Source organism: Oryza brachyantha, chromosome 1 (genome assembly GCF_000231095.2).
Source record: "Oryza brachyantha chromosome 1, ObraRS2, whole genome shotgun sequence".
In the NCBI taxonomy this organism is placed as follows: domain Eukaryota; kingdom Viridiplantae; phylum Streptophyta; class Magnoliopsida; order Poales; family Poaceae; genus Oryza; species Oryza brachyantha.
In genome coordinates this window covers 26,201,151-26,341,757 of record NC_023163.2, presented here as the reverse complement: position 1 = coordinate 26,341,757, position 140,607 = coordinate 26,201,151, and the positions used below count along the sequence as shown (strand labels likewise).

The 140,607-nt window shown below is 40.1% G+C and overlaps 15 protein-coding genes across 21 annotated transcripts in view; 6 read left to right on the top strand and 9 right to left on the bottom strand.

Moving 5' to 3' along the window:
* Positions 1-3,017, bottom strand: part of LOC102719074 — a 5,683-nt gene extending 2,666 nt beyond the window's left edge. The window contains exons 1-2 of one of the 2 annotated variants that reach the window (XM_040523103.1): positions 2,572-3,017; positions 1-1,936 (exon numbers count right to left, since the gene is read on the bottom strand). The exon at positions 1-1,936 is cut by the window's left edge and continues 304 nt beyond it. In XM_040523103.1, coding sequence (XP_040379037.1) covers positions 1-1,905 — 1,905 coding nt within the window. In that variant the 5' untranslated portion in view covers positions 1,906-1,936; positions 2,572-3,017. Of the gene's footprint in view, positions 1,937-2,354; positions 2,437-2,571 lie in introns of those variants that run through there. The other variant, XM_040523106.1, reaches the window with a different exon arrangement.
* Positions 3,018-5,703: 2,686 nt separating this feature from the next.
* On the bottom strand, positions 5,704-10,240 carry LOC102721122 (transcription factor GAMYB). 3 transcript variants are annotated; one of them, XM_006644822.3, is made up of 5 exons: positions 9,927-10,240; positions 8,966-9,357; positions 6,761-7,784; positions 6,377-6,689; positions 5,704-6,287 (listed from the first exon to the last, which is right to left on the bottom strand). In XM_006644822.3, exons 2-4 carry the CDS (start codon positions 9,332-9,334, stop codon positions 6,421-6,423), a joined length of 1,662 nt encoding a protein of 553 aa, XP_006644885.1. In that variant the 5' UTR covers positions 9,335-9,357; positions 9,927-10,240; the 3' UTR covers positions 5,704-6,287; positions 6,377-6,420. The 3 variants fall into 3 exon arrangements, with proteins under 3 accessions (XP_006644885.1, XP_040379806.1, XP_006644884.1); XM_006644821.1 differs by having other exon boundaries at positions 6,046-6,689; positions 9,927-10,192; XM_040523872.1 differs by lacking the exon at positions 9,927-10,240 and having other exon boundaries at positions 5,711-6,287; positions 6,761-9,040.
* A 19,060-nt stretch (positions 10,241-29,300) lies between these two features.
* Positions 29,301-33,573, top strand: LOC102720839 (probable arabinosyltransferase ARAD1). Its single transcript, XM_006644820.3, has 9 exons — positions 29,301-29,788; positions 30,565-30,738; positions 31,195-31,352; positions 31,439-31,586; positions 31,704-31,819; positions 31,883-32,021; positions 32,686-32,796; positions 32,887-32,955; positions 33,173-33,573. The coding sequence occupies exons 1-9, from the start codon at positions 29,324-29,326 to the stop codon at positions 33,290-33,292; spliced, it is 1,500 nt and encodes a 499-aa protein (XP_006644883.1). The 5' UTR covers positions 29,301-29,323; the 3' UTR covers positions 33,293-33,573.
* A 718-nt stretch (positions 33,574-34,291) lies between these two features.
* LOC102720563 (histone-lysine N-methyltransferase, H3 lysine-9 specific SUVH1-like) lies at positions 34,292-38,630 on the bottom strand. 2 transcript variants are annotated; one of them, XM_006644819.3, is made up of 3 exons: positions 38,391-38,630; positions 35,759-37,967; positions 34,292-34,856 (listed from the first exon to the last, which is right to left on the bottom strand). In XM_006644819.3, the coding sequence occupies exon 2, from the start codon at positions 37,942-37,944 to the stop codon at positions 35,791-35,793; it is 2,154 nt and encodes a 717-aa protein (XP_006644882.1). In that variant the 5' UTR covers positions 37,945-37,967; positions 38,391-38,630; the 3' UTR covers positions 34,292-34,856; positions 35,759-35,790. The 2 variants fall into 2 exon arrangements, with proteins under 2 accessions (XP_006644882.1, XP_015688272.1); XM_015832786.2 differs by lacking the exon at positions 34,292-34,856 and adding an exon at positions 34,887-35,410.
* Positions 38,631-43,482: 4,852 nt separating this feature from the next.
* LOC121053256 lies at positions 43,483-46,282 on the bottom strand. Of its 2 annotated transcripts, none has more exons than XM_040519887.1 (2): positions 45,669-46,282; positions 43,483-43,620 (listed from the first exon to the last, which is right to left on the bottom strand). In XM_040519887.1, exon 1 carries the CDS (start codon positions 46,060-46,062, stop codon positions 45,670-45,672), a length of 393 nt encoding a protein of 130 aa, XP_040375821.1. In that variant the 5' UTR covers positions 46,063-46,282; the 3' UTR covers positions 43,483-43,620; position 45,669. The 2 variants fall into 2 exon arrangements, with proteins under 2 accessions (XP_040375821.1, XP_040375822.1); XM_040519888.1 differs by lacking the exon at positions 43,483-43,620 and adding an exon at positions 44,534-44,610.
* Positions 46,283-47,273: 991 nt separating this feature from the next.
* Positions 47,274-50,605, bottom strand: LOC102720284 (proteasome subunit alpha type-3). Its single transcript, XM_006644818.3, has 11 exons — positions 50,393-50,605; positions 49,915-50,044; positions 49,777-49,816; positions 49,608-49,691; positions 49,291-49,364; positions 49,135-49,221; positions 48,949-49,033; positions 48,705-48,751; positions 48,495-48,560; positions 47,627-47,717; positions 47,274-47,551 (listed from the first exon to the last, which is right to left on the bottom strand). The coding sequence occupies exons 2-11, from the start codon at positions 50,016-50,018 to the stop codon at positions 47,480-47,482; spliced, it is 750 nt and encodes a 249-aa protein (XP_006644881.1). The 5' UTR covers positions 50,019-50,044; positions 50,393-50,605; the 3' UTR covers positions 47,274-47,479.
* Positions 50,606-53,044: 2,439 nt separating this feature from the next.
* On the top strand, positions 53,045-59,279 carry LOC102720001 (probable LRR receptor-like serine/threonine-protein kinase At1g51810). Its single transcript, XM_006644817.2, has 12 exons — positions 53,045-53,170; positions 53,489-54,059; positions 54,183-54,676; positions 54,977-55,118; positions 55,318-55,389; positions 55,471-55,536; positions 55,613-55,693; positions 56,303-56,457; positions 56,581-56,816; positions 56,912-57,041; positions 58,168-58,227; positions 58,313-59,279. The coding sequence occupies exons 1-12, from the start codon at positions 53,065-53,067 to the stop codon at positions 58,987-58,989; spliced, it is 2,790 nt and encodes a 929-aa protein (XP_006644880.1). The 5' UTR covers positions 53,045-53,064; the 3' UTR covers positions 58,990-59,279.
* Positions 59,280-66,909: 7,630 nt separating this feature from the next.
* On the top strand, positions 66,910-72,939 carry LOC102718798 (senescence-induced receptor-like serine/threonine-protein kinase). The gene is made up of 12 exons (XM_006646356.2): positions 66,910-67,018; positions 67,376-67,943; positions 68,050-68,543; positions 68,953-69,094; positions 69,347-69,418; positions 69,507-69,572; positions 69,647-69,727; positions 70,163-70,314; positions 70,419-70,654; positions 70,774-70,903; positions 71,965-72,024; positions 72,111-72,939. Exons 1-12 carry the CDS (start codon positions 66,916-66,918, stop codon positions 72,785-72,787), a joined length of 2,781 nt encoding a protein of 926 aa, XP_006646419.1. The 5' UTR covers positions 66,910-66,915; the 3' UTR covers positions 72,788-72,939.
* A 2,919-nt stretch (positions 72,940-75,858) lies between these two features.
* On the top strand, positions 75,859-83,553 carry LOC102718515 (putative leucine-rich repeat receptor-like protein kinase At2g19210). Its single transcript, XM_015834738.2, has 13 exons — positions 75,859-75,970; positions 78,179-78,746; positions 79,261-79,751; positions 79,916-80,057; positions 80,154-80,225; positions 80,305-80,370; positions 80,449-80,529; positions 81,171-81,313; positions 81,710-81,945; positions 82,143-82,272; positions 82,569-82,628; positions 82,711-82,897; positions 83,009-83,553. Exons 1-13 carry the CDS (start codon positions 75,859-75,861, stop codon positions 83,481-83,483), a joined length of 2,763 nt encoding a protein of 920 aa, XP_015690224.1. The 3' UTR covers positions 83,484-83,553.
* Positions 83,554-88,404: 4,851 nt separating this feature from the next.
* On the top strand, positions 88,405-101,142 carry LOC102718236 (probable LRR receptor-like serine/threonine-protein kinase At1g51810). Its single transcript, XM_015834735.2, has 13 exons — positions 88,405-88,513; positions 90,658-91,225; positions 91,551-92,044; positions 97,647-97,791; positions 98,228-98,299; positions 98,381-98,446; positions 98,531-98,611; positions 98,697-98,857; positions 98,938-99,173; positions 99,893-100,019; positions 100,161-100,220; positions 100,301-100,487; positions 100,600-101,142. Exons 1-13 carry the CDS (start codon positions 88,405-88,407, stop codon positions 101,072-101,074), a joined length of 2,781 nt encoding a protein of 926 aa, XP_015690221.2. The 3' UTR covers positions 101,075-101,142.
* A 2,370-nt stretch (positions 101,143-103,512) lies between these two features.
* Positions 103,513-106,872, bottom strand: LOC102719717 (calmodulin-like protein 1). Its single transcript, XM_006644816.3, has 3 exons — positions 106,399-106,872; positions 103,987-104,356; positions 103,513-103,898 (listed from the first exon to the last, which is right to left on the bottom strand). The coding sequence occupies exons 1-3, from the start codon at positions 106,472-106,474 to the stop codon at positions 103,790-103,792; spliced, it is 555 nt and encodes a 184-aa protein (XP_006644879.3). The 5' UTR covers positions 106,475-106,872; the 3' UTR covers positions 103,513-103,789.
* Positions 106,873-108,380: 1,508 nt separating this feature from the next.
* On the bottom strand, positions 108,381-111,356 carry LOC102719437. 2 transcript variants are annotated; one of them, XR_001551366.2, is made up of 4 exons: positions 110,967-111,356; positions 109,268-109,392; positions 108,902-109,192; positions 108,381-108,696 (listed from the first exon to the last, which is right to left on the bottom strand). XR_001551366.2 is itself a non-coding variant. In XM_006644815.3 (3 exons), exons 1-3 carry the CDS (start codon positions 111,316-111,318, stop codon positions 108,989-108,991), a joined length of 681 nt encoding a protein of 226 aa, XP_006644878.1. In that variant the 5' UTR covers positions 111,319-111,356; the 3' UTR covers positions 108,381-108,988. The 2 variants fall into 2 exon arrangements, 1 of the variants encoding a protein (XP_006644878.1); XM_006644815.3 differs by having other exon boundaries at positions 108,381-109,192.
* Positions 111,357-111,594: 238 nt separating this feature from the next.
* LOC102718879 (ribonuclease III domain-containing protein RNC1, chloroplastic) lies at positions 111,595-119,113 on the top strand. The gene is made up of 14 exons (XM_040528807.1): positions 111,595-112,436; positions 113,288-113,492; positions 113,573-113,773; positions 115,025-115,111; positions 115,205-115,520; positions 116,124-116,409; positions 116,601-116,691; positions 117,037-117,128; positions 117,211-117,304; positions 117,404-117,483; positions 117,558-117,641; positions 117,956-118,055; positions 118,521-118,614; positions 118,689-119,113. Exons 1-13 carry the CDS (start codon positions 111,646-111,648, stop codon positions 118,611-118,613), a joined length of 2,520 nt encoding a protein of 839 aa, XP_040384741.1. The 5' UTR covers positions 111,595-111,645; the 3' UTR covers position 118,614; positions 118,689-119,113.
* LOC102718692 (L-2-hydroxyglutarate dehydrogenase, mitochondrial) lies at positions 119,054-127,120 on the bottom strand. The gene is made up of 12 exons (XM_040528778.1): positions 126,657-127,120; positions 125,873-125,944; positions 125,339-125,482; positions 124,779-124,850; positions 124,621-124,692; positions 123,287-123,353; positions 123,087-123,144; positions 121,766-122,088; positions 120,684-120,965; positions 119,938-120,374; positions 119,630-119,789; positions 119,054-119,557 (listed from the first exon to the last, which is right to left on the bottom strand). Exons 1-12 carry the CDS (start codon positions 126,857-126,859, stop codon positions 119,444-119,446), a joined length of 2,004 nt encoding a protein of 667 aa, XP_040384712.1. The 5' UTR covers positions 126,860-127,120; the 3' UTR covers positions 119,054-119,443.
* Positions 127,121-139,931: 12,811 nt separating this feature from the next.
* LOC121055556 (serine, glycine, tyrosine and glutamine-rich protein-like) overlaps positions 139,932-140,607 on the bottom strand; it is a 1,284-nt gene continuing 608 nt past the window's right edge. Inside the window, exon 1 of the mRNA XM_040528296.1 lies at positions 139,932-140,607. This exon is cut by the window's right edge and continues 608 nt beyond it. Within this exon, the coding sequence (XP_040384230.1) occupies positions 140,259-140,607 (349 nt within the window). The 3' untranslated portion in view covers positions 139,932-140,258.

The following is a 140,607-nucleotide window of genomic DNA, read 5'->3' as shown; positions in this document are numbered from 1 at the left end:
ATCTAGGTCCTTGTGGTCCTCCTGATCGGCTGCTGAAGAGGCCATATCAGATTCAGTAATAGAACTCAATTTAGACTCACTTCTATCACTAAACTGTCTTTGGAAATTACTTGTGCGCCCTTCCACTGTCTCAGGGACAAAATACGGCTTGAATCTAGAAAATCTCTCCTGGGTAGCATCTGTTCTTCCAATGTTGAAGCTATCGTGCCTTCGGAAAAACATGTCACGGAGAGAAGCTTTCACTGGTTCTCCAGAAGTTACATTATTATCTGCAGAAACATCACCGTCATTGGACTGGTCAAGCGGAAGATCGAATGGGTTTTTCCTTGTATGCAGAACTGAGGGTGCCGAGCCAGGAATTGTGGCTTCTTCTGAATCATAGGGAAGATCAAACGGATTCCTCCTTGGAACTAAAATATGAGGAACTTGTACACGGAAGCGAGACAGGCCATCAATACTCCTCCCACCATCATTATTATCAATATCCATCAAGTTATTGTCAATTTCAAATCTTATGTTCTTCCTGGATCTTCGCCTGGCCATCAAAAGCTCCAACCTGCGGTTCCTTTCCATTTCAGAATATCCAAGATCCATCAGATTCTTTTCATCATCTGCTGTCCAAATAAATGCCGCTTCCTTTCCTTCTTTCTTCTTTTCCTCGTCATTGTCTTTAGCATCGTTGTTGTCAGTTTCATCATTACTATCATCATCAGTTTGATGATCCTGTGACGAAACATGTGAATCAGTGTCAGAATCATCCTTTGAAATTGTATCAGGACGAGTAGAACTGGCACCCAAGAGCGGGTCAATCTCATCAAGAATTGGAGCAATGTCAGTCATTGAAGCATCAGGAGAAGAACTCTCAGCCTGATCAGAGTCAAAACCAGATGAACCATCCTCACTACCAACTCCATCTTCACTACCAACTCTCGCCCATGGTGAGCCAAGAGAGGAATCGAGTAGATGGTCCTCAAAATCCTTGGTATTAATCCTAAGTTCCTCAAGTGTTTCTCTCTGATGCACGGAAATGGCACAAGCTGTTGTGCTGGTTCCAGCTTCCCCTTCAGTTGGCTTCTCTTCAGAAATATCTCTCATTCTGCTAGTTGATGAATCTGTTAATGCTATTTCTTGATCCAAATTTTCCTCCAATTTACCATGTCCATTAATATCCTTACTGGTCGAGAAAATGCCAAAGGATGCATCTTTCTCATCCAGACCACTCAGAACACCTTTAAAAAGGCTAGTGTGGCCATCAGCCTTATCCTTAATGGATAACAAGTCTTTGGAGTAGACGTCCTGATTAGAGCTCAAGTCCTTTCCAACCACAGCACCTTGATGAAAATTGACCATAGACGGGAATGGTGTTAATGCTGCAGGTATTTCGTGCTGATCAAATCTATTATATTCATGCTCAACCCTTCTCAGAAGGGGTACATTATCATCCAACTCAATATGCTCACTAGCCCTCTCGCTGATACAAACCATCTGTTTAGGTTCCCTCTCTTTGGAGCCAACTGTATTTTCCCTCTCTTTGGAGCCAACTGTATTTTCCCTCAATTCAGGCACCGGTAATCTCTGGCTTGCTTCAAAGTGAAAATCACTGGAAGGTTTTCCAACCTTACAGGATGAAATCTCTGGAGAGGTCTGGTTATCTTCATCACTCTCAGACAGGTTCGTGTCCCCATAGCTAAGTAGGATTCCAAGAAGAAGAGTAGTGCATATAATTACAGGAGAAGAAGAAAGCAGGAAAGTAAATAACCCTGGTGAAGATCTGTACAATAAATAGAGCAAAACACCCAATGTCAAAAGGATTGGATGTTCCAAAAGACATCTATAGCCATTTTTAATGGAGGACTTCAAAACTTTCTTCAAACACAGGGCAACTTGTTTTGTATTAAGGGCCATGGCATGCACTCTTTCAGCCTCCAGCACAAACCTAGCATAAGAAAATCACAAACAAGATTAGTTACAGCACGACAGGTGATAAATTCTGACTGATTGATACATACAAACTTACAAAGAATTTTGAGAACCTCTCTTAAGTCAATCTAACCATTCCAAATTCACTAATTTTTAGGCACCTGAGCTAAAGAAGATGGTTACAGTACAATGGATCACACACAATTGCTCGATTATACGAGATATTAACCACGCAAACAGATCCATGAGAGAACTAACTACATTAGGTTGGGAGGTGTCCTAGCATAAGAGTAATGAATAGGGCAAGCTAATAACCAATTCAATTAGCAGTCAATTCTCAGCAACACAAAAGAAACCCAGCCTATGCAGACACTAAACATCCATCCTGAAAACCTCCGGTTGGGACACCATAAGATGACAAGGCAAAATCTGACCTCCACTGGTGCCTCTAGCAAGAACAACTAGAACACCACCACCTTTACAGCCGATCAAGCAAGAGGCACGCAGATCTTCCCCCGCCAACAACTCGGCTACATGATCAAAACCCATCCATTCGATCGCGAAGCAAGCTAAACCAACGCATCGAGAAGTGGCAACTCGATCCCATCCGCTGCAGCTACAGAGCCGCATCACTCCGCAAAAAGAGCGTACCTTATTTACCGGCAGGCAGAGCAGGAGCAAGCGAGGCGAGATCGGGGAAGAGTTGCAAGGAGCGGAAGAGAAAAAAGCCGCCGGAAATCCCCTTGCTGTCTCGCTGACGACGCGATCAGGCCATCTCAGGAGGGGGCGGGCGGCGCGAGGAGGGAGGGAGGGAGGAGGAGGAGGAGAAAAAGCCAGAGCAGGAAGCGGTCGGCCGCCGGGTCAAATCAGTGGCGTAAGCGTGAAACCGATGCACTCCTCCTCCTGCACGTATGCATCCGAGTCCTCCCGCGCGTGCGGTGGCAAGGGAGCTGGTAGCACCACTACCGGTCTGGGCTGCCGCTTTCGGCGGCGGTGGAAAGGAGGAGGCGGATTTGGTTGCTGCGGTGGCGGGCGGTGGGCGGCGATGGCGATCGCAGCGAAGGGAGAGGGAGGAGGAGAGGAAAGCGGGGCGGCGGCGGCGGCGGCGGCGGCGGCAGCAGAAAGCGGAAGAAGCTGCCGCCTTTTTCTTCTGCCTCCCCCACCTCGCTGGCAAAGTTGCCCCGCATCGACCGCCTGCGCGCTCGCTTGCGTCTGGCTGACGGGTGGGCCCGGGCGTTGGTGGGGCCCAGGTGGCAGTGAGTGGGGGAGAGCTTGGCCGTGGGGTCCACCCCAGGCTTAACGAATTCTCCGTGGTGTGCTGGCATGTCAGGCGTGATCGCTGGCTGCTCCTTTTGCTTCGCACGTTGTAGATTTTACGATATTAGTACGAAAAAAAGTTTCTTTTAATAATTAACTACTAGCTTCAATTCATCTATAATCAATCTAATAATTAATTTATATAATAGTTACCTATAAAACATCAATGCGTTGTCTCACACGTTATATACACATTTTGTTTTGAGCCCGTATGCTGACTGCTAAATTAGTAGCTTACTTTTCTTTTATTTTTTTAAAATATATTTATAGCTGATCTATAGCCTGATATTCTGATATTGTACTGCTCTGAGGGTTATAGTCGACGTCGTCGTTAGGTTTAACCATACCAAGATCGAAAAAAAAAATATATGTTTGCTCTCCTCAGGCCGTCGTAACTGTGAGACTGTACCTCTGCGAAAATGGAGATGCAGGGGTCGGCTGCTGATAGGAGTAAGTACACGCGCTAGATCTGGAATTATGGGTGTTTGGTCGACCATGTTCAGTACAGTAGTGGCACAAGGATCGGCCCAGTGTCACTGCGTACAGAGACAGGAGCATGATATTGCAATAGGCCAAGTTAGTTACTGCAGGTGCAGGTACGGCGATTAACGAATGCTGTTCGTTGTTTTTTTTCCTGGAAGCAAACTGTCGAGCCAAAGCATATGAGAGGGTTGCTGACTTGCTGTTTAGCTTTTTTAATAAAAAAGCAAATAATATATTTGTACATAAATAATAATTTATAAATAAAACTTATATATATTCTTAACGATTTGAAGACACTAATTTTAAATTAAAGATTAAAAATTTAATTTTTAGCTGATTAATATAAATAGAAGTGAAAAGATAAGTGCGTAAATCTCCCGACCGGAGAGAGAAAATTAACTATTTACCATTCTTATAAGTGGCAATTAAGTCATAGACATATGGGTCTGGACCCACATGTTATAGATATATGGTAGTGGCAAACAGTTAAAACCACTCATAAGAGTGACAAATAGTTAAATGTGTCTATAACAGGCAGATGACAAATAGTTAAATGCCTCCGATTGGGGAAGGGAGGAACTTGCGTGCCACGGGCCCACAGCTGCACAAGATCTGAAAAAAAAAATCTGAACACAAATGTAAAAAAGAATTTTCTAAAAATATCACATCGAATTTTTGGACACCTAAATAAAGCATTAAATATAGATGAACTAAAAAACTAATTGCACAGTTACGAAAGAAATCTTAAGACGAATCTTTTGAGTCTAATTAGTCTATGATTAGCCATAAGTGCTACAGTAACCAACATGTGCTAATGACGGATTAATTAGGCTCAAAAAATCCGTCTCGTGGTTTCCAGGCTAGCCGTAAAATTCGTTTTTTCATTCGTATCCGAAAACCCCTTCCGACATCCGATCAAATATTTGATGTGACATTTCTTCTAAAAATTTTCTCTGCCGCCTGTGCTCCCCTGAAAGTCTTGGGAGGCTCTGACTACATCGGCGTTGAGGTAAGGAGAGCGTGCGTCGTGGGTGGCGAAGTCATGCCATGCACGCACGCACGCACATCGCGTGATGGGGCGGGCTTAGCATATGCATCTTCTCGGTGACGGGTGACCACACGTCGCACGCATACGGCGCAATGATATATATTAATTGGTTCATGCAGTCATGCTCTCTCGTTTTCCCTGAGCTTTGAGTTCAGTCCAAAAACGCAGCTTCAAGCTACGATGGATTGATGGCTACGTCTGATAAACCATGCAGAAATGAATGGATCAACTTGCAAAACTAATTTATGTGTAAAAAGCGAATTAGAATTCAATACTGGAAAATATTTTTCAAATACGATGAGAAATCCGAAAATCAATTTAAAATTATGCTTGAGAGTTTAAAGTTTAACTGCCGCTTACAAGAGTAGCAAACTACAATAAGAGACTAAATGTGCATCTCATATATCCATGCAATAATATATGAGGGCAACACATGAACGTTCTAAGATTTTTATAGGAATTTCTGCATCTATACCAAAATGCAAGTATTTATCTGTTGTTTAGCTGAAATTATGTTTTTGAAGAAATGAAGAATGGATTTGGGTACGGGTTTTGCTGGGAATAAAATGAGAACGGTTTTAAATAGGAAATGATCGGTAAGACAAGTTGTACTGTGATGCTTATATGTTACACTGGAACGGAGAAAATAGTTCAATTCCTTGAAAAAAAAATCCTACAAATTTAATCACTAACCGTATGAGAAATTTCCTCCTCCTTTTGACAAGTGGGCACGGAGAGAAGTCGAAAACTATTGGAAGGGTAGCTAGAAAAGGTTTGGAATCATGTGATGCTTAAGAAAAGTACCAAGTACTTCCTGCGAAATGATAATAACAAGTACCAGAATGCCACCGCACTGAATGTTCAACAGGAAAAAAAAAAGAGAGAGAAGGAAACTGGTATATATGAAACAAAAAGTAATAAAATCCAACACAAGAATACCAAAGGAAATTAGGTATATCGTTTTGTGATCGTGTAATGTCGCAACTTGTTCATCATGTCACACATGACAACTTGAGTTGGGTTCCAACCGTGAAACCATATATGCCAGCTCTAATCATTCAACTCCGAGGCTTATGGCTCCTTTTCTCTTCAGCCACCAGCTAAAGCAAGCAGATTCCAAAAGCCAAAACTGGAGCCACAACATTGCTGCTTTCCATGGGCAAGTCTAAATATGATAATGAATCAGTGCATTTGCAAAGCATGCTTACCTATAAAACAACTCTTGACTTCGAGTACCAGGTTTGCAGGTTGCAGAAAAAGAAAATGTAACAGGGTGTGTAGTAACAAATTCCTATTGATTGGCAAGTGGTAAATGTTCAACAAGATAGTACATCACAAATGCAACAAACAGGTCTGACATTGTTGAAACAAAAAACGACGAATTTCCAGACAGAATTCGGGCAATAGAGATGACAAAAAGGGTTCTCTAATACAAAAATAAAACAATAAATAACCGGCTCATCTCCATGCACTTTATTGGACAAAAGGGCTAGTTGCACATGAGCACATCTGATAGAGCCTGCATACCATCAAAGACTTCGTCAGTAATGCAGAAGTACAACCGACGAGATCTTCCTCAATATCCAAAATATTCAGCAAGAACGGTACCAAGAATCTCTCCTTTAGCGTCTGGGAAATATCAAATACAGAATTCATTTGAATTCTGACATTTCGCAGGCGTGTGGCATGTTGCTCCATGAGGAAGAATTGAACACAAGTCCGTCACCAAGAACGGGTCTGCACTCGATACTCAAGTCATTGCCCAGAAGCATTGCTATGGCATTGTTGAAAACTGATGGGTCCGCTGTATTCCCAGAAAACAATGCATCTGGCCTGAAGTTTTCAGGATGAGGTGAAGTGTCCCCAGGTTCATATTTAGGCCCCATTGCTTGCTCTCCAGAACACATTGAAGTGCTTTGTGCTGCAAAACAATACATCATAAATAACCGGACGATCACATTAAAGAGAGGGCGAGGAATTTCAGAGTCCAACCTGGGGAAACTTTGGAGAGCTGAAAGATATCAGGTGATGCAGCACTAACAGGAGGGGTGGATTCAGTGAGTGAATTGCCACTGAAAGGAGCACAGTCATTGAGGAAAGGACCAGTATGTTGTTCTTCCCAGTATTCCTGACACATATCAAACTCTGGGCTAACTACCGTAGTATTGCATGGCGTACCGACAGAAGAACTAGAACTCCTCACAGATGTTTGTTGGTTCTTCCCGGATCTTAGGGTCTGAGCTTCATGAATCAACTCTTCCAATAGGCCACTATTCCTTGGCGACACGCACTCAGATTTCACTGAAGGAGTTGCTGCCGGAGACTGTAGGTAGGGATCAACTAACTCAGTAGGCTGCAATGCAGGCGCTACAGTGTACTTGAGCCAGCTATTTGGATCAGATTCAGTATCTTGGAGTGAAGGGAGCTCCATCTTCAAAGGACCACTTGTGGGCCTAGAAGCAGAGAAGTTGCCATTTAAAAAGGCATGGCTGCCATTAAGTGCACCCCCGAAAGGTGCAATAATCTTGCTGCTAGAGTTGGCTTCATGGAGATAGTCAAAACCCACAGCCTGATTGAGCTTCTCAGAGTCATTTGAGAATTGATCCACTAAGGGAAGTACACCATTGATGGTATCACTCAATCCAGGAAGCACACCATCAGATTGTTTTAGCATCCCTGTCTGGTTTACTTGATCCATGAAGCTACAGTTTTTTGATGCAAAGCTCTGGCCAAGCAGATTGCTTATAGAAACAGCTGAAAGATGCGGTGCATAAGGTAAAGCCTCTGAATTAGCAATGAAATTGTCACAGGTAAAATCTGGTAGGTAAAGACCATTTGCATTCAGAAGATCATTCGACAGATTCTCGCCACAGTCAAAATCACTGGAGCCCTGCTGATCTTCATTTGAGGATTGATTGCATACGCTGGTAGGGTAGATGGGTAGGCCAGCTCGCTGGCATCTCTTTATTCTAGTATTCCAGTAATTCTTTATTTCATTATCAGTGCGGCCTGGTAACTGAGAAAATGTGCTCAAGGTATAAAAAGAAGTGTTGAAAACATGTGCAAAGAGCTCAGGATAAATGATGAACATACTCAAAAGACTTAGATACACAGGAAAGCATATGAAATTATTTGGCAGACAGCAGCCTAATTTGCACTCGCGTCATTGTGAGTACAAATTTGATCAGTTAAAAATATCATAGAAACTCAGTAAGTTCACACTATCATGACAGAAAATTAATCCAATTCTGTGGATCATGAAATTCAACAAGGTTGAAAGGCCTTACATGGTTACTCTAAACGCTACTTGACCACACTGAAATACATCAATTGTGTTACCTTGTGAATTGTCATTATGTTGTTTATAGTTCTATACGACAAACACTAACACAGTTAATAATCCAAAATGAACAGATTTAAGGCATATAACTGCACCAAACAATTTTAAAACCTTTGATGTAGACAACTTGCTCTCAGTAACAACAAAGCTAGCGATGAAACACTATTTGTATTCTCTGCTGCTCGCACACGAAGAATAAATACCTAATCCTGTCGTTCCATAGGATCATGTCTCACATATGAACTTGAGAAGATAAAGCAAAAAAAGAACTATGCAAAAGTGAACGACGTTCAGATCTTAATCTTAGCACCTAGGTGTTGGAAATCAATTTTGGAACTTGAAAGCAGCAGGGCTTCGTGCAGGTTGCTACTGTGCTACATGAGAGTCCTTTTAAAAATCACAAAACGTAATTTTAAAACCAAAAGTTTGATGTTAACTTTCTGTCTTGCACTAGAAAAAGCATAAAACACAAGGAAAATAGTGGGTAACATAATTCTAATCCTTGCAGCAAAATACTTCACTTGATATAATCCATGGAATTATTCTTCAATAAAAGCAATCACTATAAACGAATTCTACAAATTGAACTAAAAATTGTCTATATAAACACTAAAAAGATCAAAATAGCACACAAATTCTCCCTGGAAACATCAAGTTAGGCGTGCCTGAAAAACTACGCATATCATAGATAACAACGCAGTTTTCATCAGATTAGGCAAAAAAAAAAAAACAAGTAAACTTATAAGCTTTTAACCCCATGTAACCATGACTCAGGGGAAATCTTCAGAGGAGGTAAGAACAGCAAGCTCAACTGCTATCATGTATAAGTGAAGCATGGCATCAAACAGGGAGCTTACATGAGCGGCCATCCGAGCCCACTTGTTCCCCATCTTGGAGTGGAGCTGGATGATGAGCCTCTCCTCCTCGGCGGTGAAGGCGCCCTTCTTGAGGTTGGGCCTCAGGTGGTTCGCCCACCGGAGGCGGCAGCTCTTGCCGCACCGGAACAGCCCGGTGTTCTTCTGCACCGCGTTCCAGTTCCCCTCGCCGTGCTTCTTGACGTAGTCCACCAGGATGGCGTCCTCCGCCGACGTCCATGGCCCCTTCTTCAGTGGGGGCCCTCCGCCCCGGTGCGGCGAACCCCCGCTGCTGCCGTCGTCGGCCACCGGCGAGTCCATCTGGTCCTGATGGATCATCTCGCAGTCGCTCTCGCTCTTAACCCGATACATCTCGATGTACCAGGGCGTCTCAACTATACCAGAAAAATTGGAAGCACTAGATTAGATTAGATTACTACTACCACTACTACTACTTCTTGATTTATGCTATAATAAAAAAAATCAAGAACTTGATCACAGAGCACCCATGAAAACCAGAGTAACACCCAGAAGATGATAAAGACAAACCAATTGGACAAGACTGAATTAAAAAAACAGGCTTTTTTTACATATGCAATGACGAGCAGCTGAGTGATACAGATGGATCAGAACTACCTAATTCCCAAATTCGGCAGGGGGGAAGGGTGAAGTACAAACTCATAAGATTAAACTGAACCTGCTCGGCTGAAGAGCTCTTACCACAACAGCTTAACCAAGAAGCTCCAAGTGAAAAACAAAAAAACGAGATAAAAAGGTGGCGTTCTCCCGCATAATCCACAGATCAACCAAAACAACCAAAGCGAACACCAATCCTAAGCCCACGCAACAAAAAAAAAAGAATTCAATCCCCCCAGCGCAAACCAGAATTCCGCCACTCCCCACCCCAGATCAACCCCCTCTCCACCCCGAAAAGCACCATAATTCCGCACGAACAGGAAGCTACCTGGCCGAACCCCGCAGACGGGGCTCAGAAAATTGGGGCCGAATTGGAACCGAGCTGAGCTCCCTCCAATTGCCACCCCACCTTTGCTCCTCCCAGCTCGTCGTCAGTGGACTGGACAGTCCAGAGCAGGGGGCGACCTTGGGGAGAAACGGCGGAGGAGGGAAGGGATCTCGCCCACCCAGGCGAGACGCCACCACCGCTTGCTGTTCACTCGCACCAGAGTGTGCGGAGAATTTTCAGAAAGAGAAAGAAGAGAGATTTGAGGAGGCGGCGAGCGAGCGTGGGCGAGGATGGGGGAGGAGGAGCGGAGCCTCTGCGAGGGCGAGATTATAAATAAAGCTGAAAGGTACAGCAACAACGCTATTGGGCAGGGCCTCATGGGCACCTATTTATTTTCCCCCTCTCTCTCCAGAATTGTTCATATTTTTCCTCTTTTAATTTATTGCATGACTGTATTTTTTGTCCCATCTATTTAATTATTACTCATTTCTCGAGGCCAGAAACGTGTGTGCTGGGTGCTCTAAAATTTACTGCCAATATTTCATACATAACAGTAAGACACAAGAATTCACAACTCTTTAGTAAGTTTTAAGACCGTGTAATGTTTCATTGTCCGTTATGAATTAAACTCGTCTACGAGATTTCTGAGTTCCAACGAGATCAGGAGGATTTAGTGGGGAAAAAGTTAATAACAACGACTAGTGTGTTTATCTATTATTATTATAATTAAGACGAGACCACTTGAGCTATCAATGCCTCCACTTATATACTCTAGTGTTTATTTATTAGTATAAGTCAGCTACGAGATGGACGAAATGATGGTGAATATACTGTGCGAAAGGCCGAAGAGACACCTCTCATTCTACAGTCTACATAAACAGATTCTCTCACAATACTACGTCCAATTTGCTCAAAGCGAAGGGCGACCTTTATGCTAAAAATCCAGACCTTTTTCCACACCTGGTAATCTACTGCCCCCCCTCGCTTACTGCTTATATCTCCGTATCAATTCTGCGAACCGACGTACCGCTTTCTTCCCCTTCGTACTCCCACCTCACCATTTAGCACATTGTCCTTCGTTTTAAAATAAGCTTATTTCTTTAACATTTTAGCTTGTTCGAAATAAATTATTTTTAGATGATCAAAAGATAAAATAAAAATAATTATGTTATGATTTAATAAAATAAATAATAATTTAGTTTTTAATTGATACTCCATTCATTACATAATACCAGACATAACTATTTTTTTCTTTATCCTGTAATATAAGACGTGCATGCAAATATGCATTAACTAGCACATTTTTATCATCAAAACATCTAACCACTTTCATGGATGCATATGCATATAGAAAATCTAAACGAGAAGGTAGTTAGGTCATTCTCAATGGTCCTTTCATTTTATATTAATTAGGTGATGCATTAGATTTTTTTATAACATGACAAGCACTTTATTTGGAAAGAGAATAGAACCTTTCATCATAGTAAAAGGCTCCTGGCATTGTTTTTAAGCAAATGAAAGCTGAATAAAAGTTCATTGAGGCAAATTTTTCTTTCATCTACAATTGTATGACACATTTGATCACATTCTCATACAGGAATTTAATGCTCTACTAAGTCTATGAAACCGTGAAATGAAAGAAACCACTAAGAGATGTCCTTTTATTTTACAGAACAAAACTAAAACGCTGACGTGTCACACTTAAAAATTGTGAAATAAAAGGAAGCATTGAGAATGGCCTTATAACTCTTTCTTGGTTTTTGGGTCAGTGATGGTTGTGTCTTATATTATGGAACAGTACATGTGAACGAGTAAAAAAACATAAAAATATTTGGGGACTAAGGGGGTGTTTAGGACAAGGGGCTAAACTTTAGCCCCTTGTCCCATCGAATGTTTGGACACTTATTATAAATAGTAAACGTAGACTATTAATAAAACTCACCCATAATCTTAGGCTAATTCATGAGACGAATTCATTGAGCCTAATTAATCCATAATTAGTCTATGTGATGCTACAGTAAATATGCTCTAATTATGGATTAATTAGGCTTTAAAAAATCGTTTCGTGGATTATCAGTTATTTATGAAATTAGTTTTTTATTAGTCTATGTTTAATACTTCAAATTATTCTCCATCTAAACAACCCCTAACTGATCGGACTGTGATCAAACTGACCAGCCGGCAAGGCAGGCCAGCCACCGCCACGGGGGGAAGCAAGCAATCCATGGTAAAGAAAAGTAGCCGGATCTAGGAGGAAATCCTCCGGAAATGAGCGAGCAGGCGATCGCCTCCCCGTATTTCCCGGTTGCTACCGTGCCGCGTGCATGCCCCCCCCCCCCCCCCCCCCCCCCCCCCCGGTTTTGATCGGCTAAACATACGCGCGAGCCGGCCTCGTCGTTGTGCCGGACGACGGACGGGACGATGCGGGAGAAGCGGTGCGCCCCGGTTTTGATACGGCTAATCGCGCGGCTAATCGGTTATTCGCGCCCGCCCGCGCGACGCGAAAGCCGTACCGACGAGGAGGCGAGGAACGCACCCACCGTGTGTCGCGTCGTGGCCGCGGGCGGCTAGCTGTGGTGGGGGTGCGGACGTGCGGTTGGTCGTTCGGGCGAGCGATCCCTCCCGTCCCCTGCGCCTCGCGCTAGGAAAGGAAACGGCACATGCGTTGCTCGGTTTTACTGCTAACGCGCAACGTAGCCTCCTCTTGCGAAAATGATAGTTTTCTCTGTTGACTTGTTTAATACGGTTGCGTTTTTTTGGCGTTTATTTTTTCAATTATTCCTTCACTTATAAGATAAAATTTAAATTTTCGACATTAAATTTAGATGTGATTTTAGTTTTTTTTATCATGGTTAATATATGTTTATAAATATATCGTTTGGCTTCAAAGTAAAAGACAACAGATGATGAACTTTTTGGTTAAAAAAATAGAAGAAATATTTAATGATATAAGCAACAAGATTAACTATTTTAAAATTTAAAACCTATTTTAAAAGTGTTAGATGATAAATTTGTGTATAGAAATAGTTTTAGAAAACGAATATCATTTAGCAATTGAAAAGCACGTGCCCAAAAATCTAAGATAAACCCGAGAAAAACCTAATAGAATAACACCGTGTATTCTGTGAAAAATCATGGTGAATGCATGGTAAGATGTCATGGACGGATACGAGCAGAGTGTGCACAAGACGTACTGAAATGACCCGGTTTCTGAGGTACGTCGGGGTAGGATTTCAGATTTCTGCTGTTATATCTACTGTCTGCTCCGTAGGCCATTGTTCCAAGCTTTTTCCGGATGCACGCACAGATGGCTTCTTTTCGTCTTCTAATTAATAATTTATTGTTTTAGTGGCCCATGTTAATGTTCTTCTTGAACCACTTTTACTTACTGGTCTGCCACTATATTTCCTACTGGACGTAAGTGCTTCTTTCGCATACGTCCATACGAAAGTAGTGCTGCTTTTACACACGTGCATACGTAAGTACCGGACGTAAGTGTGCTGCTTTTACATAGTACGTGCATATGAACATCGATGTGCTAAAATAAAGAGTTGTACGTACCACTAGGTCCCTTAAAAAAAAGAAGAAAAAAAAGTTGCTTCAGATCGAGCAGAGTGAAAAAAAAAAGGTCATGTACCGTAAAATGGAGTAGGAGTACAATGACGCAGACGTAGAGAGTAGAGACCATCGGATGAGTGCTCGCTCCAAGAGACGACGAGCATTAATTCTGCGTCCGTGTATGTACATGCTTATCCTTGTGGATGTACTGTGTTTGGTTTGCGTCGACTAACGTTGTCATCCACGAGGACTGAGAGGTGGTTATTTGTAAAAAAAAAATTATAAATAAGACTTTTATATAATTATTATTGACGATCTAAACGTTAAGATTGAAAAATAAAATACGATGAAAAAATATATAAATCAACTATTTTAAGATTGAAAATTTAAATTTTATTTAATAAGTATAAGCAGAAGTAAAATGATACTTTCTCCATTCCAAATTGATCATCATATAAGAGAAAAAGAGAAATCATAAATTGATCATCATATAAAAAAAGAGAGCCTACTGTCCATTAATTGTAGTGTGAAAACTCTTTTGGTTTACATGCACATTAAATGCTTACATGCAACTATCCAATCAGCTTTGGTGTAATTTACAAATGTCAATTTTACATGTATGCATGTAGCTTGGGATGTGTGACTAGTTTTTTCAATGTTGATTAAATAGATTTTTTGTCTTTATACACAAACCTTATATGATAATCAATTTGGGATGGAAGGAGTATGGTGACAGCGTAGCTACGGATACAGAGTTTAGGATTTGACACATTTTTTTCTACCAGTGTTTTACTTCGATGCCAAAAATCAATTCTTTTAGCAGAAACAGAGAATAATTCTTCCGGCGAGATTCTGTCTCGTTCAGCTTTGTAGTCCAAATGAATTTATCCTCCGTTGTACCAAACTTCAATAAAATTGATTGTATGACGGAGATATAGCTACGGAGTAAATGAGTTTCTGAGTCGACACGTTCAGGGAGACTTGGAGAGATGCCACATTTGGAATGGATCGGTCTCCACGTGCACCATTGCGGCGAAACCGAACTGCCCTCTCGGGGTCGCGGCTCGCTGCGACCAACCCGATCAAATGGAGAAGGCAACGGGGAAGCCAGGGGATCAGTCAATACGTAGCCTGTTGCTGCATCAAACACGCAACAGAAGCATGCAAAAATAGCCGTGCACGATTGACTCATTTTTTTCCCCGTTCAATAAAAGAAAAATAAAACAAAAAAATAGCGTGTACCTACTCTTCAGGAAAAAAAAAATTCATCTCGGCTCTGTACAAACACAGACGAAAATTCTCACGTTTCAAATGGATCGTGTGATCATTTGAACTCGGTTTGGATTCAGAAAGTCTCCTTTTTTTTTTTCTCTCTTTCACTGTCGAGGGCTCGAGGCTGATGGATGGCCGTAAAGCCTGAAACTTTGACACGACCAGCAATCAGCGACCTGCGGAAGCAGAACTGAGGTCGAGCGGGCTAGCGACCGGTCGATCGACGAGACAGCACACGGTTTTCGGTAGCAAAAGCTCGTGACGGGCCCCACCCTGCCGCGAGCGCGACGCCGGCGTGATGCGGGACGTTGTGGGCGCCTACCACGAAAACCGCGGGCCCACTTGTGGCGACCTGTGCCTGGGCCCCGCTCGGCTCGGCGTACGTACTGCTCCCTTCATCAGTTCATCCAAAGACGCTCTATTTTTGATCTTCTGTTTGTTCTCAAAGGCTTTATTATCTTAGCAACGCTGTATGGGAGTTTAGCGAAAATTGGAAACAAATGTTTTAGGATTTGAACATGTAGGGAACAATTTTATTTAATTTTGGAAAAGTTTTAATCGTTGTACATTTGTATTGATATATGTTCATACGTGAGGTAGACTTTTTTTTAAAAAAAAGACGGAGTACCTACATAGTACTTAAAAAATTGTATTTTTAGCATACTTAATACAAATTAATATAAATTAACATAAACTAGAGTATAATTTATCTTTATAAATCTCAATACATTTGCCATATACATTTTCATTTGTTCTCCATATTATGAAACCTCAATATAATGCTCGTATTTGCTGACAAAATAAGTTATTTTAAGATGGAAAAATGGAACTGAAAACGAAGTCTCCATGAGTGTTGGCGGTAGCAGGGGATATCGTCGCAAAACTCACGCGGGAGATGAGGCGGTGAGCCGACTCGTAATCGCACGCAGACGCCGGGGATGGGGAGGGGCGGGAAGCAACCGGGGCCCGAACATGCAACCCTCGTGGGCGGGGAGGGGGGAGGGGGAGGCCGGGAGGGGATGCGTGGGGCCCACCAACCGGGCCTGACGGGGGAGGGCCCACCATCCCTTTTCGCCCTCTCTCTGATAGCAAGGGGTGCCGGCCGCTGCCTTTCAGGCTGCTATCCTAATGCCGCTCTCCTAAGCAGAAACTCCAGCTAAGAGCGACCCCTGAAACAAAACACACCGGCGCCACGCGTGCATCTGCATACTCCCCATCGATCTGACTCGGTTTCACTCTCGACCTTCTACTGATCCAAAATCATGCCTTTCTCCTGCTACCTAATTACTGAACGGTAGTACTGCTGGTCAGGGTTCCAAATTTCGGTATACGCATTTATGCCGGGGTACCGGAATTTTTGATTAAAAACAATCGTTTTCTCACTAAATACATGAGCTTTGAAAATGTTCAGAAATTTTAGAAAATAATATTGTCATCGGATCCCACCGATATTTCCAAAATTCCTAAAAAATCAGAAATCTCCAAATGGTTATAACTATTGTTTTCTAACGAAATGCATGAATTTGAAAAATAATACTCTTATCGGACCCTACCGAATTCCTAAAACCTCAGGAATCTCTAAATGAAGTTGCAAACCCTGCTACTAGTACTGTCTTGGATTACCCATCTGGTGTGCTATTTTCTACGTTTCTGCTGGGTCTCTTTACCTGTTCATTCAGGCGAGACGAGTGCGTACGTGTGGTAGCAGTTGAGGTGCCAGCCATGGTTGATGTCACCGTTCCGACGGCCTTCCTTCCTTCCATGTACCATGTGGCAGCCTGAAGCCATGAACGCAGCCTCGGTCGAAATGATGCGCTTGTCAATTGGAATATTACTAATGATCGATCTGCTCTGCCTCGCCGTGCTATGCTGAGATCGGTGGTAGTTATCCTGCTGAAGTCCTCGGATTCTCTCTGTCGAATGTACTTACCACAGCAGGGGTAAAACCCCAGCGAAAGCACTCCGATCGATCCACCAAACGCATACGTACGTGCGTAGTACTTGGGATAGATACATCGTGTTTGGACTTTGAAAACGCAGTCAGGCATGATACATACGTGCGTACGTATACGTGCATGCATGTGGTCCGTCAACGAGTCAACATCGTACAACTGCCCCCAATTCCTGATCTATTTCTGGTGTGCCAATATATGTGTCGTGCATGCATGTGTCTGCAACTGCAAGCCATATATATGTGTGTTAGTAAAAGTGTGTGACCGTGTGAAGTGCTCGTGGGTCAGTCGTGGTCGTTGGTCATGCTGGCCTTCATGGTTTGACGCGGCTTATTCGTTAAAAGAGTAATTTAATTTATTAATAAAATTTTTACATATATGTTATTAGCGATATAAAAGAAAAATTGAAAAATAATCTAAATAAAAAGTCTCAAAATTAATCCTAATTTTAAGCTATAAATTTAAATTTAATTTATATAAGTATAATATAAGTGAATGGATGAACCCCTAATATCGCTCTGCAGTAGTACATCAGGCGGAACACTTGACCAATGTTGTGCTGTGATATGATGTGCAGTCAGCACGGATCAAACCATGAAGCGAGATGGAGCGGCGTGAGTGCCGTATGCACAACGCGGTCGGTAGGTCGTCGGTCCAGCGTACGTCCGTACGTAATATGGTTTGCGGCCACCCAGTCCAATCGAGTAGTAGTCACTTTCTTTACTCAACTCGACTAATGTGGTTTATACATGCAGGATTGTTCATTTTAGGCAGCGTTCGGCAGAGAGTTTTCTGGCTGAAATTTTCAGCTGCACGCAGAAACAAAAACCTCGTCATTTGCATATTGTTGTTATAAACTCCAGAATTGGATTTTTTAAATGTTTTTTAAAGAAAAAACTTCCATACAAAATGTATTTTGCAAATGAGAAAAATAATGCTTAAAGTAGTCTGGAAAGCTCGATCGCGGGAATCCGAAGTTGCTTTAACCAAACTCCACATCTGCTTTTTTTTTGTAAAGTCAATTTATAACGCAAGTGCTGCTACACTAATCCCCCTTAATCATATTTGGTTTGACATTCATGCGTACAATAGAAAGGATCTAATAAAACATAACTAGGACATTGTTCCACACAATTTTGCGTAGAGCTATATAATTTACATAGAGTTAAATTAAATATAAAGTCCTCAAATTTTATTTCTATAGGCCCCACTGTATGTAAAAGTATATTTATATCTAATATACAACTTTTAGCTTGTATTTCTGTAAGGTTTGGATTTCATATACAACTATAAAATTATATTTCTATACATATAACTAGCACGCTGACTCGCATATATTACACGGCTATCATCATTTTAAATTTAAATTTAGAATATTCTAAATTTTACTTCTACATGCAACCTCATTTTACTTTTCATTATTTTTAATTCCCAATTTATATGTATACTTGTATTCTAAATTATGATTGTATATAAACTATTTTCTATGTGATATTTATTTTTAATTTAAATTTTAGATACTTTCAAATTGTAGTTATATGTCGACTTTTTCTTTAATATTACTTATTTTTAATCGAAAGTTAAGATCTTTTCTAATTATATTTGTAGATGGACTCTTCACTCATTATTAATTATCATTTAATTATAAGTTTTAGATGTTTTAAGATTGTATTTGTAAATGGACTCTTCGCTCAATATTAATTTTTTTATTTTTAATCTGATTTTAGATTGTTCTAAAATATATTTCTAATCGGATCTTTTGACTATATTTACACATGGAGCTTTCTTTTCTTTATTTTTAATTCCAAGATTATATTTTAAAAGACTCTAGTTTTTGTTTTTGATCAATGTGGCATTTTTCGAGCACGTGAGAGTGAATGTGGTGGCTCCTTTTCACACACACGTATATATTATAAAAATCGATCTATACTGTTACAACTTGTACCCATGGTGACCCCATGGTTAAGAATATATTTGAATTTCATGTACAAATCTTAGCTAATATTTATATAATATCAGGATTTCATATACATAATCTTAGATTATTACATCATCTTTTCGTTTTTATTTATGCTTATAAGCTAAAATTTAAATTTTCAACCTTAAATTTGGGGTTAGCTTTGAGGCCTTTTCATCGTAGTTTATTATCCGACCTTGATTTTTAGATTGCTAAGAACATGTATATAAAAATTTTATTCACAATATTTTTTATTTACAAATATGTTGTTTGCCTTTTTTTTTTCCCTGAAAAAGCCAAACAATCACCCCTATATTTCTCTAGGTTTAGATTACATATACAACTCTTAACTTCTACTTGTTTAGGAATAATTGTATTCTATCTATACTGCCATAATCTACACCCACCACAGTCTAATGGCGGTTAACATTTTTTTATTAAATTAACATGGTAATTTGTAGCCTCTAGAGCAGCATAACGATGAATTAATGTGAGAATTTCTAATCTTCAGAGTAAATATGTGTTTTCTGTTTAAGCTATCTTTATAATATACTCCGTAATAGATTACTCGTGTTCCATTCCTCGGCACGCGACACATTTTATAAAGAACAACCGAATGACTCAACATGTATAGGCACGTATACGCACTTGAGTTGTAAAAAATATCACTCTTTTTTTCCTTATTTTATTTCCAATTAACTGAACCGGTTTTATTCTGTCAAATTTGGGCAGAATTTTAATGTACCCAGGTCTTTTCTACCTGGGTGAACAAACATGATGTCAAGCTAGCTAGCAAGTGGTGCACGCATATGTATATGCATGTGTCCAGTGGCCAGCCGTGTCGGTCGTTGCATATATTGGCTGGATTGTGCATGCACTTTGATGACTGACCCCGTCACTCCAGGCTTAGATCAATCACCTACGTATACACTTTCTCCATTCTAAAAATTATATATATATATATATATATATTATTTCTGATATTTAAATTTTATATTAAAATATAAATATTTTTGACGTTACTTACAATACTACATATCTCGATCGTTAATCACTTTACAATTAAAATTATCTCTGGTTTATCCCCACCTACGTTCAATTTCATCTATTTTTACTTACTAAGATACACTATACTATTTTTTTCTTAATCTTCATCCTTGTTAAATAATCTAAAATAATTATATTTTGAGACGAAGGCAGTAGGTAGTATATATTGTATATGGGTGTACCGTGTAGGTGGATCAGAAGCTTTCGTTCTGACGTGGGATAGCGGGCAGGACAAGCGATCTGTTATGAACATGGCCGCATGCATCACTCAAACCCGGCCCATCAACTGACTTGAGAGACTCTTGTATGAATGCATTGCACGTATCGATCGAGTTTTGCGAACAGGTGAGATGATGAGACAAACGATATATATATATAGCAACTCTCGACGAAAAATAATTTCGAGAAAATAATATAATTACAGTAATTTTATTATTTCTGAAAAAAGTATTAGAAAATACCATATGTTCTATCAACCCATCAACCCATTCAAGCACTTTCTTAAAAAAAGCGTAAAATTTTTCGTATAATTAAACGATTTTCAGATAATCAGACTATAGTGAATTGAGTAGAGCTCAAACTATAATCATTAGTTGGTATGAAAATATTCAGAGAAGACCTCATCATAGAGCAAACTCAGACTATGATTACCGAAAAGACCTCTGGTTTGTTACTTGTGCAGAATTACACAGTTTTTTTCTTTTCGCTTATGCTTATTTATTAAAATTTAAATTTTCAACCATAATTTTAAAGTTAATTTTTTAGGGCTTCATCATAATTTATTTTCCAGACTTAGCTTTTATATCATACAAACATGTATTTAAATATTTAAAAATTATTTTTCATTTACAAATACTTTATTTGTTTTTTCCTTAAAAAACAAACGATAACCAGTATTACGACTATACCAGCAACAATTGTGTTGCTTACCCAATTGTTGTGCACCCTAGCTACCTACCCCTTTAATGAAGCCAACTTCATCTTGTACCAAACATGAGTTTTGTCTTAAAAGGAAAACACACACACACCTCGTCATAGCTCAATCAAACGCGACATATGTGCCCGATGCGTTGAAACACACGCACCTTGCACATGTGTTAATGCACGCGAATTTGTTGTACTATAGCGAAAGAGAGGCATCATGATCATATTGATTTGCTTTTGGCATACATATACACCAAGGTCTAAATGGGTTCTTGGCCCCCTCATCGTACGTACTTTGTGCAGATCACATGTACGGAGAGTAGCTGATAATCCAACCCCTAACCAAAATAGCCTTCCTAGGTAGCTCCTTAGTTTCTTCGATTCATTCAATGATTGCGTACTCAATTAGAGACATTTTACAGTGTACGTGGACAACGTACATCCCGACGGGACTATGTACGTGGACAATGTAACCATAGGTAGATGATTGATCCAACAGATATCTGCTAAATCCGTTCAAAAATATAAGTATTTAATTTTCAGGCTATTTAGCATTTTTTTAAACTAATGTAATATCAAAATATTTTTTTTCATTTTAGTGATTAATTTTTGAATTTTGAATTGATTAGATTCTCTTCTGAAAATATCTGATTGGTTCCGGAATCATTGCAATGTCCAAATGAATGAACTCTATGGGAATTAGCATAGTAATGCTTAGAGCAAGGCCAATACAAGAGCTGACTGCTAGCTCTAAAAAATTTTTTTTCATCAAGAACTAAAATATGTTTATGCTCTAGAGCATGTTGGATTGTTTATACTTCATGAGCATGTTGGAGTGTTTGTGCTTCATAAGCATGTTGGAGTGCTTATGCTCCATGAGCATATTGGAAGGTTTATGCTCCATGAGCATGTTGGAAGGTTTATGCTCCATGAGCATGTTGTAGTGTCTATGCTCCATGAGCATGTTGATTTGTTTATGCTCCATGAGTATGTTCTAGTATTTATACTCAATGAACATGTTGTACGCGTTACCTTACCCTTAGTCTTCCTAAACGCATACTAAGCATGATGGAGTATTCGACTCCTAGCATGTCGGAGTATTTGACTCCTGGCATGTTGGAGTATTCGACTCTCGACATGTTGGAGTATTCAACTTACCCTTATACTCTGCGCATTCCGCTCTTGCATATACTCAAGGCGTCCAACTGGTTGGTTGTTGTATTCTCAGGTGAAGTGCGAAGGTGCATGGGGGAGAAGATGCCACATGGAAGGAGGAAGGTCTAATGACGACCAGTGAGAAACTTGCCAGCTATATTTCTTCCAAGATACCTGGGTACTGGTTATCTTGTATTGGCGACAGACCACAAAATGGTCCCAATACGCCAGGTAGATTACTAAAATAATACTATACACTGTATGTTGATCAAAGGGTATCTCTGTAACTTCACGAGGAGATTCTGGGGCTATAAAAGTCCCTACCTCTCCATGTAAGAGGGAAATTAAACAAGTGATACGCCACTAGAGTATTTGATCATTTCTACATTTGGGTTCACTTTCATAGCAAGTTGTTTTCCGTCGCCTATTCATCCTATAGTTTGTGACTTTGAGTCATAATACTAATCTTCCATAACCCCTATTGTTGAACTCGAAATTGACTAGAGTATTTAAAGACATAGTGTTTAACCAGTACCAAGATATATGTGTGACTATAGCAACGAGAAAGCAACATAAATATTTTTATATAAGTTTAGGCCCCGTCAGGTAATAGCCCTACTTCTATTGGCCTTAGTCAGTTTTGCTCTTATATGATATCAATGAGATATACATAAATACAAAACTTGAAACCGTGTACTCAACCACACTACCCTATAGTTATATGGCGATTGATCTTGACGATTGAGTGAACTCCTAGGGTCCTAGCGTGATGTAGCTTTGTCTTGTGTATCTCGAGTTATCTCTCAAGGTTTGTTTGGTTAGATTTGCTTGTTTTACTACTCATGTGTTTTTTATATTTATATAACCACAATTATTCTCTTTACAAGTGTAACTAATGAGACAAGTATGAGTACTATTCAAATGGTCTTGTTAAAAATTGAGTAGGACTCTATATTTGTTCTTTATCAAGTACTCCTTTCTTGCATGCTTGGGACTCTATCTATATGTATAGGACTTTTTTTCATATTTGATATGTAATACTCATATCAAGATAAATATGAGTGTATGTGGTATCACATATCCGTAACATTGACATAACTCCAACCCCTAATGTTTATTTTATTGCAAACTAGTTTATTCTCTTTCTTTAATTATAATGTGTTAATATATTATTGTAATGATTAGAACTAACATAGTTTATTCTCTTTCTTTAATTATAATGTGTTAATTTAATAATTTATATATATCGATCTTGAGTGATGGTGGTTTATTTTGAAGTTATTTGAATCCTATTATTTATTTTCAATCGGTAATGATAAATGCTTGTCGTTTACGTACACTACTGAGACACGGTAAATTTAATCTATAGCATTGGCCGAAAGATATATATGGCAAAAATGTTAGAGACAAAGATGGGCCAGAAGCGCAAAAAAACGTCGTTGTTTTTATAATTATTTTATTAGGGGGCTGGATGTTTACTAATATTTCCAATGGGCTATAGTTGTCATGGGATTGATTTGCCATGAATGTCACGCGGATAAACAGTATTGCGCTAACTTACATGATTATATCTTATCTTTTCGTTTATGCATATAAGCCAAAATTTAATTTTTTTTATATTTTTGAGGGTTTTTAACAAAATTTGTTTTCTAGCTTTAACTTTTAAATTAATAAGAATATATATATATAAAAGTTTTATTCGTAAATTATTGTCGTCTGTCGCCCCTTAGCTAGCTGCTGAAAAATCCGGCGGACAAAAGAAGATGAGCTAGCTCGCTACAAACTTTTCGGCGCACAACGCAAGCATGCATGATCGATGCACACTGCTACTCATCCTTATTGCGTGCTGCCTAAGTGCATATGTGCGTGCTGCTTTTGCTGTGATCGATCGAATTGGAACTACTCTCTTTTCCATATATCCAATCATGCATGCACACATTGCACCAATAATTTTCCTCAGATGGATCGAGATGGCGACCTAGCTAGCCAGCCCAGCGCCGTCGTCATTTGGCCGGCCGGACGGCTGCCGGTTCGTTTCATCTCATAGCTCAGCCCTCCAGTCGCGTATTCAGCACAACACCATGTATACGTACGCACGAGCTAGTGACGAGCGCAAGTAGCGGCAGTGCATGCAAAAGTAGGAGAAATCGTATCTGCATGGTGCTAGCTGGATCGAACAAAACTGAAACGACATTTGAGTTACGTTTCTACTCAATTATTATCGTTATTATCTGCAAAAAAATAAATAAGAAAAAAGAGTTGTGTTTCAACTCTTCCGGTTTGGTAGTTGTTGACGTTTCGGATTTCAGGAGAGAAAAAAAAAAGAAAATATCACATGGGCATATTTGGCCCATGACTCTGTCGGAGGTCCATCCCGGCCCAGCACGATGAAGACGTGTGGGGTGGTGGGTATCCCAGATTGGATTCGGCTTGGGATGACCGGTTGCTCATACGTGTGGCTTGGCTCCGATCGTGCGTTCTTGGGTTATTCGAAGTCGCAGGGGCCTAACATTCCCAGTCTCTACGTGTCTCGACCCGTATTACTATTCCCAGTCTCTACGTGTCTCGATTTTTTATACGTGTTTGACCGCTCGTCTTATTCAAAAATTTTACTTAATTATTAATTATTTTTTATCATTTCGTATATTGTTAAATATATTTTTATGTATATATATACTTTTACATATTTGATAAATTTTTTTAATAAGATGAATAGTCAAATACGTATAAAAAAATCAACGACGTCAAATATTTAGGGACGGAGGTAGTATAAATTAATCATTGCATATTCTTACCAAGGTTAAATAACAGGCATGTAACTATAAAATCGGTTCATAACTTATAAACTTATTTTGCATCTATAATCTAAACCGGATGGTAGACCACTCAGGCAGACGAAAGACTCGTAAAATGCACGTGACGTGGGCAGCGCAACCTGACCGGCTCACTTGGGCGAGGCGGACGGACAAACATAAATACGATCAATTTTTACAACAATAGATAGCGAAAATGTAATTTTAGTTATGTAAATTAAAATAAATATTGAAAAATAAAGTACGCGGCGAGTCAAGAATAGTAAATTAATTGATAAAAATCCAAATTAAACGTGAATTTTATGTCTAATTTAAGCAAAACATCTGCTTAAAATCCAAATTGAATGTGAATTTTACATCCGATTCAGGTAAAACACGTGCTTGGTTTCTTTTTAAAAAAACATGCAAACCATTGTAATTTTAAAAAATTAAATAGATGCATAGAGGCTTTATATAGATGCGTCGAGCTGCAGCTAGAAAAGAAAAGATAAAAGGATGGCATTGTGCAGTCACCGGGGATCGAACTAACCGACCTGACCTCTCGCGTATAGAGGCGGGACTCATCCACTGTATTACGAATTCGATTGTTATTCAGATAGATCGAGCGCGACATTAGAATGAGTCACGGTACGGTCCAGCGGACGACGGACGACGGACGACGGAATCAATATTCCCTTTTATAATTACCGTAGAAGGAAATAGGTTCGGTGTTTTCCGCGCCGGCCGGTGCCGTTGTCTGAAATCTGGATCCGGTTGACCGTTGTCGTCGACGGCCATGTCTGAATCTGCCACGCGACCTCCGGCAAAGGATCAGCACCAGATTGAGGGGCAGGAGCAGCTTCAGATCACGATGGATCGTCAGGAGGAACATCAGCAGATTCAGGAAGAGAAGCTTCACCTGCCGCAGGAGCAGCTCCCGATCACAGTGGATCATGAGCAGCAGCAGCAGATTCAAAAGGAGCAGATCCTGATCACAACGCATCAGGAGCAGCAGCAGATTCAACAACTAGAGAAGCTTCACCTGGCGCAGCAACAGCTCCCGATCACCATTGATCAGGATCAGGATCAGGAGCACGAGCAGCAGCAGATTCAGGAACAACAGAAGCTTCACCTGCCGCAGGAGCAGCTCCTGATCCCAACGGATCAGGAGAAGAAGCAGCCGCAGGAAGAGGAACAGGATGAGTTGCTTTCTTTGATAGCGCCGGAGGAGCAGTTTCCCATTGACTGGCCGGAGTGGCCGGAGGTGCGGGAGCAGGAGCAGGAGCAGGAGCAGGAGCAGGACCTTCTATCGACATGGCCACCGCCGCTCGAGCAACCATGCCAGCCGCCATCGTCGTCGTCACCGGTGCCCGACATCCCACTCGCATCACCGCCGGCAGCGACGCAGTGTCTGGACTTGCCCGGAGTCCGGTTTGTGCCGTCGGACATAGAGCTCATCGTCGACTACCTCCAGCCAAAGCTACTCGGCGAGCCATTACCTACGGACTACGTGCATGTCTGCGACGTCTACTCCGACCATCCTAAAGTACTCAGTGAGTTAATATTCTGCCTTAATTTTGTACTGTGCAATGCATCATCGGTTATCTGTTCGTCGATCGTAGCATATATTTTTCATCTTCTCTTTTTTTTTTTTTTTGTTTTAGCAAGTAAGCTCGGCCACTGCATCGAAGGAAACTGGTACATGTTTTCACCTAGAAGCCGCAAATACACCTATGGCAAGAGGCCTAGCCGGAGCACAAGCCACGTTGGGTTCTGGAAGTCGACCAGCAAGAACGAGCCCGTCCTCGAGACCCAAGACGATGGCACGACGAAGGTGATTGGATACAAGGGATGCCTCACCTATCACGAGTTGGATGAAAAGAATGCGACGATGGCGGTGAAGCCTACGGCGGGGAGGGAGCTGAAGAAGTTGTCCAAGAAGGATATCGCGATCAAGACGCCATGGAAGATGTGGGAGTTCGTGTGCAGCAACTCCAACCGGCCGTGCGACGTGGGGGAAGACCCCATGCGGGTTAGTCGTACCTATGCTCTACCATATATACTCAGCTTCCGTCACAAAATAACCTCTATCCTTATTGGTCACAAATATATATACTACTTTCGCTTTATATTGCAAGACTTTTTGTCTTGTCTAAATCTATTAATTAATAAATATATACAATTTATATATATGTCTAAATTCATTAGCATCCACATAAATCTAGACAAGTCTAGTCCTACATTGTGAAAAAGAGGGAGTAGTATATGACATTTTTTTGGTTTTTGGGTGGTCACTTTTATCATATTATTTTAATAATAATAGGCTTATAAAATCTACTTATGGGATTATGAAAGCACTTTTCAAAACAGAAATCTACTTATCATTTTATGTTCTAAAGCTTAATCTTTTAAAATCTATCAATATACAAAGGTTTTAAAAATTTTGATTTTTTCTTAAAAAAAAGGCAAATGGCTTGTAGTTGTGACAAGAGAGAGTAGCTTCTAGAAACAGGATGAATCAAAGAATAAATTCACATAACTATATGTAATTTGTTCATACTATCTTACTATATGTATTTTCTTACAATGACAAAAATATAGGTTTGAGATTATCTTACAGACCTACAGATCTAATGTATCTATTATCACAAAACTACAAGTATTTTGACATATTCTATCACAAAACTACATATTTATAATATCATGGAACTACTATCTAGCGTACATATTATCATAAACTGTCGGTCCCATCTTTCTGCTTTTGTTTATGCTTATAAACCAATATTTGAATTTTCAACCTTAAACTGGAGTGATTTGAGTTTTTTTTTATCATAGTTTATTTTTCAGCGTTGACTTTTAGATCGCTAAGAACACGTATATATATAAAATATATATTCACAAATGAACTAAGCAATCACCCCTACATGTTTTAACATTCACCTGTAGGTTGTGATACTATGTATAAAAACAATTATCTAAATCCGTAGTTTCATGATTAAATGGACGATGATAGGTACACTAAATTATCATGATAAAATGGGTGATGATAGGTACATTAAATTTGTAGTTTTACGAGACAAGTCCTTTGCAGTTTTAATTATGAGACAAGTCCTTAAAGTAGAATAACAAAATACCTATTATTTGTGAGATTTACTCTTAATTATAAATGTGGTGTTTTACTAACCAATTATACTTCCCATGGCTATCTTGTTTGATTTGTTTGATTATGTTGTGTGATATGTTTCTACGTAGCTCAACGACTGGGTGCTGTGCAAAGTTACTAACAAGGAGATGTGCCAAGGTGCCAGCAAGAAAACTCAACCAGTCAACAAAAAACAGAAACTGCGAGGTGTTGTGATTAAGCAACCATTAGAATCCAGCTGGGCCTCGTCATCGCAGGACACGGTGGTGCAGCAAGAAACGCCCAACTCTTCTCTTGTCGTTGCCGGAGGGGACGCAGCGGCGGCAGTGACAGCGGTTCCTACACCATTACAAATGGTTCCTCCTTACAGGTCCTCTTTGCATTACAACACAAATGATTCTCTTGTCATTGCCGGAGGGGACGCAGCGGCAGCGGAAGATCCATTGGTATTGCAAACGGTTCCTCCTTACGCACCTTCTTTGCATTACAACACAAATGGCTTTCTTGTCGTCTCTGGAGGGGACGCGTCGGTGGTAAAAGATCGTATGCCATTACAAATGGTTTCTCTTTACGCACCTTCTTTGCATCACAACACAAATGGTTCTCTTGTTGTTGTCAGAGGGAACACCGCCGTAGCGGCGATGGCGGAAGATCCTATGCCATTGCAAATGGTGTCTCCCTACGCGCCTTCTTTGCATTACAACACTAATGGTTTCGTTGTGGATTATAGCACAGAAGTTGCTCAAAATAGTATTGTTGTGGATTATAACATAGGAGTTGATGCTAGCTACATTACGAGTGACAGTCCAGTAACTACTGCAAATGGTTTTGTTGATCTCCAAAATGACTCGCTCAACTACCAATGATGTAACTGTAATAGTGAATGGTCACATTAGGATTTAGAAAACAGTCGGAGTTTATAATATTTAGAGTTAAATTTGAAGTACGGTTTTTATTATAGTTTATTTTTTAGTCTTTATTTTTATTTTTAGATCACTAACAATACGTAAATAAAAGTTTTATTTGAAATTACTTAATTGTTTGTAAATATGTCGTTCCGCTTATTCTTTTAATAAGCCAAACGATGGGCAGATGTTTACTCAGTGGCTTTGATTACAGCCTAAAACGTACTTTTGGAAGGTAGTATCAACTTAAACGTGTGGTTCAATGGACTCTTTTGGAAAGATTACAGTGGTAGATCGTGATAGTTCTATTTGGTGCAAATAAAACATCCAGCAAATAGAAGTACTTGGTGACATATAGCCTGATTTGCCAAAACCATGCACCAAACCTTTCTTTCGTAGTTTGCAAATGTAACCCATCGTATGTTTAAACAGAGTACACTGTAAACACGAGCAACTGAACGAACTGACGAGATGAAAGAATTCTGAGATCTGAATTCTGAACTGCAGTGTGATTTGGCTGAATGAATTCGGAAATCTGAAGTTCTGAACTGCAAAAATGTGGTCTGTTTTTGAATTTCTGATGAATTGCGAGTCCAAAATTCTGAGCCTCTCCTCAACGGAAACCTTTAACCACAAAACGCTGAACACAGCAGCGGCTTCAGGCTTCCAGTCTTCCAGTGCGTCTCGGCTGCCATGGCGGGGAAGCAGCTCCCCTCCCTCGCGCGCGCCCGCCCGGCATCCCCGCGCGGCCTCCTCGCCGGCGCCTCCCTCCTTCTCCTCGTCCTCGCCGCCTCCTACTTCCTCCTCCTGTCCCCCTCGTCGCCGGGTCCCGCTAGCCCTAGCTCCGGCACTGGCTCCGCCGCCGACACCGCCTTCCTCGCCTCCCTCGACCGGTTCCTCGACTCGCGGCGCCCCTCCTCCGTGTCCTCCGCGGCGGCCCCCGGAGACCTCAACGCCGCGATCCGGGCCGAGGAGGAGGCCAGGCTCTACGGAGACCCCCGGGGCGCCTGGCCGGCCGCCCCGGCGCCTCTCAGGGTCTACGTGTACGAGATGCCGAGCAAGTTCACGTACGATCTGCTGCGGCTGTTCAGGGACTCGTACCGCGAGACCACCAACCTGACTTCCAACGGGAGCCCCGTGCACCGGCTCGTCGAGCAGGTGCGATCGAACTGTATTTTTTTTTTTCTAGTTTAGTTTTCTGCATGGCCGTGGTGAGTGCTTGGGTTCGAAGACTATGGGCAATCTGTCTGCAATGGCGACAAAATTGAGCAAATTAATCTGTAACTATTCTCTAATGCTTTGGAAGGTTTGGAGATGTTGCTGCTACAGGCATGTTTATGTGTACATTAGATCTCAGATGGTTGATCTTGACAGACTCAGATCCCTATAAGGACTTCTTAGTATAGTTGTTGAAAGATTTCAACATTTTTTACGAGATGCAAACTTTCTGCGATGTATTTGTGAGCAGTGAGCATATGCCATGTTTGTTGTTCGAAGGGCATGTGCATGTGCTTCTAGTTTGGATATTATTCATGTGTAATTTTAGATTCTTATGGCAAGTTTTGTGAGAAGGGAAGTTTGGATATCCCTATGTGCCTTTATGGTATCGTAGAGGAGTGCTAGATTTTTCTGACCGATGACCACATATAGTTTTGGATGCTGTTTCTTTGTGGTTCCTGTTACATTCATTATTTGCTATGTACAAATTAGTCCTCATATACGTTTGAAGATTAAGTATTAACAATGCTCAAGCATTACAAATTTCGTACATATAGTCCATCTATGAATTGAGCTTCTCATGTTGTCTTTAAGATCTTTGAATCACTATCTCAGTTTGGAAGGATATAATTGACCAGATTTTACTCGTTGACACTCGAGAGCATGTTTTCCTTTCTTCTTTCAATATCTGAATTGTTTTCTGTTCACATATGCAGCATTCTATTGACTATTGGTTGTGGGCTGATCTGATTGCACCTGAATCACAAAGACTTCTGAAGAATGTTATCAGAGTTCGGCAGCAAGAAGAAGCAGATATCTTCTACGTACCATTCTTCACAACAATCAGTTACTTCTTGCTGGAGAAACAAGAATGCAAGGCACTTTATAGGGTGTGGGAGCATATCTCAAGGTTTAATTTTCAGCTAGTGTTTGTTGTAGGACATGCACATGGACAAGCTAGTGTTTATTTTCGCAATCATCTTCAATGACTAAAACCTTGTTACTTCCTGCTGGCAATCTGATATCCATTTTTTTAGATAATGGAAAGGTTTTAGTCTGACATTCAATGCTCATTAGTAAAGAGTGTTGAACTTGTCTCCCAGTCATACCTGAAATAGGGCAGAGCATTACCTGAGCTCAGTTTTCTTACTGTCTTTTTATGGCTTTTCTTGGTTCAATTGTCTGTAGGGGATTGTCTTCATCTTTATCTCAATTATTTCTCCATATGTTTGTACAATTTATTCACCTAGTTTATTTTCAAGAGGAATTTATCATGAAATTTGTTCACCTAGGTGCTATGTTTATTTGCAGGACAATACTGACATTGTTTTTTTTGTTGGTGTTAGGAAGCTTTGAAGTGGATAACTGATCAACCTGCCTGGCAACGTTCAGAAGGCAGAGATCATGTAATTCCTGTTCATCACCCATGGTCATTTAAGTCGGTCCGGAAATTTGTAAAGAAGGCAATATGGCTTCTGCCTGATATGGATTCTACTGGGAACTGGTATGGTATTAATTGTCTGCTGTTTTTCCTTAAATAGCTGTTGCGTGCAATATCGTTGTTAAAAAACTCACCTCCCCCTCTCTCAGGTATAAACCAGGGCAAGTATATTTGGAAAAGGATGTCATCCTTCCATACGTCCCAAATGTTGATCTTTGTGATTCTAAGTGTGTATCTGAAACTCAATCCAGAAGAAGCACGTTGCTCTTCTTTCGAGGAAGACTGAGAAGGAATGCTGTATGCTTCTTGTGATCGTTTTCCAGCTTTTGACAGCATAAAATAGATGCTTGTGGTACTTCCAATTCAAGTTGGCTTAATTGCATTTTAATCCTTCACTCTGTTGACATTGTTTAGGGAGGGAAGATCCGCAGTAAGCTTGTGACAGAACTAAAGGATGCAGAAGGCATAGTCATAGAAGAAGGGACCGCTGGAGCTGAGGGCAAAGCAGCAGCTCAGAACGGCATGCGCAAGTAAATAGACAAATTTATATTGTTCATACTGTAGCTGTTACTGAATATATATTTGACTGGCAGGTCTCTCTTTTGCTTGAATCCGGCTGGGGATACTCCATCTTCTGCTCGTCTGTTTGACACAATTGTTAGTGGTTGTATCCCAGTTGTAATCAGTGATGAACTAGAGCTTCCTTTTGAAGGAATACTTGACTACAGGAAGGTAAACTTGTTTTGTCACAGTATTTAATGTATTTTCCCCTCATACCACATACCCTAGTAAGGTTTTGCCTGGTTATCTGAGTGGAGCTCCAAAGTTTAATATCCTGCTTGAATAAAGTGGGTACTATCTGTTTGCATGCCCAAAACACAATAAATTTCCATACGAATGTCAATAGTCAGGGACTAAGGGTAGCGGAATATAATCAATATGGCATAGAGTAGCTAGTTGGGCAGGTCTCAATTCAATTCTCTAAAGGCACTGGTGTTTGTTAAATAAAAAATTATTCATATCTTCCTTTCCACACCAATTAAGTGTCTGAAGATTATAGAACCATATACTTCAGGAGTGTTTACATGTACCTGCACCATGTGCTTATGCCTTGTGATAAAAGCAAGGAGAAATAACCTTGGTGATTTTTCATTATAAATTAAATAAAGGCCCTTTGGTGATCGATCCACTATAAAGTAAAGAGAAGCTGGCTGCTAATCTTCACCTATTTAACAGTCTGCTGGAACTTCAGGTCTTAAATAACCAACAGATTTTCTCAAACCTTTTTACTGTAGCATGCCAGTTTCATGTAGTTCTCATCTGTATTTGGATTGTTAGAATTTAAAGCACATATACAGTACAAACTGCAGTGTGTGATGATAGGTTTGTTATGCAGATAGCATTGTTCGTTTCTTCAAGTGATGCTGTTCAACCTGGTTGGCTGGTGAAGTACCTAAGAAGCATTGATGCCAAAAGGATCAGAGAAATGCAAACAAATCTTCTGAAGGTTAGCTTGGTATTCTTAGTGTATTTTACATGAAGTTTCTGGGAAGCTTCAATTTTGTGGGCAGCAAATTTATTTGTGATTTGTTCACAGTATTCTAGACATTTTCTATATTCAAGTCCTGCTCGGCCTCTTGGACCGGAAGATCTTACATGGAGAATGGTAATTCTATTCAAACTCATATAGCATCCCTAGATACTTGTGTAGCTGTGGCATGAAAAGGATTTTCTTGCAATAATTTTTGTTAACACCACAAGCATTTCCATCACTCTATGCTCCCCATGCAAAGAGAAGGTGATTATTTCATTTGCAGTTACACTTCTATTTCTGTAATCCCCTCAACGAAATCATATGCCCATTTACGAAACCTGAAATGCAGATTGCTGGTAAGCTGGTAAACATCAAGTTGCATATTCGACGTTCGCAACGCGTGGTCAGGGAATCAAGGAACGTATGTACATGCGAGTGCAGAATGGGGAACAACACAAGGATGTTTTGAACCTACGTCCTATTTTGTGTGTCCGATTTCAACTTAGTCATTCTTTAGTTGTTACTTGCACGAGCAGACGGGCTTCTGATCATTAAGGTGCATTTGTAAATTGTTCTTGAAAACCCAACCAAAGTTTTGATCCATTTTGCCCGAACATGTGTAATTCTGTAACAAAACATAGGTTGAAGATTTGCAGATATGCGGTGTGCCAAATCTTGTCCCAACGTTAAGGGACAAGATGAACCATGTAATCAAGGTTTTATTATTATTAGGTTCATGCTTCACAGTTATCTTGTTAGCTTGAACTCCATTGATGGTTACGGTCGAGCTTCTAAGGCAGCAGCGCTCTTTTGTTGCCGAAAGAAGAAAGGTTATCTAAATTTGTGATAGCCATTTAATCAATGAAAAGTTAAAAAATCTATTCTAGAAAGGTAAGATGGTGATTTTTTATATAGAATCCTTTTTTAAAAGTGCACTAGAAGTGTGTCCATAAAAATTGAGAAAAAAAATCTGAAATCAGTAAAAGAATGCAACCTAGCCTAGATTATTCCTCAGTTTCTATGCGTATGCTTTTTAAATTGCTAAACATTTTACTTTTCTATAAAAAGCTTTGGAGTTTATCATTTCACCTTTATAAAATAGATTTTTAATTTTATTGTTAATTTTACCGTTTATACTATTAAATAGTCATTAAAAATAGTCTATCGTCTTTTATCACCCAAAACAATACAGCCTAAGTACATCAGCTTCCCAACCGCTCATTCCTATATTTCTTGATGAAAGGCGAGACTAAAGACTTCTTGGGTATCCTTTCCCTGATTCTGCGAAGGCCAAGTAATCTGAAATTTCGTTGTGGGTAAAAGCTATTACCTCCGTTTCATATTATCTTTTTTCTAGTCTTGTCTAAATTCATTCGTTGATATATATATATATTAGATTCATTACCATCCATATGAATCTAGACAATGCTAAATCTAGGCAAATGCTAAAAAAATTACAGAGAGAACCATTCATATTCTTATATGCATATGAAAATTGCAAATTCTACCAAAAAAAACCTGTAACTAATGGAAGTTTGCCCAAAGCTTGAAATTGCACGTGGCTGTGTACATCCATGTGGGACGTAGAGGCCAGATTGATATGCATCATCTAAAAGGGCATCGTGTACCTGGCTTTGAACCAGTTCCTGAGAAAATCGTGATAGAAAGCTAGAAACTTCTATACCAACCATGTCACCATATCATCCTTCATCATAATATCTCAGGCTCTCAGCATTTGAATTCAGAACTAACCGCAAGGAGTTCAGTTCAACTTGCCAACCGAAACATCGGCTGTAGTCAGATCACTAGATCAGCAGCATCACAAGTTTCCACATAATGTACAAAATTGATCTTGCAAGGCCTACATTCACGCGTCACAACTGAATGAACGATAGTGGGCATTGCAAATGTTGCACTAGTTTACTACTTCAACAACGGGGAATGAGGTTAGCCATTTGAAGTAGCCGGCTTTTCCATACTTTCAGTCTTGAGCATAATTCACTTCTTAGTACCACAAAAAAGGGCAAAAGGATCTGCAAAGGTAAGGTCACTGGTGAGGGCTTCTCCCACGATAAGTTCGCACAAAGCAGAGGAAAACAAGGAGTTTTGTTAAAAACTTATAGAAAGTACACCCTTCTTGGTGTTACATCAAACAATCTGAGACGCTAAACGACAAGCTAGAATACTTAGCAAGATTGAACGCTGTCAAATGCTGACAGTGTTTTGAAAGAATAAAACTTCAGACATGATATTCTTGTCTTGGTACATATGTACTAGGAAGTTTCCCATCCTATACAAGGTAGCTACATTTTGGGCCGGACGGAGTAATTCAACGATCACATAGGACAGTAATTACATGGACAGTTAACCAATGAAGTAAAACAAATAAGCCATTTGTAAATGAGAAAGAAATACAGCACTGTAATAAATTTCTACTGTGGTGATAAATTAAGATCCAATGAAGGGTTACATGAATAATCTATGCCTGCAAGTTGTAATCGTTCCTATAACACAGTTATGTGGAAATACAAAGTATTCTATTGGGGCAAAAATTTCTGCATGGAAGATCATATATCTGCATGTCTCCCTGCATAAAGGAAATTCACTGCATGTTGACACTGACAACAAAAGCTGAGTGATATAATGACAAAATTTCATCCCTTTTATACAAAAGGTCCCAAAGAAAAACATTAGTTTTGAGTTAATTATGATGGCTGACCTACTAAGAGCGGTAATAGCCTAATAGGTCATCGTTTTTAATTTTAACACCAAGTCAGAAATCTATATGAAAGGCCACGCAGCATAAGCATAAATGACAGCAAGAATGAATATAAAATTAACTGCATGTAGAATGCCATTATGCAAATCAGGTGAGAACAAGAATGCATGAGCAGGAAGCTCTAACAGCAAGGGATAGTAAGCATGGTGTTTTTACCAGGTAGATCAGATAATGCACATCTTCAACAGTCAGCTAAAATAGCCTCGGCAATTTGAGGATCCGCAAAGGCAATTCTTAGCTCTAGTAGAACCAACACTACTAGATTCACATCCGATGTCACCATAGTCATAAGTCAGCTCTGTCATGGGTGGAATATGCTTCAGTGCAAAGAACATGATGTGTGGATAGCTATCCTCTCCATGGTCAAATTGAACTGGTTGCCAGAAGGTGTTAGGGTTGCAACTGTGGTTCATGAAACGTGCGACATTTCCCATTTTCTTTGCACTTATCTTGATGGGAAGTGGCTCAAAAGTCTCAGCTGAAATATTTATGCTTGGTTCCCCTATCAATTCAGGTCCATAATTCCATTTTAATGTCTTCTCACCAGGACAGACTGTTTGGAAAAGATAGTCATCTTCACCATCCAAATTAACTTTAGTATCATCAACAACCTCACCAACAAATTCACAAATAAATGACCCAGCACGTATAGGATCCCATGAACGAAGACCCCAGCCTCGATTTGTGGTCCTGAAAATCTCAAAATGGATCCTTACTCCCTTTTGGGATACCCTATTGCGACAATTGAATGAACACTGGCAAGATTCACCACATTCATATACCATAAGCTTGCGACATACAAGCAATCCTGATGAACTGTATGGTAAGTCACCTCCATTATGCTGTGCGCAAACACAATTGTTATCACCAGGTAGACAAACACTAAGGCATCCGCAACCCTGAAACGGTTTCATTGAACTGAGTGGCTTCAAGTATTTGACCTGAGTAATATAGTTGAAGTGTCCTGGTCCTTTCTCACTGTTAACATCATTGATAAGACACACTGGGAGATTTTCAGCACCAGATGATAGATCAGGGTGTAAAACTCCGCCTCTAGCAGTTGGATTCTCTACCCATCTCTGGGAACTTTTCCAGATTGCAACTGCATCAGGTTGTCCTGGCTCTCGCTGCAACTTGTACTTGAAACAACTGATCCCAGTCTTTGTTTTCTCCTTCCATGACTCGTGAATCTTATAGAGACCATCATAGATATACACCTTCCCAGTCAAGCAAGCTGGATCCTTATAGCCCCGTACAACCCGGATCACATTCTTTCTGGACAGGCTCCTCTCAAGAGCAAGGTTACCCCTCTCAAGCTTCTGGTCATGCCTCTCCTCACTGTTCCTGCTAATACCTCCAGAACCACTGTAGACCAGCGTATCTGTATCATCGTCATCATTCTCATAAACACCTGCAGCAACAATACATATTGCTATAGAGTCATCCTCATCACCAAACTTGGCATTCATATAATCAATTCCACCCATGCTAGGTGCATGCAACCCGATAATGCACAGTTCCATCCTGAAGTAGAAAATATCCCCTACTTCTACTCCAGGGATAGCTCCAATCCTCTTCCCAGTGTTAGCCCTGAGATTACTGGCCAACATGATGGCACCAGCCTTCAGGTCTGCACGTTTGCTAGTCTCTTGTGTCTCATCCAATTGAAGATGCCTACGCCGCAGTGCCTCGAAGGTCATGAGAACCACTTCAACAATCTCCCTGGGATCGCTGGATGGAGGCATAAAGGAAAGATCATTGTCATTAGCAGCCTTCCTAGAAGAGGACTTAGGGCGTTTCTTTGTGCCATTGGATCCATCAATTCCCAAACTGTCGCTCATGTTATATCCACTGAGATGAGATGGCCTCTTGATCTTCCTCCCAGATGTTGATGTTTGGTTACCAGTGTAAGGCTCATCATCATTGTTATCATCGTCCAGTGATATAACAATCGGTTGTGTTGATTTGTAGGCTGAAATAGGAGTGGCTTCAATCGGCTCAGTCGCACTGGTGCCTATATTTGGAGTCCCATTTGCAGCAGATTGGCCTCTGCCGATTTCCTGATCACCAAAAGCAGCAGTCTGGCTGTCACCGGCACCCTGATCACCACCAGCATCAGGAACACCGAAAGCGGCAAATGACCTGATCGCAGGATTGTTCCAAGCACCAAAAGCCCCTGAAAACTGCCCAGCTGGTGCAACAAATACCAACGGTGGGGTTGTCGACCGGTTCAGCACATCAACTCCCAATGGTGCAGGGAACATTGGAGCCAACGTCCTCAAGGGCTTGACTTCCAGCACATCTTGATCAGGGGTAGGCATGAAATTTGATTCCCGGTTCATCTTGACTAGAATCAGATGAATTCCTGCACGAAGAAATCATACTTGATCATACCACATCACCGTTTGCCAAAATGAACAACTTTTTTCCAAGAACCCCAAAAAGAACAATAAAAAGATAACCTTTAGCATTTGCATGCGAATTCTCTAACATCTATTTGCATAGTTAAACTTAAAAAAAGAGGGAACTTTGATACATGCAGGGGCAAACCTAACAAGGGGACATGGGGGTTCAGCTCAAGCCGTAAGTTTTATCTTTTATTTCCTTTGGAAACGAGTTGGTACTAGTACTGCACCATGCATCAAAGAAATCCGGCAAAAAAAAAAAGAAAAAGAAAGCAGGATATGCTAACCGGAGGGAAAGAAATCAATCAAGTCAAGAACCGGCCCATGGATTAGCGCGGAAGAAGAGGAGTTAGGTCTACAATCAACGCGAGAAGAATGAATACCTTCGGTTCGATTCGAGACGAGGCGACAGGGAGGGTCAGTGGAAGGAGGATGCCAGCCGCGTCGTAACTCTCCTAACCTGCTCGCTTTGCCCTGCGCCCGCACGGCGAGCAGGACAGGGCTGGAACGCGAAGGAGAGGAGCGCGCCCCACTCCCGGACGGCTCGCCGGCCGCGCCGTGCGAGGCGGGAGGAGGAGGAGGTCGACGGCCGCGCGCGCCCCGCGGCTCAGACAGGAACACGCACAGTGACACCGGGGGGGGGGGGGGGGGGGGGGAGCAAGCGGGCGAGAGTAACAAGACGATGAGGAGGGGGGCATTCGGGTAACTTTATTTTCGCAGTTTTTAGCTTTTTATATTCATCCCGGTCACTGTACTGTACATGAGCCATCGGGAAAGCCGAACTTTCTATATTCATTTATTGAAATTAGTTTCCTTCCTAAAGAGTTGTAGCAGGATAGGCGAGTAATAAAGCGTTTTCATGATATTCTAGATATTACTTATGAATTGTGTTTTATTTTATTTGAATAGTACATTTTTATAAAATGATAGCATTTTCACGACATTCTAAATCGTGTTTTGGCTATATGTTTCTAAATAATTAATATCACATCATGCACCCCTCTGTATCAAGAAAATAAACTTCGAGAATGAACCAGGATATAGTGTATATCCAGATTCATTCGTAGGCGTAGTTTTTTCTTTTGAGACTTAAGGAGTAGGTAATAAAGTGTTTTCACGATATTTAAAATCTAGATTATGTATTGGACTTTTGAAGAATCAGTAGCATAGCATGTAGATATTTAAGCATTCACGATAATGTTGAGTGAACCATCTAACGTCGTAACCACCTAACACCGGTCGGTAAAGGGATAACTTTATGCTGCTAGGAAAGATCAAACATGATATCCCTAATTTGTTGAGCGACCACCTTTCCAATCGGTACTATTGGATCATTGAGGCTAACTTTTGTGACAGACCAATGGACGAGTCTTGCACCAACCTAGATATGAAAGGAAAGACTTTCATACCAATGAAATTAAGTAGAAGGTTCTTGAACCTAGCCCGGCTAGCCTACAAACTTGTGGTGCTAGCCAGGTTTTTTCTCACCAAGCTTTCTTTTGATGTCTGCAACTAAGGACTAGCCTGAGTTGAGTATATCTTTGCATGCCTCCATTAGCTTTTAGGACCCATAGAAATACAAGTATTTGGGATGACGGAGGAGCGTGGAAACTCTTGGTATTTGCCTGCAGAAAAGGAATAAGCTCTCGATCGATAGTCTTAAGAGTGAAGCACACCCTATGCCACATTTATCGCTACTTTTGCTTCCGACTACTCAATACTAAACTTTTTATGTTAGACTAGATGATTTCACATTTCATGCATTTTAGACCACCTTACTTTCTTGCCTGGTCCAACCTTGCTCTTACAAAAGGTGCAGTGGTTAATGTGCTCAAGGTTATTAATGTGCAAAAACAGAAGATTGAAGTGATCTAATTTACAAGGTAATTTTTTTTGTCTAAAGTACATAGATGGATAAAGAGTGGACTAACGCAAAACTACTGCCACACAAGATTAAAAAAATATTGATTACGTGCATTTTGGCTATGAAAAAAATATTGATTATGTACATTTTGGCTATATAAGGTCAGCTATCGATGCTTACAAGATAAAGAACATTTCAATCTCTAGTACTACTTCCATCTTATACTTATACTGTAAGATGTTTTGGTTGTATTTATCTATCGATCAATATATATTGTTTGCATATATGTCTAGATTTATTAGTATATATATTGAAAGTGCATCTAGCCTCCTAACTGGTTTTTGGTTGATCAATGATAGTGCTATTAAAGGACTAATAAGCCAATTGAGATCTGATGTAGATTTAGATTGCGAAAGGCCGAAATGTTTTGCAGGTTTTACATTAAGTGCTTCAAGAAGACTTAGAGTTCTCTTTGAAGCCATTTTTAGTTCTCTTAAGTCTTAGATGTACCGTACTATTAAGGGAAGCTGCAAACGTTATTCTTTTATATTCATAACTGCTCAAGATCAATAGAGGCGTTGAGTTTTTCTTTCACTTTTCGTGTCTGTTAGGGATGGACCATCTAGTTGTGGACCGGACAGTCCAATCATCTATCTCAGTAGACTTGAAGTGCTAACCAGACCGTCTGGCTGACCTGGCCGGACCATCCGGATGTTGTGGCTTCCAACGAAAACATGACGTATGACAACATCTATTTAAATCCACCTTTGCTTCTAGTCGTTGGTTGGTCACTTACCTCGAACTAGAGCTATTCTAAGGCATTCCTAAGACCTTTTTGCACCCCCACCTAGTTGCTTGAGCATCGAAGTGACTCTTTAGTGGATCTAGGTTTTTTGGGTTGACTTTTTCATGTGTCTTTGTCTGGAGCAAATCGTGGATTCTATTGGGCTGACGTTTAGAGCTTGTTACCTTGGAGGATATCCTACTAGACGGTTAGGCGTCATCCGGTACCTTCCAAACTCGTTGTGGTTGACTCGAAAAATTTGTAAAGGCTTCACTTTGTCTCCAGAAGGAAAAGAGATAAACTGTCTCCTAGTAAGCATAGTAAAAAAAACTGGACCGAAGGTTGGCCCGCTCTGGCAGTCGGTTTACTGGTCGAACCGCTGGGTCACATGTCAAACCGCATGTTTTTTATTTATTAATATTATACTTAATATATATTATTTTGATATATAACCATCACAAATTAGTAAAGTATGTATAAATAAACCAATATATCTATTATTATATGGCTATAACATAAAAAAATAAATATAGTATGCAACCTAATAAATTTATAATACAATATTGCGGATGGATTAAAAAAACCGGTCTAATTCTAAAAACCTGATCGGTTCACCAAAAAATCGACCGGTTAATCGGTTTATTACCGGTTCGATTACATGGGTGTTCTTTGAGAGGAATCGAGCCACCGAGGTTGTCGGTTCTGGTTTTCTAGGTTCAATTGTTGGTCCAGGTCCAATTTTCTATGCTAGCAAGTTGCAGAGTAGAGAAAATCAAATTTGTGATTGGATTGATCGTTTGACCTTGGTTTTAGTGGCCGGTCTGTGATCAATCAATCCAGATGTGTGGATTTGGATTCGTGTGTTAACTTTGTGGTTGTGAGATAGGTGATGAAGAGGATCGAAAGGGATTTGACTCTTCGGAGTTCTTCAATGGAGGGTAGAATTTTTGAATCTAAACTTCAGGAAAACATCCTTTGTGTCTTCTTTTGTGATTCTGCTTTTCCATGTTTCCTGCTTGTGTTGGCCTTGGTATTGCATATATCTTCTTAGCTTCTCTATAGGTCATCGTGAAAACTGAATTCCTTGAATCCATTCTTTTCAAAGCCAGAGAGTCCGGTGTTCCAAACCGAACAATCCAACTAGCTGAGCTAACCGAACGATCTGGCCTATCTGACCAGACAATACGATAGTTTTAACCGTTTCTTTAATTGTTAAGTGTTTTTAAGAACGTCTATTTACCCCTCTAGGCAAGTAATTTACATATAAATCTAGTTAATGCTAAAAGTCTTATATTATGAAACATATGTTGTAGATTAGATTGCACCCCATGTTAAAGTTTTGCAAACTTTTAGATTTTCTTAGAGAAGGCTGGAAATACTAGGGCTTTGATATAAAAAGCTAAACACCGAGCAAGGTGAAATTGAACTCTCAAAGTGATTGTGTTGGCTAATCACATCGTTGTATGCCGTCACATGGCACAAATCGTTGCAACATGCCATTAGTGATGTGGTTGGGTCCCTTGTATGAGCATAATGTTTCAAGGCCTCACATGCTTTGCTAAGAAAACAAGTTACGAGAGGATATAAGGGCATAAGGTCATGCCCAATGTGTGAGTCTCATCCTCTAGCTAGGATCAATGCCATGTAGAAGTCAAATGTGGCTTGAGTAGAAAGGGAGGAGAAGGTGTTGTCCGAACATCCGAAAGAGATGAGGAAGAGAGAGAGAGAGTGTGCACCTTGTAGCATGCGATGCTACCTGCCGAACGGAAGGACCCCAATCACCATCGTTGTCACTGCTGAGCCATACTTGTTGCACAGGCCTAACGACGAGATCCAACTTACCTACATTCACAACTAATCTCATCAGTTATGCACCAAACCCACCAAGCACTTGGGGATCAATCGCCGCCGAGGCCGAATATGGAGGAGAGAGTGAAGGTGATGACTACTAGAGATGGAGGTGTGCCCAGAGATGTTAGGGGATGAGGGTGAGGAGTTGACGATGACGGGCTTGAAGGCAGACAGAGATTGGTTTGGGATAGAGGTGGTGCCGATAGGAGAAACTCATTGGCGAAGATGGGCGGGATGGAGGAGCTGCTGATACGGAGAAGCTTTGTTGATTATTGGTATTGGTGTCCTAATGGTGGAGAGGAAAAGTTGGAGAGGGTCTACATAGGAAAAGTAAGAGAGAGAAATAGAGATGGTTAGGTGACAAGTGGGACAAGGGTTTGGATACAATTTTATTGATGACTCCATGGGTTGTACTGCATATTTGTTTGTAGAAACATATTTTAATTAATTATGAGTTGCAGTAAAAAAAATAAGGGACTAAAATATGGAATTCTTGTGGGCCATTATGTGGAGATTGAGCCTCATCTTCAGACTTATATTAAGCATAGAAGCATAGGTGAACTATCTTATTAACTATTAAAAATAAATTTATGGATAAAACTTTTACATATATGTTCATAGCACTCTGAAAGCAAAGGCTAGAAAATAAACTATGATGAAAAATCATCAAATCAACTTTAAATTTAAGTTTTAAATTTAAATATTGGTTTATAAGCATAAATACAAGGGAAAAGATGAGGCTGGCAAGAGAGTGGTCTCATCCTGTATGACAAACCATTTTCTCTCCAAACCACATCATGAGACCATCATGCATTGCTTATGCTTTAAGGTGGATATAAAAAAGGGCTTTTTTCTAAGCATATATCTTCAATATCAACAATTTAAATTTTATATATCTTCAATCGCAACAATTTTAAATTTGCAAAACGGAATTGTTCTATTTTAGTCTACAGTTCCAGACAACTGTGGGGTTGATTCTTCTCAAATTTAATAGCTAATGCCATCACAACTATCACTGCCATTTGGCTTGTGTATGTCTGGATTTACCACAAATTAGTCTCCAATGTCCACCGAGACACCAAGTTGCTTGCCATTCCATCATGACAAGTAAATCCTGAGACAGGAAATATTAGGACTCACGAAGTCAAAAAACAATTATGTACAAAGAAATGAAAAGTTAAAATGCACCAGAGCTGCAAGATAGCTTTTCTTTGAATTTTTTTGAGAAATAACATTATTTTAATGGAAAATCGCAAGATTAAAGGTTATCTGTGGAAAATCACAATTTTAACACCCTGTCGAACAGTGGATATTCGATTTGGACCCTATCGAACTGCTGCTGTTCGAGAGGGGACCCTATCGAACACCCACCGTTCGATGGGGCCCACCACCTGGCGTTGAGGGGGCCTGTCGAACTGCCAAAGGTTGACAGGCCCCCCTACTTCCTCAGTCGAGCGATGCGGTGTTCGACAAGCACTTGTGGAGGGTCTGTCGAACTGCCATAGTTCGATAGGGAGACCTCTAAAATTACGATTTTTCATGCATGACCTCTAATCTTACGATTTTCTATTAAAATAATGTTATTTCTAAAAAAAATCACTTTTCTTTAGCTGGTGCTGCAAGATAGATTTTTTTTTCTACACTGCTGAATCATTCTAAGGTGATCCTTGAGACCAGTCAGAATAACACTTGCTTCCACTCTTCACCTCCTGCGTGTAGTGGTCATGCTTTCCCTCCCCTTGTTTACATGCTCAACTTCCTCCTAAAGAGATAGTAATGCTTGCTACCAATACCAGTTTTCCTCGACTGCGCTACAATCTGAATCCATACCACCATCCTATGAAGGTTGCAGTATAGAAGGTGCTAACAACTATAAGATAAAGGGGATATTTTGAAACAAGAAGTTGTTGCTGATAGAGAACAGATACTAACATAATATTCAGGTTCAAATTCACAGAATCAAAGCGGCTGTAGAAACAAGAACTTGTAAATGCCCTTCATAAGTTGCTGGACCATATCGGCAGTACTGTCCTCAGCATATCTGCGACAGTGGCATCGGCATGTGAATCAACACATAAATTCCTCTGGACACAGCCTCTGTAGTCTGCAATCAAGGTAGTGGAGGTCTCTGGCCAGTGAAGAGTATGATATATTGCCTCTCCCCGGAGAAATAGTAGTTCATATATGCAAATAACCTACAAATATTTCTGGTTCTATCTTTCTCACACCTCTTGTGCACAAGGAATGCAAGGGAACTGGTGCCTTTTACTCAATAAACAGAACCATACATTACATATCAAATAGAGGAAGGAATACATGTTTCTAAAACTGGACTTCTTACTACATGACCAGACTCACAGGTCCTAGTCATACATCCAGTTCTCACATGGCACTAGAAAAAAAAAGAGAGAATTCATTGAATCCAACACCACAGGTCAGAACACACAAGACTCACAGAACTGCCAAAATCATACCAAAGCATATAGCAAGAACACTATAATGAGGCAATGTTAGTGCGGATCAGGGATATATCAGTTCAATTCCTTTCATGTCCCATGAACCCAATCCCAAGGATGAAATTAACATACTGATGTTCACATCAGGAAAATGATCCGATATAGAATGCTTGTCGTAATGGTCGTAACTGTTCTTCTATTTCTAACTTCAATGGTTAAACAGATGAAACTGCCAGCTCCATCATAACAGTAAGGCAGAAATGAAAAGATATTTCAAAGCTAATTCGATCTTAAGTGCTTTAAGCAACCCAGATATGACACATTGAACCACACAAGCATAGCGCATTAAAAATGGCAAATCATGGAGACATTTTGTAGCATAAAACCATAAACTGATCATTGCAAATGTTAGCATGCATTTACAAGCTGTTAGCATGATCTATAATTACATATCAAGACCTATCCAGAAAGCTCCGCTCCGAAATCTAGAGCCCAAGCTAATCAAACAGATCTAACAAAGAATTGTGTGACATCTCTCAGGCGAAATCCTCTAGAATTACAACAAATTGTTACAACAAATTGTTACAACAAAATCCCTCAGCTCACAACAGCGAACCAATACCAACCAAAGAAAAAGGAACCGCGAAATGGGTAAAATGTGGAGAAATCAACTACAGGATGGAAGGGAGGTGCAGCGGGCGCGCACATCAGAGGAAGCCGAGGAGGACGGCGGCGCCGAGCACGAAGAGCCAGACGATGTGGACGAGCAGCAGCGCCTGCCCGGAGACGGGCGCCGAGCCAGCCCCGACCTCGCAGTACCCGCGCCGGGCCACGCGCGCGCCGGCGCAGGCGGCCTCGGGGCAGCCGCACCAGTAGGTGACCCCGTCGGCGCCGCAGACCGGGTCGGGCCGGAAGCACCGCACGGGGCACGACGGGGCCTCGCCTCCCCCGTCCGACACGGGGGCGACGCAGGGGTCGGAGGCCCCTGCCTCCGACGCGGACGATGCTAGGGTTTGCGCGAAGAGGAGCGAGAGGGACGCGACGAAGAGGGCGAGGAGGCGGAGGCGGGGGCGGGCGGTCGGGGTGCGGGAGAGCGGCATGGCGCCCGCGGCCGGCGGTCGCCGGCGAAGGGGCTGGAGGCCGAGGCGCGGGGGTTGCGTTTGGATCTCACCGCCGCGGCGTGGAACGGAACGGGTCGGCGTTTGGGCAGGAGGCCCCCGTCGCCCGAACGAGAAGCTTCGGGTTGGCTGAGTTGGTGGAATGGTTTCGGTGCGCGTAAGCGCGTTTGGTTGGACTTGGAAGGATCGCGCGGGCGAGAGCCGCGAGACCGGGAGACCGGCCGTTGTGTGGGTTGGCCGGCCGGCCGTCTACTCGTTTTGTTTTTCTTCCATTTTTTTTTATTTTTCACCGTATCATTAGCGATCGATTGCATCGGAATATCAGATTACATCCAGCAATCTAGCGACGTACTCCGTTTCTGATTGCATGCCAAACCCGTGATACCATTCTGATTGCGTGCCAAAAACTATTTCGCGGTACCATTCTAACGCATACATGTCTAGATGGATTCTTATCTTGCGGTGTAGGGTAGAGGTTCTTCAGTTTGCTCACCGGATTATTAATCAGATTATTTACTCCATACTTAAAACAAACAATTCTCAAAAAATTGCATTGTTTAAACCACATGCTCTAAGCAGGTTTATAATATACAATAGTTAATCTGTCCCTACAAAAAAATAGGTAATCAATATTTCATCAGGTTAGAATGCATATGCGACGTCTGAGATAACTAAGATCGAGGGATTAAGAATTATCGGAATTTTTATAACTGTGCGAGGATATAAATGATTGAGTTAACGGTTACAAAGTGAAATATTACTTTGAAAAAGTCATATAAAAGAACTTTAATATATAAAATTTTTACATAAAACATATTATTTATGAGCTTGAGAAATGTGGCTACGAAAATCCACAATCCAATAGTGGAAACAAATGGACCCTAAGTGCATTTACAATGCAATGGCTAGAATGATATCTATAGAATTAAATGTGGTGTTACATAGGATAAAACATGAGTGTTAAAAGAAAGATGAGGAAATCATGTTTTGCAGGAGAAATAATTTTCACATTATATCTAAGACTTTAACAATAACAGGAGGGTAGCATTTAATTCAAATGTGGTTTAATAGTATCTATGTTCTTTATTATGTGAAGGATATGGAAATCATTGCCAGCGTCTTCATTGTGATTACCCCTCCCTTCAACCAAAGTGAAAGGAAAAGCAAAACCAAGCAATTAATTCATCAAGAGATCAGGGACAAATTCAGTCAAAGTCTGATATCCATTCACTGTTTAGCATCAAACATTCCATGAATTTAGTACCACAAGTGCATGCCCAGTTTTACACTGACATAAAATCTGACAAACATAGAACGAGATCCTGTGTGCCAGTAATGACATCAAAGATTTCACCAGTGGCCAAACATAGAACGAGACTGGAGATATAGTCGGTTTCTCTTAGTCAGCATCCATCTCCTCAAGAGCTGCCTGAGCTGCAGCCTTGGCATGCTCCAAAAGATCAGCAGGAACCTGTATACACAATGACAACTGAGCAAAGAAGTTGACAAATATATGGACATAATATTTTAAAGAACAACACAGCACCTTCTGATGCTGACGATTTGATTCGTCACAGATCCAGCTCAATTCCAACTCAAAAGCCTTGTCCTTAGCTTCATCATGTACTCCATAAATGCTGCACAGAACAAATTATAAGAAAGTAAGACAAGAATTTTTGTCAGACAAGAAGCTGCTTATTCAGGTCTGTTAGCATAAAGTATGAAGGTATGTGGATAAAAATAACAATATAAAGAAACTCAATAGGATTTCTAAAGATTGGACATAAAATATATCAAATTAATTGTTTTCGTCTGCTTTATTCATTATCATCAGTTAACAGTTCATGTGAGCTAGTTGTTTACCTTTAAAAGAAGAATCTACAATGAAATATTCCAAATGATCATGTAGCCAACTACTTGTATTCCAGCACAAGCCAAATGATTATACTACCGCCGTGTTATTTTCTTAAATGGCGTCTAGGACATCCAAACAATTCCCTATGCACATGTTTGATCACGATCCTTTTCTAATCATATGTATTATAGAGATTATAAAAAATATACCTACACGAGTTTATTTTTCATGAAAAATCTATTAATGTCACTTACCACATATGAAATCTTAACATTTTGGCATTTATTAGTGAGTTAAGATTTTGAGGTTTGATTGTACATCTTCTGACTAGAATACCATTGGACATAGGGACTAGCAAATCGGTCCCATGCATGATGATGCATTAAAAAAAACAGTATGGCCATTAGGATGGCACCAAACATATATGAAATCAAACAATATAGAGCAATATGAATGCAAAAAAAAAAAAAGTAGATGATATGCATTTAGTCAAATGGAAATAGTGCAAAATTTCATGAACACAATTGTACTATTATGGGAAAGAGCATTCAATACATACATTTTTGCAACCTCCACAATGCCTTCCCGACAGGTAAGCTCAGAAAGCTTCAACTTCTCTATCTCACTGAAAGAAAGCATTCGAAGATTTGGAATCAGAATCATTCTGATGACTATGATGGGTGCAAACTGACTTGTGGTTTAATACAGAAGATATCCTAATGCTAACAAAAAGAGCACCCAAGGAACAATTTGAAGCTGACAAACTTACGTTTTTGCAGCCTGTCTTCCTTTACCCAGTGCAGCACCAAAGTATTTCTGTCAAAGATTCAGCTCAATGAATATATGCTCGGATCACCCAAGGCTCAATAAAAATATGGTGTGGAATGCTACTAGGTGCATCCATGGAACAACTTGATTGCAAATAAAAGAAGTAATTCATGTAAAGAGGAAAAAAACTAAAACGAAAAGCATAAGATGAGTTTGACTTCTTGTGTGCTATAGTATAAACTTACGTATGAGACTCCTGAGGGTTCGATCATGTAGAGCTGCGGCCCATCCCTATCATAACCTCCAAGAATAACTCCACAACCAAATGGCCTAATACATGCAAATAAACAATAAAGTTAGAGCCAACCACACAAACAATAATGCAAACCATGTGACCAGTAATATTGCACCAATTATGTAAAGCACCCTACCTGAGCCACCAGTAGAGTGTACAAAGATGAACATAACTTGCCACGCGATCTGCCAATTCTTTCACAGAAATGGGTTCACCATAGACCCTGGTACATCACAGCGTTAGAGAATAATTGTAAAAATATATCTGCATGGCCCACAAGTTTATGTCGTACTTTTCATAGCTGGCAGCCTCCGATTTTGCTCTTGAAACAATTTGCCTGCCATCTGCAGCTAAACCAGCAACGGCCTGGAAAAAGTTACAATTAAAAGAACAATTTATTAAAGGGTTAAGTGGAAGACAAAATGGAGAAAAGGAAGCCTGATGGACAACAATACCATAATACTAATGAGAAATGTATCTTAGAACATAGAGGTGGAAATACAAAAACATATAAACAATATACCTGCTTTATTCTTCATCAATTCTACTTATTTTACATTGGAATAATAATACATTTGAGCATCTGTATACAGAGAAGCAAGATGTTACCAAGCCAGAGTGGAAGTGCACTGAATGGATCCTCCTATTAGATCCCTCAAGCATCATCTTCGAAGTTACTAGCTTCTCCACACCCTAAATAACCAACCAACAAATGTCAATCAAGCACAACCCTTTCAAATTATCTATTGGTTTACAGATCAAACACGGCCAACATTACCAGGACAATTCCATCTTTGCACTTGATCCCAACAACAGTCCTATTAACAGATATTAGAACATCATCACACAATTTAAACAAAGAAAGGAAGAAGTGGTAGTAAAAAAAAGGGAAGAGAGGTAAGCAGTTAAACCGAACCCGCTGTTGTCGACAGCCTTTGTGGCGTACTCAACCTGGAAGACACGGCCATCCGGAGAGAAGGTGGTGACGGACAGGTCGTATCCTGTGCCTATGCTGCTCATCTTCAATTATCGTGCCTTCTCTACTCCTGAAGAAAACACGAAAAAGCCCTAAAAGAATTAGCCGTGTATAATCCACACAACCAGTCAAAACAGCATTTCATCCCATACGCCGCTCGGTAACGCATCAAGGAAGAGCTTACTGCCCATCAAATTAACCAAATTCTTAACTAAAACCTACACAACAGTCGCGAGGGGTTCTCCCACTACAGAGCTCCTCCACACCACCATGGCCGCGGCGCATGTACACTAATCGGACGTAGTACCTCACCACGAACAGTTCGATTTGGAACAGGTTTCCCGCAATCAACAACAGTAGGGACCAGAACGAAATAGATCAGGAGCGAAATCGATCCCACGAAATAGCTAGGGCATACCTTACGAATTGAAGTAACCACCCCCTGCGTGTAGACCCCCGATCCACTGCTGGCCGACCCAGTAGAGGGGGTAGAGAGGAGCTCCTGCGGCGGTGCCCGTGCCGGCGGCGATGGCCGAGGGGAGGAGCGAGCAGCAGGGAGGCGGCCGTGCGACTGACGACGAGATCGAGAGAGAGAGGAGATTTCTTTTCGAGTTCTTTTCCTTTTCTTTTTCTTTTCTTTTCCATTTCCTTGCGGGCCAAGAAGAGAGCCGGAAAAGCCCAAAATTACCAGCAGAGCGCGCGTCAGGCCCAAGGCCCGGTGTTCCGGCCCATCACGCAGAGGCCCACCACGCGCGCCTCTGCCCCCATGCGCTTCCGTTGCGGCCCATCATGCACGAGCCCAACTCGGCCTTGCTGAGCTCAAGTCTCAACGAACTGATGATGAGAATTCTAAAGAAAAAAAATAAGGTCACGTTTGTTCTTGGTTAGGATTTCTGTAATCCAGATTATTACAGATTATTAATTTAGATTATTTTATTATAAACTCAACTATGTATATGGTAAGGTGGATAATTTTACTTTAAAGTACTCAATGGTAGTGGGTTTTATCCATCCAATAATACGAAGAAAGCACTTGAGTTTATCATATCACAGTAATACAAGCACTAGATCATAATAAGTTGTCACAGTAATCTAATTGTTTATTTTAGGTTATTTCTATAATTTAGTTAATAATAATATTTAGCTAAAACAAATACTTAGTAGTGATTGTTTAGCTTTTTCAGGAAAAATCCAAACAATAATTTGTAAACGAAAAATAACTTTAAAATACAATTTTTATATAAGGGTTCTTAGCGATAAAAAACAAAGACCGAAATATATACTATAATAAAAAAATCTAGATCAACTCTAAACTTATGATCAAAAATTGCAAGTTTGGTTTAGAACCATAGGTCCAGAGATGGTATGTAAGCTGATGATGAAAAAGTGGAGAAAGTCAAGAGCTGTGAGTCTGTGACACGAACAGGGAGAAAACAATAGAAAACCGTACCTAACCGGCGAATCCGCGGTGCCTACTGTTGCAGCTCAAGCGCGTGCATACGTGATCGTTGAAGGCTTCCTCGAATCCAAATAATCAGAGCTTACGGCATGCGGATGCAAGCAGCGCACCACACTCATCAACTCGATCTGATCGCGACGGGGAAATGAACGCGCAGAACTGGTCACTGCCAAACCCAAACACCGTCGTTGTTCCTGTTGCCTCCCAATTAGACTCTACCTGCTGCAACTACGGTAGACTCACCAACACCCTCGTCTGATTCACAATTTTTTTTTCTCAAGGAGAATCCGTGCAATTCATTTTGCATCTTCCATGAAATGAAACCATGCAAGTTAGACCAAATTAACCGGACCGCTCGCTGGATTGCATCCTTCGGGATCGCGTCGATGAACTAACTGGCAGAATGCAAACGGACGAGCACCGTGCCACCAAAAGCACTCGTTATACCGACGGGCGACGAGCTCGCGTCGCGCAAAGCGAGGTCAAGTCAAGAGGCAAGTGTTCTAAAAAAAAAAGGGGTCACGAGGCAAGTGACGCAGCTCTCGACGAACGGATCCGTACCGAACCCGCGGGTAGCCAAACTAAACTGAACTAATCTGAGCGTTTTCTCGAAGAAAATCTGCAGCTGCATCCCGTGGTCTCCCGCCGCTGACGCACGTACGGGTGATCCTGCCATTAGGATAATCGACGTCCACGCAGCCATGCCGGCCCGCGGTTGTTTTGTCGGAGATCGACGTGCGAGTGCGACCAAACAGGAGAGCGTACGTTCCGCTGCATCTTATATCATGCAGGTTGGCTCATTCTGCGTTCTGCCATAGCGGACTCAGTTTTAGTCTTTCCGCAAGTTGCAGCTGTTTTGATGGTTTGGCTACCGTTGTTTAATTTGGCGTCGGTCGATAGGATCAGACCTCAGAGAAACATCAACATGCACTTTAACATAGCAGGATAGCACTCTCCACTACACTAGGCCTCGTACAAAGATCTCTATTAGCTGACTCTTTTAATCGCCATGTAAATAAATTTGATGATGTGAAGAAAAGAGAAGAAATGAAAGAGAAAAACTGTTGTCATGCATGAAAACGGCTTAGAGTCGACTCTTAGCATCTAAACTTTCTTATATAAGAATGTATAAAAAGGAAACTAGCTTAATAATAAAAAAATATTTTATTATATTAATAAAAAAATCACACCTAACTCTACCTTTATACGTATTATTATAAAATAGACTATTGTGGTTGACGTGGCTTGCGATTCAGCGCAAGCGATCGATAGCCAGAAAAGGTGGCTTGCCTGCATATATTCTCCGGTTGTGATTTCGTCGTCACTCTGGTTAGGAACTTAGGATTACGACATCGCGGACAAGCGTCAATTATAGAGAGAGATCATTGACATGCGAAATTCCACGGCAACTTGCATATTTGTTATGAGAATTTGTTACGGACTCATCTGGCGGTTGGCTGCAGGCTCCGAACCGATTAAGCTTGCATGATCAAGGCCAGGTCAATACATATAACTAAAACTTTGTTTATGTTTTTGCACTGCTAGCTATAAAGTCATTAGAGCAGATAAAGCAATTCATTTGTAAAAGTGTTTCTGAAGGCCCTGTGCACGGCCTCAAACAGAGGGGTCTAATGGTGATCAGCTACAGCTGCTCGGCAGGCAGCAAGATGACATGGATCCTGTCCTTGCTGTTCATACTGGCAGCGGCGACACAAGTTCATGGCGTGTCTCTTCCTGGTAATAATCAAAGCTGTTTCCTTTGCGAACCTGCTTCTCTGTAAATTGTAATCCATGCTCCATCTGCACAGTTCAGAGCTTCAGATTACTTCATTATGCACCTCAAGAACTCAGCTCCTGCTCATAGCTAGCACTTCACATATGCTTAGCAAATGAATGCACAATACAACATGAATCCTAATCTTTAAACAACAGAACATTAATATTAGGATTATACTCTTATCGTTGTTATCCAAGTAAGCATATTCCAACTAGCCAGCTGATGCCTGCTGTGTGTGTAAAAATCTGTTAGTTAGTTACAGGGGTGTCTTTGTGCAGGGTTTCTAAGCATCGACTGCGGATGGACAAATGGTACAAGCTATGATGACAACAAGAACACAACTTTGACATATGTTTCTGACAAGGAGTTTGTTGAGGGCGGCAAGAGCTACAATATTATGGCACAGTACATAGAAGGTGCTACAAATGAGCAAGAAAAAACCTTGAGAAGTTTCCCTGACGGCCAGCGGAACTGCTATACATTGCCAACCAGCATTGATAAGAAGTATCTCATCAGAGCCACCTTCACCTATGGAAACTACGATGGGCTCAACTCGTCAGAGAATGGTTCTCTGTTTCTCTTTGGACTCCATATCGGCGTCAACTTCTGGACCATGGTGAACTTGACAAAGTGGGGTTCATCAAACACGATCTGGAAGGAGGTGATCACGATCGCTTCGGACACCAACACATCCGTGTGTCTGATAAACCTGGGATCAGGAACACCCTTCATATCTACATTGGACTTGAGGAAACTGGACGATGCAATGTTCAGATTTCTGAACCGTTCTATTTCGCTCAGCTACTTTACTCGAAAAAGATTTGGGTCGGTCGATGATCTCATCACAAGGTAATTCAAAAAAAAAATCTTTTTCACCATAACTGACACTGTAATTAATCATAGTCTCCCTTATGGTGCCAACGTGATCTTTATTGCATTCCATATTTCCATGTACCTCCCGTGGTGATCAAGATATCCACATGATTCCGTCGATCGCTTCTGGGAGGCAGCCAAACGGTACTCCTTCCCCTGGCTCAACCTGACCACAGCACAAAAGGTGAACAGGCTTCCTGGAAACGACGACTTCCAGGTGCCGTCGGAAATCCTCCAGAAGGCCTCCACCATAAACAGAAACTTCTCATGGCTCAACATAAGCGTGAGGGCCAGTGACAACATCGACTATAGAAGCCTGGAGCTGCTACCAATCTTCCACTTCGCCGAGATAGATGGCAACAGCCCGAACCGGACGTTTGATATCTACGACGACGATAACCTGCTGTTCTCCAACTACACACCACCCCCGTTCCGGGTGGATAGCACATATAATAGTAGCCGGTTCTTGCGCAAGAAGGGCGTCTTGTTTACCCTGCGCAAGACGGCCAGCTCGGATCTGCCGCCGCTCATCAACGCGTACGAGGTGTACTCCCTTGTTCGTATGGAGAACTCCACCACTTCTTCGGATGACGGTATGATCATTAACATGTTGCGTGTGCAAACATTAGATTGGGTACCATGTATGCTGCAGGTTCATACGATCATCGTGCTCGTGCACGGCAGCACCTGGTCCACAAAAGAATCCATTAGCGTTACTGAGAACAAAGGCTATTAGCAGAGGAATGAATTTCATCTAAAAAATGCAGAGAAATGAATTACAAACACAAAGTTAAAGATACCATTTACATCATGAAATCATTTAGCAACTCAATAAGTGAATGTCTTCCTCTATCCCGTTCATGCTTGTTTGAACTCCCTTTCTATTGCTGTAGTCAATCACATGAAAGACATCAAGAAGTACTATAGTTTAGCAAGAAACTGGAATGGAGATCCATGCTCCCCAAGAGAGTATTCCTGGCAAGGTCTGTCTTGCAACTATGCTAATGGGAACAAAATTCCAAGTATCATCAGTGTGTAAGTACATAACAGACTGTAAATTGTGTATATATCCTGCATCCAATCATCTGTCATGATGTTTTTTAACCTTTGGAGTCAATACACGATCCAAACACATCTTTGTCTTTAAATATACTGTTATGGAGACGCCTAGCCATAGTCTTAAGATGCCATGATTAAATTAATCTGACTTGTATTGAGATGTGTTCGTTTGCAGTGATCTGTCTGCCAGTGGATTAATAGGTACATTGCATGATTCATTCATGAAAATGACATCACTGGAGAAGTTGTAAGTGTTGTCTACAGCATAGCATTCAGAGACCTAAATGAAATTATGTGTCATGTACAATGAACACCATAAAATGTGTAGGGATTTATCACAAAACAATTTGACGGGCGGTATTCCAGACTATCAGCTCAACTCACTCAGAGTACTGTAAGTTTCTGATTTAATATTTAGCTGGTGATATAGGTTTTTAGATGAATTGAGTCATTTAAACTACCATTTTCAGTGACTTGTCAAATAACCAGCTTGATGGACCAATATCGGATTCTGTTCTTCAAAGATTTAAGGCCGGTCAGCTTGAATTAAGGTTTGGGAACACTCCCTTGCAACTTGCATGGTTCCTCACTTTATATATATAAAAAATAATCAAATTAAATAGCTAGTCAAAAAGGAAATGATTTTAAAACCAACACTGGTTTAACACACAACAAGAGTATCGATCAATTTAAGGTTCATAAACAGCATGCCCAAATTATTGAAACACAATTGAAAAGCTAATTTGCACGTGGATGTATCTAGTGACTACAAATGCTTTAGCATCTATTTCCCCCGTTCCACGTTATAAAATTTTTTAAACTTGCTTAGATTTATTTGTATGCTAATGAATCTAAATACATATACAAAACATATATATTGGTATATGGATGAATCTAGACAAACCCAGAAAATCTATGGAACGGAGGGAGTACGTGATTTTCAACAGAGCATGGACAACATAAATCTATTAGTCAACGCATGTGCTTTATAAAGTATGTAATAGTTCCATTCTTAAAGTAAACAGTTGTCTGGAAGTACTGGAAATCAGAAGCATGCTATAGTCATGATTTGAAAAGGCTGCCATAGCTAAGTTTCTTTTTTTTTTACCTCAGATCTCTGTTTGATTTTATCTGACTAATAAATTGACTAATGATATTAGACTAGAAGGCAATCCCATATGCTCAATAGTTAAAGAGAAGTACTGCTCAAACAAAAAGAACAGAACACCTATCGTGCTCATCGCAGTGCTAGTTCCGGTGGTATTCATCCTACTCGTAGTATTGGTGTGTATCCTCTGGCGGTTGTGCTGGAAAGGTAAAAAAAGCTAAATTTAAAGTATTTTTTGAATCGATACAATGGGGCAGTTCAATGGTTGCTTCTTTGGTGTACATTAGTAATAGCTGTAATTTTGTGTAAATAAATGTGGGGATTTTGCAGGAAAATCAGGAGAACAAGAAGATTATTCGCTATATGAAGAGGAAACTCCACTACATATCGATATCAGGCGGTTCACATATGCAGAGCTGAAGCTCATAACTAACAATTTCCAAACAATCATTGGAAAAGGAGGTTTTGGCACTGTTTATCATGGCATACTGGAAAATAATGATGAAGTAGCCGTTAAGGTGCTTGTGGAGACATCTATAGCAGAGTCAAAAGACTTTCTCCCTGAGGTATGCAACAACACTAATTAGGACAGAGCTTAGATCTAAGGAGATGCATCTGACCTTAGATCTAAGTTGTTTAAAAATGATATCTCCTGCTGCAGGTACAAACCTTGTCAAAAGTTCATCATAAGAATCTCGTTGCTTTGGTAGGATATTGCCAAAACAAGAAGTGCCTTGCACTTGTTTATGATTTCATGCCTAGAGGAAATCTTCAGCAGCTTTTAAGAGGAGGTTTTTACCCTTTTCCTCTTTACATTTCTTATTATTTCTATCAAGCATAGATGAAGTAAGTAGTTGAGTCATACAAGTCCAAATTGCTCATTGCTATGGTCGCCAACACTACGACCAATCACACTTTCAGCTCAACAAAACAGAACCATTCAAACCTGAAACCAGTTCAAATAGAAAACAAAAACACATAGGCACCAACCAGTTCAAACCGAACCATCCACTAATTTCCAGGAAGCGAGAACAAAGTAGATTATAAATTTCCACCGATAAAACTGTATCATGTTAAGCTCCACTTGAATTGCACATAATTCAGCTAAAATTGACTTGACACTGTGGAGAAAGAGAAATTCCAGGATAAAACTATAGCTAGGGTTTGCAATACAGTGCTGACTGGATTTTTCATGGAGCAGGTCAAACACGCTAACTTTAAAACTTTGAACCTGTCTGGTCGTAAATGTTGAGAATTAGTAAGCAAGTTTTTTTCTATCTTAGCATGTAAGAGGTCAACTTCTTTTAATTTCAAAAAGCTGGATACATGGCAGGCAGGTGAGCATAGAATGTAAATGTTTAGCTGCCTAGACGGTTATCAGTATAATATATAGATGATGGACGTCAATTGCAAGGTGCTGCATTCTTAAAGCTACATGTTTTTCAAGGTATAAATATAATAGTTAGAAATTGTAAATGACACCATATTTCAATGTCAGTGAGGAATAAAACAGAAGCTACATGTTCTTCAAGCCATAATAGTTAGAAAGTGTAAATGTTAACATATTTCAACGTCAGTGAGGAATATAACAACAGCTAGAGGTACGTACATATTCAAATATACTTCAATAGATGATCAATTTCCCCACAGTAGGTTGGTACTTCTCGTTAATTGAAATTTATGAAAAGTGCTCTATCAAAGAGAAGGAAAGCTAGTGTTACTATTAAAGTTCTCAGTGCCAGCTCGTATAGCACTAAAGTTCAATACGCCGCTGTTGTTCTTCTTCCATTTTTTTTTCATTATATACTCATCCCTTGGCTTCAAACTTTCCAAATGACATAAAAGCGGTATTTGTGCAACCATGCACATATCAAATGGACATATATAATTTTATTAATTTGGCACACTTTGACACAGGATATGACAACAGTTTGAATTGGGAAGAGCGACTTCACATTGCACTTGATGCTGCACAAGGTTTATATTTTGAAATATGCATCCACCTTTTTTTAGCACATATGCTTGTTACTGTGTTTAAAACAAAAGTTTCCATGGAATATAGGACTGGAGTACCTACATGGATCATGCACCCCATCAATAGTTCACAGAGATGTGAAGACACCCAACATCCTTCTGGACAAGAATTTGGTGGCCAAGATATCTGATTTTGGACTTTCACGGGCTTTTAATGCCGCTTACACGCATATATCTACAGTTGCTGCTGGTACTCTTGGCTACCTTGACCCTGAGTACCATGCTACTTTTCAGCTTACCGTTAAGACAGACGTTTACAGTTTCGGAATTGTCCTATTGGAGATTGTCACTGGTCAACCCCCAGTATTCATGGACCCTCAAACCATCCACCTGCCAAACTGGGTGCGGCAAAAGATCGCTAAGGGAAGCATTCACGATGTGGTGGACAAGAAGCTGTTGGATCAGTACGATGCCACTCACCTACAGACTGTGATAGACCTAGCCATGAATTGCCTTGAAAACGCATCAATTGACAGGCCAAGTATGACCGAGGTTGTTTCCGTGCTTAAGCTATGCTTGCCGATTTCAAGCGAGAGACAATCGGCGACTTCAACCCCTCGAAAGAAAAACGTCATGGATGCGGAGATTCCAAGGCAATTCCAGTTAATGATTTCTGGAGGTTCCACAACAAGCTACGAGGGCAGCTCCTTTCAGTCCGGCTACACCGGTGGGGTGTCAGAAATAAGCCACATTTCTGGACGGTAAAAGGAAATGCTATTTGTACATTTGCTTGGTCCATGTCGTTTGACAGTGGATGTGTGTATTTTGGATTTAAACATTTTTTTGTCGAAGCCATTTGGGACACTAGACCAGTCTAAGTCTCAAAGCGGCGTGCCTTCGGTAACAAGTAATCTGAAGAGCAACATGTATATCTCATTTTATTTTCCAAATAAGAAGGGGGAAGCACTCGTGCTTTTCTATATAAACCTCCTATACCTATGTTTGCGGCTAAAAATTAAGTCTGCCTTTCAACTACACATGTAATTTCCCTTTTATCGAAGCCATGAAAAATTCGAGATCTTCTTCCTGTTACCAAATCCTTACCACTTGTTCAATAGTTTAGTTGCTTGACTATCCTATCCATCGAAAACCTAGACTCAGACTCACGATTTAAACATCGCATAATAACCTGGATGCCAAATCTCGAAAGGGGACGAACGAACGGATGACGGCAACACGACGGTATGAGTGTAATACGCACCATTGCCGTCGCGTGGGCAGGCGCTGCTGCCACACTCCCCAGTCCCCCGTCCCCAGTTCCGCCGCCGCCTTCTTCCAGGCCCAGACCCCGTTGCTGCAGCGGAGGCACACCGCACGGCGAGAAATTCGTGATTATACCGCTACCAACAAGTCGTTTCGTTAAAATACCATTCTCAGCATGAAACACACTAAAATATCATCATAATCACACTATATTTGCTCCTTTATATTTGCTCCTTTACTATTGTGATAGTTTTTTTTCAATTTAATTACTTTAACCCTTCCGGGCTATGTTAAAAGACCAACATACCCTTATTATTTTTTCATTTTCATTAAAAGAACGATGGAGATTGATCTGTTCTGCTCTGTCTTCTCTCCGTTCCTCCTTCTGTTATTATTTAAGGCCAAGAACGATGGAACAAATCATTTAAGTTATACCATTTGTAATCATGTTTTGTTGGAGCACATATAAACTATTGTTATTTAAGGTTGTTGTGCTGAAAACTAAAATTATATTAATTAGTTGTAGTGTTGTTACGTTGAAGTAGAGCATATGATTTGTGATTTTTTAATTATTGAGATGCTTTGCATAAAAGAGAAAGCTAGCCAACACATAGTAATCTGTAAGATGTGAGGGTTAAAATTATCTTTTTATAGGGGTATATAGAGGTTAATCCATAAAAAACTGAACCAATCGTAAAAGAGCAACTGTGAGAAGATTATAATGGTATTTTGACGTGTTTCATGTTGGTAATGGTATTTTGATGAATCCACTTGTTGGGAGTGGTATAATCACAAATCCTCCCCGCACGGCAGAGAACCACTTTTGGAGTAAAACTTTGTATTCGCGTGCAATTTTAGACCATCACTTATGGTTTCGGTATTTTACTATTTTTAACTTTAAGTTTTGAATTGATTTTAGATTTTTTTACCAAAAATTAATTTTGCCATTTGACTTTCAGATCGCTAAGGCCAATCTCAATGCATGTTTTATTGGAGTATCATACACATTAAATAAGGTGCTACATCAGTAAAATTGCTGACTTGGCAGGGTCGAGTTTCATAAGATGAGAAAGGAGTTTCATCCTCTAAAAACTCATCTGGCTCGGTTATCTAGCTTACAGTTTTGGTAATTATAGAAACTATGCATTGAGACTGACCTAATAATACATGTATAAAAATAATATTCATAAATTAATTTTTATTTGCAAGTATGTATCGTTTGCATGTTTTAATATTTTTTAAACCGTTTTACCCTAATTTTCTTTCATAGCCCTAAACGAATCATCTTTCTTGATTGATCGGTCACATGTAATTCTTTTGTATTTGCAAAAGACAACCAAAGTAGTAAAATACTGTAACTAGGCCAACTAAAACAATAGTATTTTAGCTAATCCAAAGTTTTAGGATGACATATATCCACTTTTCTCTGCCCCAAGAGGGGGTGAAACGTAAAACGTTCATAGTGAAAGAAGGGGTCGAAATGCAAAAGAATACAAGAAGGAGGAATTTTTTATTTTTATACTATTAAACATTTTAAAAGTAGATTTAAATTTGAAAATAATATAAATCAATACTCCAACGGTAGGCCAGTATGCGAAATATATAAAAAGCGCTAACGCGAAATCCGATGTGACAGATGACAAGTAGCGGTCACGTTTCATTTTCATTAACTGGCTGGCGTTGGGAGCATACATATGCGATTTTTTCATACAAAAATATAACTTTTAAAAAATAAATAAAATATATCGATTTAAAAAATCTAAAGAAAGGGCGTGACCTGTGGGCCTCGGTCGAGGTGCCGGACCACTAGCGACACTGAAGAGACTCATGGGCCGCCTAAGCACGTTGGTTAGGCGTCCAGCCCAACATACAAAAATCTCCCTGCGCTCCTACTTGGCTAATCAGCACTAACCTCAAAATGCCCCTTTCCATCTCTACCAATTCAAACGGCGTCGCGAAAGGAGCTATATTCTAGTGGTCACGTAAGCTCTTAATAGTATCTGAGCCTGAGGTCCTGGATTCGACTCCTCGTTAAAAGATTATGATTGCTTTGTGCTTTTAGTGAGAGGCGACGTGCCGGCCAGGGGCAGTCTTCGGAAGAAGGTATATGTATCTCTCACGTCCTTCTCCCTCTCTGCAAACCTAGAGATCCTAGACCTCTAACATCTACTCCCTCCGTCTTAAAATAAATTAATCTTTCATCTTTTAACTACAATGTTTACCGTTTCGTCTTACTAAAAAAATTATAATTAAAAGTTTTGTTTTTATTAGATAATAAATCATAAATAGTACTTTACGTATGACCAATTATTTTTTAATTTTTTTTAAAATTTTTTAAATAAGACGGATGGTCAAACGTTAGACACACATAGGCAAAAGATTGTCTCATTTTGGGACAATAGGAGTACGACTCCTTGGAAGATCGTGGAAAAGAATTCTCTTGCATTGGATGTTAACTGATCGAGATGAGGGCATGCTTTCGGAATGAAACGAGAAGGAAAAAATAATATCCTTTTGTGCATCAAGCCTAGAACACCTTGGAAGTGGAAGCTTTTATAATCTTAAATTGTCAATCATAAATAGTACTTTACGTATGACTAATTATTTTTTATTTTTTTAAATTTTTTAAATAACACGGATGGTTAAACGTTAGACACACGTAGTCAAAAGATTGTCTTATTTTGGAACAAAAGGAGTACGACTCCTTGGAAGAATGTGGAAAAGAATTCTCTTGCATTGGATGTTAACTGATCTAGACGAGGGCATGCTTTCGGAATGAAACGAGAAGGAAAAAATAATGTCCTTTTGTGCATCAAGCCTAGAACACCTTGGAAGTAGAAGCTTTTGTAATCTTAAATTGTCAATCATAAATAGTACTTTACGTATGATTAATTATTTTTTAATTTTTTTTAAAATTTTTTAAATAAGACGGATGGTTAAACGTTAAACACACATAGTCAAAAGATTGTCTCATTTTGGGACAAAAGGAGTACGATTCCTTGGAAGATCGTGGAAAAGAATTTTCTTGTATTGGATGTTAACTGATCGAGACGAGGGCATGCTTTCGGAATGAAACGAGAAGGAAAAAATAATGTCCTTTTGTGCATCAAGCCTAGAACACCTTGGAAGTAGAAGCTTTTGTAATCTTAAATTGTCAATCTGAATGTTGTATGCTTTTGTTTCACATGGATGGTTTCCAGAACTTTGAACTGATGTTGATCTCAATGCTTTTGTGATTGATCTGGATGTGATTATAATGTTATGTGTATATGTTGCTAAAATTATCCCATTATGGTTATATGTTTGCTAAAAGCCCTTGTAAAACCCCCTCTCAAAATCTTAATGCAATCCAGGACGGCTACTTTCAGCCGCCCAAACCAATATTTTTTTTCATATTAATGTGCAAATGGTGCCAGCATTTCTGCAGTCCTGATTATAAGATCCAAATTGTCACAAAGATGACAATTCTGAAGCTTTGTTGCCATAATTTATTCTCAGATTATACAAAAGGAAATTTAAAACATATTGTATTTGCATTCCAAAATTAATATTTTTTGTCACTTTTCTGCCAACATTTTCATTTCACACCTTGCAAATTCACTGATAAGGACAAATTGAAGTTCATTCAATGTACAGAAATATTGATGATTACAACAAAGAATCAACTTCTCAATTCTGATAAGAACCTGTCCTATTTCTGCATTGCTACAACATGTGCATAACTTTGGCAGGTAAGATAAGTTATCTTATCTCCATCATTTTCCGTGCGCACGTTTTCCAAACTGCTAAACGGTGTATTTTTTACAAAATTTTTTTATAGAAAAGTTGTTTTAAAAAAATCATATTAGTCTATTTTATATTTTTTTAATAATTAATAATTAATTAATTATATATTAATCTATTACAATTTTTTCCGTACCGGATAAGTTAGCTTATCCATCTTCATAGCGAACGCAGCCATAGTTCTTCTCCCATTCCTGAATTGCTATAGTCTGCGCGCAACTTTTTTTCTGCAACAACAGAGAACAAATCTTCTCCCAGAAATTGATTGTCTTGTCCGATAGATATGGAAGCAGCATATTCCTACAGCCAAAACAATCCAATTCGGAGGAACTTTAAATTCACAAATACAGACAAAATTATGTGAACATGACCAAAATGAAAAACATGGTGCCTATATGCTTGTGCTGCTTCTCCTATGGATTGCTTGCGGCGGGGACGGTGCCGCCGCCGCCGAGACTGCGTGGCGCGGGGAGTGGATTGGCCAGTCGTTCAGCATCGTGACGATGTTGTGCACTGGTGGTGGAGTGGATCAGCGTTGGTGGTGTCTAGGCAGGCCTCAGGCCTGCGTGGTGGTGGTATCAAGGCGCTGTGACGTCGAGCGTCGACACGGCGGTGGTGGCGGAGCAACACCGTTTTCTGATAAATTGGTCATTTTTATAAACTTATTTCGAATCTAGTCCCTGCTAAAATTTTTATCAAAAAACAGACCGTCAGGTCGGCGCCACTAAATTTAGTGCTGAAGTCCTATATAGTAGCGTCACGGTCATTGGCGCTGACACCTTGCCAGCGTGGAGGCCGCACCGCTGCATCCACCGACGTGATAGGGAGTTGAACATTAACTTGTCTAGTGCTGACGTGCTCAATCTCACTTGATACTTCGTGGCCGCACACCCCTGCTTCAACACTTTAACTCTCACATGTTTTCTTGTTTAGGGTTCATCCCCACACAACCACACTCTCTCCTCCCTTCCCCAGATCCATCCTAAATCGAAGGGGTTTTTTGGGCATTGCTTTGAGGATCTATTGCAAAGATAAACTCTCTGGAAAACTCTAATTTCATCAACCAGTTTGTCGTTTTTATTGTGGTTTTAGTTGAAATTGTGGCTTAAGAAATATAAATTTTGGTTTAGAAACATAAGTGAAAAGACATGGATGTAAATTGATGATGAAAAAGTTGTGAAAGTCAAGAGGTGTGAGACGAACACAAAGAAAACAATAAGAAAACTGTACCTAACTGGTGAATCCGTGGTAACTACCGTTGTAGCCCAAGCGTGTGCATATGTGTTCGCAAAGGAAGATGAATCTTTAACATAAAATCAGAGGGATATTATCACTGTGACATATAGACCCTATCACTTATGGATCCACTTGTTCAGACTCTTCAAGTCCCTCGATCTCGTTCAGATTGCAAACGTAATCGTTGAAGGCTTCCTCGAATCCAAATATTCAGAGCTACGGCATGCGGATGCAAGCAGTGCAGCCACCCACACTTCTCAACTCGATCTGATCGCGACGGGCCGGAAATGAACGCGCCGAACTGGTCACTGCCAAACAAATAAACATAGTCGTCGTTCCTTTTGCTTTCCAATTAGACTCTAGCTGCTGCAGCTACGGTAGAGGCAGTATAACAGCACACACCAACACTCTCGACTTTTCATTTATACTTATACTTATATACTAAAATTTAAATATTTTAGTTTTATGTTTAGAGTTAATTACGATGTTTCTTAGTAATTTATTTTCTAGTCTTTATTAGATTGCTAAGAACACAAACATAAAAATATTATTCTAGACTATTATTTATTTTAAATGTGCCTTTTGTTTTTTCTTTGAGGCAAACAATACCCCCGTGAGAATCCGTGCATCCATTTTGCATTTGCCATGAAATGAAACCATGCAAGTTATACCAAACTAACCGGACCGCTCGCTGGATTGCATCCTTCGGCACCACGTCGATGAACTGGCAGAATGCAAACGGACGAGCACCGGCCGTGCCACCAAAAGCACTCGTTATCTTTGGACGATCCCGCTATACGTTCTTCAAATAAAAAACGGGAGCGGCCAAATCAACCGATGGGCAACGAGCTCGCGTCGCACAAACCGAACTAGCGAGGTCAAGTCAAGAGGCAATTGACGCAGCTCTCGACGAACGGATCCGTACCGAACCAGCGGGCAACCAAACTACTAAACTAAAACTAAAACTGAGCGTTTCCTCGAAGAAAATCGATCTGCAGCTGCATCCCGTGGTCTCCCGCGCGCTGACGCACGCACGGGTTATCCTGCCATGCCGGCCCGCGGTTGTTTCGTCGGAGATCGACGTGCGACCGAGCAGAGGAGGGCGCATGTTTGAAAAAAACCGCATGAAGACACCCCGATCGCTTCCCATGCTTGCTTCTTATATCGTCCAAGTTGAGTGCATTCTGCGTTCTGCCACACCGGACTCGGATTAGTCTTTTCGCAAGTTGCAGCTGCTCTTCGCCTCGTGGCTTTGGTCGCCAGTGCTTAAACATTAATTTGGAATGGTTGACAGGATGCCCAGTCCTAAACAAGCTTTAATCGGTTTGGCTACTCAACCTTCGCTAGCATCCTTTTTTAAATTACTATAGATTATATATAGAGCTGTTTTAAAAATTAGATAAATTCAATTTTCAAATTTTCCATGATTAAAGCTTAACTAATCATATGCTTAATTATCTTAATTATAATTGTTTTGCATGCGGTTAATCAGCCAAATCGATTAGAATATTTCTCGTTTTCCGTGCGGTTACTAAGACAAAATCATCCACCGTTTAAAGGTGCCGTGTCTGTTCCAAAATATAAACAATTCTAGGTTGCTTAGTATAGACTAGGGAGATATCAAAAGATTTTTTTTAGTTAATTTTTGAATTTTGAAGTGATAGCATTTGATTGGCTCTAAATTTATTTAAATGATTGAAATCATGAGAATCAATTTATATTATGGTACAAAATTTAAACTCTAAAAATATTTTTATTTTAATTACATCAGCATGCACTTTAACACAGTATGATGGGTGCGTTCGGAGACACCACTGATAGTTCGGCAAATTAGAGCACACAGAACGGGAAAATCATTAGCGTATGACTAATTAAATATTAGCTATCGTAAAGTTAATAAAATGATTAATCTAATATTTTAAGCAGCTTTTAAATAATTTTTTTGAAAAACGACACACCGTAACGTACTTACGAAGAAATGGAGGAAAAGTATTCCACCATTGGCAATTTGCAAATGCGCCCGATAGCGCTACACTATAACTGTATTCAGCACACGCGATCAATAAACCAGAAAAGGTGGGTTTCTCCGGTTGCGATTTCGTCGTCACACTGGTTAGGATTACGATATCTCGCGGCAACCGTAAAATATAGAGTAAGATCATTGACATGCAAATTCCACGGCAACTTGCAAATTTGTTTTGGGAATTGTTTACAGCTTCTTCTGGCGATGGCTGCAGGCCCCGAGCCGATAACCTCTGTATGGTCATTGCCAAGTCAATACATATTAGTACTAAACTTGTTTTTGTTTGCGCTACTAGCTATAAAGTCATTTGTAGCAGATAGAAGCATAGAACACTTCATTTGTAAAGGGCTAAAGGCCCCCTGCACTGCAAAAATCAGAAGGGTTTAATGGTGATCAGCCACAGCTGCTCGCCAGGTACCAAGCTGGAATGGTTCTTGCCCTTGCTCATCCTGGTAGCGGCGACACAAGTCCATGGCTACTCTCCTTCTGGTAATTATCAGAGCCTGCTTCTTTGTAACTCCATGCAACTGCACTCTGCACAGCTCAGATTACTTCATCATGAAACTCAAGAAATCTGTGCATAAGTACACAACACTTCAGGGCTAACACTTCCCAAATACTTTCTTAAAAAAACAGTTAGTAAAATATTTCCCATATACTTAACAACCAAATATCAAGCTCATGATCGAGCTAAATCATGACTCTGCATGAACCTTAAACTTGAAACACACGACATGAATATACACTGATACCAATCTTCTTTTCAACTAAGCATCGGTCCGTATCAAGTAAATCATACCTTTCGTTACAGAAAACGGTTCCTTACAGGGATGTGTGCATGTGCAGGGTTTCTGAGCATCGACTGCGGATTGACAAACAGCAGCACCTACAATGACGCCGATACAAATTTGACGTACGTTTCCGACAGCGGGTTTGTTGAGAGCGGAAAGAGCTACGATATTTTGTCACAGTACATGAAAGAAGCATCGAATGAACAAGAAAAAACTTTGAGAAGCTTTCCTGATGGCCAGCGGAACTGTTATACGCTACCATCCAGGTCTGGTAAGAAGTATCTCATCAGAACAACGTTCTCTTACGGAAACTACGATGGTCTCAACTCGTCAGAGAATGGTTCTCCGTTTCTCTTTGGACTCCATATCGGCGCCAACTTCTGGACGATGGTGAACTTGACAAACTGGAATCCAACAGATACGATCTATAAAGAGGTACTCACAATTGCCCCAGACAAATTCATATCCGTCTGTCTGCTAAACTTTGGATCAGGAACACCCTTCATATCTACATTGGACATGAGAAGTATGGATGATGCAATATTCCCATTTCTGAACTCTTCCGTGTCAGCCAGCTTTTTCTCGCGACAAAGATTTGGGGAAGTTAACGAATACATCACAAGGTGGGATGAAAAATCCTTCTTTTTTGTTTCTATATCAGTATATTGTAACCATAGCCACCCTCACGGTGTCACTTGTTTCTCCACTAATGTTGCTGTGGTGATCCAGATATCCAACTGATAGCCTTGATCGTTTCTGGGAGGCAGCCCAACGCTACAAATTCCCCTGGCTCAACCTGACCACCAACCAAAAAGTGTACAGTGTCCCAGGAAATGACAACTTCCAGGTGCCATTGGCCATGCTCCAGAAGGCCTCCACCATACAAAGCAACTTCTCATGGCTCAATATCACTGTGAGGGCTGGTGCCAACATGAACGGCGAGAGCCTGCAGCTTCTCCCAATCTTCCACTTTGCGGAGTTAGAAAAAACTAACACAACACGGACGTTTGAGATCTACAGTGATGATGACCTGGTGATCGAGGCCTTCTCACTGCCTTACTTGCAGGCTACTAGCATGTACCGGAGGGACAAGTATGTGAACAAGTCACGCACAACTTTCACTCTGCGCAAGACAAACAGCTCGGGGATCCCACCGCTCATCAGTGCCTATGAGGTCTACTCGCTTGTTCGAATCGTCAACCTCACAGCTGACTCCAACGACGGTATGATCAGTAATATACATACAGCAGGTTCATACGATCATTGCACACGGCAGCACCTGTTCCACAAATAGAATTTCATGAGCCAAAGACTATTATTCCCTCAGTTCCATATTATAAGACTTTCTGGTTTTACCTAGATTCATACGTGTGCTAATAAATCTAGATATATATACATTAATATATAGATAAATCTAGACAAACCCAAAAAATCTTATAATATGGAATGGAGGGAGCAGTAGATAAATGAATTAGTACAAAGTCAAAGAGAACATTTGCATTATGAAATTATTTTGCAACTTCATAAGTGAAAGTATCCATCTCATTTAGTAATCATGCAAAAGAACAGTCTCAACAAATATAGCAACTCATCTATTTTGTTCACATTTCTTTCATCCTTTTGTTTATGTAGTTGATTATATGAACGAAATCAAGAAGTATTACAATTTAGTAAGAAACTGGAATGGAGATCCATGCTCCCCAATAGAGTATTCCTGGAAAGGTTTGACTTGTGACTACGCTGATGGTAAACAAAATCCAAGGATCATCAGAGTGTAAGTACATAACCAAACTGTCAACTGTATACATATTCTGAAAGCAAAACCTTGCATGCCATTATGTTTTTAAACCTTTGGAGTTAATACATTTCGCACTAAATACATTTTTATCTTTATTTTTGCCGGGTCGGCCGAATACATTTTTATCTTTAAATATAGTGTTACAGGGATGCCAAGTCACATGTATTATTGCCTTAAGATGCCATGACCAAATTAGTCTGATTTGTATCGAGATGTGTTTGTTTGCAGTGATCTGTCTACCAGTGGATTAATAGGTGGATTGCATTTATCGTTCATGAAAATGGAATCACTGGAGCACTTGTAAGTGTTGCCTACCACATAGCATCCAGAGAGCTAAATGACATTATTTGGACATTGTTGTGTACACTGAACACCAAAACATTTATAGGGATTTATCAAATAACAACTTGACGGGTGAGATTCCAGAATATCAACTCAACTCACTCCGAGTGCTGTAAGTTTCTGATTAAATATTTAGCTGATGATATATATTTTTAGATGAATGAGTCACTTAACTACTGTTTTCAGTGACTTGAGAAATAACCAGCTCGATGGACCAATCGCAAATTCTATTCTTCAAAGGGTTAAGGCCGGTCAGCTTGAATTAAGGTTTTGGAACACTCCCTTGCATGGCTCCTCACTTGACATATAAAAACTACAAAAAATATAGCCGAAAGGACAAGACCAAAACCAATACTGGTTATCATAGAACATATCAGTCAATTTAGGTTCATAAACAACGTGCCCGCATCATTAAAAAACAATTGATAAGCTAATTTACACGCAGTATCCTCTACTATAAATGCTCTAGCATCTAAATGATTTTCAACTAAACACGGACAAAATAACCTATTAGCAAATGCATATGCTTTAGATACCATGTCATAGTTGTTCTCTTTAAATTAAAAATTTCCCAGAAGTACTAGAATTCAGAAGCATATTATGATCATGATTTGAAAAGGCTGCCATAGCTAAATGTTTTTCCCAAGATGATTCTATTCGATTTTATCTGACTAACTAATAAATTGACTAATGGTATTTTAGACTAGAAGGCAATCCCATATGCTCAAAAGTCAAAGATAGGTACTGTGGAAATAAGAACAGTACACCTACCGTGCTCATTGCCGTGATAGTTCCTGTGGTATTCATCCTACTCCTAGTACTAGTGTGTATCCTCTGGAGGTTCTGCTGGAAAGGTGAAACGAAACATTAATCTCTAAATTCCTTTTGAATTATTGCTTGTTTGGGGTAGATTAGTAGTAGATGTACTTTCATGTAAATAAAAACTGAGACTTTGTAGGGAAATCAGGAGTACAAGAAGATTATTCTATATATGAAGAGGAAACTCCATTACATATCGACATCAGACGGTTTACATACGCACAGCTAAGGCTAATAACTAACAATTTCCAATCAGTCATTGGAAAGGGAGGTTTTGGCACTGTTTATCATGGCATACTGGAAAATAACGATGAAGTAGCTGTTAAAGTGCTTGTGGAGACATCAATAGCAGAGTCAAAAGACTTTCTTCCCGAGGTATTATACATCAACACTAATTAGGACAAAGCTCTGTTTACTTCAATGTAAAGTAGATCAGGTAAGAGATAAATCTGACTTCAGCTCTACATTGTTTAAAAATGATATCTCTGCTGCAGGTGCAAACCTTGTCAAAAGTGCACCACAAGAATCTTGTCGCTTTGGTAGGATATTGCCAAAATAAGAAGTGTCTTGCACTTGTTTATGATTTCATGCCTAGAGGAAATCTTCAACAGCTCTTAAGAGGAGGTTTTCACTTTTTACCTCTTTACATTTTTTTAAGAAAAAAATTCTATCAAGTACAACTGACTTAAGTAGTTAAGTAATATGGGTACAAATTTCATATTGTTATGGCCAACAATATTTATTTTAATTTTCTACCTCTGACTCGACAAAACTGAATCCTTCAAACCTGAAATAACTTCCAATAGAGAAGAAGTGGGTCAATTAAGGGTTTAAAATGGGGAGCAACTCATAGGCATAAATAGCTTTTACTAATTACTGGGAACAAGGTAATTTTCAAATTTTCATCAATAAATTATTAAGTGTCTAGCTCATGAATCTTAACGGCATAATCAGTTAAAGTTGATTCGACACTGGGAAAAAGGAAAAACTCTGCAAAAGAACTAGTTAGGAATTGAAATCCAGTGTCAGTTGTTCATGTCACAATCGACAAGCCAATCACTGCCATTGTATGGTCATAAATATAGCGAATTAGTAAACGAGATTTTCCTGTCTTAGAATGTAATGAGAGACCACCTTCTGCTAATTCCATTAAAATTGGATGTGCGGCAAGGAGGTGAGCATAGAATGCTGTTAAGGTTTGGCTGCCTAGACAGTTATCAGTACAAGCTAATACTATAGATAGACAGTTGACTAATAAAAAGGCAATCGTGAGGTGTTGTATTCTTCAAGCTACAGGTTCTTCTATTCACAATAGCCATAAATTGTAAAATTGTACATATCTTAGCAGCATTGAGGAATTAAACAACAACCCGAGTAGCGGACAAATTCAAAGATACTTCATTAGATGATCAATTATTCAATTGTCCCTCAGTATGTTGAAATTTATAGGTGCTCTATCAAAGTGAAGGAAAGTCGTTTCCTTTTAAAGTTCACAGTGTCTGCTTATACAACATAAAAATATATACATGAACTTTTATTACACCCAACTGTTGTTCCTTTTTTTAAAAATATATATTCATCCTTGATATCTTCAAATTTTCCAAAAGACAAAAAGTTATTTATGTTACCATGCACATATTGAATGGACTTCCACAGTGCTATTAATTTGTCACACTTCGATGCAGGATATGACAGTAGTTTGAATTGGGAAGAGCGACTTCACATTGCCCTTGATGCTGCACAAGGTCTACATTTTGAAATACACATCCATCTTTTTAGTGCATATGTGTGTACATGCTGTGTTTAAAACATGAGTTTCAATGGATTATAGGACTCGAGTACCTACATGAATCATGCACCCCATCAATAGTTCACAGAGATGTGAAGACACCAAACATCCTTTTGGACAAGAATCTGGTGGCCAAGATATCTGATTTTGGGCTTTCACGGGCATTTAATGCTGCTCACACGCATATATCTACCGTTGCTGCTGGCACTCTTGGCTACCTTGACCCTGAGTACCATGCTACTTTCCAGCTTACTGTCAAGACAGACGTTTACAGTTTCGGAGTTGTCCTATTGGAGATTGTCACTGGTCAACCCCCGGTATTCATGGACCCTCAAACCATCCACCTGCCAAACTGGGTGAGGCAAAAGATTGCTAAGGGAAGCATTCATGATGTGGTGGACAAGAAGTTGTTGGATCAGTATGATGCCTCTCACCTACAGACTGTGATAGACCTAGCCATGAATTGCCTCGAGAACGCATCAATTGATAGGCCAAGCATGACCGAGGTTGTTTCTGTGCTTAAGGTGTGCTTGCCGGCTTCAACCGAGAGACAATCGGCGACTTCAACCCCTCGAAAGAAGAACATCATGGATGCGGAGATTCCAAGGCAGTTCCAGTTGATGATTTCTGGAGCTACCACAACAAGCTACGAGGGCAGCTCCTTTCAGTCCGGTTACACCGGTGGGGTGTCAGAAATAAGCCACATTTCTGGACGGTAAAAGGAAATGCTATTTGTACTAGTAGGAGATGGTTTGATCATTTGCTTGGGCCATGTCGTTGTTGTTTAACAGTGGATGTGTGTTTTGGATTTAAACATTTTTTGTTGAAGCCATTTGGGACACTAGACCAATCTAAATCTCAAAGCGGCACCTTCGGTAGCAAAGTAATCTGAAGAACAACCTGTATATCTCATTTTATTTTCCAAATAAAAGGGGAAGCACTCGTGCTTCCCTATATAATCCTCCTATACCTCACTATGGAGAATACAATCAAATTGTGTTTGCAGCTAAAAATTGAGTCTGCCTTTCAACTACCCATGCAATTTCCCTTTTATCGAAGCCATGAAAAATTCAAGATCTGATCCTTACCACTTGTTCAATAGTTTAGTTGCTTGACTATTCTATACATTGAAAACCTAGACTCGACTCACGATATAAACATCGCATAATAACCTGGACGCCAAATCTCGAAAGGGGACGAACGAACGAACGGGTGAATGCAGTAAGCGTAAACGACGTTATGAGTGTAATACGCACCATTGCCGTCGCGTGGGCAGGCGCTGCTGCCACACTCCCCAGTCCCCCGTCCCCAGCTCCGCCGCCAGGTGCATGGTCGTCGTCGCCGCCGACGCCGCCGCCTTCCAGGCCCAGACCCCGTTGCTGCAGCGGAGACAAACCGCAGGGCAGCGAACCAGTTTTGTAGTAAAACTTTGTACCCGCATGTATTAATTCTTAGACCATCGCTTTAATAGGCATATAGTTACGTTATTTTACTATTTTTTGTTATCTTTTGCAAATACCGAATAATTCTGACCCATCTTTTCGTCTTTGTTTATACTTATAGATAAAATTTAAATTTTTAACTTAAGTTTATAATTAATTTAGGAATTTTTATTAAAATTTATTTTCTAGTTTTGGTTTTTAAATCGTTAAAAATACGTATATAAAAATTCAAAGTTTTAGGGTGACATATAGTACGTACCATTTTTCTCCACCCCCAAGAGGGGGTGAAACGTACGACGACCTAGGGAAAGAAGGGACCGGATGCAAAAGAACACAAGAAAGGGATAATTTGTTTATTTCATACTATTAAACTTTTTTAAAAAAATAGAGTTGTGTTTGAAAATAGGATTAATTAGATTCATACCATTATAAATTTGATAGTTTTGATATATACCGTTATAATTCAACTAATTATAAGGATGTTATTATAATTTCAGAACTATTAAAAATATGCCACTCCATACCCTTTTGGTGTATTTTTTTAAAAAAAATTAGACCATATTGTCCATTTGTTGTTTACTGCGCTCTTGGCATGTGCTAAGGGCAATTTGATCCAAAAATGACACATCTGATTTCTTGTTTAGTAATTGGCTGGCGTTGGTAGTTATAGGTGGCCATGCGGCCCGCTCGATACGACACAGCCCAAGCACGGTCGTGCCCGTGCCTACTCTATCGGGCTGGCACGGTCTAATAACCACACCGGGCCGTGCCATGTCGGCCCACGAGCTACACTGATCGCCTAGGCACAGACCAATAAGCGGGTCGGCCTGGAAGCACAATGGACCGAAGCGTAAATAAATCTACAATTCCTCCCTTACCTCTTTGGGCTGCGTAAATAAATTTATTTTTCGTCCCTTTTTTGGTTGTGTCTTTTATAGCTAAAATAAATCTATTTTTTATACCTCCTATATTGGGCTAGGCCTTATATAACTAAATTAAGTCTATTTTAATTCCTTTAATTTTTCTTTTCTATCGGGCCGTGTTGGGCTGGCCCACGTGCCAAGGCAGTGGCCTAGGCACGGCCCAACGGTTGGGCTAGGTTGGCCCGACCCCGATCATCGTCGTGCTGGGCTGTGCTCGGGCCAGACCAAATGGCCATGCTATGGGTTGGGCCTTCGGCCTCGGGCCATATGGCCATCTATATATTGGTAGTATAGAATTAAAAAAATTCCAAGAAAAGGGCGTGGCCTGTGGCCTGTGGGCCTCGGTCGAGGTGCCGGACCACTAGCGGCACTGAAGAAACTCATGGGCCGCCTAAGCTGCCAAAGCACGTTGGTTAGGCGTCCAGCCCAACATACAAAAGCGAACGGGTCCGGCTGAATATTCAAAGGATCAATCAGAACTGACGGCCCACTTCTGCTTGGTTAATCAACCCTAACCTCAAAATGACCCTTTCCATCACTACCAATTCAAACGGCGTTCTCTATTCGATTTCCTACATTGGTCGAAGCACGCAACCACGTCTCTTTAGAAAAATATAATCACTCCATTTGGTTTAAGAAAAAAACAGTTGGATACGGTTATTAGTTTATTTTTAATCGTACAGGTCTGTGAGGTCCTAACAGTAACCGTAGTTATGTAGTAAAATCCTTATAATTAGTTGACTTAGATGCTTACCAACTTCAAAAGTTCTAGAAAAAAAGTGAGATTGCATCATTGCTACAGAAGGATAGTGACGAAGCACAAGTTATTCACGGAACAATATTCCTTTCAGGATTTTAGCCTGCAAAAAATATATATTTTGGATGAATTTTTCTAATAAAGTTGACACTTTCTTGTAAAAGTTCCCTAGTTAACTTGACATTTTCCTATAAGATTCGCAAGCGAGCTTAGAAATTTTCTTATCGAGTTGACTACTGAACTTGTAAATGCATTATTCAACCAGACAATTTAGACCCACAGTAGCTGGATACTTCGACTGATGTCATATCAGGCTAGCAAAACCAGCAACAAACTAATGATTTTGCAGCAGTAAGTAGTAACGTCATGGAGCTAGCTAATCCCAAGGACATGTTCAGATAAATTGAACTCTTCTCTCTTCTCATCGATGCATTATTAGACATGTATAAATTATGTATATGCAGGTTACACAATTGCGCCTATTTCACGATTATTAATAACCAAAGCCTCCCTTCAAAAAATTAATAACCACAGCCGTGTCAAATTAGACGAAATGATGATGATATATATAGTGTTTTTGCTGGGCTACAAAAAGACTCGTCCGCAGTAACACTTCGTGCAAATGGCGCTTTTGTCAGAGCCGTTCTGAAACCTGCAACAGTAAGATCATGGCTATCGTTTACGGTTATCTGACGAGTACAGGAGCTCGTTTGGGGCTCTTGGCCTTTCAAATGCTTCTGGCTGCCTCGATGATTCAGGTCCATGCCCAGAGTCCCGCTGGTAAGCTCCACGTCGCTGCTTCAACAGATCTATTTTTATCACACCCTTTTGCTTTCCTGTACTGTTTACATTTCTTTCGTGTGTTGGAATTGCGGGTAAGCTATTTGTTACAAACACACTAAGAGCAAGTTTAAGGGGCATGTTCAGTTTATTTCCCAAATAAACCTTACCATCTAGTGACAAATTCAAAGTTTGGCATTGCCAAAATTTTGACAAGCTTAGGATATATAGGTTGTATTTAGTTTGATAACTTACCAAATTTTGGCATAGTTTTGTGAGTGGAACTTTCTAGGATTACCAAATATTGATAATGTTATGATGGTAAGGTTAGTTTAGTCTATTACGTACCAACATTTTTGGCAATGCTAATATTTGGAATGGTTAATTCTGGTGGCAAATTGAATATACCCTAATACTAAAGATAACTTACTGGCTATAAACTTATCTTAAAGCCAACATATATAATAGGTTGGCTACTTTGCTATAGGGTTGAATATAATTTTCATCTCATATCGTTTCCTCTCACCTTTGTATTTAAAGCATTTTTTGGAGTATGTATATAGCTAGCTTTGACATATGAACCAACCTTATTTCTTTTTTATTCTCTCTTTTCCTCAACATCAGATCATAGTCAACTTGTAGTTTACTTATTATACTTGCTCTAAGTCAGATATCAAGAAAATACATTATATATCTTTCAAAAAAAATCTTTTGTATTGGAAACTAAAATGTGACAATTGAGTCGTATGTGCATAGATGAACCTACTAGCGTTCAATATTGGCGTCTATACATAGTGTAAACATGCAGATGTATTTTCAATAGAAATTTGGGTGTGATTGTTTGGTTTTTTCATAGAAAAACTAATTGGCACATTTGCAAATAACAAAATAATTTCTAATAAAACTGTTATATACGTATTCTTAGTTATCTAAAAGCGAAGACAGTAAAATAAACTACGGTGAACCCTCCCTCTAAATAAACTCTAAATTTAAAATTAAAAAAACAGAAGCGAGAAGATGAGAGTGAAAATCGTGTGTTACTTGTGCCCCGTAAGTGTGTCCACAGGAATATACTTCTTTTTAATGCTATCAAGAGAGGATACTCACTAACGTGTGCAAGCAGGTACATTTTTACTCTCTTGCCACAAAAAATAGACATGTTTTTCGTTAAGAGAAAGCTTTTACTAACAATTGTGTACTCATGTATTGTTTTTGTGATACAAAATATAATCATAAATATGCAATTTTGTATATGGAATATAACCAGAACAATTTTGTATCATAAAAACTATGGCATAGTAGAGTAATTGTTGATAAATTCTTGTCTTAACAAACAAAATACATCATCTATTTTATTTTTAATAGATGGAGTATATAATTGAAGAAAAAAATATTCAGTGGCCCCACACTAGTGAGGCGTCTTTAACGTCATAGTCATGTTTGTGTAGGCATTTAGCCTGCATTCTTCTATCTTAGAGTATTCTTAGTTTTTCCTTGTTTTTTATCGCACGGTTCCGGATTTGCTCAACGATATGTTTTAAGTTTATTATCTTAATTTTCTAAAGTAAAATTTTAACTTTATAATAGTTAATTCTATCGTTTATACCATTAAAAGGCTATCATAAAAAATTAAAATCTTTTGTCTTTCATCAAGAAAGTTTGTGTTTCCCCTTAACTTTTTTTCTTGGCTTTTTGCACGCATCTCCTTAACTGCTAAATGATATATTTTTGTAAGGTTTATATAAAAATTTATCTTCTCATCTTTTTAAGTAGATTTTGAATTTTGTAATAGTTAATTTCCTCGTTCATATTATTGCATAGCTATCGGAAGTATCGGATAATCTTTTATAAAAAAAACACAGCCAGGTGAACCAATGAACACTGGACAACGCTCCACCAGCTCCAGGAAAAAAGATCTTGCATGGCTGCACAGCTTTCTTCTCACAGCAAAGCCAACTTCAGTGTCTTTGAACCTAAGGGCTTTTTTTTTTAGTCTGAAGCTTACCCCACCAAAAGTTTGGTAAATTGGTAGTATATAATTTGAACTATTGTAGGACCAAACAACAATATGATGCTATTAAAGTTGCCAAAATTTTGGTATGGCATAAATTGACTCAAAACCAAACAAGTTCCCCAAAAACCTCCATCCAATTATCAACAAACAACGAAAGCGTCAAGCAGAGCTCTCTTACAGGTTTTCTGATGCAGGGTTTGTAAGCATCGACTGCGGATATACAAACAGCAGTGACTATGTCGACGAGAAAACGAATCTGACATATGATTCTGACGAAAGATACGTCGAGGGCGGCAAGAACTTCAGTATTCGGGCAGAGCACATGAAAGATGCTGCAAACAAGCAAGAACAAACCCTGAGAAGCTTCCCTGATGGCCAACGGAACTGTTATACATTACCAACCGACAGTGGCAAGAAGTATCTCATCAGAGCCACCTTCACTTACGGAAATTACGACGAGCTCAACTCGTCGAAGAATGGTTCGCCGTTTCTGTTTGGACTCCACATCGGCGTCAACTTCTGGACGGAAGTGAACTTGACGAACTGGAACCCATCAAACACGGTCTGGAAAGAGGCGATCACGGTCGCTCCGGACACCAGCATACATGTCTGTCTCATAAACCTGGAGTCCGGCATACCATTCATGTCGACGCTGGACTTGAGGCCCTTGCAAGACACAATGTATCCCTTTGTGAACGTTTCCACGTCCGTCAGTTCTTTTTCTCGGTTAAGATTTGGATCGGTGGATGAACTGATCACAAGGTGAGATCGAAAACTGCAGTTTTGAACAGTCGAACAGGCATCGTGGTAGATTACTGTCAGATATCAAAATAAACAAATAATGCAAATCATGCAAAGTCTGTCGTAGGATATCACATTTACAAATTGCTACCTTTGCCTCTGTTTTACTTTCTTTAGAGTATTAGATATGCAATTGGCCATTCAAATATAAAAGTACTAATAAAATACAGTGCCATGAAAAGATTTCCAATAATAAATTTTTTTGACATGATTTTTATATAATATATCTACATAAACATAGTTGCAATCAAATATTAGAAATATTGACGGTGCAAATTTGCAAGACATCAAGTAAAAGAACAGAAGTGGCACATACTTTGACCTACAAACCTTGAATTGTCCGGGCATCCTGTTATAGCTGAATCCATCGATACAATCATAAGCCAGAAACGACAGCGGTGACAATGTTGAAAGCATGATATTTACATGTGCATTATTTTCTTCCTTTTGTCCTAATCTTCATTGTCATGGTCAGATTTCCAACAGATCCTTATGACCGATTCTGGCAGAGCTGGGCCAACTACTCCTATCCATGGTCTAATATGAGTAACATTATCAATGTGACCGCACTTCCCAACATTGACATCTTCGGGCTTCCTCCAGCCATCCTGGGAAATGCTTCAACCATAATAGACAGATACTCTTGGCTCAACATCACCGTTCGCTCCAGTCACTATCTCACGACAGAACTAGAGCTTCTTCCAGTCTTTCACTTTCTTGAACTCGGGAATAATGGTTCAAGGAGAACTTTTGACATATACAATGTTGATGAACAGCAACCGCTGTTCTCCAACTTCACCCCACCGGCATTCCTAAGCTCCATGTTCCGTAACTGGTTCTTGCACAAAGGCAGAAGGGCATATTTTCAGCTTCGTAGTACCCCAAACTCACAGCTGCCGCCTCTTATTAACGCCTATGAGGTGTATTCCCGTGTCCAGATGAACGTAACCACTGCTTCCAGCGATGGTACGCAAAAACTGGCTTTACGGTTACTATGAATTTGTAAGGAACTTGTTGCATGACATACAGTAAACTCACCACTATTAATTAATATATATCATCCTCCTGAGACCAAGTCAACTGAAGCATATATTGACACCTATTCTGTGTTGTTTGTAACATTTGCTTAGTTGAATCCATGAAATTGGTCAAAGAGAAGTACAAGGTAACACGAAACTGGAACGGGGATCCATGTTCACCAAGAGAGTACATCTGGGAAGGTCTGAATTGCACCTACCCTAACGGTGACCAGAACCCAAGGATTGTTAAAATGTAGTAACATGATATTTCATTTACTTCTAATGTTATGGTCTTCAAAATAATTTTCTGATGAAAACTGCTACTATGTTAAATCGAATTGTTACGCAGATATCTATCTAACAGCGGGCTGCAAGGAGAGTTAGCAATATCATTCATGAACATGTCATCACTGGAGATTTTGTAAGTGCTGTCTACCATACACGAATTAAATGAAATTAAGTGGACATCAATGTGGTCCTAAGCATCTCAAGATATTTAGGGATTTATCGCACAACAACCTAACGGGCACCATTCCAGACTATCGAGTAAATTCCCTCAAAGTTCTGTAAGTCTACGCCAATGGGTCAGGTCTTTAGTGGATGGTATTTAATTCAAACGAGTGATTTGAAGTGTCTTTTTTCAGTGACTTGTCGAATAACAAGCTCCATGGACCAATCCCTTACTCTATTCTTGGAAGATTTAAAGCTGGTTTACTGGAGTTAAGGTTTGACATTTTCTCTTACATGGTTCATATCAAATTGAAGAAAAGACAAGATAAAAATAACTGTTGAAAAGGCAAAAGCTCAACAGAAGGTTGACCGTCACAGATTGGGGATACAACACCTTAAAGTTTAACATATAAAGCAAAACATATGATTTCTGAACTACATAATTTTTCTACTTGAGAGACATAGTGAACCTATAGTAACTATATACTACCTGCGTTTCATAATGTAAGATGTTTGACTTTTTTAGTTATAACGTTTGACCATTCGTCTTATTCAAAAATTTAGTACAAATATAAAAAATGACAAGTCATGCTTAAAGTTCTTTTGATAATAAAGTAAGTCACAAGCAAAATAAATGATATTTTCATAATTTTTTGAATAAGACAAAAGGTCAAACATTGCAACCAAAAAATTCAAGCATCTTACATTATAAAACAGAGGGAGTACGATTTACAAACCATTTAGTTTTTTCTAGAAATGACACTCAATACTATAAGAAGGCTGTTCATTTTAGAAGCAACAGGTACAGACCATAATAATAGACAGATATTTCTAAGCTACCCTTCATGCGTTTTACTGTTCTGCTTTTTTAGCTGATTTTGTTCATTTCTATTCGGCTGTAAAAATGGGTCACTAGACTAGAAGGCAATCCCATTTGCTCCCAAGTCAGAGGTAGCTACTGTGGAAACAAGAAGACACATATTTTGCTCATCAGTGTGATAGTTCTTGTGGTATCCATCCTAGTAGTGCTGTGCATCCTCTGGAAGTTATGTTGGAAAGGTAAAACAGAACACTAATCTCTGAAGTCATTTTTAATCACTAGTTGAATGTTCGTGCTTTGCTATGGATAAAAAATATATATATTATAATATTTCCTAAAATGAATAAAAGTATATTTTGCCCGAAATGTATTACCCATTTTTTGCTATAAAGAATATTCACCTTAATTTAATTTTATATGTGACTATCCATTTAGTGTTGATTGCTTCCTCATGTTAAAAAGCTTAAGGGGAAAATTTACAAAATTAACGATAGGAGTAGGTGGGGATATCAGATTCACTACCACCACCATTACCTTCTTTTAAAGGAGTATATAAATTGCAAAAGATCTTCTAAAGGAGTATAGATTGCAAAATGTGGTCACCTATTTGGTGTAAATGAGTTGGGATTTTGCAGGGAAATCAAAAGAAGATAACGATGACAATATGAATGAAGAGGAAATTCCCCTGCATATTGACATCAGAAGATTCAAATATACAGAGTTGAAGACTATAACTAATAACTTCCAGTCGATCATTGGAAAAGGAGGATTTGGTATGGTTTATCATGGTATATTAGAGAACGGAGAGGAAGTGGCAGTTAAGGTGCTTAGGGACACATCTATAGCACTATCAAAGGACTTTCTCCCTGAGGTGAACTATGACACTACTTAAATCAGATTCAGATCATTCCCCTCTAGAGTGTAAAGTTATCTGCGGTCTTCATTTAAAATCAATTTGCTAGATGCTAGTGATATCTAGAAGTCATAGCTCCATACATTATTTTGATGAATATTATTTTTACTGCTTCCACGAAAGCCTTGTTACTATGATATCTGCTGATGTTTCAGGTGCAAACCTTGTCAAAAGTTCATCACAAGAATCTTGTCACCTTATTGGGATATTGCCAAAACAAGAAATGCCTTGCCCTTGTATATTATTTCATGCCTAGAGGGAACCTATACGAAGTTCTAAGAGGAGGTTTGTATTCAATACAGTAAATTTAATATTGTTCATAAAAGTGACAAAATTCTAGAGATAATACCTATACCTATTACCTTCGTTCCATTATGTAAGACGTTTTGGCTATATCTGGATTTATCTATATATTAATGTATATTATATATATGTATATGTTTAAATTCATTAGCACTTATATAAATTTAGGCAACGCTAGAAGTCTTATATTGTAGAATGGAGATAGTAATCTATATTACTATACATGTTGCATGACCAAATAATACTTGTGAGCGTCAATTTGCTGCACACTGAAACAGGACAAGACTGTAGTTTGAGCTGGGAAGAGCGACTTCACATTGCACTTGATGCAGCACAAGGTCCACTTTTATTTTGTACCTCCTTTAGAAACTACTAAATAGCATAGATGTTGACAAACATATAAACCTTGATGCGCTGCAGGACTGGAGTATCTACATGAATCATGCACCCCGGCAATAGTCCACAGAGATGTAAAAACTGCAAACATCCTACTGGATGAGAATCTTGTGGCCATGATAGCTGACTTTGGTCTTTCACGATCTTACAGTCCCACTCACACACACATATCAACTGTTGCTGCTGGTACTGTTGGCTACCTTGACCCTGAGTGAGTTATCCTTAACTGACTGATATTAGTTTAATGCACTTCTCTGGTTCGAGTCAAGTGAGTAATGCATGTTAAAAAGAAGTTGACTTTAATACTGTTCTTACATCTCAGGTACAATGCTACTTTCCAACTTACTGTGAAAGCAGATGTCTACAGCTTCGGCATTGTCCTCTTGGAGATCATTACCGGCCAACCTTCAGTGTTAGTGGATCCAGAACCTATGCACCTACCAAACTGGGTGCGCCAAAAGATTGCTAAAGGAAGCATTCATGATGCTGTGGACAGTAGACTGATGCATCAATATGATGCCACTTCCCTACAGAATGTCATAGACCTTGCCATGAACTGTGTGGAAAGTGCATCCATTGATAGGCCGAGCATGACCGACGTTGTTATCAAGCTCAAAGAGTGCCTACCGGCAGGTACAGGTGAAAAGCAACTGAAGTCCGGATCCTACAAACAGAAGGACGCCATGGACGCTGACATAGCAAGGCAGTTTCAGCTGCTGATTTCCGGAGTTTCAACAGAAAGCAATGAGGGTACCTCAAGTGGGGTCACAGAATTAAGCTCCCCTTCCGGAAGGTGAGAGGAAATGCTTAATAAGTTATTGTTGCATATGCTTGGAGATTGGAGAGGTTTGGTAGTTTGCATAACAATGACATCGCTTTTAGGCAGTTGGCATGCATATGTTGACTTCCTTTGCCACTTCCTTTCTTGTTGTCGTCTTGTCGAATAAGTTGGTGTCCATAATCGGCACCCTACTCCTAGTTGTAATAAGTTCCAAACCATCCTAAAACGATATTGTGTCTTTCGGTTCTCTAATTTTTCTGCAAATTTTGTGGAATTAAATATTTGTCCTTCTGTCATGCGATTTCCATTCTATCACGAAATAAAACAATGTGCTACTACAGTGAATTGGGTCACCATGCGGCAGTAACCAAGGAGGGAAAAAAAAACAGGATTAAGATGGCTACGCTACACAAACACATAAAGATGAGATGAGTAACCGGTGAACGGAAAGACGGTAGAGTCATACCTAACCTACAGCTCCGGTGGTTGCCACGCCAGGAAGGCTGGTGCCTGCCCCTGCCCCTGCCCGCCGACCATCGCTCCACGCCCGTCGTCCCCACCACCAGCTGCGGCGATTCCTCCGCCCCAGCCTGGAAGCCCCACTCCGGACTCTGTTGTACCCTTGTAGGAGACTCGGGGAGCTGGGAGTGCGGAGCAAACGGACCGCCGATTCGGATGCTGTGCCGTATTGCCGTAGCAGCCAGCCGGTGAAGCGGCTTCCCTTTCCGATCGACTAGCAGTCTAGCACAACAGACACCACTAGCTTAATAACGGGGAAAGGCGACCTGGTTGCCGGACACGCACCAAGCCCGCCGCCGACTCCTCGTCCCCCGCCTCGGCGGCGCAGCTAAGCTATCAATGTGCCGCACCCACCCCCCGGGAGGGACGATGCGAAGAGCCCAGGAGTGACTCCGCAGGCCGAGACTAGTCAGGCTAGTCGGTCATCCCGCCCAATATTGAAATTGAAGGGAAGATATGGCTGCCGGCCCAACTTCCTTGTTTGGTGCTTGTTCACCACCTCCTCTGTCTTCCTTCGTCCAGCCTTTCATCTGAATATATGTAAGGAATTGTGTAATTTTTCCTGCTATACCATAATTTTATCCATATACAGAGAAAATTATCAATATCCATATCGGTATTCAGAACTATCCGAACAATATACCCATATTCGTTTTTGGTTGGAGCAGATGAAAAACTATCCGCTTTCATGGAGGGTCAACCCTTTCGTAAACTCTAGGGTATGATTCTCAGTTTCTCACGACGTCTTTCATTCCACATAAGTTTCACAATTTAATTTCGTCTTTAATCTTTGCCACCAAATATTGTATTTGCTTATTAAGCTGACTTTTCTAACTAAGTTGTCTTCAAGAAACTTAAATTTTCTTATTAAGTTCAACTTTTCTCCTGCAAGACATTTTATACGCACAATTGTTGGATGGGAGTTGCTACTTGCTACATTGCAGAGAGTCATCCAAGTGATTAGTGACGGTCACGTCGACTCCCCAATGATGGCTATAGCAGTGACGGGGGGGGCCTCTTTTCTAGCTAGGTAACGGCGTCAAAACTTCAAGAAGAAACCTATGATTTAAGTTTTGGAGTGAGCGTAAGTTTTGGATCTTCAACGCCACCGACTTGCCGCTGACCTTGGTGCCAGCATGGAACCGTAGCCCCTGGCCCGTTGACGTGGCATTGTGCCAGCGCTTAAGCCGGTTGACGCTGACCCTCCTATCTCAGTGCCAACGGGCCTATGTCCTTGCCATTTTCATGTTGAAACTTCTTGTTGGTACCGACGAATGTTACTAGGGACCTTCAAATCACTTGTCACTATGTAAACAGCATGATGAAAGACTGCCGTATCCATACAGTAGGCGAATCTTGAGGATGGTCAAAGGATGGACAGGAAGCCTTTTTGGAAATGCTACAGGGCCAATTTCGACACCTCGGTGATGTTAGGATTTCCAATCAAACCAGTCGGACAAATCTCCTAGATGCAATCTGGGTGGCGGCGGTTTTCTTCTGAGTGCCGGAAGGGATCGGCTAGAGGGCGGCACTGTGTTTTGTTTCTTTTTTTTCTTCTGTCAGCTGTGTTTTAACAGCTGCTTCTTCTCCCAGTTCCTCTTTGTAACTAGGTTTCCCGGGATTTGTATACTCTTCTATTTTGCTCTTAATGAAACTTGGGTGACCGGCCTTCGGCCATCGCGGCAAAATATGTTTTTTTTGTGTTGCATGGGGTCGTCATTGGGGATTTCTGCTATATTGACATTTTGGGCTGCAATGGGATATTTGACCATTTATCATGTGAAAAGTCATCTTTAGGTTTATCAGTTGGCCCAGGGGAAATAGTTTTTTTTAGCATACGGGTGTAGGTACACCTGTTACTTGCATGTCATCTAAATAGTCATAAAAAAATTTAACAAGATAGTTTAATATGAGTTATATCACTCCACCAACATGCAAGTTTAAATTCAACTTCTACAAGTTGTAGCAAAAATAACAAAAACAATTATGAATATGCATATAGTTAGTTTCAGTTTTGTTTGTTTTTTTTTCTACAACTTGTAGAAGTTGAATTTAAACTTGCATGTTTGTGGAGTGATATAACTCATATTTATCTATCTTATCAAATTTTTTTATATTTTTATGACTATTTAGATGACATGCAAGCACACGGTGTACCTACACCCGTGTGCTAAAAACGGTTTCCGCTATGGCAGGACACTGTTGTTGTAAGAACCAAGTCAGAGCCGATATAAATTTTATAATGTCTGAAGAAATAGTCATTATGATTTATAAGATTCCAGAATTACATTATGATAGGTAATATAATGCGATGAATTAATTGACTTATAACTAACCAACTGCAGTTCATCCTGTTTTATTTAATTAAACAAATTGCTTGGAAGTCAAAAGTTTGGAGATGATGGATTTTGACATAAGATGATCGCATCACAATCTTCGCACACAAGATTTACACTTTTAATTTACGATATCCATTTTTTGCTTGTTTAAATATAAGAGTGAAGTGCACCAGCGGTCTCTAAACTTATGTGCATGTGTTATCTAGGTCTCTGAACTCTCAAAATGCATTTTTGGTCCCCGAACTTGTCCAGGGGTGTCATATAAGTCCAAACGGGCTCTGACCCACTCCATCCCCTGACGTGGCATGCCACGGTGACGCCTACGAGAAGGGAGAGAAAAGAATAAGGAGGAGAGAGATACTGACATGTGGGACCCACATGGCACACCAACACGTAGGCGCCTCCGTGGCATGACACGTCAGCGGATGGAGTGGGTCGGAGCCCGTTTGGACCTATATGACACTCCCGGACAAATTCGAGGACCAAAAATGTATTTTGAGAGTTCAGTGGCCTAGACAACACATGCATACAAGTTTAGGGACCGTTGGTGCACTCACTCTAAATAGAACAATCAAATTCAAGTTGAGGGATTAAGCAAGATCTGATCAGTTTTTCTATTTCAGGAGAAACTAACGCTAGTTTTTTAAATACCTTTCCCTTTCCCTTTTGTTTCTCTTGAGGGAAAGCCAGTTTAATTTGGACATGTAAATTACACGTACTACTCACTAAGTTGATGGAAGATGAGTTGCAATGCTCTAGGCTCTACCTTGAACACACCTTTATTTGTGTTATTTGTTAGACGGCAACGGGTTCAATTAGGTGGGCTGCTTCTTTTTGTCTTAATCCAGATCAAGAATATTGTAGTTATCTCTCTTTTTGCAATGGGCTCCTAGGTCAGAGCAAACGAGCAGCATAAGGTCAGTGCCAAGCCGATTGGCGCTGAACTGGGACCCAAGAACAAAACAAAGTCCCTATCCAGGCCTCCAGGCCGGCGCTGAGCTGCAACTTGCCAGCACCAAGGAGGCTGGCGTCGTTGAGTTGAAGTATGGCCTGGCGCTGACCTAGGAGTCCATGGGCGGCAGCTAAAAAAATCGTTGTCTAGGCCCATAGAGCGCCGCTGAGCCGTAACAGGTCAGTACCAAGAGATCCCACAGCATGGTTCCGTCCTTTTATCTGAAGAAGGATGGTCGATGGAAGATTGTCTATTTATAGTTAAATTAACTAATATAAAGTTTAAAACAAACTTTAAAAAAGTGAAAAGATGAACCTATGTATAGATTTTCTTTTTTAAAACACACACCATTAGCTATTCGAAAAGCGTGCAAAAAAATGAGAAATAGTCTATGAAAAATCTATACGTACGAACAAGGCCTATGTCAGCCACTTGTCTAAGAGCAGGTACAATAGCAGGTTATAAGCCAGCTATAAGTATATTTTAAAAAGATAAGATGGGAGGGAGAAGAGACGTGAGCTACTTTGCAGCATGGGCTTCAAGACACAATGTGTCTATAACAGGTGAGGCATGATAGTATATATTTTATAGGTAATTATTGTATAAATTGACTATTAAATTGACTATAGATAAATTAGAGTTAATAGTTAACTATGCTATTCAACTTGCTCTAAGGCACCAAGGCCAACACTAACTAAGTCAGTAGGCGCAGAGGTGGAGACCCTCAGCGCATTGGCCCATCGGCGTTGACACTGAGCTTCTGATCCGTTTTTGAAATACTCCCTCCGGTCTCAAATAATTGACATCAATTACTATTTATTTTAGAACTTTGACCATTCGTCTTTTTTGAAAAAATATTATGTATATAGAAAAATATGTTATATTTATGATGTATGACGTATAAATATACGGCAGTATAATTTTCACTAATCATCAATTGATCGTTTAATTGTTATTAATGATCAAAGTTGAAACAGTAATAGTCAACAGTGACAAGTAAATGAAGACGGAGGGAGTAATTGTTGGTAGAGGTTTATTTTTTAAATAAGTTTTTCAAAATGGTCTATTTGTAAAAAGAATCAATGCTAGCATGCTACTTCTGCCGGTTGTCTTGCAAAAGTAAGATCATGGCTGTCGTCTACGGTTGTTTGACGAGTACAGATGCGCGATGGCTCTTGGCCTTCCAACTAATTTTGTCTGCCTCGATGATTCACGTCCATGCCTCGGTGCCCTCGGGTAAGCTCGCCTAGCTGTTTCCGCACTTTCTTCTTCACCACGCCCGAGAAACGTCAAGGGGTTTTTCTTGTGGGCTAGTCGGACTAGATTCGAAGTCTCATTTTTATCTATCTAATTGATATTAAATTCTTTCCTAATATTTAGGTTTTTTTCTTCACCGCACCCTTTGTTTCTTCTAATTCCGTTAGATTCGTTCTTCATGGTAAGATCATTTTCTAGTGGATTGGTGAACTGTTTCTTCCCAACAAACAACTCTATTAGAAGTAAGGTTTGGAAATCAAAGGCCCGACGAGAAAAAAGAGCTGATCAAATACAACTACTTCCAAGCACTAGGATTTAATCTAGTTCCATGCAATTGCACGGAAAGTAGGAAATTTGGTGTTCAACTCATGGTTTAAGTACATAAGTTGCCACCTTACCCATAACTAAAGCTGTTGATCTTGTCGATATCTTTAGGGCTTGTTTGGTTTGGCAAATTTTAATCCATAGGAGTAGGAGAAGTAAACTAATAGAATTCTATGTATATATTAATTTATATGAATTTTTTCCAAAAAGTTTGAATAGATTTGTTTGTTTGTAGCTTATAGGAAATAAAAAATTACTTTTGTTTCTTATACTTCATACATGTAAACCAAATGACTTTCATTGTAATTAATACTTATGAATCCAAACCAAATAGGCCCTTAAGACAGTCCTAATGGAAGAAACTGTCACGGTTGTCATAGTATAAGAAATCATCTATAAAAACTATTTCCACAATGGATGTGTATTCGAGTAATAATTATTTTCTTTCACTGTCTACTAACTCTACATTATTCCACTAATGGTAAGCATGATACATACTCCATAGAAACTAGTAGTTTCTTTTTAATGGTGAATTCATGGTTTCTTGGTGTTGGGTAATTAGAAGATTTGGTTTCTTTATGAAGAAATCATTTTTAAGTTTTTCTCCCTCTTTCTTCATTAATTATGTTGTTATATTATCATTTTGCTTATATGTCAAGCTATTTAATGAGGATAGAAACCACCATTAATATACCATAAATAAAATGATGACATGACAACATAATTAATGAAGAAATAGAGGGAAAAACCTTATAAATGATTTTCTCATGAAGAAACCAAGTCTTCTCTCCACCCAATATACCAAGAAAACATGAATTTGCCATTGAGTAGAAACACTAGTTTCTAGTGGGCATGTGTCATGCTCATCATTGGTGCAAGAATATAAAGTTAGGAGAGAAAAGGAGAAAACATTTATTATTCGAAGACACTTGTGGACAATAGTTTTTATAGATGATTTATTATACTCAAGTAACCGTATAGTTTTTTTCATTGGGGCTAACCTTAAGATGGATGAATTGGTCTCCCACTGGCATACACCATAAAACCTTGGGAAAATTCCTTGCATGCCCTTCAAATATTAGCCTATCCCCTATGTGTCCCTGAATTTTGTTAACTCCTCTGCATACTCTTGAATTTTGATTTTGATCCCTTTCATGCCCTTTTGGTCAATTGACCGTTAGTTGACCGTTTAATTTTTACAAAAATATCAATTTTGCCCTTATGCCTAGAAAGAAAAATAATAGAAATATGTGAAATATAGTATTAAAAAGCTATAAATTTGTTGCGGGTGAAAAATTAATAATAATAATAATAATAATAATAAATATATCATTTTATTAAAAATATATGTAATGCATTTTTGTGATAGTAGTATAATAGATTTGCTACATGTCGTATAACTTTAAAAAATGTTACCCATAATTTAAAAATGTTACACATGTTTTTTAATATATATTTAAAATTTTAATGTGTAAAACTTAAATTTATTATGGTTACCATTTAAAATCTATTATGCTGCCCATATTACTTTGTCATACATCAAACTTATTGTCATATAACAAAGTATTATATTTTTAATGTGTAAATACTTTATTTCCTCATAGGGATAAAATAGACATTTTTACACTTATTTAACGGTCAACTCACGGTTACCTAACGGGAGGGGTACAAAAGGGATCAAACCAAATATTTAGGGGTAGACAGGGGAGTGACCAAAACTCAGGGAATATAAGGGATTGGCTAAATTTTCAGGGGCATAAAAGACATTTTCTCTAAAACGTTTGTGTATGTATATGCAGGGTTCATAAACATTGACTGCGGCCTCGTAGACGGCGACAGTCTGACGGACAGCATCACAAATTTAACGTACGTACGTGATTATGATTCCGATGTGGGCGGCATACACCAAGGAGTTGTACCAAAGCTAATGAATACGTCGATGGGCGAGCAAGAGAAGACGCTCAGGAGTTTCCCTGATGGCCAGCGAAACTGCTATACGTTGCCATCCACCAGTGGCAAGAAGTATCTCATCAGAGCCACCTTCACTTACGGAAACTACGATGGGCTCAACTCGTCAGAGAATGGATCATTGTTTCAGTTTGGACTGCATATCGGCGTCAATGTCTGGACGACGGTGAACTTAACAAACTGGGGTCCGTCAGACACGATGTGGAAAGAGGTGCTCACGGTTGCTCCAGACAAGTTCATATCCGTTTGCCTGATAAACCTCGGGTCTGGAACCCCCTTCATATCTACATTGGAGATGAGGCCGTTGGATGTTGCCATGTACCCATTTCTGAGCTCTTCCGTGTCAGCCAGCTACTTCACTCGAAAAAGATTTGGGGAAGTTGATGATCTTATCACAAGGTGAGGAAAATTTTTTCATTTTGTTAATCATCCTTATCTTTTCACTCTACTTATGTTTATAAGACTAAATTTGAATTTTCAACCTTAAATTTAGAATTGATTTGGAGTTTTCTTTATCAAGTTTATTTTCTAGCTTTGACTTTTAGATTGCCAAGAATATGTATATAGAAGATTTATTTACAAATTATTTTTTATTTGCAAATATGGTTTTTAACATTTTCCAGGAAAAAGCCAAACAATCACCCCAATATATTATTATATAACCATAGCTGCTGCACTCATGGTGCCAACTGTTTTATCCATTTACATTGCTGTGATGAACCAGATATCCAATCGATAGCTATGATCGTTTCTGGGAGTCAGCCCAACTCTATTCTTACCCTTGGCTCAACCTGAGCACCAACCAAGCATTGAGCAGTGTCCCAGGAAATGACAATTTCCAGGTGCCAATGGTCATCCTCCAGAAGGCCACCACCATAAACAGCAACTTCTCATGGCTCAACATATCTGTGAGGGTCAGTAACAACCTGAAAGTCGATAGCCTGGAGCTTCTTCCAATCTTCCACTTCGCCGAGATAGAAAACAGCAGCACAAACCGGACATTCGATATCTACAGTGACGATGACCAGCTTATCCCCGCCTTCTCACCGTCCTACTTGCAGATGATCAGCATCTACAGGAGGGACCAGTACCTGCTTAAGTCACGCACAATTCTCAGTATGCGCAAGACGAACAACTCAAAGCTCCCACCGTTCATCAACGCGTTTGAAGCATATGTGCTTGTTCGGATGGACAATCTTACCACCAACTCCAGCGAAGGTAAACCTGCATGACATCATGAGCTTTCAGTTATTGCTCAGCACTAAAACTAAAACTGCCTTCATTCGCAAATATAAGCATCTCTAGGATTCAATTTTCTTATATAAACACTTGTAAGACAATGGTTCCAATGCACAGGAATCTAAGCCTTTTTTTTTTGTCAATCAGTTGTTTAGAAAAGGAATCCAAACCATTCAAATTTTAACTACTAAGATGGCTGAAAGGGAATCTTTTCTCCTGACCTTAACTTTGCTAAAGAAATCTAAAAATGTGTATATTTGCAAAGGGAGGAAGTACTCAGTATTTGTATTCCATCAGTAGTCAATTGGTTTTGTCTGCTCATTATATCATTACAAATGGCCCATAATCCATAGTCATAATTCGTTTTTTTTTTGTTCAGAAAGGGGTTCATGTACATCAAAGGATTCAAACTTTCCAACACTGAACTATAAAACTGTCTGGAACACACGATATAATCAATAAAACCATCCGATCCGATTTGGTGTCCAAGCTATCAACAAAAGTGGAACCACATACAAATCGGACGATGTTTCATCACATATAGAATAAATGTTCCATTGTTCACGGAAAAATGTTTCGGCTATTAAAATGGTGAAACATAATTGAAACAAACTTTGAAATACTTTTCGTTGTACATTATAAAACATTGAGTTTTCATATACTGCAATAACATGTTTTGTTCATAAAAAGAAAAAATACACATCACCAAAAAGCAAATGCAACATTTTTATTTTACACAAAGTAACATTTAAAAAATTATTGACTGAAACGTTAAAAAATATTGAATGATGCATCGAAAAAATCACAAAAAGAGTTTCCAAAATAAACTAGTGAAACATAAAAAACATTATTGAAACATCCAAACAACAACATATGCAACATTTGAAAAATATTTATTGCAACACAAAAGCTTAAAATATACAACATGGTCGCACTATAGTTAAAATATTTACTTCTGATATAGAACATAGTTTTTAAACAGTTCAAATATATATGTTTTTATTATAATATTATCATGTAAGATATTATTATAAAGACTTAATTGCAATTAATACAATGGTACACATGGATTATAAATTGGATACATATTTTAAAAGAAATTTAGTTTTAGAGGTCACTAAGATCATGTAATAATGCTGATCTGGTTTATGGTTTATGTAGTATGCTTGTACTACACAACATCTCATACATGCAGATGAATCCTTTGGTAAAAGATAGAACACAACAGAACATAAATGTGCATATCTAATGGTTGGGTGTATGATATTTTGATCTCGATTGGACACCCGGTAGTAAGCATTTTTCAACAAAAGCTCACAATACCAAGGGATTATGGCCCACCAGACAACTGTTAGCCTTTATCTCACACTTCTTTCAACATGCTCACCAACACCTAAAATGTGCCAAGCATGGACAGCCCAATGATAGCTAAGAGCAAGTTTTATAATAGAGATGGATGTCACCTCTAATTTTGTCCATATAAATAACTTATTAATTAAGAGTTGACACATACAACACACTACCTTATGCAATAACTGCTTGATGTGTTAGTTTATGTTAGCATCCAACTTGGACTGTATCGTTATGGAATTATGTGGTTATATCATGATTTTGGATAGTCATGCATGGATGAGTTTATATGAGAAGAATTTGAGATAAATGTTATTTAGTGAAGCCATGAATGATGATATACTTGTGTATAAACTTTAGTTCAAGAAGGAATCACGAAGACCATGGCATGGTAGTTTAATTCTATTTATTAATTAGACAGGATTTAGTAATTTTCTTTTATCTTTAGAAAGTTTTATCTCATGTCCGATTAGGACTATATTTCTTTTGTATTTAGGAAACGTGTGTCTGTTCTATTAGGACTAAGTCTAGTGACCGATTAGTACTAGGTTTCCTCGTCTTTAGAAAACATGTGTCATGTCCAATATGGACTAAGTCTATTATCCGATTAGGTCTTGTATGTTTCCTTTTGTCTTTAGAAAACATGTGTCTTGTCCGATATGGACTAGTCATGGGTATAAATATATACACCCGGGATCCTTGTAAACTATCACACAAATCAATAACTATTCTCGGCGCATCGCCACCCTCCTTTCCAAGGTTTTTATCACCGGTGGAACTTCGCACCTGACGCGGGGATGCATCGCTTCGATCTCCGGTGAAGGGGTAAGTGCTAAGTTTCGGCAGCCCCGACAATCGTATCGGCTAGATCAGGACTTCCTTGGTTCGGTTCAATATTTTGATCTGGTTGTACTACTATTAGTTATCGTATCAGTTTCAGTTTAAGGTACTTTTGCACCTTTGATCGTTCTGGTTTATTATTTAGTAATCATACCAGTTAGATCAAGACTTTCTTGGTTAGGTCCAATATTTCGATCAAAACATGCATTGTGTGCTAGTGATTATATCGGTTTGGCCCTAAGTTACACTTGTATCTTGAATTGATCCGGTCGATTACTTTGAGTGATTCACGTTGACTTGATATTTGTTGTTTAATACCTTCTCGGTTAGATCCGGTCTATTAGATTGTATTTATCAAATAGTTTATATCAAGTTGATTTATCTTGCTCGTTGCTTTATTGGAGTTTCAGTCGATAAGTCATCAATCATTGGCTCATCAGATAGATAGGCTGCTTAGTTTTGCTAATTGGTCAATCAATTTCTTATTGAGCGTGATCTGATATTACATCGGTTCGGTCCAACCTATCAAGGTTATCCTTAATAAGCTAGATTAGATAGATCGTGTTGGTAAACCTATGTTTGCTATCATCTAGCGATAGTTGTCAACTAATAGCCAATTGCCTTATTGCAATACTTTTACACCAATCGGCTTTAATCAAGTTAGTAGGCATCAATCATTGTTTCATCGGCGTTTCAGCAGATGAGTTATTTAAGTGTTGCATTGGCTTATAAGGATTATATGCAAATTGTTTTGAGCCAATTGTAGCAAATGATTCATTGTTTATTTAACTATTCGAGTCTATTTGTATCGAACTTACAACTGATCCAAGCCTTCAACAGTCGAGTGTTCAATCTATCAACTAAACGCTGCCACATCAACATCTTATCGGTTGGGTCCTAAAATATCCATCACCCGACATGTTGCTACTTAGGCTATTAGAGCAAGTACTATAAGCATTTTAACATAACCCCCACGATGCCCTATAAGAATAAATGGTGAGGTGAGGAGAGAACAAAGGATAAAGAAAATGAGACATCTATCATGCAAGGGGTAGCCTCTACACAATCTCCAAAAGAAAAGGAGAGAGAAATACTTGATTGGTTAATTAATGGTTGAAAATAATCATGTAACCATGAACACTAGCTATTTTAATAGTTCTTACTCTGATTAGAGGTGTACATCTTTACCCACACGATGTGATTGAAACCAAACAACTACACTCTATTTTGACATCTACCCATCGATACCCATACTCTACACATTGAGTACGGATTATGGGTCACAACATAACCTTTCCCATGCTTAGCCCCAACCACCTAAACCACGTCTTGACCCTCGACAACTTAGCCACGTGCACATGTGACTAAGATGGGCTCGTCGTAGTCAAAACCAGTCATGCACGTGATCCTCCAAAGAAAAGGCTATCTTCATGATTGACGATAGGCATAGATGGCTACAGCCTCCCATGCTACTAAGTTATGTTATGAATAGCACTTATATTCATCATAGGGCAAAAGCCCAAATATATAAGTACAAGGGAAGACGAAAAGGCAGAGGGAAGCCAAAAAAACAAAGAGAAACCAAAAGGCCTAAATATCTATCAAACAAGTTAAACCGTCTCATTCTAGTGTGTGGAAGTATGTAGGGTGCTTGAATAGACATCAACATATTTGGTCCTTAACAACCTAGAGAGAGCTAGGTGCATTAGGGAAACACCATCCTATCATCGCCCTATCATTCGTCCAAGTCGACCATATTCTCAATTATTAATTATAAGTTCTTTTCAGACTTCAACCCAGCATGTCATATTTAACTAGTTTTCAACCGTTAGCTCCATCTATTAGGTTTTTCTAAGTTTAGAACTAAGCTTGACTAAGCATGCGATAAAATAAAAGTATTCCAAAGTCCTTAACTTGGGGTGACAAGGTATAAACATGGCATCACTATATCTCAAGGAGGAAAATGCATACAAGATGGTTAGAATGGACTCTACCTGTTTTCCTATTTTAAATAAACCAACACAATCGTATATACCAATTCAGTAGAAAAAAAGGTGCAATATGTATAGACGCTTCCCTTGCTGTTGCGATGGGTTGCTCTCCATGAGCTGATTCTAGAAGCCAACCACACTGAGGAAGCTCGGACGGCGATACATTGAAGCCCCAAGGAGGACGACAATCGCTTTTTCCACTTTATTGCACCACTTCGTTTTGCTCCTTAGGGCATCTCCCTCCTAGCGGCTAGACAATGCTAGAGGCGAAGGAGTCTTGGCTGAAGACGCTCCGGGTTGGCCAAATCGTGATCGCGATGCCGCAACTGCACACAACGTGCTCCAGAGCGTGATGACGCGGCATGCGTTCCCAGCGGTTGGCTACACGAAGGGAGGCAAGGCCAGAGACTGGAACGAGGGGTATAGAGAAAAGTTGAAGGTGCACAGAGAAAGCAACAACGTCGAAGCGCTACTCGGCCTTCTTCCTGGCAGCTGATGATAAGGGTTAGGAGGAAGAGAGCAATGGAGAGCTTGCTCTCTGTGTTTCTTGTCTTAGGTCGGGGTGTGGCAATAGGCGGCGCTGGCCCAGGAGTTGGAGGGCAAGCAGAACAGAGAAGCGACATCATCCAACTTCTGTTCGGTGCCCTGAGCTAGCTGGAGCTCAGGTTGGGGCTGGACCGCTGGACCAGGCCAGCGGTTAGTTGGGGAGGTTGACTGGTGGGTTTTGGGAGGAGAAAACTAGGTGTATGTCAGTATGTGAGTGGTATGGCTAAAACAATGAGTGAAAACTAAAATCCATCGATTTTCTAGAATTTTTGTTCTCCCTCTCATTGTAAATGTGGAAGTGGGTGTTAGGAAGGTGATAAAAATGTGCAATTTTGCAGGGAGGTAGAGTTAGGTACCTAGTTTCCATTTTTCAAAGCTGCAACCAAGAACTCCAAGTATTTTGGTGGCAACAAAAATAGGCCCTAGCTGCGACTTGGATGAATTTTTAAGGGGTCTAAACCGGTTGTTAAAGTTCTGGAAAAAATATATTTATTGATAAATAATATAGTATTTGAATAAATTATTTCCCATTTATGCTTTTGTGAAGTTTGTTGCACTTTTAGAAATCACTTTAGATTTGCTGGTTAGGTTTGAATTTACTCCAACTTTTGGTTAAATGAACTATTACTGAATATCTTAATTTAAGGACAAGGATGATACTAGGAAACTTAAAAGAGTACCTTTATTGAAGTGGAGGATGTTACAACACGTGGTATCGAACTGGATTCTGAGGTAAAAAAAAGGATTGAAATGAATAAAGTCGAGTCAGGGTTGAAAAATAAACTCAAAAGAATCTTTATTATAGATTACTGATGTGTGCCTATTCTCAATCCACTATGTTTTACATTCTGCAGTTAGTTCCATGAAATCAGTAAAGATGCAATACAATGTGCCACTAAAAAGCTGGAATGGGGATCCATGTTCTCCAAAAGAGTATACCTGGGAAGGTGTGAGATGCAACTACTATGACGGCAAAAAGAATCCCAGGATCACCCTAGTGTAAGAATACCAGTAAGCAAGTCTTGTAAATTCATTTTTCCAACACAGAAGTTAAACACAATTGGAATTTGGATAGATTGTATTGCACACTCTGCAGTTCAATAGTGGAGTGACATGGGTGGCATGGAAGGGCAAAAAAATGTAAAGCCAATGGCATATAAGGGAAACAAATATTGAATAGCATATAGGGAAACATGGCCACTTTGAATGGCATATAAAGAATTTTCTTTTGGAGATTAAATTCGATCAATATATATAGCGATTTACATAACTTATTGCTGAAGACAGCATCAAATCATCTTTTATCCATTTTAATTTCTTCAAGAAGGCAATTACATGTACAATTCAAATCAAAGTGATATTTACAGTCCTCAAAATATAAATGTTCTTTATGCCATTACTATCAAAATAAACATGACCTAAGATGATTTTGCAGGAATCTATCAGCAAGCAGAATAAGTGGTAATATAAGTTTATCATTCAGAGACATGTCATCACTGGAAATATTGTAAGTGCACCTGACATTTTATAATAGAAAAGGAACTTAATTTGGTGAAAGTTGCTGAAATTGCTACGCATACAATTACAGGGATCTATCACACAACAATTTGTCAGGCATTATTCCATACTACGAACTGGACTCACTGAAATCTCTGTAAGTATGTGCTTACTAGAAGTCCAGAAAAATCATTGGCAAATTATATCCTATAGATTCAATTTTTGTGTTTTGTTTTGGTAGAAATCTATCATATAACCAGCTCAGCGGATCAATTCCTGACTATCTTTTCCAAAGATATAAAGCTGGTTCGCTTGACCTAAGGTTTGGTTGCTGTTATCACATAGCATCATACTACTACCTGGAGATTACACTCGATGGCTGATGTTATATGTATTTCTGTCATTAGACTAGAAGGCAATCCTATGTGCATAAATGTAAGTGAAAGGTATTGCGTAACACCAGCTGAAAATATGAAGAAGAAGAACACAGCAACCTTGCTCACTGCAGTGCTAGTTCCCATCATAACTGTCTTAATTGTGTTAATTCTCTGGATGCTTCGCTGTAAAGGTGAAACAAAACAGTGGATTAAATCCAGATGTTTTTATTCATATAGTAGAGAGCATATTAATTCAATTGTTACTTCACAGGAAAATCAGAAGACCATGATGATTATGACATGTATGAAGAAGAAGCTCCCCTGCATATTGACACAAGAAGATTCACGTATACAGAATTGAAGATTATAACAAACAACTTCCAGTCAATCATAGGAAAAGGAGGATTTGGTACAGTTTATCATGGAATATTGGACAATGGAGACGAAGTGGCAGTCAAGGTGCTTCTGGGGACATCTATAGCACTATCAAAGGACTTTCTCCCTGAGGTGAATGATTGAAATACTTAAGTCCGATCATTCCCTTGTAGAGTGTTAAGGTGTTGTTATATGCAGGCTTGAATAAAAATCAAACTGCCAGATGTAGTTATATCTACAAGTCATTTTTTTGGTTGGGCCGACCAACAAGTCAGCCAAGATGAATTAAGATTAGAGAAAGAATGTACAAATAGTTACATTGGCGATCAACAGGAAGCTGCCGTTACATTCGCTCTGATCAAACAGAGGCGAAGAAAGCACGCCCCGCGGGTAAAACCACAGAAACGAGCAAGATATAACTAGCCCTCACCCTCTCTGAAGATCCCGGCCTCTCTCCAGATCATTACCTCCGTTCGGATGTCATTGAAGAGCTTATCCACTGTTGATGCAACTTGATTGAACATTCTTGCATTCCGCTCCTTCCAAATTAACCAGGTGACGAGCAAACAAAGGGAGTCGAACGCCGCCCTGTAGCGGAACCGAAAAACCGTCCGAGCCCTGTTCCACCAAGTTGTCAAATCTTCCTCGTCATCCCGTGGCACTAGAATAGCAACATTGATCCAGCTTCTTAGTTTAGCCCAAACCCCTTGTGTAAACCAATAGGTTAAGAAGATATGTCTCCTGTTGTCCTTTGATAGTGCTATAGATCTACAAGTCATAGTTCCCCACACATTATATTGATTGTTGCTTCCAATGAAAGCTCATGTATATGATATCTGCTGATGTTTCAGGTCCAAACCTTGTCAAAAGTTCATCACAAGAATCTTGTCACCTTGGTAGGATATTGCCAAAATAAGAAATGTCTTGCCCTCGTGTATGATTTCATGCCTAGAGGAAACGTACAAGAAGTTTTAAGAGGTATGTATTCATTACAATGAATTTAATGTTGTTAACTAAAAATGATCAAAATTCTAAAGGTAATACATTTACCCATATATTCTACATGCCCAAATGACCAAAATGCTACCAAGAGTGTTAATTTCCCGAACTTTGAAACAGGGCAAGATTACAGTTTGAGCTGGGAAGAGCGACTTCACATTGCACTTGATGCAGCACAAGGTCCACTTCAATCTTGCACCCTCTTTTAGAAACTAAACAGCATAGATGTTGACAAATGTATAAACCTTGATGCACTGCAGGACTGGAGTATCTACACGAATCATGCACCCCGGCAATAGTCCACAGAGATGTGAAAACTGCAAACATCCTTCTGGATGAGAATCTTGTGGCCATGATATCTGACTTTGGTCTTTCACGATCTTTCACTCCCGCACACACACACATATCAACTGTTGCTGCTGGTACTGTTGGTTACCTTGACCCTGAGTGAGTTATCCTTAATTACACATTAGTTTGATACACCTATTTTTATGGTTCAACTTAACTGAGTAATGCAGATTAATAAGAAGCTGACTTTAACAATTGTCTTAAATCTCAGGTACCATGCTACTTTCCAACTCACCATGAAAGCAGATGTCTACAGCTTTGGCATCGTTCTCCTAGAGATCATTACCAGCCAACCTTCAGTGTTACTGGACCCACAACCAGTCCACTTACCAAACTGGGTGCGCCAAAAGATTGCTACAGGAAGCATTCATGATGCTGTGGACAGTAGGCTGATGCATCAGTATGATGCCACTTCCCTACAGAGTGTCATAGACCTTGCCATGAACTGCGTGCAAAACGCATCCATTGATAGGCCGAGCATGACTGATGTTGTTTCCAAGCTCAAAGAATGCTTACCGGCAGGTACAAGTGAAAATCGACTGGGATCTGAATCCTATAGACAGAAGGAAACCATGGACTCTGACATTGCGAGGCAGTTCCAGCTGCTGGCTTCTGGGGTTCCAATAGTAAGCAGTGAGGGTGCATCAAGTGGGACCACAGAATTGAGTTATTATTCAGGAAGGTGAGAGGAAATGCTTAAATGTTATTGCTGCATCTAAATGGAGAAGGTTTGGTAATTTGTGTAATAGTGAGATCGCTTGAATTCCTTTACCATTTGTTTTTTCCTTGTTTAGTAGCTCAACCATGGAATATGCTAAGGTTGCAATAAGTCCCAACCCTTCGTAAAGTGATCTGTGTTTTTATTATGTATTAATTTTCGTGGAATCGAAGATTTCGGGTTCCAATATCCATGACATGATATTCTGTTGATTCGCAGATGTTAGTTCCATTCCATGAATCGATCACAAAATTCTAGCGATCAACAAAACAATGCTCTAGTGTGTGCTTCTATAGTCAATTGGCCATAGTGAAACGGGTAACCATGCGGAAAAAACCAAGAAAAAAACGGCAAGAACACCGTTGTGCTACAGGACGCAAATTAGGTGACATTGATCCGTGACATTCTCGGTGATATTGAGTCACTGACGTGCGGGACCATATATGCCTAGAGCATCCTATATGTCATTGAGTCAATGACACCGAAAATGTCACATAGGGGTAGATTAAGCTTTTGAACAAAACAAGGATTTGCTCTATAACCCGGGAAAGGAAGCTTCTACGTGAAGTTTGCGAGTCGGGTGGTGCCATTTATAGAAAAGATTGTCAACAATCAAGTAACATATGCTCACCACTCTCGTTTCCACTGATGACTTCCCCGCACTAAAAATCATCCAGCTTTGTAGAACCTTTCAGAAGGGATAGGACAGCCGCAACAAAGAGGGCCTTTCTCGCTGGGCGGCTAGCGCATCAGATTCGAAAGTGCTTTGCTAAATCTGTTGCTTAAATATATAGATAGAGACAATATCGTCGAATCCGTACCCTGTGCTACGTATAAGAAGCAACAAGCACAATGGCGAGATGGTAGAAGGCGTACCTAGCCTAACCCTTCGGCCGTCGCCCGGCGCAGGTAATGAAGCAGCTGCAACCGGCCATCTCCTGTCGTCTCCACCGCCCGCTGCGGCGGCTGCCTCTGTGGGGGGAGGAGTCCTCACGACGGGGGGGACAGCGGCGGAGCAAGAGGATCGCCCGTGGAGGGAGTCGGCCGCCGGCGAAGCGCCTCCCCTCTCGCATCCGTGGATGGCTCGCTCCGCCGCCCTGGAGATTGGGGAATTCTGGGAGCGACGGGCCGCGTCGCGAGAGATCACGGGCTGGGCCGCGTGAGCCTTGGCCCACGGCTAACGGCCTCAAAAGCCCACGAACTACGCGTCCACGGGCCCGGTCTATTTTCGCTCGTGAACCGGATAATCGCGACGTCTTGAAACAGCCAAGAGCAAACACGTGGGGAGGAGCCGTCGCCGATTCTGGCAGCTCTGCATCGTCGGCCGGCGGCTTGGCTACCGTGTTTGTACAGACCGGCGTGGCCGGCGCCGCCGCCGGCGCGAGCTTCTCCTTACTCTGGTCGTGGTCGTGGCAATGAACGGGCGCCATCCTGGCTGGACCAGGCTGGTGTAGCTAACCGGAAACGATCGAGTTGCCTTTGCTGCTCACTCGCCGATCGTGGTGGTGAGTGGATCTGATTTTTTTCGATGGTTTTGTATTGACATTTGAAATTTAGAAAGGGCGAGGAATAAAGAGTGAGAGGGACAATGACTAAATTTTGATTCTATAAATCTAAATTTAGCCGTTTATATTATGTTTGATAACTTCAAAACTGACGTGCGCTTCAATATAGTCTTCATCCTTACTCTTTAAATTTGGCAATGAAGGAGGATGACCGATGAGTTTCACCATGTAGAACCCACGGACACTAATATTATTAGTGAAAGAATTACTTACCAGATTTTGTCACTGAGAAGCTATATTTAGCCATTTAAATGACATGACAAGTCAAATATGTAGTCTATAGTGTGGGATACTTGATCGCTTTGCACCGTTTTTTTTCAATTTATGAACTTTTTAATATACTACCGAATTTAGCAGAAGCAACAAGGCAGCAAGGTGTTAGACTCTATTGGTGATCACCTATGGTTCAGGCTAGTTTGAGTTTTCACCGTTCGATGGATGAATGGTATTTCATGGGTAAAAACAATATATTAGGGTTTAGGCATAGACCAGTGGAGCCACTTGCAGATGAGGAAGACGATCTCACCATCGTCGTCGGGGTTCGGCTTGGACTAACGGCGGCGACAGTGGTCGGCGATGTCCCAGCGCGAGGTGGCGGTCATAGATGATCCTAGCGAGACAGTGGCACGGCGGTGGCGATTTTCGTCACTGGTTGCGCCCCCTCTAGATCGGCTAGGGTGGAGTGGCGACGACGGCGAATCTCGTTGTGCGTGCCGTGCCGGCTCTCCACCCCTATTTATATAGCGCGGGATGACAGGGGCCCACCAGCCTATTGGGCTGGACACCCCCATCAGGACGTGGTCAAGGCTGCCCTTTAGCCCAACGGCTAAAGGGCTGGAGATTAATTCCAACACAAGGCACACACTTGAGACGCGGATAAACAATAAGACAAGATTACAAATACAACCTCGTTCATCACTCGCTAAGTCGATGGCTAAGGTCGCATAAGCGCACTGACCAGTGTTATTTCTCTTCAATTTTTTTTGCCATCTTACAACCACACATTGATCTGATGTACCTGATCCAGAGACTCTCAGGCGCTCGATCGCTTGCATTCCTCGAGGAGATCAGACGCTTCGACCCAACCAGACAAGACGCTCGCACGTACGCACCAGCCATCACAGGATCACGCACTTCTGGCCACGCTTCCCCGCCGTCGCGTCGGACTGCTTGCCGCCGCCGCCGCCGCCGTGCTCCCTCTTCTCGTCTATCCTCTTCTTCCTCCTCCTGCAGCCACACACACGCACGGTCATGCATGGCACAGCGTGAATCGTCCCAAAACATCGCAACGCAGACGAGGCAGGCTCGCTCTCACTTGGCCATCATGCACTTGACGAACTCCTCGTAGTTGATCTGGCCGTCGCCGTCCACGTCGGCCTCGCGGACCATCTCGCCGACCTCCTCCTCGGTGAGCCGCTCGCCGACGTTGGCCATGACGCCCCGGAGCTCGGCGGCGGAGATGAAGCCGTTCTGGTCCTTGTCGAACACGCGGAACGCCTCCATCAGCTCCTCCTCGGACTCCTTGTCATTCAGCGTGCGCGCCATCAGGCCGAGGAACTCCTCCAGGTCGACGTTGCCGCTGCGGTCGGCGTCCACCTCGCTGATCATGTCCTGCAGCTCCGCCTCCGTGGGGTTCTGCCCCAGGGAACGCATCACGGTGCCGAGCTCCCTGGTGGTGATGGAACCTGGATGGATGGATGCACACATTTGTTTGTTTAATTTCATTGTTCATCGATCGCTTCCAAAGTCTCAAGTTTTGCTAGAGCAAAACATTTTGTTGTCAGGATGAAATGATATCATCTAGTTGTCACAGAAGCTATTGATTTTACAGCGCAAGCAATTATCCTCACATAATTATGGTCAGAATTTTTGAATCGTAGGATTATTTTCAGCAGCACACATAGGACACTAGAGAGTGAGCTATAATAACGCTTTTGTAGTGATGAGTGAAGAGCACTTTATAGTTTATCTCCATGTTTTTGTTCTAATGTATGATACTTTAACTTTGACTCAACGTATGACCATCCATGTTATTTAGAAATTAGTGTAAATATTTAAAAATATATATTATACCAAATGTACTTATACGGATAAAACAAGTAATAATCAGGGTTTCCTTTGCCACAGGGCACACCATGGTAGTCCCCCAATGGCATGGCGGTTACTGCATTCACCTCAAAAACCATGACAAATTCACACATAAAAAATTTGAATTCAACATTTTGAACTGTGAGTAAGTAAGCCACGGTGCATTGAAATTGAAAAGAAAAAAATGTAAAGAGTTATAAAAAATCCTAGAAAATATATACTACTTTAAAAAGGAACACTAGCGGCAGACCTCACCACCAATTCTCATCTTTCTTATAAAAGAGCAGAGGGCCCGCATATGAGCCATCCTCCACCAACTCTCTACTTTACATAAAAAAAAATAGATACAATATATACATCAATTAGTGGATAGTACATGCAAAAATGATGATAATAATGGGTTGATAATTATTGCCTTTAATTAGAATTTCATGGTAACGCATGTGCAGTATACTAGTTATAGAAAATTTAGGAAAACTGTAGATGGCTCTAGAAATATAATGTAACATCGCATGAATTTGGTGGCTAAATCTTTAATTAGTGTATTTTTTAAGGAGAAATCATATTCCAACCATGTGTTGTTTTTAAAGTTTTTAATTTTTTTTGGTGAAACCCCAAAATATGAAGTAAACCTTGCTATTTTCAATACCTTTATTCACCATATAGCAATAGAAATCGTGTACTACTTATAAGAATTTATTTAGAGTTTTTGGCATTTTTTTGAAATCTGAATTTGGATAAAATTCATCAAACCATACGACCGGTTACCATTACTGCTATCAAGCAGTAAGGTCCAGTTACCATGGTTTTGTAAACCCTGGTCATAACAAAATAAATATTTTTTTAGAAAAATAAATTAAATATGATCATACTACATGTCTAAAAGTCAAAACATTATAGGTTTTTATTTGAAGCTATAAGATACCAACGCACGAAATAAATCTTTCACATCACCGCTTTATTCTGCACCCTTTTCCATATGTGTGGTATTGGAAAGAATCTGATTCCATGGGGTAACTTCCAAATACCCTTGGAACCTCCACGTTGTCAGTCTCTTAGGGAGCTGATTTTTTTCTGGGTTTTACTAGGTACAGACACTTGTTAAGTAGAATCTGATACTTGTGAGATAAAAGCATGATATGGAGCACAAATATCTTCCAAATTTGGTTTGATGATTTACTGAATTAAAGAAAACAAGATGACTATTGACTAATCATCTATATATCACAAGTAAAATGCTATACAAATCGCCAGCCATTAATTAATATTAGAATGCTGGGTCTGGTTAAGCAACCGGCACATCAACTCCGCAACGAAATTCATGTCAGGTATCACACACCTCAATTCTTTCACCTCAAAACAGCACATAACCAGGAGCAGTTCATGCAACTTCATGCTCACATATTGCTAATTTATGACATTATCACAAACACTAAATTTTCATAAATCTCTGTTACTAAAATCACTTTGGAAGGTACTCACACACCAAGCTAGGTCAAGCCATCTGACTACCAATCGATGATTAGAAGAGACTACTTAATGTTTACTATACCATTAATTAACATACTAGTAAAGCAAATGAGAGATCAGCATAAACTGCAAAAGTAAGGGGGGGCAAGAGATGGATATATATGCATACCGTCGCCGTCCTTGTCGAAGAGGCTGAAGGCCTCCTTGAACTCTGCGATCTGCTCGTCGGTGAGCTGGTTGGCCATGGCGGCCGAAGCTTCGAGAAGGCGAGAGAAGCTGAGAGCTAGCTTGCTGCTGCGCGCTGATGGCTAATGGCGTGCAGTGCGTCGGAGTATAGAGAGAGAGAGGCTTTTTATATAGAGTGGGGGAATTGCAGATAAGATAATGGCTGGCTTGCTTTCGGCACTTGGCGCTTTCCCCCCTCCTTTTCTATTTTCCTTCAGATTTTCTGTTCAGCTTTCCATTGTTCTTTTATTTGTAATTCCATGTTGTCCAGGAATGTTTTTATATGTAGCTTTCTGTGGGTGGCGATTGTTATCTCCCTTTGCTCTGACCATTTCTAAATCTCCTTGTTTCATTGGTTTTGCTTTTATCCGGTACAGCTTGAAGCCTTGAATTGCATAAAATCTCAAGCTGTGCTGTATAAGCAAGAATGCTTCTTACCGTTCAATGAGCATGGTGCATTCCACAGAAATTAGGGGCTATATAGGGGTTGTATGGTTGCTTGGTTCAATTTGCCAAACTTCTATAGCTACGGTGTGGCATGCCATAATTTGTGTAGCTTAGAAATCATTGGTCAAAAGTTCGATAAGTTTGAACCAAGAAATATGACTATGATAAATGGAGACACAAAACAAAAAAGTGTGGCACAACAAACATTTGACAACAAAACATCCACTAAGCTAAAGTTGGTCAGAGTTGCTTGCCAAAGTTGTGGTATAATGTGGTTTCCATGCAAACACCCCAAGGCAAATGAAAGGAACATAAACAAAACTCTCTCGTTTTCGGTGAGCCTATTTTTTGGCAAAATATATATATCTAAAAGTTTCTTTAAAAGCATATTAATCCAATTTTCAGGTTTGTAAGCTAATACTTTATTATCATTCACTACTGAGATAACTTATTTTATTTTACATGATCTTTTGCCCCCCCCCCCCCCCCCCCCCAAAAAAAAAACTCACCCTTAGTAAGGGCCACTTCAGGCATTAGGGTACATCTAAGGCATGGTTGATTATCAAAATTACTTTGTTCAAGCGATATTTCCTCTGTTTCATATTATAAGACTTTCTGTCCTTTCCTAGATTCATTTGTATACTAATAAATCTAGACACATACAAAACATATACATTGATAAATCTAGACAATCTCAGAAAGTCTTATATTAACAGGGAGTATGTGGTTTTTATAATCTGTACAATAACTAAACAGAGTTGTCAAACTGTGACGTTGAGATGGTAACAATAATGTCCTTTTTTATTAAAAAAGTCAAATCCATTTGAACAAAATGGTCATCAGCTAAGTTTAATTGTTGTACATTTTGAATGATTGTGCTATGGAAGCTACGTAACTCCGGATATTATCAAACCATCTACATTGGGGTGGACAAGAAAAGGATCGTACTAATTTTCACAGCTATACTTCTTGAAGTGTGTACTCTACTTTTTTTCTGACGGAGCTGTATATACTATTTTAAAATATCTCATTTCGTTTTCAATACCGTGTGGACGAATATCCACACTGTCATTAAAAACAAAAATCTGTGGACATGAATTTAACTAGCGAATAGACGACACTGAGAGAAAACAAAAGGAATGCGTAGATGTGCAAATCAAGAGGGTTCTCTTTTGGCTTTTTAAGGAAAAATGAAACAATATATTTATAAAAGACAATTTATGAATGAGACTTTTATATATGTGTTCTTAGTGATCTAAAAGTAAATGCTAAAAAATAAACTATTATAACAACCATAAAATCAACAAGATAAATAATTCAAAATTTTGGCTTATACCTATCTCTGTTTAACAATATAAGATTTTCTAGCCTTGCATAGATTCATATGGATGCTAATGAATCTACACATATATATATATAAACTATATACATTCATCAATTGATGAATTTAGGCAAAACTAGAAAGTCTTAAAACGGAGGTAATAAATATAAGCATAAGCAGAAAAATAAGTGTGCATACAAACAGACGCGAAAGCACACCAGTGTCCATGCTACACCAGTAACACCACACAAGCAACGAGCCGATTTGTGTGCCAAACGCTACTTTGCCGTATCAGAATTCACATTTAAGTTCACAGATATATCTTGCAGTATGTGATTACAAAAGAGATTGTTATACCTTACCTGCATATATCAATAAATAATTTATCGATAACACATCATTCAAAGAACAGGCATACTACAATCTGTCATCAATCAATAACCCTGCATTGCACCTCGAAACAAAAAAGTTAACCTGAAAATGGAAGTCATATTAGACAAAGGGGTACAATACTGGAGAATATATGCAACATGAACTGATGAACATGTGTAAACCCACCTACTACAGAACCAATTAGGCATGCCAAACAAAAGAATAGATTGCCAACTGCAACTATCCTTGTAAGCCACAAGTCATAACTAATTAACCACACACATAGAATGAGTTCTGAAATCATTACCAACGGTAACAGAATGAGTTCTGAAGGCTTCATGCTACTATTATAGTTTCTGATCGCTTGCCGTCAAACATAGAAGCAACGTGACTGTCAGAGATCTTTCCAGACCTTGTAATCAGTATTCGAGTTGTTGGGATTTACTGGCGTGTCCTGACATCCCAAGAAGAAGGTTGGACGCACGTCCATATTTATCAAGGCATGTGCAGTTGATCTTGCACTTGCAACAATAGCCACTTCATCGGCGGCAATCATAGCTTCTCCATATCCTTTATCTTTTACATCTGTGTTTTCTAACTGTCAATTATGTGAAAGTGTCAATATTCATGAAATACTTCAAATGCAATTGTCAGAAAATTCAGTGATAATTACCCTGAATTTGGTCCTTGCACCCCAGATGACAAATGTTTCATTGCATGTATGGTGACGATGATTGCCACGCAAACCACCTGGCTGGATCTGTCCCACATGTAGTGATAAACAAACTAGTGCTCCCCCTGTCACAATTTAGTATTAACAACAACCGTCCAAGCATTTTCAAGAAAAAAAACTACCTATGTTTCACTCAAATCACTACTCCAAAGCTTTTAACCTTTTTCTAGTAAAGATCCCTAAACTTATCCATGTCATCCTCGCACAAAGTCCATGATACTTCTTTTTTTTTGATACAAGATTGTATGGAGGATATTGCTCCTGGAGCTGTAGGTGAATTCTATATAATCCTATGCAACCAAATATTGCAATTTATAACATATCGAATGCACATATTGCCCGTCTATTTGTAAACATCGTTCTACAGTTATAACCATGGCAAAAAGAAAGGTCTGAAGTTTTGCTATCACAGGTGAACAGTATGTGTGTTTTTCTTACATACGAAGATAGTGAACTTTACTCTTTGAGAAGAGGGGTGGGGGTGCAATTTTCTTTCAAAAATTAATGTTACACATGATCTAATAAAAAGCTTCAGTGGCTCATTTTGCAACTTCTAGAACATATATGGAGATACTCAAAATGTTATAACATGATTTGATCTTAGTTGCAGAAAAAGTAAAGTGAGGAATACTACAGTCAAGTTGAGAAAAAAAAATACAGTTGAAACAAATATTATAGGACCAAGCAGCCTAAGCTAAAGGATGCAACACAGATAGTCAGCAATCAGCATATTGATTACCCCATTCCCACGACCAACCCTGCACTAGATAAAGATCCCAAGCTCAATGCAGTGGTAACAATGACAATGGCAATCCATTATAAATCATTCAGTTCTACCCTAAGAAGTAAAAAGAATCAATCACACTGGCTAAAGGTGAATACAAGGAACATGATTGAAAGTGTGCATGATGGCTAAAAATGTTCTCCAAATGGTAAGCTCAAAACAATTGGTTGCTAGCTGCTACATATATACTCCAAATGATCGATTTCTCTCCCACTAGGCAAAATTGCAAGGACAAATAGGACACTTGAGGCCGTGGGGATAAAACCAAACATACAAACAGAACGGGTGATTGTGAATACAGGCTTTGTTCTGTTGTTTCTTAGTTCACTCTCAAATAATGAAATTAGTAACCCACTATCAATCTATATATTGCAATATAAGCTTAGTTATTTTGATGTAGAAAGCATACTATGTCAATGCATGAGCAAAGCACACTTGATCTAGTAAGATACAGCAACTAAAGGCTAGTGTGATGTTCAGTTGTTCACATTGCTGCATGGCATTACATATGTTTTAGTTGCAGAAAATACAGTGTGATGTTCAGTCCTTTAGAGCATCGGTTCTTACTTTAGCAAACCATTATACTACAGGTTGCAGAATTGTGATATCGATTACAATTGTGCGTCTGCGTCCATACGGAACTGGATTCAGCAAATATACAATGCTCATATACTATCCAAAAATGCAACGCTCATATGCTATCAATTCTAAGGCATTCAACCAAATTGACACTACTCGATATTTCTGTTCTATCGCGATCATTTTAGCACAACAACACCACACTGTTGCATCATCCAGGCACAAGGAACGCACGTTCAACCAAAATGCCAGGTATCAGCCTAGGAGGAAACTCACCCGGTAATCCGGCGTCCCGAGCAGCGGCGACGGGGTCAAGGAGCCACCCGCGCCCGTCGGCGGCGATGGGGGTGGGGTAGAGCTCGGCGGGGAAACGGACGAGGTTGGCCTGGGGGTCGTGCACGACGGAGGGCCGGTGGAGGGGAGCGGAAGGGGAGGGGTGGTGGAAGCGGAGCGAGATCCAGGTGAGGAGCACGAAGAGGGAGAGCAGAAACGGGAAAGACGCAGGCCGCTTCAGGAAGTAGAGCAGCGACGACGGCAGCGAGAAGGCGGGTGCGGCTGCCGGGGCGGCGGCGAGGGGCTCCGTCTGCGCGGGGATTTGCAGCGCGATGGCTCTCCTCGGGTTCGCCATCGACGGCGAGCTGCTGCGGCTGCTGCTCCTGGTGGCGCCGGCGAGCTGTTGGTGGAGAGATGGGCCAGGCCAGCCAATCGGCCCATTGAAGTTCCCCCAGGGGAATTTTGAATTTGGGCCGAGAAAAACTATTCGCGATCCAGATTTGGCCCACCAATCTGGAAGATATTTTTCCGTCTCGCAGAATGACCTCATCGGGACCGTCGATCGAGAAACGGACGGTTCACGGTCGTCCTCCGCTTATCCTCTTCCTCTTCTTCCTCCAGCCCCCCAAACCCGCAAAAACCTCAGCCCGAGCTCGCACACGGCACACCGCGAGGGCCAGCCATGGCGCCACCTGCCATGGCGTTCCAGGCTCTCACTCTCGGCCCCCTACCGGCCCCACTCCCCACGCCGCGCCGCCGCGTGCGCGTGCGCGTGCGCGTGCGAGTCCTCGCCGTAGCGGCCGACCACACCCCTCCGCCGCCACCGTCCTCCCCGCCGGAGCCGGCCAACAGCCCGAGCAGGCTCCTCCGCGAGCTCGCGGAGCGGAAGAAGGCCGTGTCGCCCAAGAAGAAGCACCCGCCGCGGCGCTTCATACTCAAGCCGCCGCTCGACGACGAGCGCCTCACCCAGCGGTTCCTCAACAGCCCGCAGCTGTCGCTCAAGGCGCTGCCGCTGCTCTCCTCCTGCCTCCCCTCGGCGCCGCTCTCCGCCGCCGACCGGACCTGGATGGACGAGTACCTCCTCGAGGCCAAGCAGGCGCTCGGGTACCCGCTCGCCCCCTCCGAGACGCTCGGGGACGGCGACGACTGCCCCGCGCGGCACTTCGACGTGCTCCTCTACCTCGCGTTCCAGCACCTGGACCCCTCCTGCGAGCGCACGCGGACGCGGCACGCTCGGAATGGCCACTCCAGGCTCTGGTTCCTGGGCCAGTACGTCCTGGAGCTTGCGTTCTGCGAGTTCTTCCTGCAAAGGTATCCCCGGGAATCCCCTGGACCTATGCGGGAGCGGGTGTTCGCACTGATCGGGAAGAGAGTGATACCGAAGTGGATCAAGGCAGCTAGCCTTCACAATTTGGTGTTCCCATACGACGATTTGGATAGGATGATACGGAAAGACCGGGAGCCACCAGCAAAGTAAGTGCCTAACTTATCCCTGGCTGCGTCCAATTCCTATATTGTATAATGAGAATATGACATTGGAAATGTGGAATTAGAGTGCTGGTTCCAGTGTTTTGTGATAATTTATTTGGATCGTGAGGTAACTAGGGATGCTTTGTGCAATGCAAAACAATTAATGGTGACATAGTTGCAGCCATCAGGAGTTCAGAACCATCTAGTTTGTGGTCTTGAAAATTCTAGGTTAGAATCAGAATAGCTGCATAAAGGCTGTAATACCTGAATGTTGTCTGTTGGTTAGATCTTGATCAATGTTTTCACTTCAAATTTGCCGCATCCTGCAATTTACTTCTGTGGTAATCTTGACTCCCAAGTCCTGAGTTCATATCCTTATGATGATTTAGAGCTAATTTGATTGGGATCCACTTATTGTTTGTTGATGTTATTGGCGCATTGTTAGTTAAACTCTTTGATGCAATTGCATGCGTAAGTATAATAATGTTAATGCTAAACGTGATTCGATATTACATGTTGAATGTTTTGCAGCCTTGTTAATGGCTGAGTAGACTCCATATTTTACTTTCATGTTTTTATAATGGTCGACTTGCATCCATATATGCCTATGGCATTCTTACCTGTTTATGTTGGTTCTTTGTGAAATATTTTGTTGCATGATAGTATGAAGAATGTAACCTTAACTTTGCATGCTCGTAATGCAACTACATATTGTGGAGAACATTCTTTTTTGAATATTTAGTCTGCAACAACAATTTGTCAATTTGTGCTACTAATAGATTGACATGTCTAGATTACTCTTTAAGCAAAATGGCCTGGGTAGCTCTTTAAGTAAAATGCTGTTTGTGTTTCAGGGCTGTATTCTGGGCACTGTTTGGAGCTATATATTTGTGCTTTGGAATGCCTGAAGTCTATCGTGTTCTTTTTGAGGCGTTTGGAATGGATCCTGAAGATGAGAGCTGTCAGCCAAAGCTGCGGCGCCAACTAGAAGATGTTGACTATGTATCAGTGGAGTTTGAAAAGAGACAACTTACATGGCAAGATGTTGCTGCCTATCGGGTAATTTCTGTTCTATTATTTGTCGCACATCTTCCCTATTGGCGTCATTCTAATTTTGTTTGTCATTACATATCATGCAGCCACCACCAGATGCTCTCTTTGCTCACCCTAGACTATTCCGAGCATGTGTGCCACCAGGCATGCATCGTTTCAGAGGAAATATTTGGGACTTTGACAATAGGCCCAAGGTCATGAGCACCCTTGGATATCCATTGCCTATGAATGACAGAATTCCAGAAATCACAGAAGCAAGGAACATAGAGCTTGGACTTGGCCTTCAGGTAACTCTTAACATCCCTACGCCCTTTTTACCCTCTTCTTCTTCTTTTCTAGCATTTATTTGCCTCTGCAAATAATGGAAAATTTTGTTTGTTCAAATAATGGCAAGAATTCGCTGCTGCTTTTTTTTGGAAAAAAATGGCAAGCCTCCTGTTTGGTTTGTTACCAATGGTGAATTTTGACTTGTGCTTGATTCAACTAAGTCATAAACCAAAATACCAAATAGATGCCAATATTTTGGGATTACCATTTTTTTTGGCTTGGTTGAGATTGTCCACAAGCCAAACAAGCTAAATGTCTTTGGTATATCTACACTATATACCGTTTTGTCAAATTACTATCTTTCCTGTAGCCACTAAAGTTTGTATTTACAGCTGATACCCACCACACTGCACTCAAGGAAAACCAAAACTTTTGATATATTCAATCCTCCACCAGTTTCATTCTCAATTTTTATGCTCAATCAGTACATTACTATATGTTTACAAGTAACATGATACATGAACAGCAGATTATCAGGCTTAATTAAAGTAACATAGGCGTGGATAATTGTAGACATTGAGTGGAAGAAACTGCAGTGCTATAATATTATTGAAATCAACAGAGTTGGGAATAGAATAATTTTTTGACATCAGGAATTTCTAGGATTTATGAGAAAGTGAGATGTGGATGTCACTTTGGCCTTGTATATAATAAGGAAAATAACTTGAACTAGAAACTATGAGGCTGTATTAACTGAATTTGTGGCAGCCAGCTGGTGAGTAACGTTATCATATATTGTCTGGGATTCATATAAATATATTGTGACACTTAAGATGCTTGTAAAAAAAATATAATGGGACTGAGGCACTAAGCAGTGTAATATAGTGGGGCAGTGGGCATATAGGGGAATCTTGTGAATGTCATAAACACAGACTGAAAGTATCTGTTACAGTTTAGTTGTTGTTACTAGTTGTATGATACTTTAGTGAGTAGTGACCTGTTATTTTGCAAGTGGTTAAGCCGAAAGATGTGTCTCATGATCACCAATCTGCCTTTGAATCTGTAAGATGTGTTCAAGCATATAGGTAGTCTGCTATCATATGTAAAAGAGAGCACTGATGTACGACTTCAATTACTGTAATGTTTTGAAGGGAAAAAACATATAGCCCTAATTGACTCAGCTTTATTTTGATTTGGAAATAAGCTCTGTGGTTTGTGATATCATGTCTAGATAGATTGTATTATAATGGTGATGCCTTGTTTTCCTGCAGCTGTGCTTCTTGCATCCCTCAAAGCATAAGTTTGAGCATCCAAGATTTTGTTTAGAGCGTCTGGAGTATGTCGGACAGAAAATTCAGGTTTGATCTTTACTCTTTACGAACTTTTCAGCATCTAGCCTCTGTTCACTGGGCCAAGAATCAGCCTGAAATTCTGATCTCCTCTGTGGCCAGGACCTAGTGATGGCAGAGAGGCTGCTCATGAAGCATCTCGATGCACCAGGTAGGTGGTTGGCAGAGAAGCATCGGAGATTGCTGATGAACAAATACTGCGGACGATACCTGCGGGACAAGCACCTCCACCACTACATTATCTACGGGGAGTCTGTGCAAGACAGATTCGAACACAACCGCCGGTTGAGAAATCCTTCGACGACTGCTGTCCAGCAAGCAATACACGGCCTTGCATACTGCGTCTACGGCAAACCGGATGTGAGGCGATTGATGTTCGAGGTGTTTGACTTCGAGCAGGTCCAACCGAAAGCAGTATGAGGGTGCCCGCAAACCTGTGCTTGTGCTGAGCAGCTGACCAACCTGCATTCCCGGCGTTTGAGGGCTGCAGGATTGTGAACCGTCAACAGGGCCCAAGCGCGGACACTGGTAACACTGAAGTTCTGAACCAGCGGCCACCCAGTTTCTTGTGACGGTTACTCCGACACCCTCGTGTCTAGATGGGTTTGATCTGGATCAGAGATGCTGTTGTTGTTGTTGTCTGAAGTTGCAGTTTTGACGATTTGTTGTAAATTTCCATCTGAGCAGAAATGCAGCGCATCATCATAGAGGCAGCATAAGGAAGAATCTCCTGCGAAACATTCTTGTAAAGGATTTTGTACCTCTTGATTGCAAACTAGTACAGGCGTACTGCTTCATCCGTTACATAGCAGTGCACAAATTTGTTTTAGAAAATCTAACGAATATCATTAACAAACGTTTAATTCCAATAACTATTATTGACGAGTGTGAGTTCTATAAAATATTATCGTACAAATAAATTTATTTATCTGAAAAATGTTATCCGTCAGAGTTCCGTCAATATTTTTTCATTAAGTGCTAAAGAGTTCCGTTAATAATTTTTTATTAAGTGCTAAAGCAGGCCAGTTTGGGCCTCACGCTCGCAGGCCTGTACAGCGTCTTGCTCACTCAACCAAGGCCCAAACTCTGAACCCTAGCGCCGTCTCCTCCCCTTCCGTCGTCTCCTCCCCCGGCTTCCCTAGCATCTCCACGGCGTCGCTGCTCTCAAATTCCGCGAAAAATCTCGAGAGACCGGTAGTCGAATCTGCTCGAGGCTTGCAAGGCGGCTGCAGGAAGAGGAGGAGGAGGAGGATGTCGTCGCTGCGGAACGCGATCCCGCGGCGCGCTCACAAGGAGCGCGCCCAGCCGTAAGTTCTCCTCCCACCCGCAACCGCTTCTCGAAAGCTTTCCCATGGCGGCGCCGCTGGGTAGCGCCGTTGAAGGGGATTTTCTAGGCGGCGGGCGCTGTGCGGCAGTCCCCGTGTTGAGCCTTCTCGCGAGTGAACTTCTGGTGTGGCGGATTTCTGGACTGACTTGGGATTCTGGTGGGTTTTGTCAGGGAGGCGAGGAAGAAGTTTGGGCTTCTGGAGAAGCACAAGGACTATGTCGTTCGGGCTAAGGCTTTCCACCGCAAGGAGGAAACCATCAGGGTATTGCTTCTGTTCTACACTTGAGTTTCTGGCGCTTAGGATGCTCGGAAAATTGCCTGTGTTTTACATGTTACTTCTTTAACCATCCGACATGCGACATTCTATTGTCTTATGCTATTATCTTCCTTCAAGCCTGACAATGGAGCTATTTATTGATGACATAGGGAAATTTGTTTTTGCTTTGAGGTTTTTAAGCAAATTAAGCCTCAGGTTTTGAATGATATCATTTAATGGTTTGGTTCTCAGTTTGGCCGAATTTCACCATATTTGGACAAGTCCAATCAAACACCTTTTGTTTTCTGCCTTTTGTCTTAATATATGGTCTCTGTTCCTTCTCAATTACAGAAATTGAAGGAGAAGGCATCATTCAAGAACCCTGATGAGTTCTATTTTAAGATGATCAACAGCAGGACTGTGGATGGAATCCATAAGCCCAAGTATGTACAGTTTAACTCTTTTCAGGGTTTATGATTTGAACTACTTCATATTTAATTAGAAATTTGTCATATCTCTAATAAGGCCTGAAGCAAACAAGTATACTGAGGAGGAACTCATGCTGCTAAAAACTAAAGATATGGGATACATTCTTCAGGGTATTCAGAGTGAAAAGAAGGTTTGTGATGATGTTCAGAGTATTGAAAGTAATTAAGTACTTCATTTCCTGTGGTTTAATAATTAATCATGTTTTAATTTGAATTTAACTTCATTGTAGAAAATTGAAAGATTAAGCTCCATGCTTCATGAACTAGACAACAAACGACCAAACAAGCATGTTTACTTTGCTGAAGATAGGTACGTGCCAATGAGTTCATGTTGAATTGATCATTCTTTTGTCAATGTTGAGGTGAATAACTGTTTTATTTCAGAGAAGAAGCCAAAGAAATACAATCTAGAATAGAACAAAAGAGCAATTCACTTGGTTTCGACAACATCCCTTCCCGTATAAGGAGGTACACCCATACATGCAACTTCTCTTTGGAATGTCTAATTACCAGTATTATGCTAATGAGAACCAGTTTTCACAATTTATCTTCAACTCCCATTGAAAATCACCTTTAGTTGATGAATGGTAAACACATTTTGGTGCATTGTTATCCCCTGTTCACCACTAATGTGCATGCCCCTGATGGAACTACTTAGTTATAATGTTTTATGTCATGCGAGTTATGTTTCTCCAGCTCAAAGCATTATATTGTGCAGTTTAGTGCATTGAATGCTACATGATAAAATAGTTAAACTTACAATGCTATCAAATATCTTCCAGGAAAACTGCTTCATCCTACAGGGAATTAGAGGAGAGGAAACAGAGGGTTCAAAAGCTTGAGAAACTATATGCAGACATGGCCTTACAAAAAGAGTTGAAGGTATGTCATCTCTATCATTTATTTTGCATTGGTGACTTGAAATTTACTTGAAATGGTATAACAAAAAGTGGTTAACAAATACCTCCCTCTGTCCCAGAAAAAAAAAACAATTTCTGACTGTCCAGATTCACTCCCAGACCAATTCTGGGACGGAGGGAGTAGACTTGAATAGTTGATGTTGGATGGCTAGCATCCATTTGCACCCTCTTGGATGGACATGCTCATCTGGTAGATGATCAGCTATGTAATTTTACACTTTCTTAAACAAAATTCATGACGTTTATATTTGGAAGCAAAAAACATCAGCAATAATCATAAAATTGTCTTAATTTAAAATCTGTAAAACAGCTTGTGAGATTTTTTGTTAGCAACTAATTGGCGGTACAGGATATTCTATGATACCCTCTATTTAAGCTTAAATATTCTTTAATTGTTCAGCCACTAACTTATCTAATGCCGGGGCAGAAACCTGGACGCAAAAGAAAACTCCGGGAGGATGAGATTGAGAATCAAACATCACAACCTGTTTATAAGTGGCGAGCACAACGGAAGAGGTGAGGTATAATCTTCCCGCTATTTGCTCTTGCTTGCTGACCTATTGATATCTACTTACTGACGTTCATCGATCTTCAGATGATATCAATGGCCAACAATGGAATCATTGAGAACACATGGAGTATCATTACCAGTACATCCTAAGGAAAACGGAGGGGTGCTGTTTTTTTTTTCCTTGAATCCTAGTGCATTCATGTAACGGTACTCCTCCATGTTGAATTGTATTTGTGGATCCATGTTGGATAAAAATGTTGGGTAGTAAGCATCAACATTTGATAACTTGATTGGTCCAATTCTTAACGAACCGGACGTAATCAACTGTCCACGATTAGCAGGCATCCCAGCACGCAGAGCACGGTTCCAGAAAATCAACCTTGAGAACTTATATCATTTGATGTCTTGCGTCACATGATTAGCATGTAAAAGCCAGTCTTTATTGTATGAAAGAAACATGATATATTCTCCCCCCAAAAAAGAGGTTATACTCGGCCTCTCTATGCATTAATTTGTAATTGCAACCATTAAGTTCAGATCTCAGCTTAAGCTGCAGAAAAAAAGCCCTTGCAGAACTGCTTGCAAGTTGCTCAAAACAATAGAAAACAAAGAAATACAAGAATCGCCTTGCAAGCCTATCAAGTAGCCGAAAGGTGTTTTGTTGGTGTAAAGCGCAAACAAAAATCATTATCACATTGTTGGGGCAAAGTACAAACAAGGATCAGGATCACAATACACAAGGAATGTGATTCACAGGCGATGTTCATCACTTTATCCTGCCGGTTGCCTCAGTGCATAAAGCTGAGAATATTCGAGAATGAAGTGTTGATTCCGGGGGCTCATCTTAAATACCTTGAAACAATGTATTCTGCAATTGCCAAGCTTGAGGTCAGACCAGGTGATTCTATTCCAAACAAGTTAACCAGCCCAGGAATTCCATGGATATCCTCTCCCTGCAATAGTTCAAGGATTTGTTTAACCGGTCATAAGCAAGATAGCTATAGAAACTCCATTGAAGAACGAACCTGAATAACAAAATCTGAAGGAGGCTGTCCTGGGCCAGAGAGCTTTGGTCGTATCCCAGAATAACCAGGTTCCAAAGAACCATCCTTGAGATTCGGAAAATACTTCCTTATCACGGGATAAAACTTAGAACATCGGGTAGGGTTGACCATGTAATCAAACCTGATGAACAAAGATGCCAAGATTATGCAAGATGTTCTTCAACTCTAGATGTACTTCCTTAGTAGCCATTGGATAATTGTAAATGTTGACTAAATTACAAAAACAAGATAAGTTTGATGCACATAACCAGCAAACCAGATCTTCTTACCTATTAAGGAAGCACGACATGACATCCTTCCCGCTATCTATCCATTCAACATCTGGGCCAAATCTAACAAGGCCATTCAAATCTAGCGTGACATGCACCCCTATTCCACCATCCTCTGGTAGAGGGTATATTAAGTGACTGAAAGGGCTCCTGGTTTGAGAAAGAGTGAAGTAACATCCACGGGCATAATAAGCATGGGGCACACATACTTGGTTAAGGCCATGAAATCTTTTGGCAAGTGGAACTGCACTCAAACCTGCTGAGTTTATCAGAAGTTTAGGAAGCAAAATAAGTTGTGGGGAGACAGGAGAGCCTAAAGAATGATTCTCCAGTTCTTGGCTTTCACAAGTATGAACCTCGAGGCCTTCAGCTCCAACATATCCATTCGTAACTGTTGTGTTGTATGATATGGTTGTTCCTAAGTTCTCGGCATCAGCCTGTATAAGCAGAAACAGCAAGATTAAGTGAAGGTAAAGACCAGTTTGGCATTATACATGATGCAATGCAGATAGACTGGATTGACATGGCCATAGTTTTAAAATTAGAACATGATGAAGAACATAGTTTCCATCTTTCTGTTGACCAAATATTGTATATAGAAAGACCCACAAAGATAAGTTTTTTGGAGGTATTGCAAGGACACACACATCCATAACTTTTATAGTGCAAAGTTAGCTATATATAACTTTTATAGTGCAAATGGAAAAAGAACATCTAAAAGAATTAATTTTCTAGTGTTCAAGTACCAAAAGGGAGAGCATGAGTGAATGAGAGTCAACTATCCCAGTACGAGGTGATAGTAAAGCTTTAAGGCATTGAAGTTCTGGTTCCATCTCCATAGCTTGGGAACCCTCCATCATCTGAAGATCATCCACCCCATTTTGTTTAGCATTCTTCAGGATCATGTCCAATTTTGCAGTCTCTGCAACACCAGTAGCAACGATGAGTTTACCGAGCTGTTTATGGGGAATTTCTCGTTCTGCACAGTACTTGTAGAGCATTTCCCTTCCTCTTACACAAAGACTAGCCTACAAAAGAACATTTTTGCAGCTATAATCAGTAAAACACTGATGTCATAGGATTTGCATATATTTTATTTTTGTGTTGTATAAAAACTAAAAAAACTTGAGTTCTTTCTGTACTATTCAAGGGGGTGTCTTACTTTCTTAGTTGCAGCATGACAATCAAATGTGTTAGGGGGTGACTGATTCATCACATTGCATGGAGACAACAGAATTATCATGGTAGTAACAGCAAGATAGACAGTAAGGCGTACATGAACTACAAAACCCACAGTTTTATTATGTACCTGTCACTCTGTCAGCTATGAACCAAAATATTCCGAGGGAAATGCACAAAAATTGTAAATTCCAAAGAACAGAGGAACTTACGATTCCATTTCACTCAATAGACCTCATTGCAAAATAGATGCATGAAATTCCATACTGTGAGTACTTTATTATTTCCTATGTAGCGGGAGATGACGAAAATGTATACAAATATAACGACAGACTAAATCTTCTACAAATCTGCAACTGCATCCTCTGGAATAAATTTTAGCTAAACATCCAAATTTCCATCAGGAATCACCACAGGCTTTTCCACCTACAACTTCAGACGGAGAGGTAAAAAAAACTCTTCGACCTGGCTAGAACATTATACAGACGCATAACTACGTCAATTTGCAATTCTGCACGGCTCAATCAGGAATTCCAGGGCCTCCTATGTTTGAAGTGTTCTTCGTAGATCAGATTTGGAATCCTTCCGCGGGACTGTTACATGCCAAGCAACTGAATTCTCCCGCAGGAAAAAGGAGGAACCGCCTCACCTTTAGGCTGCCGGGAGGGTAGTAGATGCCGGCGTGGATGACCTCGCTGTTGCGGGAGCTGGTGCCGGTGCCGAAGCTGGAGGCCGCCTCGACCACCACCACCTCGCGGCCGGCCATGGCCAGCGCGCGTGCCACCGCGAGGCCGACCACGCCGGCGCCCACCACCACCGCGTCCGCCGCCTCCCTGGGCGCTGCAGAGGCGATCCCGGCGAGGCCTCGCCGGCGGCAGGCCCACGCCAAGCGCCGCAGCGGGAGCATGCCTGGATATTGAGCCTCTCTCTCTCTCTCTCTCTCTCTCTCTCTCTCTCTCTCCCGGCGAGATTCTCACCTAGCTGTGGTTAACCGGCGTCAGCGACGACAACCTCAGATTAAACCCAAGTTAGGCGCCGTTTATTTCAGCCTAGGTGATTGTAATCTTAATTTATAAAAATAATGTAAAACACGCTACTTTCTCCGATTTTTCCTAACAGATACAGTTGACTTTGGAATTCATCTTATAATTATAGTTGAAGTTACGTCAGGAATAAATCAAATCATAACAAAATAATCGATCATCATATATTTTTTTCTAAATAAGAAAAATGGTCTAATATTAATTTAAAAATCAACAGAGGCCATTAAAAGAATAGAGGGATTAATGTAGCAGCGTGTTACTTTCTTCGTTTTTTTAATTTGACGTCATTGCCTATTCAAAATTTTTATCCAAATATATAAAATTATAATTTATGCTTAAAGTTGGCTTGTTTGGATGGGCCTAAATACAGCCCATCAGGAATTCAGAAAAATTGGCTTTATTATTTTTGGAATTGACATTTTAACAACACATGTTGTATAGGACAAGACCTCCTAAATACTAGTTCGCATTACATATTTACAGTGTTGATTTATTTATTACATAGTTGAAAAAAAATCGGAATATGTATTATGAAATTATTTATATATGAATAATAATGATGATTAAGAATTGTCTAGCTTTTAGTAACTGACATCTTTAATTTTTTGGTCGTTTGCCTATTATCTTCTGGATGAAAGTATAATCACTTAACACTTCATTCTCTATTCAATTTTGGGTAATCAATTGTTTTAACATACACACAAAGCAAATTTACAGTTGATAAACATTTTTGAAAAAAATAAAAACAAAAATATTCAAAGCTGCACCTTTATGTGACTGAAAAACAGATGTGCCACCATGAGCAAAGGATATAATCAGTACACAGGAACTTGTGTTTTAGTTTGGTCAATAGGAGTATAACACGGGAAGCATATGCAGAAACTGCAAGCTTCAGATGCCGACGATAACATTTGATTCACGAGATACGCAGTTCAATGTTTACTTTCACAGACAAAGCATTCTGCCACAACATACAATTTTCTTGCTACAAACAGCCATAAACAAGAGCTATGCATGGAAGATTACAAAGTGGTAGGTCCAAACCTAACATAATCTATATCACCCGGTTTTCAGTAACATTGTACGCCCATTACTTCTACCCATTCTTTTCTTCGTGTTGCCGTCTAGCAGTTGGTGTCATATACAGCCAGGCCCTGTAGTTCTGGACCTTCCAAGCGTGGGTTCTTCTCAAAGCTGCACGTAATCAGAATGTGCATAGGTTAACTTGGTGGCACTTGTACTTGAAATAGAGATCAACAAAACTAAACATTTAGCCACTAGATACAAGAGAATCATACATTTCCAGTATCTACAGAAACATACAAGAGACAGGAAATGGAACGCAAGATGCATCACTATGAAAAAAGAAAATGTCCGAGTGGGAGAGAAGTCTACAAAAATTAAGATTATGCACTTGCCTTCGATAATTATATTTTGGATCATTATTCTTCCTCATGTTAGTATAAATATCAAACGAAAACTTGTTGACATCATAATCATGTATCCGTATGACTTCATCCATTAAGAAAAACAGAATACCCGGAACAGATATGGCTACAAGCCTAGAAATATGCAATCACATTGAATGAACGAATGGATCAACTAAACCGCTCTCCACGAGCTGCCCCATCCGGTGATCTCTCTCTCTCTGCCATATTAAAAGAGGTATAGGTGGTGGTCAGTTTGCCAAGATACAGTTCAAGACGTTTTTGACAATATATTTCAATCCAGCCTCTATAATGTGTGTTGAAGTTAGTGGTATCTTCTCTGGATAATCAGATTGCTTGTGTATGTGAAACAGATTGCTTGTGCGTGTGAGTTGTGACTAGGTTGTGATTTCAAGTTTATATGTTGTAACGTGTTTCTTTCACCTTGAAACACATGGGTAATTGGTTAGTTCTTCCTAAAAACACCTAATTAAATAACGATAAACCTCACACATGCCTTCAGAATTGCAGATCATATCCTTACAGATATAATAGGTATGATATAGTTTATTACTAATAAGTAGTCAAACAGAGTAATGGGACAAATAATGAAGTATTTGCTAAAGAAATGGCAAGGAACTCCCAAGAACACTAATAAGTGGTAACAAGTGTTTGCAACCATGAAATTTAAGTTTATTTGTTAATTTGCTCTCAAGGAAACATTGCATATACATAGAGATGTAAACACAAGGAAATACGATGTCATGATGCTGAAATGGCAGGAATCAGGAAGAAGCCTTATTTATGGGCATGAACTGTTTAATACAGGATCCTCATATTGTCCACTCAAATCATTAAAGGCCCTTTTTTTTTAAAAAAAAAGGAACTTTTGGAAGTATTGGCTAAGAGATTAACAAATGTATGTCAGATTTTCTTTTGAGCTATCATTAGTTGTGAAACTCCAATACAAAATGAGAACACCTTGAATACTGCTGAAAAAATCATAATAATATCACAAAGGCAGTCAAACTTACTTGCTCAGAGGAATGTGCTCAAATGGTCCTGATGTGGGAATTGTTCCACACAGATCGTTGCTTGAAACATCACTGAAAGAACGAGGGGGTAAAAATTATCACAAATCACATTCAAGATTATGTGAAGCACAGCATTCAGCATCAGGAATTGTACTTACACAACTTTAAGACTAGATATTCCAGCCAGTTCCCTTGGAATTGGCCCAGTCAAGCGATTGCCGTTGAGCCGCCTTCCAAACCATAATAATGTGTTAGGAAGATAGAATGCAGAAGTAAACAAATCACCACAAAGTTCAAACAAGCTGAACACAAAGTTCAGGATATATCAATATACTTTACCTATTTCATTTTAGGCATATTTTTGGCATGACCAGGAACTAACAGGGTTAAATAAGGGAATAACCGTGATATCAGCCTTAAAATAAGAAATAGTTTGTATAGGCGCTTGCTTGCAAATGATGAAGAGGCAGCAAAGAGAAAAGATAATAAATATCAATAAACCTATATGATACACATAATTGTTTTGAAGCAAGATTTTTACAATCACAGGAATTGTAGTTTGAATGGATGAAGTATGCAGCTATAGTGTTATATATCTAAATACAAATGGCATATCCTAGCATGCAGGCACAACCTAACAAACATTGAACAACACAGAATGTTCATCTGCAAACTGACAGCTACTTTAGAAAAGACCATTTGAAGATCATAAACTTACAAGAATACTAGGGACTTTAATTTTCCAAGGGTTGGAGGAATAGTCCCTGAAATGTTGTTCTTGTATAAGTCCAAGCTTATAAGATTCTTCAAACTACCAAGCTCTGATGGGATTGTTCCTTGAATATTGTTTTTGTAAAGCTCCCTGTTCCAATACTGATGGTCAATACTACCAAATTGCATCAAAAATGAATTAAGTGAATAATTAACAAGCATACATTAGACTAAACAAAATTTCAAATACTTTATGCCCAGATATCACAAACTGTAAGATAATAGAACGCCATAGATACCTTGGGCATAGAAGAAAATGGATACTACATAAATGTTCAGCCATAGAATACGCATAACAGTATGAAACAATGTCACACTATCATGTTTTAAGAGTACCATTGCAATAGCATGAGATTGCATCCTATCTACCTCAATTACTAAACGATGTGCCCCTGGCGGTAGAACATAATATATGCAACTTTGTTTCCCATTGGGAACAACTAGCAAAAAGAACCAAACCACATGGGCAAGAAAAGCTTACAGATATTGCAGATGATCCAGCTTTCCAAGCTCAGGCACCAGATGACCAGATAAGTTCAAATTACCAAGATCTCTGTGAAATGAGATGTATTCCAAGAAAACAATAAGTTGATGGTATTCTTGTGAAATAATTCAAGTTCATGTACATTACAAGGAGTTACCCATAGATTTGAACAAACTGAAAAGTAATAATAAGCTGGATTGCTTTTACTTGATCAATTGACAGTAGCAGTGATTATTTGAAGGCTTGGTACGTAAATAGCAGACAGAATAAATGGAAGCAGTGAGAGTTCCGATAGGTAAGCATGGAAGCTAACATTCTTTCTAGTGTTTGGTTCTTATCTTCTCTTTCACATCTAAGTTCTTCAACCATAACACCCCAACCACCCAACCAACCAAGAAGAAACCTAATAACACTCATTAAAAGAGACGTCTATCTGATCCTGGTCCTGTTTCCAGACCATTCCCTCAGTCCAATAATTAAAAAAAAAAAAACGAACTTGCACTTTGAGTACTCAATCGGTTCCAAAGCAAAATTCCCACAGAATCTATCTCCAAGTACTCTTAGTAGAAACTCTAATCTAAAGTCACGACATAGTGGCACATCCTCGAGTTAAAAGACTGCCTCTTGGATCGATTCCCCCTCTCCTCTCAAAGTTGTACTAGTCCCATAGATGAACGCAGCTGCAAGGGGATCGACTGCTCATCCAAACACGCTCGCCCACCCCCACAGATTCACGCCCCCCAACTCGAACCGAAGCAGCAAGAGGGGGAAGCTCACTCACAGGCGCGTGACGCGGTTGTCGCGGTCGCAGGTGACGTGGAACCAGGTGCAGGGGTTGACGAGGGTGGGGTCCCAGCTCTGCAGCACGCCGCCGGGGTCCCTGAGGCTCCGCCGCAGCGCCGACAGCGCGTCCCCCTCGGAGTTAGCCGCCGCCACCGCCACCGCCAGCGCCGCCACGGCCAGCCACACCCACGCCGCCGCCATCCCCGCCCGGATCTGGACGCACAGACCGAGACTAGAGAGAGACACCACCACCACCACCACCCCCACCCCCGCAGCAGGCCAAAAGCCGAGAGAGAGGAGAGGGTAGGCAAAAGAGAGGGGAGGGGAACCGAAGGCACCACCACCCTCCACTCCACCTGCTGCCGCTGGCCTGCTCGGCTGGCGCTGGTGGTGGTAGGCGACTTTTTGTATTGCTCCGCTCCGCGTGCACTCGTGTCGCGTGCGCGTTTGCGAGAGAGGGAGAGGGGGAGGGGGAGGGACGGGGTGGGCTCCGCTCCCTTGGCTCGGTGGGTTGGGTCGTACGTGGTGCTCGGCTAGTTGGCTCGTATTCGTTGGGCCACCAATCCGCGGTGTTTGTGCGTGTGCGTGCGCAGCGGGGTCGCGTCTGTTGACTTGCGCTTTCGCCGGAGTCCGCTGCTCGGTCGTTTTCGTTTCGATTGACCCCGCGGGACTGAAGCAGTAGCGACTAGCGGGGGGAGCGGCGGCTTCTCCCTCAGAAAAGCTTTGTGTGGCGCCCGCCCGGACACCACACGTTGCCATCGGCTACAACAACCCGGGCAGAAAAACTCGGCAACGTCTTTGGGCCTACGAGGAACGGACGTTGCATACGTGCGACCGGTGGCAGTGGGAGGGAGGGAGGGAGGGAGGTGTACGTGGCGCGTCGTAGCTCGTCACGTACTACGGGTGCGAAAGTGCATGTTCAACAGCTTGCGAATTTTGGGTGTGAGGACATAGCTGTACCATATTTTCGTCTCTCTGGATAGGAAGAGGTGTATTAATTTTATGTGGAAGATACTCTAGGCTATAGTTTTGCTAATTTTTTTTATGTGTTTGAGGCTTGGAGAGTTATATTTCGGCTGCCTCCAACGGTCTCTTGCAAGAGCGTTCACAAGATCCTTGCATGAATGTTGGATAATTAAATACATCTATAAAATAGGGGCGAATTAGGCAAATTTAAACCTAACCTATACATGATCACCAATTAATGCAGATTCAAAAATTAAATATTGGACCTGCATACAGTGAATACATGAGGGTTATGAATTTAGATTACGGATAGATATTAGTTAGTTATATAGCTTCTAAAAATCAGCTAAACTGATAAATCAACGAATAGTTAATACATTTAAGTTTATACGTATAAACTTTATATATATATAATATCATATATGTAAAGTTTATATTCTACATATTATAAGCACATACTTTATATCTAAATATTATACGTATAGGATTTATAAAAAAGTTATACATCTAAATTTTATACACTACAGATTATACATGCAGACTTTATATTTAAAATGTTTACGTATAAACTTAACATGTAAATAATATACACATAATTTTATTAAATATAAACATTATATGTTAAAATATTTAATACACGAATATCTCATAGATAAACTTTTTGTATTTAAATATTTATATGCCATAAAAAACTCATTTGTGTTTTGTCAAGCAACAAATAAATTAAAAAAATGATAGAAAAAATAGGTCCATGTGAAAGGAAAAAAACATCTCACCTCTCCCTCCTATCGATTCGCACGTACACACGGCGCACACGTTCGCGCATCAGATCTTGCGGGGAAATGTATAAACGTAGAGCGGGAGAGAGTGGCAAGAGTAATAAAAAGAGAAAATCTAACCAATGACATTGACGAACACTTAATTTTAAGAAATAATATCGATCAGTGCAAGTTTTAAAAAATTTTATCATGTAAAACGAATTTATCTAAGAAATACTATCGCCGTTAGGGTTCCGTCAGCATCTCTCTGTTAAGTTCTATGGTGTGAACAATGTAGGCAAAAATGGACGAAACTATAACGGCTATGACATTTCTTAGACAAATTCGTTTGTACGATGATATTTTCTAGAACTCACATTCGTTTATAGCATTTTTTAGACTTATATGTTTGGTCAGCGGTATTTTTTAAATTTTCGCTAATAAAAAGGAACGAAAAGAGATTCGACGGCAACTAGGCCGTCTAGGCGTACTGGCGCGCTCCACCTTTGCTGGTTTTATGGGTTTTGTTTCCTCGCTTTTGATCCCCGGCCACCTTTGCGTTGCGCACACCCGTAAAATAACATTAGAATTCCCTCGTCAGTCACAGGCTCGTCGCTCGGCTGAAATGTCAAAAGGGCACCCACCGGGCAACGGGACTTGAGAGCGCATCTCCTTTCCATTTTAGAATTTTACAACTGCTACCAATGCACCCCACGCCTTTCGCAGACAGGTCTGGGATTCGGGGTAGCACTCGCATATATTGTGGCAGTTCGCAGTTTCGCACTGCAACACAAAAAGGCTCATTATTCGATCGACCTAACTTGAATACGAAAGCACTAGTAGCAGCAAACACCACCACACGGAAGAATCACCAATAATGCGCAGACAGAGCAGCGCCCATGCATGAGCTGAGAGTGGTCGAGCTAGGGCCTAGGCTGACTCGTTGATGGTGAAAAACAGAAACGACGGCCATCCCTTCCATCCCCGCCACCGCCAAGCAGATCGCGCGTGCAACCGCTCCCCGTGAAATTAATTAACGCCGATGCAACGCCCGGCGCCCGGCGCGAGCCCGCGACGACGACGGAGGCTGTGGTGAAAGCGGTGACCGGTGGTGCGCGCATCGGCAGCCGCGCGCGGGAGGCAGCGTGGTGGCGGTGACCCGTGACCGGTACGGGGCAATGCACGCACGCGGGCACGCAAGGTGCGCGCGGCCGGCCGGGCGCGGATGGTGTGAATTGTGCGTGATGCTGTGTGTGGGAGGGAGGCGCGATGTGCATGCATGGATAGATGCTGCAGCAACGCCGTCGCAGCCGGCCGGTGTGTCAGCACGGTTCGTTCATTGCGTACGGTGATCCGCGCGCACACGAACGGACGGGTTAACATGTGGGGGGAGTTCCGTGGTTTTCGGTACAATCGATCATCAGCTACCAACTGCGAAGGCATCTCCCCAGACGTTCTGAGAAGAAGAGAAGAAGGGAATTTGATGGAATTTTCATCTATACTAGCTGGAATGTATGACAGGAACGCAATAGACTAACCTTACAAATTAATGAAGCGCCCAGGCCAGGGTGTCTAGCTTGCTCCGGATCAAACAGGACGTCGATCAAAGAGAGTAAATACTTACTTTCTACCCACTATCTGCGATGATTGAAATTAATATGTCGGTTAAAACACAGACGAAGATTAATTCTTTGAAAATCGCAAAAACTCGTCTCATGGGATGACATATGAGAAAGTTTAGTATCATCTTACTTATTCTAGGAGATACCTCATTATAAGATAGGATGTTCTCCTAGCCATTTGAAGCATGTATGGTCGAGAGAACAATAGAAACACATGTATGCTCACTCGCCTTGTTAGGCGCGCACACGGCATACAATTCGATTTTGTTTTATCCGAATAATTCAAAGCATGCAACGACGCGATGTGGAGTCTGAATAAGTTACGGGCGACTTATCCTGTTCGGTTATGTGAATTAGAGATAAGGTCACAAAAGCTAGATACCAAAAAATTATCTAGGATTTTGCCTCCTACTCTGTAAAGCATCGTCATCCGTAGTACTCCGTTCCGCTCGCCGATGTGCACTGGCGATCAGGGGAGGTCTCTAGAACCTTCGCCTTTGCCGTCTCTCATAGTCTACTCTACTCTGTCCCACTTGTTGGCCCAGCGATCAAGGGAGAACGTCTCACGAACCTTCGTCTTCAACGTCTTGCACCGGGAGAAGACAACAATAAGGTTTTTATATAGCGCGTTGCGCGAATGCTTGCTAATCTTCCGCGACGGCTCACCTTCCTTTGCGCTCAAGAGTTGCTCACCGACAATAATATCTGACATCACGAGTTGTTCCTTTGGTGGATGCTGTTCTTAATCAACATAACTTGCAACAGACACAAAATACTCAATACATGTTTACCATATTTTGTTATATGCGATATATTCATATTTTACTATCTACTATCTCCGTTTCATATTGTGAGACTTTCTAGCATTGACTAAATTTATCGATTGATGAATATATATAATTTATATATGTGTCTAGATTTATTAGCATCCATATAAATATAGACAAGACTAGAAAATTTTACATTTTGAAACGGATGGAGTAGTTAATTTGCATATATAAGATCGTACTGTCGTAGTTTGCATGATAATATCATAATTTATTTATGAAATAAATTAAATTATTATAAGCTTATATAACCAACAGCAATTACCGCTATAAAGCAGCTCCATGAGTAAAGCCACATCATCCTCTAAACCAGACCATTCGATTTCATTCGAGAATGATCCCAGCTATACGATTTTATTCATAGGACTTAACTATATCAATCGGGATACACCTCTCTCACTTTGTACCAAGTAGAATGGCCCAAGAATATCTATCTCATCGGCCCATCTACCAGTCGACAAACTACATGGTGGACCATGAACATGCTAAACGCTCGCCCGTGCAACTACTACATCTCCCTCCGCACACACATTCATTTCTATTGGAGACATTGAGATTCCATCATGTTGTTGGTAGGAGTAATTTGCACGAGGAGTTGTCGTCAGGAATTACTAGATCAGATCAGAGGCCATGAACCGATGGTTAATGCCATTAAATTCTCCTACTAGATCTTTTTTTAGTTCGTCTAGGTTTTTTCTTTAATGTGTAATCAAATTACCTCTAACATAACAGAGCCGAGGGCATTTCAGAGGTTGCTGTGTTTTTATCTCATCATCCAAAGAGCCGACGAGCACAGAAAGCGTCTTCGTGGTGCAGGTATCTTTCTTACAACTTGACTTGCCACGGGTTCATTTGGGTGCTGCAATCATCTATCGATGCTTTTCAGTCAAGTCCACATGACTTCTGCTATGGCCATGGTCATACTCACAGCTCACTAATCCTCCACCATCGAGCTTAATTTATAGCTTGCCCTTCCTTTGTTTCGCATAGCAATTCCTACATATCAGATTTCAACTTCAATCCTCAACACTATCTTTTCGCTTCTGCTTATATTTATAAGCTAAAATTTAAAATTTCAAGTTTAAATTTGGAATTGATTTTTGGTTTTTCTCATCATAATTATTTTTCAGCCTTGGATTTTATGTCACTAAAAATAACTATATAAAAATTTTATTTATAAATTATTTTTCGTTTGCAAATATACAGTATGAAGTCAAACAATGACCCCCCCTCTGCTCATCTCACATCACGCCAAAAAAATTGCTTTAGAAAAACGGAAATATAATTGAGTGGTTTCTTTAACAAAACCGTTTATTTTATCCATGAGTCTGTGGTCCATTATGAACTTTTTTTTTCTATATGGCTATGCGGTCCGTCATTAATTAATCGTACAGATATATTGTAATGGACGGATATATTACTAGATTTGTTAAAATATGCATGGTAAAACGCCCTTATTAACTTCAACATGGGCCATGCTCTTATGTGTTGGGCTTAATTTGCTTCCCCCTCTTTGGCATATACTTTATGTTCTCTGATTTGTTTATTTGTACCAAAAGTCCTTGCTATGCACACGAGCATATGATTCTCCAGCGCAAATCTAGGATGCATATTGCCTGTGAAAGCAGTCATAATACAAGAAATTAGTTATAATTTCTATATATTTTATATCACAAAAAAACTAGTATTACACCACTCTTACAATATAAACATAACTAATTTATAAATAAATTTAATATTACTCATCTTTTAGCGTGCCTTGGGTGTTGTATAGAAACTACACTGTCATGGTCATGATCATGGTCATTGCACCGTGAATCCTGAGGTTGTTATGCATTTTCTCGTTTCTATGTAGCAAACTAGCAACCTTATTTGTTACTGTAGCATGATCTTTAACTTATCGCTTCCAATTCCTCTCGTTAGTTTATCATTCGTGGGTTGTAAGAAAAATATCATTAGATCTTGATTTAAGCCATGGATTACTGACCAACGTTTATGTGTTCCAAACCCGCTTAAGTTCTTGCTTATCCCGAACATTTTTTCTGACAGACTGTGGGTGAAATAACTGGCCTCCAACTCCTTTGTGTAGGTTCAGCAAACAAGAGGCTATGGTTTCCAAGATTCAGACTAGATCAGCACTCATTTTTGTGTTTATATGGATTATACCGTTATTCATTAATTGGTTTACTGCTTCAGCTGAACAGTACGCTATCTTGAATGGAAATAAAGTGGATACAATTTGCAGCAAGCTAGCTCATCATTCTCGAAAATTGGCTACAAAATATCTCTATGACTTTAGCACGGTACCATAAGTTATATTATGCCAATTTCTTTACCTGCCCTAATGTTCAAGACTCCAACTATATTTGAATCACCTCTCTCTTTTTCAGGGAACTCCAGCCTCATCTTTTTGCTTTTATAAGCATAAGCAAGATTTTTTTAAAAAAATATTTTTAATAAATAATTGTATTACTAATCCTCCTAGATAAATATTTTTACTATCTAGCGTGACAAGACAATGTTGCTATGCTAAAGTAGTTAGTGTGCAACGCTCCATGTCACATCGGTTGTGCTAGATGAGCTGTTGGACCATGTTTTCTTACTGATTGTTCTTTATTTTTTTAATAGATTATAAGATCGATAAGATGCTAGACATGCTCTAATACTAACTGTAATAAGCTAAATTTCAGTCACATTAGCAAGTCTATGAACACAAATCTGCAGGTCACCTTGCTATGTTGTACTGTACTTTATTTGCTGAGTTCAATTTGCAATAGTATAGATGCAAGATCCAGAACCAACAATAACACACAAATTAAGTTGATTCTACACCCTTTTCCATACTTCTAAAAAAACATCATCTGATGCAAAATTATAATATTACTACTTCTACCTTGGTACGTGTATTTCTAATGCTGTAGAATCAAATTAGTGTAAGAAAAAATAACTTAAATATTTCTCATTAAATAAGAAGATTGTATGAAATGAGAGACGAATATGAGTAAAATGCATAGAGATTTGAATATGAGAGATTTGAATATGAGAGGATGGATTTAATTCCAAAATGATAAATTTAATTCCAAAATGTATTTATGACAAACGATTTGTCGGATCAGGACATCAATTGCTCCGTACGTACAAGCATTACTACACGACACGTTAACTATAGCTTGCAGCATTGTCGTCATCATGTCGGGTCAGCACGACACGTTAACTATAGCTTGCAGCATTGTCGTCATCATGTCGGGTCAGCACATCATCAATTGCTACTCACAGGCAGTAAACGACAGGTTTTAACTAGTAGAGCTATAGCTGCATCGAGGTTTTAGTCGGTCGCTGTTTGGATTCGTGACTTTTTTTTATTCTTTTATCATATCGGATGTTTAGACGTTATTTAGAAGTATTAAATATAAACTGATAATAAAATTAATTACGTAAATAAAGACTATTTTATTAGATAATTTTTTAGATTTAATTAATCCACGATTAGCAAATGTTTACTGTAGCATCACATTCGCTAATCATAGACTAGTTATGCTCAATAGATTCGTCTCGCGAAATAGTTCAAAGTACGAGATAGGTTTCATTAATAATCTATATTTATTGTCCAAATATTCGATGTGATAGAGACTTAAAAAAAGTTTGGAGTATCCAAACGTGCCCTTAGTTCATTCATATTAATATGCGTACTTGTCAATATCAAGAAAAATTTCAAGTTAACAAACTAATGACGACGCTACCATTTTCAAGATTTCATGCATTGTGAGCTGGATGTGATAAGACTAGGGCCCATAGGTTGCCCAATTGCCCGTATAATACGACAAACAATGAATTAACGGGAAAAAATAACTTATGTATGAGTAAAACTTTTTTCATACATGTTCTTATTGGCATAAAAGTCAATGTAAAAAACTTCGATAACATATCACAAAAATATTTCAAAATTAAGCTTTTGAATTTAAATTTTAATGGTGCCATCTATACGTTATAAGCCAAATGCCCCCCCCCCCCCCCCCACAATGTTACGAGGTATATAATGTAATATAAGCATTTGCGCATTGATTTTATGATTTTAATCATTTCAATAATTTTAGAGCCAAGTAGAAATAATTTAATCAATTCAAAAATTAAAAATGACTGCTCAAATGACTAAATGATAATCTTTTGATATCTCTTTAGTTTATGCTTAAAAAACTTATAAATATTTATATTGAAGAGCGGAGGCAGTAGACAACTGTAAAGTTACTAATAGCTAGACAGAGACTGTCCTAACAAATATGAAGATGACCAATGCAGAAATAACCATTCATGTCTAATAGATAAAAATACATGATAAGTAAATGTACTGCCAAGCTAATTAATTACCCTATTTTTTTAAGGGAGCAATTAGTTACACTATTTAGAAAACAAACAACTCACAGGCACTGTTCCTGTTTCATAGCAAAAACAGTGCATGTATGAACAGTAATCACCACATTCAACAACAAAATATATGAAGATGATCAATGTACCGATTATGTAGCAGAAGTGCTCGCATAATTTATAGCTTTACACAGATGCAAACATAATTTGGAAACTACCTCCCATTCACTGTATTTTCAGGGCATCTCACGTCCCAATGCAAAGCTTTAGATAAAAAAACTAGAATAATCTTCACTTTAGCAAACTCCAGTGTATCCCCTACTTTTTCTTTCACTACAATGCATTTGTTTCATACTACTTTCTCAAAACTCCACATTTATTTCTAATTTTACTAAACTCTAATGCATTAATTGTTCAAAAAATAAAATGCATGTGGGACAAATGAAGAGGGCAAAAAGTGAAGTGTTTCCAGGATAGATGTAGTAGTTAATTAGAACTTTATAAACATCTTTTACATGTAAACATGATTTTTAAACAATTAGTTTATTGAAATGCCAAAATTTCTATTAAAAAAACATAGTCGTCCATCCTCCTGTTCCCTCCCACTATGCGCGAAGCGCAACCACCGACTCAAAAAGATAAAAAAAAAAGAAATAATATATTGGTTAAAAAAATCCCCTACGACCTATATGGTATCTTTAATTATCTGGACACGTTGCAATTTATACTAGCATGTTGCTATCAATGAAAAAACATACAATAATAATAATAATTATCAAATAACCAGACAGTAAAATAGACTCAGATCTAGCTTCCTCTCTAGAAAAGCACTATCGAGATCCAAAAGAAAACAATGGGATGAATTCAGTAGTAACTAAATTAATAGCGTTCCATAAAAACCCAAGATTGGTTAGAATTAATATGTATATATATATGTCCAAACAAGACATTAATTCCCCCGTGTACGGATACTGTATGAACCCATAGTTGTAATAGTATGCATGTGAAGTGCCACCTTAGTAGTAAAGCAGCTGAGCCAGCTAAGAAAAGTTTGATTCAAAATGCATACATGCATATGAAAATGCAAATATTTTATCGGCCCATGCATGCATTTTCTTCATGATTACGAATTAATGTCCAAACCTTCCTAACCAGCGATATAAACAAGTCATGAGTGGTCACCCAACTTCTTAGCGTCTGTACTATCAGACAGAAATAGGCGCTGGATGGTGTGTTTGTAAAAATCATCTGGGTAATTAATATTGTCGATCACATTTGCATAATTTTTATGACTAAGCAGCACACTGTACTGAACTGTTAGAAGGAAACAATGACACATTATCATTGTCTTTCTCAAAGTAAATTAAAGGGGAAGGAGAATAAACCCAATCATATAAAGACTTCAGGATATGCAAATGTTGATAGGAGCTAGTCCTTTATAAGCTCATATGTAAGCTTAATCGGCTCGAGACTAGTATATGTACGCAGTTGAATCAAACAAGGAAAATTGACCGGGAAAGCAGCTTTCAATCAAGGAAAATGAGAGATAATATCATCATCAAGTGGGAGAATATATACTTGAGAAAAGAAATAAATTATGAATTATCCTTACTCCTATAACATTCCCAATGTCAGTAACTCCCTGTTTTTTTTTGAAAAAAATGATTATAGACCTACATGTCAACTATCTTCACGAACTTCCTATTTTTTTCGTGTGAAGAAAAAACTATGAAATAAATAGTTCCACATGTCAGAAACAGATACATAAAGTAATTAAGAGATATATGATAACATGCTAATGATATTTTTTTAATAAAATACCGTTCCAACGGATATGAAAATATGCTAGTATGTGAAAAAGATCAACTCCTAGCATGCATGCATGGATATCACAAGGAATAAGTCTACATCACCCCCCAAAACTCTAGCATGTGGGATACTTAATCCCCTAAACTATCAAACCATGTATATATAATATCTCATAATCTTTCTAATACAGTTTAATTAACCCCCTAAGGTGGTTTTGGAGGGTGATATTGCCATGGTGGCCTACTGAGATGGACATACTTACTATGTTAGATCAGAATGACATGTGGGGCCAACTTAACTCTAGTTAGTGAACCTATCATTTTCAACTGAACTAGTCATTTTCATTGAAACAAATATTTATCTACTACATCTTGGAAAGCCATTTTAATCTAAACTCACTAGAACAGGCGATAGCTAGGTGTAATATCAAACACATGAACATTATATATAGGTATTCAACATAAAACATTGATCATTGCAGCAAGTAATAACATCATAACATTGAGAATTTATATATAAGTGTTCCAGGTCATTGAGCATCACAAAATCACACCATCCAGCATCACCATCTTTCACCACCTATTCCATACAAAATGCAATTCAATATCCAATGTCACAAATTTCTGATTTTAGCACTCCATATCTTCACTGCCTATCTTACAAGTCGGCCCCACATGTCATGTTGATCCAACATATTAAGCATGTCCGTCTCAGCAGACCACTATGACAATACCACCCTTCAAAACTACTTTAGGGGGTTAATTAAACTGTATTATGAAGAATATGGGTTATTATACATGGTTTGATAGTTTGGGGGTTAAGTATCCCACATGCTATAGTTTAGGGGCTATGTAGACTTATTCCATATCACAATGATGCATGACCAGAAGAAAGGATAAAAACACCACATAGCTAAGATGACACTAGATCAGTATGTTAATTTAGTTCTGTCATCAACTCATCACTACGTGTATATATGCATAATGTTATATAGAAAGGGTAAATACTTTAATTTGACCATTCCAACATCAATGAATAACTGAAAATGGTCCATCAAGTCATCAACCAGTGTCAAACAAAACGAAAGGTAAATAAGCCCCGCAATCTAAGTAGAAGAATATATATATCAACGAACAAGTGTATTATAAATCAAGCAATGTCCCAGAATCAAAGTGGGAAGTGGGAACCGAGCAGCACAAAGCAACACCCATGGAGCATTCTGTATTGTCAAATTAACAGATGAATGTAGAAGATTTGCATAACAAAGTAATCGAAGTAACTGATACCAATCTTTGCCTAGCAAGTAGCTAGCAGCGGAACAATAGAAGAATCAAAGTTAACACACGAAACCAAGCCAAAATCATAAAACCATAAGAATGGAATCATGATTTAGATAAAAAGATATCATGAGTATTTCGAGGATTGTGATAAGACCAAAATGTGCATAATCAACTAGATTTATATACTTGCTGCTTGTAGCTTGGTTCCAGTCCTGATCAAACAAAAATGAAGTGCAAGAGACGAATATGTGACCTGGCAAGATGTGTGAATATGCATGTTCTCATGTACTGTTCCTTATGAAACCAATATTTAGACTGTAGGAGCTAGCTAGTTGCTACATAGTTCTGTTAGTTTCCCACACTTTTTGCTTCAGTTATCTGGCCTTCTTTAGTTGTCAAAAAAATTTTGGTAAAAATGTCACGTCGAATGTTTGACTGGACATCGAAAGAGTTTTTGATACGAATTAAAAAACGAATTTCATAGCTCGACTGAAAACCGCAAGACGAATCTTTTGAACCTAATTAATCCGTCATTAGCACATGTTGGTTACTGTAGCACTTATGGTTAATCATGTACTAATTAGGTTCAAAAATTCGTCAAACAATTTTTCCTATAACTATACAATTAGTTTTTATTTTCATCTATATTTAATGCTCTATTTAATTGTCCAAATATTCGATGTGATGTTTTTTGGAAAAAATTTTGGAAACTAAACAGGGCTAATTTGTTGATCGACTACAATATACAACAGTTTGCATGTCAATAGTCTTTAAAAATATTTTTTGCATGCCATGTAAGGTGTTTTACTACAATTAACTGGTGATCGCAAGAGCAAACAGATACTGTTTAAAATTATATCCACTTTTCCTATTGGGAGTAGGACTCCGATTCTAATTCTTCGATCGGTTCTTCACTGGCAAAACAAAAGGGGGAAAAGGGCCTGAAAACCCTCTAGTACAGCGGTAGAATTCGCCATGAGAATGAACCGTGATCATGATACATAACTGCAGCACAAGAATTAATATACTCTTATCTCGGCTTTATTTTATCTGGTCCATGTCACAACTAACAAGGGCAAAGTTAAGATGAGAGTGGGACTTCAATTTCCAGTCGATCTTCGCTACTTTGGTATTTGGAGTTTAAAGAGACTGGAAACGAAAAAAAAGGCGAGATGCCTGATACTGGCTTATAACTGTTTCGGCAAATCCTATCATATGCCTGATACTGGCTTATAACTGTTGAGAACGATTAACACGTAGATGTTGGTTACGAGTTAGAACAGTGCGTGGCAACGATCGAGCTGATTGATCAATCTACCTCTGGCGTGTTTTTACTATTTCGCACGCGAGTGGTAGCTCTCTAGCCAGCAGCAGTGGCAGCACACCCCAGAAGCGGTGGTGACTAGCTGAGACGATGCTCCAGCAATTGCAAATGCCCATGCCAAAGAAAGAACAGCACAGAAAAAGGTGACCATAAAATCAGAAGAACAGTGTGCAGAAAGGTTGCACAAAGAGGGGAGGAAAAAATTCTCTGGAAATTTATACTAGCATCAGCTCGTAGCCTGCCGATCATGGTATCGATCGATAGCGACGACGAATTTTAGTTGCATCAGTTCATCACTTGCAAAGTTTGCAAACATTGGAGCAGCTGTGACAACCAGATCAGCCGTTGATATCAATAGAAGAGAGGGGGAAAAAAATAAGAACAACAAAAACACCAAATAAATTCATCCCCAGGTGTGTGGGCGCAGGCGTCCACAGTACCATACACACACAGGCAGCTTGCATTTCTTTTGGGGTTTCATTTCAGGCATGTGGTATGCGACAAGACGAAGTACGATGAGCTAGGCTAGGAGGATGGATGGATGAAGCAGAAGGGATTGAGCGGCACAATAATGAAGGTAGCACATGCAATTTCATGCAATACACTGCGAGGAGGTTGTCTTCCTCATGGCTGGCGAAATCGGGGGGGATCACTACACCTTGCTGTGCGGGTTGTCGTAGAGCAGCGTCGGCGGCGAGAACACCGAGTAGGTGCTGTCCAGAAGCTGGGACCTGAAGACGTCGTCATCGTCGTCGTCGTCGTTGCCGTCGTAGCCGTAGCCACCCCCGTCGCCGACGTCGACGCCGTCGCCGTCGCCTTCGTCGAACGTCGCCGCCGCCGGGTGTCCCGCCTCCACGAGGGCAGCGGCGGTGTCGGGCGACGACGACCACGACGCGGCCGCGGCGTCGACCCCGGCCTCCTCGCGCGCCGCGGCGCCTCCAGGGTCCGCGCGGGGTTCCGCGCCGTCCTCGGCCCCGCGGGGGCTGTACTTGGAAGGGTCG

Excerpts from the sequence above, each read along its gene's own strand:
- LOC102721122 (XM_006644822.3), bottom strand. The coding sequence starts at position 9,334 with ATGTATCGGGTTAAGAGCGAGAGCGACTGCGAGATGATCCATCAGGAC. Across the intron at positions 7,785-8,965 it reads GGGCTCGGATGGCCGCTCAT|TTACCAGGCCGCACTGATAA; the intron begins GTAAGCTCCCTG and ends ACATTTTCTCAG. Across the intron at positions 6,690-6,760 it reads GCTCTCCAAAGTTTCCCCAG|CACAAAGCACTTCAATGTGT; the intron begins GTTGGACTCTGA and ends ATTGTTTTGCAG.
- LOC102720839 (XM_006644820.3), top strand. The coding sequence starts at position 29,324 with ATGGCGGGGAAGCAGCTCCCCTCCCTCGCGCGCGCCCGCCCGGCATCC. Across the intron at positions 30,739-31,194 it reads AATGCAAGGCACTTTATAGG|GAAGCTTTGAAGTGGATAAC; the intron begins GTGTGGGAGCAT and ends TGTTGGTGTTAG. Across the intron at positions 31,820-31,882 it reads GCTCAGAACGGCATGCGCAA|GTCTCTCTTTTGCTTGAATC; the intron begins GTAAATAGACAA and ends TTTGACTGGCAG.
- LOC102720563 (XM_006644819.3), bottom strand. The coding sequence starts at position 37,944 with ATGAACCGGGAATCAAATTTCATGCCTACCCCTGATCAAGATGTGCTG.
- LOC121053256 (XM_040519887.1), bottom strand. The coding sequence starts at position 46,062 with ATGCCGCTCTCCCGCACCCCGACCGCCCGCCCCCGCCTCCGCCTCCTC.
- LOC102720284 (XM_006644818.3), bottom strand. The coding sequence starts at position 50,018 with ATGAGCAGCATAGGCACAGGATACGACCTGTCCGTCACCACCTTCTCT. Across the intron at positions 49,817-49,914 it reads AAGGCTGTCGACAACAGCGG|GACTGTTGTTGGGATCAAGT; the intron begins GTTCGGTTTAAC and ends ATCTGTTAATAG. Across the intron at positions 48,752-48,948 it reads AACCCTCAGGAGTCTCATAC|AAATACTTTGGTGCTGCACT; the intron begins GTAAGTTTATAC and ends AATCTTTGACAG.
- LOC102720001 (XM_006644817.2), top strand. The coding sequence starts at position 53,065 with ATGGTGATCAGCTACAGCTGCTCGGCAGGCAGCAAGATGACATGGATC. Across the intron at positions 55,119-55,317 it reads ATTCCAAGTATCATCAGTGT|TGATCTGTCTGCCAGTGGAT; the intron begins GTAAGTACATAA and ends GTTCGTTTGCAG. Across the intron at positions 55,694-56,302 it reads GCCGGTCAGCTTGAATTAAG|ACTAGAAGGCAATCCCATAT; the intron begins GTTTGGGAACAC and ends TAATGATATTAG.
- LOC102718798 (XM_006646356.2), top strand. The coding sequence starts at position 66,916 with ATGGTGATCAGCCACAGCTGCTCGCCAGGTACCAAGCTGGAATGGTTC. Across the intron at positions 68,544-68,952 it reads CACAGCTGACTCCAACGACG|TTGATTATATGAACGAAATC; the intron begins GTATGATCAGTA and ends TTGTTTATGTAG. Across the intron at positions 70,904-71,964 it reads TCAACAGCTCTTAAGAGGAG|GATATGACAGTAGTTTGAAT; the intron begins GTTTTCACTTTT and ends ACTTCGATGCAG.
- LOC102718515 (XM_015834738.2), top strand. The coding sequence starts at position 75,859 with ATGGCTATCGTTTACGGTTATCTGACGAGTACAGGAGCTCGTTTGGGG. Across the intron at positions 79,752-79,915 it reads AACCACTGCTTCCAGCGATG|TTGAATCCATGAAATTGGTC; the intron begins GTACGCAAAAAC and ends ACATTTGCTTAG. Across the intron at positions 81,946-82,142 it reads CAAAGGACTTTCTCCCTGAG|GTGCAAACCTTGTCAAAAGT; the intron begins GTGAACTATGAC and ends CTGATGTTTCAG.
- LOC102718236 (XM_015834735.2), top strand. The coding sequence starts at position 88,405 with ATGGCTGTCGTCTACGGTTGTTTGACGAGTACAGATGCGCGATGGCTC. Across the intron at positions 91,226-91,550 it reads GTTGATGATCTTATCACAAG|ATATCCAATCGATAGCTATG; the intron begins GTGAGGAAAATT and ends GTGATGAACCAG. Across the intron at positions 100,488-100,599 it reads GTTGGTTACCTTGACCCTGA|GTACCATGCTACTTTCCAAC; the intron begins GTGAGTTATCCT and ends CTTAAATCTCAG.
- LOC102719717 (XM_006644816.3), bottom strand. The coding sequence starts at position 106,474 with ATGGCCAACCAGCTCACCGACGAGCAGATCGCAGAGTTCAAGGAGGCC. Across the intron at positions 104,357-106,398 it reads CTTCGACAAGGACGGCGACG|GTTCCATCACCACCAGGGAG; the intron begins GTATGCATATAT and ends CCATCCATCCAG. Across the intron at positions 103,899-103,986 it reads GTCAAGTGCATGATGGCCAA|GAGGAGGAAGAAGAGGATAG; the intron begins GTGAGAGCGAGC and ends GTGTGGCTGCAG.
- LOC102719437 (XM_006644815.3), bottom strand. The coding sequence starts at position 111,318 with ATGGCGAACCCGAGGAGAGCCATCGCGCTGCAAATCCCCGCGCAGACG. Across the intron at positions 109,393-110,966 it reads TCGGGACGCCGGATTACCGG|GGGGAGCACTAGTTTGTTTA; the intron begins GTGAGTTTCCTC and ends AAATTGTGACAG. Across the intron at positions 109,193-109,267 it reads GTGCAAGGACCAAATTCAGG|TTAGAAAACACAGATGTAAA; the intron begins GTAATTATCACT and ends CATAATTGACAG.
- LOC102718879 (XM_040528807.1), top strand. The coding sequence starts at position 111,646 with ATGGCGCCACCTGCCATGGCGTTCCAGGCTCTCACTCTCGGCCCCCTA. Across the intron at positions 116,410-116,600 it reads CACAAGGAGCGCGCCCAGCC|GGAGGCGAGGAAGAAGTTTG; the intron begins GTAAGTTCTCCT and ends GGGTTTTGTCAG. Across the intron at positions 116,692-117,036 it reads GCAAGGAGGAAACCATCAGG|AAATTGAAGGAGAAGGCATC; the intron begins GTATTGCTTCTG and ends TCTCAATTACAG.
- LOC102718692 (XM_040528778.1), bottom strand. The coding sequence starts at position 126,859 with ATGGCGGCGGCGTGGGTGTGGCTGGCCGTGGCGGCGCTGGCGGTGGCG. Across the intron at positions 120,966-121,765 it reads ACCCTCCCGGCAGCCTAAAG|GCTAGTCTTTGTGTAAGAGG; the intron begins GTGAGGCGGTTC and ends GTTCTTTTGTAG. Across the intron at positions 119,790-119,937 it reads ATGTCGTGCTTCCTTAATAG|GTTTGATTACATGGTCAACC; the intron begins GTAAGAAGATCT and ends TTTGTTCATCAG.